Genomic DNA, 116,082 nt, shown 5'->3' on the forward strand with positions numbered 1-116,082 from the left:
CCATGGAGTTTTTTTTTTTTTTCTTCAGACTTTCCACAGGAAACATAAACAAGGAAGAAAAATGGCTGTAGGTGCTGAGACCTGAAGTGGAATTTCAACCCCAAAGGAACTGCTTGGTAACAAGCGTCCTCTGTCCCAGTGTAGACTGTGAGAGAGTTGGCTGGTGGTGTGTGAGAAGCCTTCACAGACAGGCAAGGGGAGGAACTGGACCAGTTCTCATGTCTGATTCCAACGACGTCTCCTCTCCCTTCAAAGAACAGCCCTTGGTTAGGCTTATCCACTGTAAGCGTCCCTGCCTAGTGTTAAGAGTGTGTGTGAGCCTGTGTGTTCACAGAGGTTAGTTCACGCTGGTGTTGGGGGTGCATATGCAGGCAAGAGAACAACCTTGGGGTGTTATCATCAGGAATGCTGCCCATCTCCTTTGAGTCTCCGACTGAGCTGGAGTCTACCGATTCCTCTAGGTGGACTGGTCAGTGAGCCGCAGAGCCCTCCTGCCTCTGCCTCTCCAATACTAGGATCAAATGCGTGTGCCACTGTGACTGCCATTCTTATATGAATTCTTGAGGTTTAACTCAGGTCTTCATGCTTGTAAGGCAATGTTTCGCCCACTAAGACACCCATGCAGCTCTCTCTTTTTCTAGACGGTGTTCAGTGGGGTGCTCCCATGCCAAGGGTCCATCAACCTTGGGGACATGCACCCCTGGAGCCTGAAGCCTACAGTTCACCGGCTTTCACCAAGGCACGATGTCCTAGTCTGCAGTCAAATGCTCTACCACTGAGCTATACCCCTGATGTCCTAGTGATTTGCAAGCCAACACAACGTAAGAGCAGCTATAAAGTGGTGTCTAAGTGACCCATACATGCACTGGGGGAAAAGTCATGTAGGTATTAAAAGTGCGTGTGTGTGTGTGTGTGTGTGTGTGTGTGTGTGTGTGTGTGTGCATGTGTGCATGTGTGAGCAAAGGTGCATGTGTGTTATGACATATGTGTGGAAGTCAAAGTGACAACTTCCTGGAGTGACTCCCTTCACAGTGGGCTCTGGGGATCAAACTCAGGTCTTCAGGCTAGCACAGTAAGTCCTACTATCTACCTAGTCGGGAATCACATATTTGATGTTCATAGGTTAGAGCTGCCAGTAGACTGTTTCCATGTTAGGAATCTGCAAATTATGTCTAAAACCGTCTGAAACTATTGAACACAAAGCTCCAGACCAAGAGACAGTGCTGTCGTCGTGGGTTGTCCTAGCAGTCTGGGGGCAGCCTGCTGGCTCATCCGTAATGGGCTACGAGGCAGCTGACTGGTTTGGGTAACTAGTGCCTCACAGCCACTGCTGTCTCTTGGCGTAGGAGAGCTTTATTTCTTCCCTTGTAAGCTCTGTCTAGTAAAGACTTTGGACTCACATCTTTTTTTTTTTTTTTTTTGTTCTTTTTTTTTTTTTTTCGGAGCTGGGGATCGAACCGAGGGCCTTGTGCTTCCTAGGCAAGCGCTCTACCACTGAGCTAAATCCCCAACCCTGGGCTCACATCTTAAAATATCTGTATTATCACTTCACGTAGCCCTGTGATGAGGGCCCTAAAGAAAGCTGGGAGCATCATTCCAACTAGAGCTTGGCTTTGAGATGTCAAATTCCGAGACAGACTCAGAAAACACCGCTTCTTCTGACTGAGATTTATCTATCCTCTTTATCTGAAGCCAGTGAAAAAAACCAAAAGGCCTTGCTTGGCTCTAGCCTGATCAGCACTTTCCAGGAAAGCCAGGCACCCGGGAGCCTGTCCCACGCTTGTGTGGGACAAGGAAGGGGATTTCCCTCAAGAACTTTTTGTGAGGAGATCCACTAGCTGTTGCTGGCTCTGAGAAGGAATCTGGAGGAGGTCAGGAAAGGAGTCTTTCAGGTTGAGAGAGAGGTAGATGTTGCCAGTGGGCAAGCAGCTTGTCTCTACAGACAGATCTGGAGTCAGACAGCGAAGTAGGCTCTTCCACTCCATCGCTAAGCACTGCTGTGCTTCCTCACCCATCCTGATGTGGGATCAGGATTGTTTCTGACTTCCATTCTTTCCAAGATTTTAGAATACTTGAATATGCCTTCAGGCTATATGTTTAATGTGTATAAGAAATATTGTAAACTTCTGGTTTTGAAATTTGAGTTAGGGATGGTCAACCTGTCCTTCCATCCATCTGTCTGTCTGTCTATCTATCTATCTATCTATCTATCTATCTATCTATCTATCTATCTACCTACCTACCTACCTACCTATCTATCTACCTATCTTTCTATCTATCTATCTATCTATCTATCTATCTATCTATCTATCTATCTATCTATCTATCTACCTACCTACCTATCTATCCTGTTTGTTTGTTAAGTCAGTGTCTCGCTCTGTAGTCCAGGCTGTCCTGGAACTTACTACGTAGCCCAGGCTGACCTCAAGCCCACAGTGATGAGCGTCACGCTCAGTTTCATGAGCACTGAAATTACAGGTGAGAGCCACAACAGCTGCCCAGCTGTTTTTCTACCGTTGCTTTTCATTTGTTTGCTTCTGTTTCTGTTTTTTTACTTTTGAAGTGCTTGTATGATTAAGTAAGACAAAACAGAGGACTCTAGTACAATGCCAGACCCAGGGCATGGGCAATTAGGGCCCTGTTCTAATTATGTTGGGTTGGAAAGAGGACAAAGGAGGAGTGTGGGAGCCACGGTGGGAGGAGTGCAGATAGCAGTCCCTCACCCAGTCTCTGGATGCCAGCGACAAGCGGCACTTGTCCAGAGAGCTCTGATGTTTATTAAGAACCCATCTATTATTAAAGAAAGAAGAAGAGGAAGAAGAAGAAAGAAAGAAAGAAAGAAAGAAAGAAGAAAGGAAGGAAGGAAGAGAGAAAGAAAGAGAGAAAGAAGAAAGAAAGAGAGAAAGAAGAAAGGAAGGAAGGAAGAAAGAAAGAGAAAGAAAGAAGAAAGAAAGAAGAAAGGAAGGAAGGAAGAGAGAAAGAAAGAGAGAAAGAAGAAAGAAAGAGAGAAAGAAGAAAGGAAGGAAGGAAGAAAGAAAGAGAAAGAAAGAAGAAAGAAAGAGAGAAAGAAGAAAGGAAGGAAGGAAGAAAGAAAGAGAAAGAAAGAAGAAAGAAAGAAAGAAGAAAGGAAGGAAGGAAGATGAAGAAAAGAAAGGACAGGAGAAATAGCCAAGAGGTGGTGGTGGTACATGCCTTTAACCCCTGCAGAGGTAGCAGAGGCAGGTGTACTGCTAAGATCAAGGCCAGTCTGGATTACAGAGAGAGTTCTAGAATAACCAGGGCTATACAGAGAAACCCTGTTTCAAAGAAAAAAAAAGAAAAGAAAAGAAAAAGAAAACAGAAAAGAAAAAGAAAACAGAAAAGAAAAAGAAAAAAGAAAAGAAAAGAAAAAGAAAGAAGAAAAAAGGAAAGAAAGAAAAGAAACCGTCTATAAAATTACTGGAAAGGACTGGAAAGATGGCTTGGCTGTTAAGAGCACTGACTGCCCTTGTCGAGGACCTGGGTTTGGTTTCCAGCATCTACGTGCTGGCTCGTAACTCCAGCTCCCAGGGATCTGACAATTCTTCTGACCTCCATGGGCTCCTGCACTGATGGTGCAGATGCACACAACCAGGCACACACAGAGGAAATAAAAACATTTTTTTTATGAAGTTACTGCAAATTGCATTCATAGTACCATCTCTGCACAGGCCCTGATGCCCAGGGTCTCATTCACTTGTCCCTTGGTCTCACACTCAAGGTCCCCTACTGGGTTTTGTTTACTCTCTCTCTGTCTCTCTCTGTCTCTCTCTGTCTCTCTGTCTCTGTCTCTCTCTCTGTCTCTCTCTGTCTCTCTCTGTCTCTCTCTGTCTCTCTCTGTCTCTCTCTCTCTCTCTCTCTCTCTCTCTCTCTCTCTCTCTCAAAGCTTCCCTTGCTCCCCTGGCACTGAGTGATTTCTGACGTGTCTTTTCCAATGAGGTCACTTGACCTGGGAAAGCAAGGAGCAGATCACAAGACAACACTCCCTGAGAGCAGAGGTGGCTGGGAAATTTGGGGAGGGCCCTGTTCAAATGATAATGTAGGGAGGGGAATGAGAAGCTGACTAAAGAAATTACTAAGCCAACAGCAGTCGGTGGTGTCCTCTGACTCCACACTTGATCCCAGTTCTCACTCAACACTGCCTGGATGTTGCGATCTGATGACCAACAGATACAATTTGGTTTGAACAAGAAAGGTCTACTCCGGATGCCCCAATGGCATGGATAATCCTGGTCCAAAGAGCCCCAGCAACCTATCCTGTTTCACATGGCCATGGTCCTTCTGTTCTCTGCCTGCCTGCACTGGCCAGACTCCTTCTCTTTAAGAGCTGCCCTCGCGAAAGAGACAACAACTATTGGACTGGTCCTCAAGACCCTGCTCCCAGAAGCAGTCCCATGCCCACTACACGCCAACCTCTCCATAGCACCCAGGCACTTCCTGTTGAAGCCAGTTGGAGTTTCTTCCTTTGGTCTCCTCGTTCTCCCCTGAGCTTAGACTGCTCTATGGCTGTGAACTGCCTAGCAGTGTCCTGCCTGTCCCTCAGCGTCTCCTGTCCTCCCTGCAGGTGAGATAGCTAGCACAATACATGATAGAAGGCAGCTTTCAGTGTGGTCTTGGGACTCCTGCGGACTACTAGCCTTGTGTCCTTTCTGCTAGACAGTTGTCTCACCTTCAGCGAGCAGGAGATGGCATCGTTATCTACCGCCTCCCATTCTGTTGGGGGACCCGAATGGTATGGGGTACCTGGAACAGAACAGGGTCTGTACTAACAGGTGTGTCTTCATTGAAAGCTGAGCTCAGCTCTTGCCAAGAGCGTACCCGTTGTCTTTTGACACTCAGCAGGTATGCGATAAACACTTGTTGGTTGCTTGTGTATGTCCTGTACTGAGTTCCTTGTGGATTCTCTTGATTGGAAGTCCCTTAGAGCCCGAGAGCTGAGCCCCTTGGAAACTTGAGGGGTATCTATTCCTAGTCATCCCACGGCCTCCTCTTCTCTGTGTAGTTATTTCTCCAGGGCCCTTTCTCAAGCTTTGTCTTCGAACGTCAGCTTGCCCCAACAACCGGCATCTTCCCACGAGTGGGTACAGTTGGCAGAGGGAGTATTTGGACTTTCTCAGTGCAGGAGACTAAACAGGGATGACAGAGAGGGTGTCTGGGGACAGACAGGGTGTGTCTGAATAGACTAAGGAGGGGCTACAGCATTTACCAGCCTCTACTAGTACCAGGCATTGGATTAGGAGGTTCGAGTCCTGCTGCTTGGTCCTGGCTTAGATGGCTTCAGTTCCTGCTTAGATGACTACAAAGTATGGGGGGTGAGATGAGTCTTGCAGCCACTCTGGAGCATGTCAACCTCTCACTCCTTGCCCCCATATCCCTGGTAAGAAGTGCTGTGTTCCCTCCCTGCCTGCTTGCCACATCTCCTTCCCACAGGAGCTTGCTCCCCTAGGCAGCAGTCCAGCAGTCTGTGCGAGTAGACTTCCCAGCTACTCATGGCTTTGTTAGAATCTCATTAGCAGTGACAGAAAAGAGGCATTGGGGTGAGGCACTCCAGGTGGCAGTTAAAGAGGGGCCAGGGCAGTAAAGGCTATTAGACCATAACTAAGGTCAGCCCCCTCCCCCCCCAGAGAACATAAAATAAACAGAGGCCAGGAGAGGGGCAGGCGGTGACCAGAGTTGCAGGGTAGGGTCTCCAGCTTAGGCTGGGTCTTAAGTGGGCTGTCAGGTCTCTTGCTTGGTTTGGGGTGCTTAAGAGTTAAGGCCAGAGCATCCTTCCTTATGTAAGCTCTTAGAGTTGGGGCAGGGTTCAGGAGTCCAGATCCCAGAGTCTCAGTATAGCCATTCCCAGGCCTGAAGGAAGGAGTAGGGATTTAGCCAGAGTCCTGGGGAGGAGGGCAGATGTAGTGACTGCTCAGGTCCGCATATCTAAGTTCTTAGGACTCCAGTGGCATATGTATTCTTAGCTCCGTTGCAGAGATAAGGACGCAGATACCTGGGTGTGTTATTTTGGGCTCTTGGAGAACTCACTGCATCTCAACCTCCCAATGAGACTCGGAGCTTCTAAACAAGGGACACATTCCTTCATTCCATGTCTGGTTATAAACAGTCCAAATGTTTGTTGAGGCTGAGGTGACTTCTCTTGTAGAGGAACTAGTGTGAGTGTCCAGTATCTAGAGTTCTCAGTCTTGCCCAGGAGAAGGGAGGCTCCCTGAGCTGAGGCACGGGCTCTGCTGAGGACAGTGGCCATCCAGTGCTGCTCCAGAGATCTGTTTGCCTTTGCTGTGCAGGGACCTGCCGAGGCTGTGTATTTTTGTCATAGCTGGCCAGGAATGTGCATGACTTACGGTTTTTTCTTTTTTTTTTTTTAACCCGAGGCTTCGTCATAAAGGAGCATTGAGACTACAGTGAGTCTGGTTATGAAAGACCTTCCTTTCTGAGGCTACTAGAGGAGGTTGGCTCCCCCACCCCTGGAGGGTTCTGGAATGCTGTGCCCACCTTAGTTAGCTCTGGAATGGTCCGAGATGCCAGCGAATCTGTATGCCAGTCTATGCTTTGTCCCCATGTCCCTTCCCAGGCTTCTTGCTCTCTGTATGTTCTTAGCTGAAATCCTTCCTTACAGGAAACCTGCTCTGTGCCTTCCACTTCGGAGGCACACACATCCCTGGACAAGTCACCTGACCTCAGCAAGTGTCAGTTTTGCCAACTGCAAAGGGAGCGTAAAAATATGCACCTCAAACTGTTGTGGTGTGGCAACACAGGTCCCTCGTCCTGGCTGGTAAGCTCTTGGAGCATGTGTCCTGTTTATTTACGTCTGTCGAGTACCTAACACAGTCCCTGGCACGCAGCACTGGGGACTGAGTGTTGACTAGCTCCAGCTGATTGTGTGCAGTGAATGGAGAATGTGGGGAATGTGTTGGGAGCCGCAAGCCCAGCTGGGCACTCATTGATCAGCAGTCAGGAAACCATTAATTGTGTCTGAGTCTACATCTTTCCCTACAGATTCAGAAGATAGAGCACTCGGCCTTATCCTGAGAGAACCTAGAGTTCCAAAGGATCCAACTCCCTGTTTGTGGGGAACATCAGAGGGCTTCATCACTTCAATTGCCTGCCCAGGAACCTTTCTTCTAGCCTGGACCCTCACTTCTGGGAAGGGCAGCCACTCTGGGGCAGTGGGCGTCCTCATGTCGGCTCGGCTAGGCTGGGCCCCTCTTCAGAGAAGGGGTGGAGGGGTGTGAAGGACTGGTGTGTGTGACTTTGTTTATTTTCTCTGAAGGATCCTGCTATAAAAATAACCTGCCTGGAAACCTCATCTCTGAGGGGGAGAAAGAAGCTTTTGTATCTGAGGAAGTGGCTCTAACTGCAGCCCTGTGCCTGCCCCTGCCCCCACCATCGAGGAGGGGCGGCTAAGGTGAGAGGGGCAGGGCCTGCAGAGGACTGGGAGCCTCTCTTCCCAGTACTGGAGGCCTCTCACAGGCCCGCTGGGTCTAGAAGCTCCGAAGGTAAGGAACAGTAATGAGAGAGAAAAAGCTCAGACAGAGCAGATACAGAGACAAAGGGTCCTAGATGAAAGGAAACTCGGGTCCTGCAGAAGGGAGCAAAGGGTGAACTGGGGCCTGAAGTCAGAGAAAAAGCTGGGGGAGTTCAACTTGAGAGCTGCAGGGCCCGGGAACTCAGTGTGACACTGTGGCCATGTTTCTAGACGCAGCTAAGAATTTGATCCGATTCCCAACCCCCACTATCTTTTCATAGCTGAGGGACAAAGGCAGGGCAGGAGATAGGATGGCTGCCTGCTCTGCAGCTCAGCCTGTGGCAAAGGAAAAGACTACGATTGCAGGTAACCACCAGGCCAGGCCTTGGGCTAGGTACAAGGTAAGGACCCAGCTGGGACCCTCAAGGTTCTCTTGCCCAGGATCCAAAAAAAAGGACCTGGACTTGCGGGAGGCATATTCTCTCACTGTGTAGCTGACTCCTCCTATCAATCCATTTTAACCCTTTGCAGACCAGTCTTCTTACCTGTAAACTACAGGTGACAAGCTCCCCTTGCCAATTCATTGAGACATTGAGCAGAGCTGAGACACGGAATCTTAATGCACTACCTGTGTCGACAAGGCCCCCTTTTGGACGATCTCCTCTAGGTGCAGCAGGTTAAAGGCGGCTGGCTGGTACTGACTTATAAGTCACCAGAATCTTGGGAACCAGCACCTCTGGTGCCCAGAATGCCGAAAGATTGGCTGTGTTTGCTGTGCCAAGAAGGCCGCTGAGAAGGCCGTAGAACAGCTATCTGGACTAGACTGTGAACTACGAGTGAGGCCTTTGCTCAGAGGACTTTCCCATGGGGTGTCAATCCCTCAAACTTGTGACTGACCCACAGAACCAGGGGTTGGTAGGAACCATTGAAGATGCCCCTGAGCGTTCTGTCTAGGAGGTCGTGTCCCTGAGAGAATGGGATATCATTAGAGGGTGATGCTTATCTCCCACAAGTTGCGGGACTGGTGTTGGAGAAACACAAATCAATGGACCAAACAGAGCGGGGGACCCAGGATGCCTTAGAACAATGTTGTGAGGAGAAGCTTAAAATGTTGTGGCCACAAGGCTATCTTGATAGAGTAGTTGCTGATACTGGGAGAGAGATTCAGGGCTGCAGAAGTCATGGTTGGGAGTGGGATCGCAGAGCTCCAGAGCTGAACCGATTCCCTGGGGCCTGAGAGCATAGGCCCAAGAGAGAAGCAAAGCACAGACTGTAGCACTGGGGCGGCTCTGAAACCCTGTGGTAGACTTGTGCCAGGCAGGGTGTCCATAGGTAGATGAATGAAGAGAGCATTGTACCTACACGAACGTTAGTCGGCCATAAAAAGAATTAAGACCCTGTCATTTGTGGCAATGTGGATGAAACCTGAGGATAATTACATGTTAAAATTAGCCAGGCACAGCTAGACAAATACCACGTTCATTCATCTGTGGAGGCCAAAAATGTCAATATTATAAAAGAAGAGACTAGAATAATGGTCACAAGATACTGGGAGTGAGGACAGAGATGATGGGTACCAAAGACCAAGGAATTCCTTGACGATGGAGAGATCGTTCAGCACTTAATCTACAGGACATGGGTTCAATTCCCAGCACCCACATGGTGGCTCACAACAACCTGTAACTCCACTTCTAGGGAACTCAACACTCTCTTCTGACTTCTGTGGGCAGCAGGCACATTTATGGTCCATGGGCATACCTTCAGGGAAGACACTTATCCATGTAAAATAAAAGCGAGTAATTCTTAGATAAGAGAAATTCCTTCTTAATTTAGGAGACATTTCACAACTAGAAAAGAACCCAACTATTATCTGAATTTTTAAGTGTTTAGGGCAGTGAGAATCCTGGCTCTTCACATACAATCATTTTATATTCCGCATATATACTAAACTATCTGCACTCCTCACATGGGTAATAGAGCAAGTGCATCCCCAAGCTGGCCCTTGCTGAAGTTCTGCTGACTGTGTGTTCAGGACACCAATGACGCTGTTAACAAAAATGGCAGCATGTCTTGTGTGCCAGGTGCAGTTTGAAACCCTGTATGTTATCTCACTTAGCACTCATGAATGCTCTCTATAAATGACACTGTGGTCCACTCCTCTAGTATTTGTCACACTGTGCAGAAAATTGCTATTTTGAGAGAGTCCAGTCTAATTCCCTAGTGTACATAAAGGGCCTGATTGGCCTGGGTCAATTAGGCTAATTCCAGGACCCACAGAAGAAATTGATTTTTGTTTTTAAAAAAAACAAACTATTTAAAGTGTATGTGAGGGGTTGGGGATTTAGCTCAGTGGTAGAGCGCTTGCCTAGCAAGCGCAAGGCCCTAGGTTCGGTCCTCAGCTCCGGAAAATAAATAAATAAATAAATAAATAAATAAATAAATAAATAAATAAATAAATAAATAAATAAAGGAAAGAAAGAAAGTGTATGTGAGTGCAGGTGTCTGAGGAGGCCAGGAGTGGTCCATCCTCCGGGATCTGGACTGACTGGCAGTTGTGAGTCATTTGATAGAGGTGCTGGGGAAAGGACTCGGGGTCCTCTGCAAGAGCAGCACACGGTCATGTTCAACACTGACCCATCTCTCTAGCCCAGAAAGTTTTCTCCCGGGCTGGTCCATACAAAGTATGGACAAAGATTGGTTTAAAGGTAGGGGATGAAAAGACCACTCTCTCTTTGTGTGCAGGACTTGTGTGGGTATTTTAGGTTTGCAAGGGCGCCGATGACATATCAGGGAGGCAGAGCCAAAGGAATTACTGGAAACGAACTTAGACTTGATCAAGTTGTCCTGAGCCTCCCGTGACTTTCAGTTCTGTGAATTCAAGTCCATTATGGAAGTCAATTGGATTTATTTTATCGTGAGACCCAGAGGGTACAGCTTTGCCAGTCTGGTGGTCATAAGTTGCCCAAGAAGGGCCAGGAATTGTCTGTGTCAGTCCAATGTGGAGAAAATTGACTTCGATCTAAAAAACAAAAACTAACCAGTAAGACAAATGTAAATTCGGAACGCAGGCCCATCTCTCTGGAGACTAGGTGAATGAAGGGAGTGGGGGTGTGCCCTCAGCCCAGTGTCAGAGCTGTCCTATTATTGAACATCTGCCTTCTCGGGGGCAGAGGCTTTGGAACACCACCGGTGCTGATATGAGGTGCATGCTGGACTGGACACAGGAAAGCATGCTCCTTAAGCTGTCTGCCTCCCAGGCCTCAGTTTCCCCTTGTGCAGTACCAGGCGAGGGCTGTGGTTTCGTCCAGCTCTAACATCCTAACATTCTGGAATTCCCACAGGCAGGCCTCCAGGCCCCAGGGCTGGCCGGGAGAACAGAGCCGTGGCTGTTTGTCACTGTGGCAGAACAGTGGGACCCATTGAACCTGCGGTCTCCTGCAGTAGAAACGGCCAAATGGCACATGTAGAAAAGGTAAATTCATCTGTGGCGCTGGTGAGAGGTGCACTTGGGGACTGTCCAGGGAGAGTCATCCTTCAGTTCACAGGCTGAGACAACCATGTGTTCCACGGGCTACACTGAGCTTCATTTGCCACAGCTGGAGGGAAGATGGAGGGCAGTCCTCATGGACGCCATGGGACCGAGCAGCCCTCCATGGTGGGGGTCCTCTGAACAGTCATACCTCTCGTGGTCCTGGTTTTGTGGTTGATAGAGCGATAACACTTTAAGAAATATGCCCTGAATGAATCTAAAGTGTTTTTCCTATGAGAAAAGTGTTTATTTCAGCAACTTTGACTGCCTTCAGTTGTGAACCCAAAACTGGAGGGTCTGAAGTCTCCTTTCCCATGGACCTTTGAGTTGGACTTGAGGCCATGATGTAGAGAGGACATTATGAGTCTTCGGGTGGCCTCTCTTTGATTTTCCTTCCACCCTTTTCTCTGTCAGTGTACTCTCATATCTGAAACTGATGCTATGCATATGGGTGAGAGTTGGAAATACTATGGCTGAGGTGAGCAAGTGGGGTACGGGGGAAGACAAACTAGGAGCCCCTTAACAACTGATCCCTCTGGGGCTCAAATAAAGCTTCTTCGTCCCAAGTTCTCAGGTCTTCTACCACATAGGGATTTGAGGCAGAACCCTTAGTGCTGGATTAAAACATTTACAAGTGCTAATCATTGAAAGATTGGTATTTAAAAAAAAATAAAGGGAGTTGTAATGGTGAAGAATTCAAAAGTTCCGACTTTTCCATAATGATCAGTTATTTTGACACTTAAAGAATATCAAAGGCTGGAGAGATGGCTCGGTGGTTAAGAGCACTGACTGCTCTTCCAGAAGTCCTGAGTTCAAATCCCAGCAACCACATGGTGGCTCACAACCATCTGTAATGAGATCTGATGCCCTCTTCTGGTGTGTCTGAAGACAGCTACAGTGTACTCATATGTATTAAATAAATAATATAAAAAAAGAGTATCAAACATTGAAGTTAAAAATTTATATTTTAGGTAGCACTTGTGTTTACTTGGTGTTAAGGTGTTCCTGGGCTGTCTTTGGACCACCCAGCCTACCTTTCCTGCTATCACACAGAGTCCCGCTCCCAAGGGCCTTTCAGGGTAGGAACTCGGCCTTTGCTAGGGCAGGAAGGGAAGGTCCTCAGGTAACTGGAGAGCTCCTGTTTGGGAACATTCTCATGTTCACTCTTGCACAGGCAGGATTAGGAGCAAGGAAACAGCCAACCACTGAGGGCCCGAGGAGCTGTAATCACGTACTTTCTGGTACACAGTGTCATGCTACATTTCCCAGCATCTGCCATCTTCCATTGATCCCTGCAGAGATGGACCTGATCCAGGAAGTGGTCCATCAGATGACAGAACACTACTGTGAGACAGGGGAGTGTTTCCACAACTTGAGGCATAGGAATAGAGACCAAAGGCACTATGGGGTCAGGGAAGTTGACCCTGAACCTAAAGGGCTGTGGGGGTTTAATATAGCAGTGCTTGTGTCACTTACAAAGGAGCTGACTCCTGGAATGTTCAGAACTATTTTTTTTTAAAAAAAGATTTTTACACATATGGGTGTTTTGCCTTTATATGTCTGTTCACCAAATGCATGCAGTACCCACAGAGGCCAGGAAAGGGTGTTGGGTCCTCAGGAAATGAGTTAGAGACAGTTGCTATTGGTCACATGGGTGCTGGGAATCAAACTCTAGGCAGGTCCTCTACAAGGACAGCCAGTGCTCTTAACCATTGGGCCACCTCTCTGGGCTCAGCTCCCTGGTTCTTAAGTTTTTGGGGGTGGGGGTGTCCTCAATGGCCTCTGTGCCTTGCGCATCATTCCAGTGGGCTCATAAAGAGCCCGTACTCAGTCTTCTCTCCCACCTCACAGTAAGGAGGCTGAAACCCAGAGAGGTGCTATGTCTTGGGAAAGGTCTCAAGATACAGCGGTCACCTGAACCCCTTACTCTGAGGCAGGTAACGTCTTCCTGCTGTTCTTGGGCTTTTTCTCCTCCCAAATCCTGGGAGTCTCACAAGTACCACCCAGGTGGGCTGCCTGCAGTCTAGAAGGTTGTCGGAGGTAACTCCAATGGGCCCAACATTGGGTACAGACTGAGAGGCACAGCCAGAGCCTGAGCCACGAGGCATGTGGTAGGGAGGGGTTAAAGCGGTGCTTGAGTGTGGCTTTGTGTGTGTGCTTGAGGGCAAGGCTGCATGTGCAAAGGCGCACGTCGCTCCCTTGCACGTTGGTGGGACAGGACTACGGGCCAGCCTGAGAGGTGCTCTGCAGCTCCTGGAATGAATGGGCCTCTGTCTTCAAGGCTGAGAGAGCCTCTGTGTGTGCAGGTCCCATTAGCTCAACCTCAGCCACATGTAGAAAGGGGAGAGGCCTAGGAAGCCCAAAGTACACAGTCCTTCTGATTTTAGAATGAAGTGAAATCTTCGTAAGATGTCACATACACTGCAGCTCAGAAGTGTATGCTGGTGCCCCACCCAATGTCCTGTTACTATCCCTTCTTATTCCTACTGCTCATCAACAGGTTCCAGCAAGAGGACTCTATTCCTAAGTCCATGTCAACCTCACTTAATGTGTGCACTCTGTCTGGTGCCTGGGATCCCGCGTGTGGCTTTCTCCTAACTCAGCTCAGTTCCCAGGCTGCATGCTCAAACTTCCGGCCAGCCAGCAGCTTCACTCACACAGTTTTATCTGTAATGGACAGGCAGGCTCAAGTGCTGTCCGGGGCCCCATGTTCCCACTGTCATTTCCAGACCTCTTTGGGTCCAGGCCCCTGTTGCCCTTGGCTGTAGCTTGTTTAATGGAGTGACTCCTGTCTGGGAACAGCCTGGAGCACAGGACACAGAAAGACACTTGTCCAAGCTTGCTAATTTTTTAAACCAGCATAGCCAAACCACAGTGATGGGCTCAGTGACCTGGCTGGGTACCTTCCTCATTCCTCCAACCACTCTCCTGGCCCTAATTATCAATGGCTGCTAGTTTACGACTTCTGGTTATCCACTGGAAGACCTCCTAGGTTGGAGTGTGGTCCCTGACAGGACAGAAGGAGATCTAGTTTCTGAAGGAGGGCCTGGATCTGAGAGAGGGTCCTGTGGAGGCCAGCAACCATATATCCTCCCTATACTGAGTGTGGCAGAGGGCAGGACCTAAAGATGCAATTGAACGAATGGTTGAATAAAGGTCAGTACACAGACAGGCAGGCAAATACACGCATACACAGGCAGGAGAACACTCACTTGCCCATAAAGAAATTTTATGAATATCTTACGTGAGATCTTGACCCAAACATGGGAAAGGCTTCAGTGGAGACAGCAGGGAATGTTCTCAGCCCAGACCCTTCCTGGCACATCCACGACATGACCTTAGATGTCTGCAGCTGTGTAAAACTGGTCCGTTCTCCATCCTTACTTCTACCCCCCTGGATTCCTCTCACGAAGGATGCCGTGCCCACTAGAAAAGGTCTTGTACAGCTAAGTGAAGCAAGGAGTGGGAGATCACTGGGTTGGAGCCCAGGCTGCCAGAAGCCATGGTACTGGCTATGATACTTAGGGCTGGTGCTAGATCAAAGTGCAGGAGACAGAAACCTAGTGCAGGAGTCTGGCACACCACAGGCACTGTGCTAAACACTGCTCCCACCAAAACATTTCTATGCCTTCTCTGGCTGTCACCCCCAAATCCTTTTCTAACCAGTGTATTAGACTCCATGGGGCCTTTTCTGGAGGGAGAATAAATCAGGATCAGTAGCCCAGCTAAGGAGAAAGCAAGTTACCCACCACCCCTGGGTCTCTTCAGCTCCACTCACGAGTGGCTGCCACTCCCTCTCTGACAGACCAAGGCGGTGTGGTGGTGAACATCCTAGGAAGGGAATGCTCACACCCCCAGGGCCTTGCTCCTCTCCTCTGGTTACTATTCTCTGGGAGCTTCCCCTCCAAATTACACCTGGAGAACTGGGGTTTGAGGTCCAAAGGGGCTTACTGCCCTCCCTGAGTCCACACTCTGAGAGCGGCCAAGAAAGGCCTTGTAAGCCAGGGAAAACAATTAGGACCAATTACCATCAAGAGAGGCCTGGGTGAGGGTGCCAGCCATCTGTGACGACAAGTGGCAGAGATCTGGGGAGAAACAGAGGGGCTAAGGTGGGGAAGAGCTGAGAGGTTGCTGTTTCTTTCCCGGTTCAGAGGCTCAGGACTCCTCCCCCAGTTAGCTCCTTGAACAGAACTTCCCTCACAGGGTCAGGGGGTTTAGCGTGGGGGTGGGGCTGGAAGACGGGGGAGGGCCCCAGGTTCCACATTCCTGAGATTCTCAAGCCAGGGCAGAGGGAACTCCACACAGACAAGAATGAGTGGGGCAGGGGTGGAAAGACAGGACAGAAATGTCTCCAGGGTTTTGTTGCTTGTGTGTGTGGTGTATACCTATTTAGCACAAACCTGCCTTCTTCCTGAGGCCATGAGTGTAGCTAGGCTGGGGCCATCTGGCAACTAATGCATCGCCCTCCACCTGTAGGCTCATCTTTTTCTAGGTCCTACCTAGGTCACCCTCCCAAACTAAGGTGAGAACATGGGTGAAGACCCAGGCTGTTTCCTAGAGGGGAGGACCAACTGGACTCACTAAAGGCTCTCTTCCTGGGTTCCAGCTTACTAGAGCTAGCCACCAGAGGTCCAGGTGTTTCTCTTGTGAGCATGACAGAGCTTCCAGGAAGTAGCAGACTTTAGCATTTTTAGGGTCCTGCAGTTACCTGCTTTGGCTTGGAAGGTGACTGTAAGACTGGGCAGGCCATCAATGTCTGCTCTGGTCTCTCATTTCAGAAGAGATGGCATTAGCTCTGACAGCACAGGTGTGAGGACCAATGAGCAGTGAGGCGTCTGTCAGGTAGGAAGGGGAGCAGGGCCTTAACTTTTCCTGTTAGTGTATTATCAATATTATTAGGAAATGGCTTTAGCCAGACACTCTGTAGCAGACGGGAAGCAGAGATGAAGAACTGAGATGAGGGTCAGCTCAGTACTTGGAGACTGAGAGAGGCTGGAGCAAGTGTGGTGTACACGGTGAGTTCCAGATCAGTCAGAGCTACACAGTGAGACCCTTTCTCCAAAATAAATATAGTGAAAGTTCTCAGACGGGAGGCAAGAGGATGGAGGTACAAGCTATACTCCCAACATCCAGGAAAATGAGGAGCAGAAGCCTTGGCTATACTGTGAGACTATGTAAAAAATGAACCCACGGGCCTGGAGGGATGGCTCAGCAGTTAAAAGACTAGAAGCTAAGCGACTCTTCCAGGGAACCCAGATTCCCAGCACCCATGTGGTGGCTGACAACTGACTGTCCCTCCAGCTCCAGGGGATCTGACGCCCTCTTCTGGCCTCTGCAGGCAACAAGTACACAGGCATGCGCAGGCATATATGCCTGCAAAACACCCATATACATTAAACCAAATTAATACACTTTAAAAAGCACAATAAAACATGAATCGAAAAGAAAACAGGCCAGCTGGGATACACATCTGGGAGACAGATCAGGAGCTCAAGATCATCCTTGGCTATATAACAAATTTGAGGCCAGCCTGAATTACACAAAACGGTCTTTCAACCAACAGACAACTTGGGGACGTAATAGCAATGCACTCACTCCTTTAACCAGTCTGTTTTTCCGGTGTTCCAGACACCTGGAGAAGTACACATCTTAGCAAGACGTGCTTAGCACAGATCAGTAACGAACACCATGCCCAGATGCTGTAGATAATAGACACGTGGGTGAGGAAGCTACAGACTTTGGACCTGGGTATCCCCACAGTCAGAGGAAGCAGTGAGGTCAAAGACTATTTGGCTTGTTAGACAAAAGGGAGCAAGAGGTCTGGGTGGTAACACCATGCAGCACAGGAGAGGAGCAGGATGGCTGTTAGAGAGGCACTGAGCTAGGCCACAACAGAAGTTGATAACTGTCTGTAATGGCTGGTACACAGTACATGAGGACATAGACATTTCTCCAGGGTCTGAGAAGTATCTGGTACACAAAGAGCAAGCAGCCATCCCTTTCCCTTTGGAACTTTTTGCAGAGCCATGGCCAGAGTAGCACCCAGGAGTAGCTGGGGAGAGCATGTCTTTTATGGACACTGGATGCAGGTCCTACTCTGAGAACAGTCTCCTTTTTTGGTGTCAGGTGAAGAAGGTTCAGGCAATTGCCAACTATTTATATAAACTATAGAATATGTTTAAAGATTTCTTTCCTCACTCCAGCGATTAGGAGAGGATTGAAAAACAAAACAAACCACTTAAACATGCCTAAAAAACAGTTCAAAAATCTGTCTAGAAACATCCTTAGCTCTTCTAACCCACTCTCCTAACCCAACAAACTTTCTCCATGAGGCTGTGAGTTGCTATGCTTTCTCAGTCTCACTCTTGTGAGCATGATGTTCCAGAAGCACTCGGTAGAGGTAAGATGTCGAGAAAGGGGGGCAGGAAGGCGACGAGACAGGGTGCAGTTAGCAGAGTCGGCTGGAGTCTGATGGTACACTTGGCTTCGAGAGCTCCCTGGCAGTCTTTGCAGCCAGGTTTAGTTTTTAAAGCACCAGAAAGCCACAGATTTGCATGTTATTTGTTCCAGGCTTCACTTTCAGGTATGCAGAATAAAATGAATGAACAGCATTCAGTCTCTTGGTTAAGGCGTGGGTTCAGAGATCCAGAGCATACTAGGATCCAACCACTGGTACAGTGTGGATCAGCAGACAGTTTGGGGCAGGTTATCTATGTTTAAAATATGTATGTATATATGTATGTATGTATTTCATATTCTCATATAAATGAGGAGACAGAACAGTCTCAGAGACACACAAATATATTATTGAGTCCTGGGAGTTCCCAGTCAAAGCACAGAAGCAAAATCCACAGAATTTATTTTAAATAAGTGAATTTAAAAACCCAAGGGAGTCACATATACAGATAAAGGCGACATCATCCCTGACACATTTCCACCTCTGCCCTTTCCCCCACACTTCAGCTTCATTCTGAACTATGTGCTAATGAGTTTGTATTCTTTCTTGAAAAGGTGTGTCTGTGTTTACTCAGCCTTCCAAATCAGGCAAACTATAAACTTACAGACTGTAAGGCCCTGAGGACACAGTGGCTTGTACTTCCTTTGTTAAACCATCTTTCTCACCCTTCAGGGCTCCAAAGTCTAGTGCTTGACCTCACACTTACGAAACCCTCAGACAGAAGCTTTCCATGAGTTTCAAGTAAGGCAAGTGCCTTTATAGGACAAGACAAAGAGAAAGGAACCCACCATCTGAATGTGCAAGGGGCATGCATCCCTGTCAATAAAAAGGGTGGAGGATGAACCTGCTACCCACAGAGTTAAGAAGATGTTCTGATAAGCCTCTGGGGTATAGCCTGAGAGCCCCACACTGCAACCTGCTGAACATGGGATGAGGAAGGTGCTTCTGTTAAAGGCCAAGAGAACACTGTTGGAGGTCAGGATCTGCGCTCTGAGCCTACAGTATTTGGAAGTTATGACAAATAATCAAGTCTCCTCGCACCCTTGCAACACTGTTATTCTTAAGAAATGTTTCGGAGAACGAGCCCTGTCTGTCTTGTTCTTTCCAGACTAGAATACAGATGCTTGCAATCCTGGCTAGAAAAACAGCACCAATCCATTCTCCTCAGCTTGGCAGTTCCATGCCCCCTCCCCTGAAAGGCCCCACCCCTGTGAGAAAAGCAGATGACAAGACAAACAGGGAGAAGTCAGGCCATAGATAGTGTGACCAGGGAGAGCTTTAAATCAGATTTCGGTGCACATACTTAGTGGGTCCTTACACAAGAACTGAATGTGCCTGCGAAGAATGGAGCCTGCGTTCCCCTCGGGTACCACTCTCCCACCTTTGCCTTCCCGCAGCCGGCCTACTAGGCACGCTGCATTTAGCCAGACTCTTGTGTAGTTCTAATTCTACACCCGAGGTAGCGCTGACCTGACCTTCGACATTGACTCAGAGCGTCTTACTGAAGGTAGAGCAAGGAAACCGTAAGATGTCAGTCTCTCTTTACTCTGACCTTCGGTCGGAGCTTGGGAGGATGACACGGGAAGATCAGAGGTGGAGATTCGAACACAAAGCTCTTTGAAGAATGCTCTCTCCATCCACTGATGATAGATTGCACCATGGGTGTGGGAAACCAGGTGGTGGTGCTGGAACATTTTGCTGGGTCATCTGCTGTCCCCTTGAACCACTAAATGCTAAAGCAGTGCTGAGGCAGTCTAAGGACTAGTAGTAGTCCTCACAGAAGAGTGAATGGGCAGCGAGTCTCTAGGCTGTCTGTGGACAAGTACTCACACTGAACCCTACACAGGACTCCTGCGCGTCACAATGGATCTTAAGTGATCAAGAGGATGCAGCTTCCACACATCATAGCACATGTTCTGCAAAGGGCAGGATCATCTCATTTTCTCTGTGTACACTGCAGGGATGACTGCTGGGGTTGCTGGAGTCTGTAACCGCCCTGTAGTGCTTATCCTCCCTCAGATATCCCTTTTATAGGGGAGGGGAGACGGCTATGAGCATGGAACATAGGGGAAAGGGACAGAAAGGGAGAACGACAGGCATATTCTGTTTAGAGCAGGTCAAACAAGACACTGGCAGCATGCCCTTGGCCATGAAATACACACAGCTTCCGTCTTGTCATTGCCATTCGCTCACTCTTGACTTGAAGGAGTTTTCAGATCCTTGTCCTGCTCCTCTTAGCTGGCTCTCTGAGGATGGCCTACTGTGTGCAAGTCTGTACTTGTTCCCATTAGGCCACCCGTCACGGTCTGACTTACTTACTCCTATTACTCCTGGGAAGGACAGTGGTCTTGGGATCACTGGCTTTTACCTGGTCCTATTTAAACTGCATCGGAGAAAGGGAGCCAACCTCAGACTGGCTCGACAACTCTATTTCACAAAGTGCTTTTGTTGTACACCTCACACTCTGTTGTCCATGGCAATGAGTATTTGTTGCTTTGGTCCATACAAAAAGTCTCTGGGGAAGACAAAACAGATTCTGTGTAAAGGAACAAACAGTGGGAACCATCTTGTGAAGAGCCCGGGGTGTGAGTGAGCAAGGCCTGAGAAGCTGTCTGTCTGTCTTTCGATCAGGTCTGTGTGAGCTGTGCCTATGTCAGCGAGGACCAGCGTTCAGCAGTGTTCTCCACTCCTGCGCTGAGTCTGTGCCAGTGCTCTAGAGAGAGTGTGAAAGGGCCCAGCAACTCATATACAGAAAGCTATTTATTTCCTATGGAAAATCAAGAGAAAAGGGAGGAGGAGTGAGGAAGGAGCAGCGAGAGAGAAACACTAAGGTACAGGCCCCGGCCCCCAACATGCAGGGAGGGAGGCTGCTGGAGTGGAGACCGAACATTCATTTAACAATGGCGTAGTAAAAAAAATAGTTGTTGTTTTCAAATTGTAACTTGTGGTAAAACATAGAAAAATGTACTAAACAGGCTTGGTATAAAACAGAGTACAATTTCCAATTAAGCCCAAGGAGAGAGCACAGTGCTGGAAGGGCTGGGCACAGGGGCGGCGGGGAGAAGACTGCATAGAAAACTACCGGTCACCATACACAAAGTAGAAAAAGTCCCTGTAGTGGAACTTAAGTACAAAACGACACTGGCACTGTCACCTCACCATCTCACCTCAGGAGCTCTGCGAGGGCGGGAGAGGTGCTACAAACAACGAAGGAAAGAGCAGTTTAAAAACCTCAAGTTTATCAAGCTAAGCTCCACCCGTTCTTCAGCTGGCAATGTCATTTACCTTGATAACCTTTACTCCTAAACCAGATTCATCCAGGTCTCAAAATACTCTTAGGAAATCTACAAATGCCCATAAACAGGGCTTGCTGGGATCTCTGTGTGCTGGAGTTTGAAAGATGAAAATAAACCTACAGACTAAATGGTGAACACATTCAGTCTTTTTTTCTTTTAAAAGCATATCCCTGTGAAATATATATTTCACATTTATGTGTGTGTATATATATGTATGTATACACACATATAGGTATATATGTATATAAAACTCTCTGTGGTTAGAAACATATTTAAACTAACTAGCCACAGACACCCTAGACCTGTACTCATCCAACTCTGGCATGTGACTCTGACCACTGAAGTCCCGCTTCTTGGTCAGCAGCAGGCAGCAGTGAAGCTGGGCCCTGGCTGCTGCACTCAACACTCCTGGGTGGCTCTCCCCACAGCACGGCCTGCTTGCACATGCAACCCCCGCCTGTGAGGAAAGGCCTGCTCGAGGCTTTAGGGTCTGCCGGGGCTTGTGCAGTGTGCTCAGGATGGGACTCGACCAGTGAGGAAACAGCCTTGAGGAGAAGCAGTCAGTTTCATGGAGGGCACATAAATAGGAAGGCTCTGGAGGAGGGGACTTAAGCGTGTGCCTCAGAGTCCAGTTCACAGTTCCATTTGTGACCCTGCATCCTAGGGACTGCGTGTATGACTACGGCGCTGGTGGTTTTACCCTACCTGCTGCCGTGCCCTTTCCTACTTCTCGGTAAGGTCTAGCAACAAGAGTTTACATGAAACCAAGATTCTTCCCCAGTTTTCCTTGGACTCCTAATGAGGGACTCAGTGAGGCTGGAGCCCTTGGAAAACAAGACGGCAGAGCTGAAGTGAAAAGCAGCCTCTCTCTTCAGTAGGGATGTCCCTCACCCCTTTCACAGCACCAGAGTTTCTTTGCAAAAATAGTATCTGAGATACAAAAGGAAGGCAGGTGTGCTTGTGAGTGCGTCTTGCCTGGTCTGGCCCAGGACCAAGGGCTGTACAGAACAGGGGTTAGGAGCGGCTGTCTCCAAGCTCTCTGGCTGTCGATGGCAAAGGCTGGTCCCCCACACGCTCAGTGTCTGCTCACTGAGACAGTCTTCACAAGAGCTTCCGGTGGAGGATCTCCCAGACCATTCGCTTCCGGAAATATGGCATGTGTTGCTGTAGGGAACAGAGAGGTTTAGTTCTCACGTGTGGGCAGTTCTACGCGTGGCCTCTCTGCTCGCTCTTTCAAACTGCGTGTCTTCACTCACACCGCCTTTTCTTCCATTGCTTCTCTCTACTACAATTTTTGCTCTATGCCCTAAAAATTACAGTGGGCGCCATCTCGAATCCCCAGGCCACTACCTAATAACCCCAAGAAATTTGAGAATGGTGCCTATCAAATTTTTTATGTTTATGATGAGACTAAGGCCAAAAATCAAAAAATACTTTATTGGAGAAGTAAGAGAACTTCAGTTTGGTCTAAATCTGTGTCTTAATTTTTAATTTAGTTTTGTTTGAGACAGTCTCTCACTGTCCTTGGCTGGCCCAAAACTCTATGGAAACCAAGATGCCCTCTAACTCATAGAGATGGGGCTGCTTCTGAGTGCTGGCATTAAAGGTGTGTGCCACTGTGCCAGGATTTTTCAAGGGTTTTCTTAAACTCGGGGCAGTGACCCCATATGAGCATCTAAATATGTTTTCTTTTTAATAAGATTTATTTATTATTATATTTATACGAGTACACTGTAGCTGTCTTCAGAAGAAGGCATCGGGCCCCATTACAGATGGTTGTGAACCACCGTGTGGTTGCTGGGATTTGAACTCAGGACCTCTGGAAGAGCAGTCAGTGTTCTTAACCACTGAGTCGTCTCTCCAGCCCCAAATGTGTTTTTTAAAGAGATGAATTTATTTAATGTCTGAGTGCTCTGTCTTCATGCACACCAGAAGAGGGCATCAGAGCTCATTACAGATGGTCTTGAATTGCTGGGAACTGAACTCAGGACCTCTGGAAGAGCAGCCCCTGGGCCGTCTCTCCAACCTAGGCATCGGAATTTGTAACTGAATATGAGCACTCTGAAAAATCTGAGAACAGTAAAAGGTTTCTGAACACACCATGTCCAGAAATTAATTCAGGCTCAAACATATGATGAATCCTAGGTGCGTGACGTGCCTCAAGTATACAAAGCACACTTGGCACCGTGTGATCTGTGAGGCACATCAGCTGGCGCTCTGGAAACACCCGGTTCAGATTTTAGCCACCACACATTATGAACAGCAGCCTTGTTCCTTACATATAACACTTTTTGCTTTGACAGAAACAAAGTAGTTTAATTATGAAAACAGAATTTTAGTACCTTTCTATCATCACTCCTCAGCATGTGACATCAGCCTGGCCTACCTTTGTATTGTACTGGGTCAGTGACATGGTTCAGTGAGTAAAGAAACTTCTATCACGCTTGATGATGTAAGTTTGACCCTTGGGACTCGGGCAGAAAGAGAAACAATTCCTACGATTGTCTTCTGACTTCCACATGCACCTTACTCCCAGCCAGCACTACTTCTGTGCAACAGCCTTCTCAGCACTGCTGACAGTCAACCACTCTGGAAACAATGAGGACCCGCCAGATCCTGTAACACTAAAGAGTCAGCCAGGGCTGGAGAGATGGCTCAGCGGTTAAGAGCACCGACTGCTCTTCCAGAGGTCCTGAGTTCAAATCCCAGCAACCACATGGTGGCTCACAACCATCTGTAATGAGATCTGATGCCCTCTTCTGGTGTGTCTGAAGACAGCTACAGTGTGCTCATATACAGAAAGTAAATAAATCTTAAAAAAAAAAAAAGTCAGCGAAACTCAAGTCTTTATACAAAACCAAAACCATCTGTTTCATTTGTGTAGAAACCAACTGTAAAATACCCTGTATAGAGAGACCTGTTTTAAAGTAAGTTTAGTTATTATAAGTGTATGTTTTACTTATCTAGTTAATATATGTATGTATCTAGGGCAATGTTAAAACTTTCCAGATGAAGATGAGTAGTAAGTTTTGTTCCTTTTCAGGACCGATTCATTTTTATCTGTATGAACACTTTCCTTACATGCATGTCTGAGTTCCATGTGCATCCCATGGCACATGTGGGAGCCAGAAGAGGGTGGTAGGTCTCCTGGAACTCTAATTACCAATGGCTGTATAGGCCACGTGGATGTTAAGAACTGAACCCAGTCCTCTGGAAGAGCAGCTATAGTGCTCTTAAATCACCAAGATCTCTCAGGCCTCAGCAAGAGGAACATGTTTAAGAAGCCCTAGTTTACACAAAATCTAGACAGGACACTGATTCCAACAGAAGCAAACGTATCAAACTTATCAGAATAAGCTATAATTTGTAGTCTCGATCCTCTGAGGTTCAGGATGATAGGTAGAAAAATGACCAACTACCTGCTAAGATAAAACTGACCAGTGGCACTGACAAAGGGGTCGGGGAAGGTGGTGTGTAAAGTACACAGGGAGGTTTACTTGGGTCTGTTCCCAAACCTAAATGCTAAACTGAGGAGAACTGAAGAAGGATTCCTCTGGTTCCAGTGTTGTGTTTCCTATAAGGTTAGAGGTAGGTGGGGGAGATGGATAGATAACAAAGCTTTCTTCTTAACCCAAGACTCAGCTGCTGTCATATGTGACAATGGTAACCTGGGGTGTGGACCAACACTGTCTCCTTTTGTGCAGTGCTATGAGACACAGTCCGAGGTACGTAAAACTCAGGACAGAGGCCCCACAGAACAGCAGAGAGGTAATCAGCTTTTACAGCTTGGGTGTGCAAGGCAGAGGTTTTGTCTTGGAGGCCTGCCTCACCTGTGTAAAGTTGATTGGTCTGTCTTTGGTAATGCAGTCGGCATATTTGCAAGCAAACATTCCACAGTCACTTCCATTCATCTGCTGTGGGATTTCCTAAAAGACCGACAACAACAACACAGTGATCTGCAAACTTCTTCATCAATTTTACACCATTTCCCTAAATTCTGAATACATGACCTTAGATCTCCTATTTAAGACAATAAAGGAAAGTTTAAGGGGGAAGGTGGTTTTAAAAAATGTAGCATGTTAGTCCCACCCTTGTGTTGTTTTAATTTCATATTAGTCACACAGGGAACTACCTCAGGTTTTCATGGCACCTAAGGGTGTAGAAACCGGTCCTTCTGCTAAGGATCAAATAGTCAACAAGTATTTTTCAAAGGAGTAAAAATCTCAGCAAAAAGGCTCGATGTTTAGAAAAGTTTTACACAAGAAACATAACACGAGTTTCCCCACAAATAACTCATCTGGAGAAACCAGAGAGAGCTGAAGTTAGAAAGTCTATGGGAATCCGACAGTAACTAACCCCCTCACCCCCCAAGCTCTAAAGATTTCTATGACATCAACATGAAACATACCTGGCTTTTCTTGCTGAAGAGCTGCCAGCCATTGGTATCAAACTCTTTCCTTTTCTTGTCGACACTTTCTTGTTTTAGGTATTGCCTAAAGGATCAGAAGAGATGGAGATGAGCTGTGTGCGTCTTGCCGGCAGCTGCCACCCAGAGAATGGGGCTGGCCATCCTCAGAAGACAACCCTTCAGACTTGCACAAGCAGCCAACCTGCCAGGAGGGACAGGACCTCTGCTTCTGATATTCCTGATGGGTAATACTCTTTCTAAAGTTCTCTAGTCTGTTAATCTTCCCAAGAAACATTTTTAAATTTATTTTTCTTGGTTTGTATGGCCCTTTTAAAGTTATCAACTTATTATTAAATTATATATATTATTAAAATGTCTCAAGCAGTATCAGGGTATATATGTTTTTTAAAGATGTATTTAGTTTATGTAAGTACACAGTTGCCCTCTTCAGACACACCAGAAGACAGCATCAGATCCTATTACAGCCAACATGTGGTTGCTGGGACTTGAACTCAGGACCTCTGGAAGAGCAGTCAGTGTGCTTAACTGCTAAGCCATCTCTTTAGCCCCTGGTTATGAATTTTAACATTTGTAGAGTAGGATCTTTATGCAAAAGTTCAATCCAAACCAACAATTTAACAAGTACAAATTCATACCAAGCAGCGGTGGCACATGCCTTAAATCCCAGCCCTTGGGAGGGAGGTAGATCTCTGAGTTTGAGGCTGGCCTTGTCTACTACAGAATGAGTTCCAGGACACCCAGAACTATAAAGAGAAAACCTGTCTCAAAACCACAAACAGCAAGGCCCTGGGTTCGGTCCCCAGCTCCGAAAAAAAAAAAAAAAAAAAAAAGACCACAAACAACAGTACGAATTCACAGAGAGGACTCCTCCCCAATATTCATGTATATGTGCTGTGGTATGCATGTGTGTGGTATGTATGTGCATGTGTTGACACACACGTGGCTATGAGTGTGTGCATGGTATACATACGGAGTCATTCTCCATCACTACTCAGCCTTACTCATTGTGGCAGGGTCTCTCAATCAAGCCCAGAGCTCACTGATAGTACTGGTCTTGATAGCCAGTTTGCTCTGGGGATCTTTGTGTCTGCCTGCCAAAGCTAGAGTTAAGTGGGAACCATGCACACACGTAGCATTTATGTGAGCCCTGGAGGTCCAAACTGCGGTACTTGCACAACAAGCCTTGACCTCTGAGCCTCTCCCTAGCCAAGAGCACTCTTCTCAGGCAGCAAACGCTCACTTTCCAGGGACAGATCCCCTGCCTTAGCTGCAGAGCAAGGAACACATGTTTACAAAGAGAAGCAAATGGTATGTAAGAGATCTGCCTTCTAATTTCCAGGTGAGCCACTAAGTAGTATGACCTAAGTAGTCATCTCTGTGAGACTTTTCATCTAAAATTTCAGAAAGCTGAATTAAATAAGTCTGGCTGACTGCATTTCTGTGATATAGTTACTCTATATTTCAGTGTGTTGAGACAGCAATTGCCCTCATAATACACTGCAGTATTTAAAATATACATTTATACGGATGTGACGGTGCCATTAATCCTGTCTCCAAAGTTCTCAGATAATGTGTCTAATTGCTGGAAAGACAGAAAGCAACAAACATTTCTTCTGTCCTTCATTTGCACTTACAAGAGGATCCTGCAGGCCTCATTGTTTACTCCGCCCATAGAATCATAGTAGGTGACACTCTTCTTTCTAAAGTCTACAACCTGGAACAAGACAAACCAGTGAGGACACGACTGTACATCAGCTGTCCCTCCCTTGGCCCCTGAGCTCTCCCCAGACTTTCTGTGAGACTGGGAGCAGCGTGGTGAATGTGTGCACTACACTATGCTGAAGGACAAGTGGGTTATTTATTTACACAGAGTGGCTGGCACTGGGGACGACCATCAGTGGCCTATTAATTGTCCTAAAAATCTTTTTCTGCATGTCTGTTTCTCCATGATTATTCAAAGAAAACTAACTACCATAAGGTCATCGGCATAGTTGAAGAAAGATGGTGACAAGATTCTGGGTCTGTCTTTTTTATCTTATTTCATTTTTTGGATTGATATCTTTCCAATGTAATTAAAAACAGAATACACAACAACTCTTATTAACATTAAACTGATGTATCCATGCTCCCAGAGCCACAGAAATGCTAAATCCCCACATGCACAAGGCAAGCCAGAGCTGGGTAGGAAATAGCATCTGAAGCTGAAGCTGGTGGCATCACAAACATGCTTGTCCCCTTGTCTCACCTGAGGGGGCTGGATGACCTGTAGCTTCCAGATCTAAGCATCTCCTACTCTAAGTAGGAAATTCATTGGTTTACCTGACTGTTAGCCAAGTCATCACCATTAAATTCTACCTCTCCCTTCTATAACCAAGCAAAGATACAGAACGAATGACCCTCTGTGTTGTCTATGTAGATTCCTTTTCCGTGTCATCAAAACCAAGGAGCTACTCACCGCCAGACACCAGTGCACACCCAAGTGAATGGGCACCAGGAGAATGTCAACAGAAAACACATCCACTTTCTTTGTCCAGCGTTTCACTGCCTGATAACCAGCTGCTTTGAGTTTAGTGAAGAAAAAGGTATTAAAGGCATGTACACTCGGAAATCCCTTCTCTTTACTGCGCTCCATTAGCATATTCATGTAGAAATTGATGATCTGCAGGAAGACATTACACATTACAACAGTCTAAATAGTAGCACGGTAGGGAAAGAGCAGCTGTTCACTGAGCAATCCGTATGCATTAACATATGTTTATGTTATGCTGTGGATGGCAACCAACTCAGTGAATGCCTCAACAGATAATTCTAAAATATCCAGTTTTTCCTTAATATAAACATTTTATTAATCATACTTCTTAAGTATCACGCAACTAAGTTAACTGCTGGCAGCCAGAACAGATAGGCAGATGCTGGCCGGGACAGGAGAAAACTGGAGGGCAGGGGGAAGATGAGGCTCAGAGAAGGGAGACGAGGGAAGGCAGTGAGTTGTTCCAGTGTTGTGTTGAGCAAGTAGATCTGGGGCTCAGGTCTATTCTCCCTCTGCTCTTTTCTCCTTCCTCTCCCTCCGTGACCTTTTCCCTCTCCTTCCTCTTCTCCCTGCCTTTGTTGAACGGGGTCTCACTCTGTAGCAGATTGTCCTAAACTCACTATGAAGCCCACGGTAGCTTCTCACTTGTGGTACATATCCTGTTTGAGACCTGAGTGCTGGAGTCGAAGGCTCGAATGCGTGTTACAGTCTGTACAGTGAGAGCCTAGCGCCACACCTGAAGCCTCCTCAGCACGAGCAGTGCGAACTGCCCAGGTTTCATGCAGATCTGTGACCAGAAAACCATGAGATGAGCTAAGCAGATGCCTGCAACAGCTCGGCACCTCTCTTAGGAACCCACGAAGTCACGGGCACGATGAGTCGAGATGTTCAGCTTTCTCAGCTGTTAACTGCACCCCTTCTTCAGTATCAAGCATGAATATGATAAATTAAAATGTTTAATAGAAGAGATGCATGGTTCTTTGTCGACAAAGCAATGTCCTCCTTAACAGTAACTGTGCTGTCTATGGTTCCTTTAGGTTCAGAGTCCTGGTCCTAAAGCTTACAAGTTATTAGGCCAAAAATTACAGCATACTTACTTTATGTGGATAGCTAAGGCCAAGCCAGTGTCTGTCAACTGAAAGGAATGAATGGGCTAACTGAGCCACAGCTTGGAAATATGACTATAAAAACAGGCACATTTTTCAGAATGTTTTTTGAGGAATGGGAAAATGCCCCTGTCCTTTGACAAATATTTACACACCAGGATGCCAGAGCAGTGAGCCACTGTCCACAGCAGGGAACCCTGCCAGGAATACAGCCAAGCATGGCCTAGACCAGAGAAAGGGCTACAGATACAGACACCAAGGCAGCTTCAGGGAAACCCAATTAAGGCTCTAAGGTGATGGGCCAGGTCTGAAGACACTGTTCTGCCTGCAGCTCTGATCACTGTGCGATCGTCCTGAAGGAGGAGAGGACTGTGGCTAACTGGTTCTTAAATAATGAAAAGGAATCAAGTTAATCAGATGGTATGTTTTCAAATCTAAGTGATCAGTTTAACTGCCAAAAACTAGTGCTCCTAAGACACACCTCCATTTGTGAGAACAGCTACGACTGCAGGCATATCTGCCCAGGCAAACACAGATCTCAAGATCGTAAACTATAATCTCTACTGAGAGAAAACTAACCAAAAGGAATGGATCAGTTTCCTCTCAGAGATGTGGGGAGAATCTACTTAGTCTACTATGTTATCCATATTATATTTATATATTATAGATTATAAATATATATTATAGTTATGTATTCAGTGTATCAAAAGGTACAGTATATAGGCAGATAACCAGGCAGCAGCCTTTTCCCAGGGGCACTTAGGGTATCTACTTTACCAAGCAATGAGGACTAAAGAGAAGGTCAAGAGAGCACGGGCAGGGAGAGACGGATAGTCAAGCACAGAAGCCATGCAGGTATTTCTCTCCTAGGTGTCTAACAGAGTCATTACTTTTGGAATCATTAGCTTGAAGTTTAGAAAGACAGGGGGAAGGGTTAACATGTTATACCTAAGTATTCTGGTTTTCAGAAGGAAAAAGTTCTAAAAGCTGGCCAAGTTTTGACATAGTCAGGTTTTACTTCACTCCCAGAAAGCACCAACTGCACAAGACTGCTAGGCTGAGGAGAACAGAGAATCTTTTTTCATTGCTGTGTCTCCCCCTTCATCCAAGGTTTTCCTTGTGGGGAGGGAAATGGCTTCTTCCCACTACTAGCCACTCTGTGGCAGGATACAGGCTCCTTCCCATTTCCCTATGTCCCAGCAGGGGGAGTTTGGTGACCTTGACAGCCCCTTCCATTAGCTGCAATCTGATATCCAGGCTGAGTTTAGACGCAAGTCTTTCTCTCCGTAAGTGAAGAAAAGTGCCATGGTTCAGTAAGACAGTCATGCTCAAAGCAAGCTACAAAGGGATCCTATGTGCCATCCTGCAGAGGAGGCTTGGGATGAAAGACAGGGAAATGAGAGACGGGATCACAGTGTTCGAGATGAAAGAGAGCAATGCCACAGCAGTTGCTTGTATTTTATGAAAACAACGGTCCCTTCCCTCTCCACTGGCAAGAGCTCTGACACACAAGGGTCTCTTAGCCCAGCAGGTCCTAGATCTCCTTTGAAATAAGGGGCTGAAAGTCCAGTGGCTCAGGGTCTTGCTGTCTGTCTTGCCACTAGAGGCATCTGACAAGCACTGTAGGTCAGTCCACTTGCCACCTTTCTGGCAGGCAATGGTGGCTGCCCGTGGTTGCTGGTGCCTAAGAAACTGCCTTCCTATTCCTTGAAGAGCCTTGGCCATCAAGCATGTGTTTGTCTGTGTGGCCTTGTCTAGGACAGGAAAACTGTTTGCGATGTTTTTGTTCCTTTTATACTCTATTTGATGAGTGGCCAGCCTGAAGCTGGAAAGAACCTTCTCTTTAAAGAAAAATTCTACAGTGTTTTGTTTCTATATACACACACACACACACACACACACACACACACACACACACACACACACACACACACACACCTATGCATATCAGTGTTTGCCTGAATGTCTGTCTGTGTCCACTTGCACATAGCTCCCTCTGACTTATGCTGCCACATGAGTACCGAGCAGCAAACCCAGGTCCTCTGCAAGAGCGTCCAGTGGTCTTAAAACACCGAGCCATCTCCTCAGCCCCAGAGAATCTTACAGGGTTTTCAAATTAAAACTGGGGAGAGGGATGAGGATTTTTTCTGTGATGTTACCATGACATAAGTGATCATTGGTATCTATCTTTTTTTTCTTGCCCAATAAGCCAGACAAATCTAGACGTGTCCTATTCCCTAGCAATAACGTGCTGCTTAAGTTTTCAGCTCTTCCACGGCTCCTCTGAACCACACTGCTTGTCCTAGACAGTCTCGGGCATGCTAATACTCCCGAGAAGACACTGACACAAGACAACGAACAGCAGCACTGACTATTATGGCCCGGAGACCACCTTACCAAGATAAAGACGCAGCTTCCATACTGCATACATGACTTTGCCATCTTTTGTGTAAATCCAAGAACAAACACTCAGAAGTACTGCTAATGTGTTGTAAGGACAGGCAGGCAACGCCTCTATTTATGGAGAATAATTACTACTTTGCATATGACCGTGCATAGCATCCTGGTTATCAGGAGTCTGGGGAACACTGCAGGGGTGTGGAAGGAAGCATTAGCTTCCCTCTGATGGCTGCACTCACATGGATACTCACTTATCCACTTGTCTTCTGCTTCTCAGTCTCTCCCTCTTACACAGATAATGTCTTCTTCCCTATGAAGAACTACCTATTCCCAGTGTTAACTCTTGTGGGCTGCTTCCTCTCTACCGAGCATTACTAGGGTCCATCTATCGGAGAGAAGAGCAGCTATGACCACTGTTAACCCTATCCTCCGCCCCACTTCCATTACTTGGTGTATGTGGTACCGAGGACCTAACCCAGAGTCTTGTGCTTGGGAAGCAGCTTTACACTGAGTGAGTTAGGCCCGGCTTCTACTACATCCTATGTCTAAGACTCAGAAGTCGTGACTAAAAGGTATGAGCCCCAGCTCTAGACCTCAACTCTGCATAGTACCTCCTTAGCCAACCTATTTTACTTTCCCACAACCAACCGAGCAGCAATACTGTCTCTACCTCCAAGGCTATTGAAGTGCTGGGAAGCCTGAAAGGCTTCTTCCTCTTCGAAGACGAAGCTTCCTTCCGAACGGTACCCACATGGTTGGCTGCGTACTTGTCTGTCATGGATGTGCTACCTTAATTCCTCCTTCAGCAAGCTCTTCTCACATTTGCTGAGACTGCCCCCATGACCTTTCCCTCCCAGGTGAAGTTACAAATACCACGTTCCAATATTCTAGTATTTACTTGGAAAATAACTGGTAATAATTAGTATAAGCTTGCAAAGCACACCCCCCACCCCACCAAAAAGGCCAGCTATATCTTCTGGCCAGTTCCCTGTTCACACATGTAAACTGGTCCTTAGTATGGGTGGAGACTAGGTTCTTGCGGGCTGAGTGAGCGCTTCTGCACACCGGGTGGCTGCGCTTGTATTGTCCTATCAGTATTGAGAGACAGTGCTCAAGTCCCTGAGGACGCACAGCTTTGTGTTTCCCCCTTCCAGTTCCACACGTTTTTAATGTGTTATTAAAATGTGTACTTATTTAGGCTGCGAAGCTTTCTCTATTGCTATGAAATTACTATTACTGCCAACAGTCCTCACTCCAGAATGACTCTTGTATAATATTAACAGACTCACATTTTTTATCCGTGTTTGCAGGATACAACTTTCCCACCCTTTAGTCTGTAACCCTATCTGTATCCTTACACTCAGAATGGCTGTCATGTGGCTCACTACGAAGCACATGGCTAACACACGCACACCTCCTGGGCTCAGTCCCCAGTGTGCAGTGAAGGACGCTTCTTAGCTTTCTTTTCCAGTCTAACCACCTCTACTCAGTGCGTGTTCTCACTCACGCCTACCCAGTATGGTAGCCACCAGCCCAGGTTAGGTTCCTGGCGATGATTATTTCCAGTTAAGATGCAGATTTTATGTCCTATTTCAAAGAGAAAGTAAAACAACTCATTTATTTAGTTCTTTTCTTTTCCTTCCTTCCTTCCTTCCTTTCTTGTGCTGGCAGGCAAAGCCAGGGTCTCAGGCATGCAAGCCAAGCACTGTACCCACTGAACTACATCCCAGCCCCTTCTAAAAATGATCCTACTATTCGGCTTAAAGTAAGATCCGGGGTTCCGACTGCATTTCTCCCACCCGGCTGTCTACATCACTGGACTGGACTCTCATTGGCTGAGTGAGACCTGTTATGGCATGCATCTTCCTGTTGCACTGTTTCTTCTCTCCATCTGTCTCCTTCTGTGGGCTCTTTACGTGAATACACAAAAGCCCCTGCTTTTCCTGAGATCGCCCCTGCACCCAGGCTACCTGACAGCATCCTGGAACTCGCTGATGGTCTGCTCCTCTTGTTCTACCTCCATATACAGTCCCCCTTCTCCCAGGACCACTGGGGCGCTGTCTGCATGCAGTGTAAGGAAACTGCTGTTTACATTATTTTATGTTTAGATATTGATTTGTTTTGTTTAGAAGCAAAACCGGTTTTATCTGAACAAATACCTAAATTATTTCCATGTATTTCTAAATTTATTTAATGATCTACAAAACAGTGTTCAAGGGGCTGGACAGCTGGCTCAGCAATGAAGGGCACCGGCTGCTGCTGTTCCAGAGGTTCAATTCCCAGCACCTACACAGTGGCTCTCAGGAGTCTGTAACTCCAGTCTCAGGGAACCCAGACCCCTCTTCTGGTCTCTGTGGGCACTACACAGGGAAAAAGGAGCACAACGGCTTTACATGCATGCCATATACAGGAGTTTTAGATTTTATCTTTATTATTACTTATTTATTTCTATGTGTACATATATGGACAGAGTTGCACTATAGCAGATATGAGTGGAAGTCACAGGAGAAGTTACAGATGTTGGTTCTCTCCAACTTTGTGGGTCTTGGGAACCAAACACAGGTCATCAGCCTTGGCAGTAAACCCTTTCCTGCTTGGCTATCCTGCTGGCCCTGGATTTTCTATTTTTCCTTTCCTTCCTCCTCTTCCTTTGGACTACTTAAGATTTACTTCCTTCAAAAAAATCTGACTATTTTTCACTTCCTGTATTAATTTTTCAATGGTAGGAATAATTTATGAGTTACTTGATTTAGCAGAGAATTAACATATCCTATAATACTGGCAGGACACACAAAACAAAAATGGGTATTTACAAGAGTATTTGAGAAAGAACAGAATTGAAATGCACTGAGTACTTGCAAAAGACTGAATATTCATAATTGATGAAAAAGAATTAAGTATTTTTAAATTAAACATCACAATTTAAGTGTCTATGACAGTTCATTAGATGGTGACTATTTCAGCCTAAGAAATATGATACTCTAAAACTGGTGCTTCTTAAACTAGTTCATTATCATCTTGAAGATGGGACTTCTCTGTGGCTTTGAAAGCACTCCCTCCAGCACGGTATGTAGGTGTGGTAGGGCTGCAGTAGACAAGGAATCTCGCCTCCCCTGCATCTACTCTAATCATGTAATTCCCACCAAGCTCAGTCTAGCCTCTGCTGGGCTGCAGCACAGCAAAGTCTGTCCTGATGAATGCTGCCTCTGTAAGTAATCTCTGAGGTACCTGCCACAGTGAGGGGCAAGAATTCAGGTTATGTCCGACTCATTGCTGCCCTCTAGGTTTTGCCTAAGTTATAACAAACAGGCTCTAATTCTTTCGGAAGAACTCTCTTCTCCCAGCAGTGATGGGAAATGATAAATGACCACACATCATCAAAAACAACAACATCTGAGGGTACTTTTGATTATTATTGATTTTTGTTTTCCTCTTTAATTCAGTTAGCTCTTCTACACTCTCATTTAATCCAGCATTCCATTACCCGAGGAGCCAAGAGACGTGAGTGAGTTTTCTAACAGAGACATCAAATCATGCATTTCCTATCATTCTAAGTAAAAACACAGCGCACAGTAGGTCTTATAGACTAGCCAGTGCTACCGACAATGGAGCAGTTCAGCTGGCCCAGAGGAAATCAATGTCACGGGCATATGTATGGTCTTAAGTTCTATATTTCCAGTCCCATAAGATCCAGTTTAGCAAGCCTGAGGCAGGGCTGACAGTGAACCTCAGTACCCGGTCGGGATCCGCTCTCTCAAGTGGGAGTGTCTTAGTCTGCTATGCTATGCTTGTCTCCTGATGTCCAACTTATTACATCACACAGTAATAGAGGGATAAATCTTCTCAACTGAAACAGCTATTTTAAGGTTTAGAATGAAGACAGATCAATTTAAAGATCATGGCATAATTAATATACTTAATTGAAATTGGGAGGTGAAGTCATTCCCCCTTGCTACATATCAACCTCATAAAAACAATTTAATTTTTTCGATAGCAACTTTGAAAATACTGCATACAAATAAACATTACTTGAGAAAGCTTATCATTTACAATGTAAGTAACCTAAAGTAATAGAGGAGAAGGAAGTCGACCTGGTCCCTGCCTAGAATCCCAGAGTCCCCTCAGGCGGCCATGCGGTCAGACAGGAAATATGGGGCAGGCACCGTAAGCAGTGAAAGCCCACTGGAGAATGGAAGCATTCAGTTGTAACAGTGCACAGTGTGGGAGGGCTGTGCTGAAAGGTCCTCTGTGCCACATGAGTTCTCACAGAGGCCTCTAAGAACCACCTTTGCAGAAACAGTAACGCCTTGATTCAGTTTCCACGTAGTTTTGCAGACTATTTGCATACAAAGTAAGGGCGAGATTACCTCGTCATTGAGCCAGTTTAGATGGTTCAGAGTCTGAATGTCTTTGCGTGTGATGGTCAAGCGGAAGGCCTCACTGAGGACTTCATCCTGGTTACCATTACGAAACACATTCTTTATTTCTTTCTCCATTTCCTAAGTAAGAAAAGAAAAGAACAACCACAATGGTTTCAGAAAACACTCGTTTCTCACCAGTCCCCAGGCTGTGTTTATCACGGAGTCACCTGCCTCCCAGTTCCTGTGGTCAGCTTACATGGATCCACCATTCCATCTCCTCCCTCAGTGGTCTTCCAGGTCGCCTCCCACTCACCTTGCCCTTCCCTTTCCCTTCACACAACATTTAGATCCTTGATTTTGTATCACTTCCTGAACACTGATACAACCTTTGCTCCAAACTTCCAAGCCCTTAAAAGGTTTATGCTTTATGCTTCCAATTCAAATGGTCTCCCAAGAAACAAAAGCTACAAAGACGCCATGGAGTACCGGCGGCAGCCATGGAGTACCGGTGGCATCCTCCCAGTCACTGCTCTTCCCACAGACATGACAACGGAATTCAGCACAGCTATACAAGCCTGGTGCTCGCTGCCTACTGGACCCAGGACCAAGGCTGTGCACATGAAGCCAGCAAGTACTCCAGCAGCAAGCTGCACCCAGGTCCAATAACGTTTTGAAAGAGGTACGAATTAAGGAACAGATTTTAAAGCATACATAGACTTCTAAGTATTTCCCAAAATTTTCATAATGGATTACTATTGCTTAAAAAGAAACACTATAAAAATAAAGCATATATTTAAAAAGTCATAATGAAATCCATTCCTCTGTATGCTCATTAAAAAATAAGGCAAAACGAAAACAAAGAAATCGTACCTCTCAGCTCACAATTTGCTATCAAATTATCTCCTATGTCAGCATATAGGAAACGTCTGGCTCAATTCCCGACTATAATCAAAATAGAACACAATCTCCCAAGCCAAACTTAACAACAATTATTTTTTTGAAATATAAAAGGATTATTAAAAATAAAAATATAAAATATAAATATACTACATATCTTCTCACTGAAGTTGCTAAAAACGCACCTATAACCATTTGAACAATCTTTAGTTACCTTTAAAAGTAAACACTGGTGCACAATACAATTGAAAGTTGAGCTACACTAATATAAATGCCAGATACTCTAGTGAATTACATTTGAAACTGCTCTCAGGATCCTTTCTAAACAAAAAGCAATTGTAGACAAATATTTTTTTTGAGGCAGGGTCTGCTATGTAGCTCTGGCTGTCTTGGAACATCTGTGCTGACCAGGCTGGCCTAAATGCAGAGATCCCCTGTCTCTGCCTCCTGACTGCTGGGATTAAAGGCGCTCGCCAGCACACGCAGCTCTATGGAGGGATTTTCAGTTGTCCTTTACCTCTGTAATTTCAGGGAACTCGTCTTCACTATCAGTTAGTTGGTGACTTTTTTTCCTGGTTTCTTGGGCTGCTGTGACAGGGACCTCCTTTTCCAGAGGAACACGAAGGTGGAGCTCTACGGAATCAAGCACTGCATGCTCCTGCTCCTGCAGTCTCTGGAGACAGAACTTCAGAGTGAGTGGGACAAAGGAAAGGGGTCTGCTATTTGACCTCTGTGAGGTGAGTCATGAATTCCATGCTGCTGTCCATACACACAGCTTCACTCAGGCGGATGTAACCTCCCCACAGCTTTAAGTGCTATTTATTTTATAATTTCTTCATTTACTCACCTATCTACTGTATCTATCTAGGTTTTTTGACACAGGGTTTCTGGCTGTCCTGGAACTCACTCTGTAGACCAGGCTGGCTTCAAATTCACAGAGATCCTCCTGTGTCTGCCTCCCAAGTGCTGGGACTAAGGGCACGCACCACCACCCCTTGGTTATTTTTACTTTTCAGGGGGAAGTGCTTTGCCTACAAATGTGCATGGACACCAGGTGATACCCGGCTTCTGGGAGCACCAGGTTCCTTGCAACTGGAGTTGCTGGTGGTTGGGAGCTGCCCCCTGAGGACTAGTAATGGAGCCTGAGTCCTCCTCCACAGTCAGTGCTGTCACCTGCCGAGCCCCGACTTTGGTCTTAGGACTGCAAGGTTTTACGAGGTTTTACCTGGTTTTGAAGCTGTAGGGCCAATGCCTTCTGCTCTTCAATCTGGCGCAATCTTTCCCGGGCTCGAGAGTCATAAACACTAGTTCTGGGAAGTGAAAGCAACACAGCCAGTCAGAGTCTCAGCACCGAGCACATCTCTGCCACAGCAGACAGCCGTGGTCAACGGAGCTCACAGACACAGAAATTCCACGCAAACCTCACCACAGTTACATGTCAGGATACAGTAAGACAACATGGTAATTTAAACTGTTTTATCACCTTTACTGGGCTAATTTATATATAATTAGTGTGACTTCTATGGGTATTTGTAAATACGTAGTCCGATTTCAAAAGCATGTCTCCTAATACGACCGGTGAGAGGGAAGCCTTACTCTAGACATCTAAAGGCAGAACTGAGCCCACAGAGGAAGAGCACGCCATCAAGGTGGCAGCTTACATAATTCTCACTGAGACCTACAGAGACCCAGGGCTGCAGACACTCAACAGGCTTTGGCCTTGAAACTAAATGTTTTCAGTTACTCCTCAAATGCTCTGATGCTCTACAGTTTATGTAACGATAAAGGCATTTATTTTATTCTTTACATAGCTACTTTTGCAATATTTTCCAAATCAATTTAGCTTTAACAACTGTTACATAGTTGAGAAATACAGAGCCAGCAATCTACCTGACACCAGTTAAGAACCCCAGAGGACCTGGGTTCAGTTCCTATTACCGTTTCGTGCTCACAAGCGCACATGGTTCGTCTGTGCTTTCAGTTCTAGGGAATCCTACACCTGCTTCTGGCCTCTGTGAGCACTGCATGTACAAGATGCATACACAGGCATGCAAAACACTGACACACATAAAATAAAAGTAAATAAAATCTGAAAAACTAAATACTGCAACTCTAGGAGAATCTTAAAAACCCAATAGGTAAAGAGTACAAATAGGAATTTCTTACTGAGTAAAAACAATTAGGATAATTAGCTAGCTGTTTGATTTCTTCCTAAATGAAAAGGAAATGAGAAGAAAAACATAGTATCAAAACCAGCAACTTACAATTCTTTGATCCAAAGCTCTGCCTGGAAGAAAGTAGGACTATGGGTGGGGAAGAAAATAAGCAGAAGGGGTTAGGGAGAAATTCCAACATTTTTACAAATAAAAAAAATCATTTCAACAGTCTGTAAGACTCCTTTGCAATTATAGAATAAAAAATATCCAATTGACACAAAGTAACTAATTTGAATTTTAATTGAATCTACTAAAAAGATGACCTAAAGATCAGAGGAGAATGAAGTTCAGTCTAGCTCTCAACTTGTATGAGAGAATAACGTATGTAAAAAAAAAAAAATCCTTCTTTTAAGAGGACATATTAAGATAGAAAATTACTGTTCCCAAATGATTCAGGATGACAGAATTCTTAAAAGATTTAACCAACTCTTTAAATTCTTGACTTCCCAATGTCAGTCAGAACACAGCTGTTAGAGGACATGTCCTAGCTGTGGTGCGGCTCAGCCCTAGCACACACCTTCAATCCCTCTGGCTGGAATACAGACATGACCTTAGCATTCATCTTTAATCCCAAACAGGGAAGGTAAAGTTAGTTTGTAGGGGAAGCACCCATGTTTGAAAGTGATGTCTAATTGAGTGGCAGCCAAAGGAAGAATCAAAGACAGATTTGACAGAATAGGATATGCCCAACTTTCACGAGGAAAGGAAAGGGAAGCTACTTAACAATAGAGTTGAGAGGGAGAGTAGAGCAACACAGAGGGAGGAGGAGGGGGGGGCGGCAGTTTTTACTGGGAGAGTTTCAGATAGAAGAGAGAACAAAATTGATACAGGTAAAGACAGAACAAGCAAGAGAATGAGAAGAATTCAGAAGACTAGATAAGACTGTTAGAGTTAGTTTGAGAGCAAGTTGAGCAATTCAAAGGCCGAAAGAAAAGCCTGACTGAATAGTCAGGTGGAAGAGGAGTTTGAGTTGAACCAGCCAGCCAAAGATCAGAAAGAACTGGGAAGAGGAAGCTTAATCAGTAGCAATTCTCTGAGGCTGAATGCATTTTAAGCCTAGATAACACTGTATGGAGGCTAGAAGCTTAGCTTCCTAGGTTAGCAAGACAGAGGTACAGAAAGCCCCCAGACAACACTGACTTCAGGAGAGTAAGTTACATTTACACATCTCCAATCAGATCTAGTACATAGTAAAGATCTCCATCCACACAATATTGCACATCAAACTGGCTAAGGAGTCACTGAGCTAAGGTGGAGACGTGGCGGGCAGCCCTGCTGCACGGGTCACAGGCAGTCCATTCCACAGGCTCTTGTGCACAAACCCAGTGAGGAACAGAAGGAGTCACAGGAATGTTAACTGTTCCGACAGCTTTCCTCCCTCTTAACTGCTTTACCTCCTTGTAAATCTCTAACTAAAAGACCTATCACAGAAGCAAATACAAGAATCTAAAGGAGACCTTTGTGGTCCTCAGAGCAAGTAAATCATTTTCTGATTCTGAGCAAGTCACTCCATCTCTATGGGCTTCAGTTTCAAGATATGTAAAATACAGTGTGGTTAGAGTTCTCTTAAGTCCCCAGTCGGCTATAGGCTGTGACTTGGTAATACTGTTGTGTCCCCTCAATGTCATTTAGGTTAATAAGGGCTAGTCACCTTTGGCACAATAAACACCTGAGAGGGCAAGAGAGACAGAAAGCCTGAGAAATCACCAGTAGCAGTATAGTTCTAGTGTGACACACAAACACACAAAGACACACAACCAAATGAACACAAGAAGATATTCATAATATGATGCAAAGAGGTAAAAAGAATTACCCAAGATTTCACATAACAGGTCATAAATTTGTCTGCACTCCTTATTAAAATACAAATTTCATGAAAATACAGATTTTTATCTATTTATAAACGACTGTATCCTCCTCAAGTAGAATACTACCTGCTAGAGAGCAGATCCGTGACTGCTGAATAAGGAATAATGTAGGGGCAAGTACTTCTCTTCAATGGACTGAGGTATCTGTTGGCTCAGGAAGGACAATTATAAGAGAAATTGCATTTCTAGTGAGATTACACACAGCAGGAAGAGCTACAAGCATTCTGAGCACAGGTGATCCTAGTGCCCTAGGAAAACTGCCTTAGTGCTTTTATATATTGCTAAGCCTCATGAGATCTCCATATTAATTAATCTTTAATATAATATGCAACATGAAATTATTACTCATACTTTATGGAAAACCAAACAAAACCATGCTGAGGCCCAGAAGGATACATTGTACTGGACAACAAGTATTCTAAGTCTTCTCTGTCCAATCCCAAAGACTACATTTCCTCATGCCTCTCAGTGTGCGAACACGTTAAGCAACAAGGAGAACCAAGTACTTGGACCACAGGAATGCCTTCTAGCTTTCTTGGATGTCCACTTGTTAGGAAAGATTTATTTACTAAACACCCATAACACTAAAACTATCACTGGGTGGTTTAATGCAAAGATATAAGTGGTAAAAACACAGTGAGGCCGAGTGTCTAATGTCATCTGGGGCTCAGAGTCACCACCTAGAAAAACTACCATCTGAATCGGATTCTGAAAAAGTAAGAGTTCATCAGAGATCAAGGAAAGAATGGGAACTGCAGTCAGAAGAATCAGGAGTGTCTGAAGTAGAGGTGTGCACACCACATTCCAGAAGGACAGGGTGAGTCCTCACTGGTGGACTGAAGTAAGAGGCTGTGGCCAGAAGCTGGCCCTAAAGGCTAATCGTAATGAGCCCAGCCTTGGGACAGCAGCTTAGCTTCAGCCACAACTACTACTCATCCCCTCATCCCTCCAGCTCCCTCTTCAACAGCTCCCTCTTTTCTCCTTCCACCGACCCTTCAGGTCATTCCTGGGAGAAATCCTCCATAAAGGAAAGCCAACACCAACTTCTTCTGGGAGAGAATGAGAGAGAGAGAGAGAGAGAGAGAGAGAGAGAGAGAGAGAGAGAGAGAGAGAGAGAGAGAGAGAGAGAGAAATACATCTGTAAGCACTAAACGCCTTAACTATACATTCGTTTTCCTTTCTTCCTTTGAACTAGTCTGGGTTCAAACTCACCGTTAGAGGAGGATGAGGTGATCCTCCTGCTTTGGCCCTGTAAGCATCCGAGTCACAGGGATGCACCACACAAGCCTAGGGTAAGTTACTCTTCATACAGTACAGCGTAAGTAAGGTCTTAACGCTCACACTTTTTTTGGCAAGCGAGGTTCAGAATAACATGAAGGCCAAAAAAGCTACAAGCGGAAGTCAGACCTGACTCTAAACACCATGCAAGAAATAACAAATCCAAACCATTCGTTCTCCTCAAAGAAGTAACAGAGAAAACTTTGTAGAATACCCAAAGCTCAGAGTAAATAATGGCGCTGCCAAGCAGGGGATGGGCTGAGACAGAACATTGTGTCACCTGCAATCTTCTCCCAAGAAACTGCTACTGCTATCTTCCTAGTAGGCAGATTGCCAAGGCTTTGTATGATGAGGACAGCAGTGTGAATGACTGTCACAGAGAGCGAGTGCCCACACCTCCAGGAAGTGAAGTTGTAGGTGGAGGAGCACATTTAAACTTGGATTCACACCAGTGTCAGACAGAAGAAACTGTGATGTTGAGACAAAAACATATACCATATTTACAAACCAACAAGTCTAGTATATCGAGATATACAAAAAGATCTTTTTACAAACATAGCTCCTGCCAGGCCGTAGTGGCACGTGCCCTTGTGCCAGCACTCTAGAGGCAGTGGCAGGCAGGCAGATCTCTGCGAGTTCCAGGACAGCCACGCTACAGAGAAACTGTCTAGAAAAAGGCAAAACAAACTGAGTCAAAACAAAAAGCAACGCCTCCCATCCCAACTCCCACAAAAACAAAAACAAGACAACAATAAAAGCCACCAAACAAATACAGTTCCTTCTTTGACTTCAGTCAGCTGCGGCATTTGATCGCAGACTTGTTCCAGCCTTCTTAAGTAAACAGGATTGTAATCCGAGTGTCGCTCCCTTCATTTTTCTTCACAACATTGACAATTACCACTTTTTGCTCGCTACTAATTTGTAGCCTTATATAAAATGCAGCTCCTTGAGAACAGGGAGTCTTAGTCACTGCTGCTGTCCTGATGTCCATATACCAATACCAAAACCACTGTGGGTTCTCAATAAAGACTCATTAGAGGGAAGCGTGCGGGGGAATGTAAGATGTGTATGTGAAAACGTTCTTTTATATCACACTAAGGCATCCTGCCTTACTGAGTTATCCTTCAGGTAATTTAACAACTAAGTGGTCATTAAACGCCTTTATTGATTAGATATGAATTTTAGAAAGCTAACTGTGACTGCAGCAAGGAGGGTAGAGCATGGACAACTTGGGATGGTGCACAACAGAATGAAGAGAGTGAAGACTGGATGGAAAGAGAACAGGGGGTGGGGGTGGGGTGACCACTGACCCTTCCCTAGGTTTACCTGGAAGCTGGCGTCTGAGATTCTTTCACTTTGAGTAAAATCACAGAGTCTGACCCTAAACAAAGAAACACAAGAGCATTTCATTGTTAGTAAGCCAGCACTTACCACCCGCCTCTCATGGAAGTTTAAGCTTCTACATGCTGTCACGTTATAGATACATCAAAAGCGTAACATTAAGAACAGGGCAAACAGCAGCAGCTAAGGATACCATTAAAGACGGAAAAGAGAGGAAGAGCTCTACTTGTGCCTCATAAATAAAGAACCATTTAGAAACACAAGCTTGTTTGTCCAGCAGCATCTATCCTAAGGCTGTGCCTGCTGCGATCCCTCGTCCCGTTTCTAGGGAACAAGGCATGTCACGAGTTTTAAGTCTTGAGTCCATGATAGAAGATACACGAAATTAAAAAGAAGGAAAGGAAAAAAGGGAAGACGATAACACAGGTAGAACCTATAAAAATCATGGCAGAAGCACAGACTTGACCACTGTGTATTCTGAACGCTGAGAGCAGGGTTCATGACCTTCTCTAAGGGTGTGACTGCGCACTCACTCACACCAGAGCAGGCCGCAATGCCACGCCCGCACGATGTTGTTCCCGTCCAGTTCCGTCTCACTATCCTACTTCACCATATACATTTCTGAGGTTGGAGAATTTTTAATTTTAGATTTTTGGAAAATAAGATAGTTCTCAGTAAATCATTTCATAAAATGTAATATAAGCAATGTATAGTTAAACAGTGATACCACCAAAAGTTGAATCCCCAAGTAAGAAGTTTCAGAAAGTGAGTAGGGTAACAATAGCAATAACAGTAACAACAACAACAACAACGACAACAGTAAATCAAATGAACTGAGAAAGGAGGTAGGTGCTGTGTAGGTCAAGAGTCCTACTATCCAACCACTTAATCTAAACCTTGCTTTCCATTATAATCTGAATACGTATTTTAAAATGAGGATAATTACATAACAAAATCTTTACCAGCACCAGTGCTTAGGCCAAGTGTTTAGGTTAGCTCAAAGTCAGGCAGGAGATTCTTGTTTCTAGAATGTTCAACTACTCTGAAATGCATGAAGCATCTATCAAAACTGAGAGACAGATGACAAATCCTTGACTAATGTCTGAAAGTTCACAGAACCCCAGAGAAGCCCCCACGTGCATTGTACAGTAAAAGAAACAAAATGCGGTCCCTGGGGCAGTGGGGCTGAGTGGGCTTTGACTCGTCTCAGGAAGTTAACACATAGCATGGGAGAGGGTCCTGTAACCCCAGCCTCTGTCTGGTAAGACTGTCCTGAGTTCAAGGCCAGCCTACCACATAACAAGTGCCCAGCAGGCAGGGGCACATACATGGACACTTTTAAAAAAATAAATAAAATAGTATAGCAAGTCATTTGTATGTAGGGGGAAGTAACAACCTTTAAAGAAGGGGGAGGGAGTGTGAGAGAAAGGAGATGAGAGGAATGACTTTGACTGTGGGCTTGGTTTCATCATGGTATAGCTACCTGGGCCACATGCACTTAATTAAAATCCACTATGTCCTAAGCTATATGCACTACGGTTTTGCCTGCAACAGAGCCAATGACAGCTGACTGACGGTTAGCACTGTTTACCTTCAGACTGTGGATTTGATGCTGGTAAACTGTCTGGCTGATGAGGTGCAGAGAGGTGATGGTGAAGAGCGGAGTCTTTGGATCCAAAGGCAACATCTGGGGTACCAGATATCAGGGAATGTGCACTGTGGGACAACTGTTCCTGTGCAGTTAAAATGCTGGCAGATCCAGAGGACGAAGTATCAGAACCAATGACATGAGATGCACAAGAGTTCCCGTTTCTCAACAGTGAGTCTTTCAAAGAGTTCTTATTGGAACTAAGACACCGAGACCTAGTAAAAGAAGGGTATGGTTTCAATATCAAGTAACACACTGTAGAGTTAAGTTCATATGAAAGGAGCGTTTGTGACTCACAGATGTAAAGGGAAATGTGTGGTGGGCTTGGCTACGGAGAACTGCTTCCCTGTGACCATCTGCAGCAGCTGCCTGTAGATCTCCTTTTCTTCTTCTTGAACTGTCTATGAGGGAGAGAGAAAAACATCTTAACCTTGTCCAATGAGGCAAAGACTCCTCAAACGGACATGTAGGTCTCAGGCTTTCTGCCAAAGCTCTAGCAGTCCTGAAGATACAGAGCTACCGTGTGTTAATGACACTGTCGAGGTACTGTGCATGGGTGAGCAGAGTCAGACAGCAGGGCCTGGGAAATCATGGTGAGCGCCAGTGCAGAGAAGCTATGGACTGGGAGCCAGAAAGCCAGGAAGCATTTATCTAATCACTCACATTATGATGAGTCCAGAACTACAGCTTCTAAAGCAGAATCCTGAGGAACCCGTGAGTCCCGATGCTGCCTTCTAAAGTCCTGAGGAGAGAAGCTGAGTCAAGGGCCACCGGAGGTACCTTGCCAACAGCTCCTTACTCTATGCAGGTGCAAGAATTCTTTAAAGATGGTTTCTCTCTCCACCACTCATCTACTTATTTCTCACTAAGTCTCAATTTAGTATTTTTAAAGAATAAAGCAGCATATAATCTGTAGGACTTACTGACTTGAACATTTACTCTGCTCTAGTCATTTGAGATTCACAAATTGAATAAAATAAATTTCCGGCTTTTGTGGAGTTTATATTATAGTTATTACCAAGACTGTCAATCAAAAGCTTGTTCATGGCATGAGTTAAAGGGCAAGGGAGATAAAAAGCGATGGAGGCAAAGAGCAGGAAGAGGCGCCATCTCTCTAAAAGAAAAACCTTTTGGCAGAAACCTCAACTAAGGGAGGAAGTTAATGATGACCATAAGGCTGAATATACCCGAACACAAAGCCCAAGACAGGAATTGCTTGATGTACTCAAGAGCCTTAATGTCCATGCAAAGGAAGAGCAAAACGACGAGGTCACTGGGAGAGAGAAAAGGAGCCATGAGGACCTGCACGTGCAAGGCTTTACTCTACACACAAGCAATACCGACAAACACAGCCTCAGCGCGGCTCAGCCTAAGTCTCATAAAGCGTCGTAGTTCCACTGTGCTAGGGCTCGCACCGTGAGGTAAGATATGTGGCACTGTTCAGTAAGAGCATGAGGGGTTGGGGATTTAGCTCAGCCTAGCAAGTGGAAGGCCCTGGGATCGGTCCCCAGCTCCAGAAAAAAAAAAAAAAAAAAAAGAGCATGAACATTTTATGTAATTGTAAATGCTGGTTAAAAGCAGAATGGACTAAGTAATTCTGAAAGTAAGCAGACACTGACGCTTTTCTCCTGAAGTTCACTGTTGCTGCACGGTAAGCTCTAAGCCAACTGCCATTATAAAGCCCTCATCTACCAGATACACCTCGGTCCTGAAGCATGACAACGCCAACCATCCTGACAGCCGAAGCTAAGCAATGAAAACGAAAGGAAGAACTAAACAAGCTTTTGTTCGGCAGACAGAGATCCCAAGGGGCCAGGGTCCTGTAAATAAAGGGCTGGAGCGGCAGATTTAACACTGGCCAGAGAGGACCCGAGGCACATCTCTGGCCTTGAAGAAGTGATATCTTTGTTTTCTGTAAATTACTCTTTTCCTATAACCTTGCTGCTCTATTACTTTTTTCTTTCGTAGACTCCTGTTTTACCTTCTAGTTTTTCTGACTTTTACCTTTATTAACTTTGAAGTTCCTAGCATATTCTACATTGTTGCTGCCTCCCTCTTTCCCTATGTTCATGGTCTAGCAGCTATCCTTAACTGTTTCTTATCTTTGTTTTCCTTCTGTGTCGTTGCTGTCTTGGCAATTTGATTTTTCCCTTCTGAGTTATATAAGGATGAGTCTCCAAGAAAAGGCTGCTCTTCCTGAATAAGACCATAAAGAAATCCATCTCAGGCCAAGGGCAGAGCTCTCGCCCAGTCTGCACAGGATGGGAGGAGGCTACCCAGGAGCAGCTGAATGCCTTGGGGCAATGGCAGCTGCCTGTAATTCTAGTGTTCACGAGGTGGAGACAGGAATTCCTAGAGCAATCTCGCTTGTCAGCCTAGGTGTTCAGGTAAGTTCTGGGTTATCTGAGAGATCCCACTTCAGTGAGTAAGGTGGACTGCTAAGGAGACAGGATAACTCAACAGTATGGAGAAATACAAAAGTGACCTAAAGGAAAATAAGAATTGTGCACAAGCTGAATTAGAGTGGAAGAGAAGAAAAACACTATTTTCAGGTGGGCAGTGGTGGTGCTCCCCTGTAGTCCTAGCACTCAGGAGACAGAGGTAGGTGGACCTCTGATTTTGAGATCAGCAGAACAGCCGGTGCTACTCAGAGAAACCTTGTCTCTAAAAATAAAACATACAAAAAGAAAAAGAACAAAATTTTCAAAACATGTATATATTCCAATAAGCTGGAAAAATCCAGAAGGAATGTATGCATTTTTGGATACTTATATGACCTAACAAAATTAAATGAGGTACAACAATACCCTAAACAGATCAATAATGACACTGAAGCACTAATCAACGTCTCCTATCAAAGACGGCCCAGCACCAGACACTGACCATGAATTCTTACGGACTTAAGAACTAACATCAGGGGCTGGGGATTTAGCTCAGTGGTAGAGCGCTTACCTAGGAAGCGCAAGGCCCTGGGTTCGGTCCCCAGCTCCGAAAAAAAGAACCAAAAAAAAAAAAAAAAAAAGAACTAACATCAATGTTCTTCAAAGTAGTCCACAAAATAGGAAAGAAACGTTCAAATCTGCTCTAGAGCCAGTGCTACCCTGAGACAACTGGAGGTAAGGACACAGTAAGAAAATGATAGCCAAATTCTTTTATTCTTTTTCCTTTTTTTTTTTTTTTTTTTTGGAGATAGGATTTCTCTGTGTAAAAGAGCCCTGACTTTCCTGAACTTACTTTGTGGATAAGCCTAGTCTTGAACTCACAAAGATCCACCTGCCTCTGGAGATAATAAACCAAATTCTTTGATGAACACAGATGTTAAAAATCCAATAATTTTCAAACAAAATTCAACAACACATTAGGAATACTGTACACTATGACCAAGTTGGTTTTATTCCAGTGAGGGAAGGCTAGTACCGCCCACAAGTCAGGAACATCATCATTCACAACAGAAGCAAGAGTATGTATCACATCATCATTTTAACAGCTGCAAAGCAGGTCTGACCAAGCTCAAGGCCCTTCACACTAGAAGCCCTGAAGGAAAGGAGTCTCATACCACATAACAGAGGTATTTCAGATGTGACTGCTGTGCCACATGTGTGTCAGTAGGTGGCAGAGGAGAGGATGTCTATGCTCAGTGTTCTGACCTGTGGACATCTGAATAATTAGTAGCTTATTATTCCCTGGAAAAAGAGACCCTAGGACCACTACCAGCCTGGCACCAGGGGGCCTCAACAGGGAGCTAGCCTGAGATGACTACCAATCCGGTGCAAAGCAGGCCTGGTTAGGCTTCCAGGACAGGACGCAAGCCTGAGACTAGGAGAACCCTGCCAGGAGCCAGACAGATGGCCACTCGGATGGACCAGTAGAGGAATGAGACTGAAATGACCACCACAGACTGGTGCCAAGGAATCCGGATAGGAAACTAGCCTGGTATGAGCACCAGTCTGCCACCCCCAGTCCTGGGGGTAGGACGTATCAGGCTCGAGATGACACCTGCCCGGCACCATAATGCATGAGCAGGGCATAATCATTCCTGAAACAACCCCCAGACACTTAGAGACCACAGGTGCCACTAAAAGGAGCAAATACGGGGTGGAGAAATGGAAGAGAAAGAGAAGCAGAAGGATGTGGGCACAATGCAGAGACAGAACTGGAGACTTGAGGGTAGTGAGAAACAGTCTGATGTGAGTAGCTGCTGATGCTACCTATGCCCATGGTGGGTGGGGTCCTGGCCTGTGCTGACACTGGGTGCCACGTCTGGGTCAGTGGTCCTGCAGCAGCAGAGGTCTGTTATCACCAAAGGCTAGGCAGATGTCCCTGGTCTGGGCTGCCATTGGGGACATGTTGATGTCTGAGGACTGTGCAAAGCTTGCCCCATTCCTCACCTAGGCACCATAGGATAGCTGGCCCTAGAGGCATGAGAGCAGGAAAGCTGACTCCACCCACAGCCAGCTGCCTGCCTGGGTTGCAGGTGAGCTGGTCTCACGGGTGTGGGTGAAGGAGAGCCAGCCTCACCTCTTGTCTACTAGACAGTGGTGCAGCAGAGGGAGAGATGTCCTCCTCCTTCCTATCCCTTACCATCTGTGGCAGAGGGAAAGGTTGGTCCCAGAATTATGAGAGTGGGAGAACTGGCTATGTCTATGTCTCACTGGCTACAGCATTTTGCCTTGATAGCAGGGTAGAGATGGCTCTGGTGGTGGGGGTCGTAGATGAGCTGGCCCTGAAGCACGAGAGTGTCAGAGCTGGTGGGCTGCCCATCTGACAGCTCTCAGGCCCACATCCAGGGCTTTCAATCGGTCCGCCCCAACATCTACCCCATCAAGGAACTACTGGAGTGCTGGTCCTACAGATCCAAAACTATAGGATCTCCACGGCAGAGCAACAACAGGACTTCTGAGAGGAGTCCCAGTGAGGAGGAGTCAGAGGCCTTGTACCAGACCACCAAGTCACTGCAATGAGCATTTGCAAGCAAAGAAGTGTGGGCAAAAGGGAACACAGTGGACACACTGTGACACAATGCAGCTTTCACAATGAGATATTTTTTTCTGTTTCAGGGGTGGGGGAGAAGTGTAGAAGGCAGGTGTGAAGGTAGGGGGAGATAAGTGGGACTGGGGTATATAATGTGAAGTTCACAAAGAATCAAATAAAATTTTTTTAAAAAGTGTATATAAACCCTATAGTTTTTATGGGATATGTTGAATGGGGGAAAACTAAAGGTATTTTTTCTAAAATTAGGAGCAAAACAAGGGTTCTCATTCTTACTGATTTCTAGCTAGAGTAGTAAAGTAAGAAAAAGAAAAAAAAAGTATTACAAATAGGAAAGAGGGGTTGGGGATTTAGCTCAGTGGTAGAGCGCTTGCCTAGCAAGCGCAAGGGCCTGGGTTCGGTCCTCGGCTGGGGGGGGGGGGCGGGGGGGACGACAAAATAACAAATAGGAAAGAAAGAAATCACCAAGTTACCGCCACTTGCTGATGATAGGATCCTATACTTAAAAGACCAGAAAGCCTCCACTAAGAGACTTTGAGGCTTGCTAAGTACTTGCAACAAAGTAGCAGGATACAAACTGAACACGCTCATTGCCCCAGCAGCCTCTGCCAAAGTGGCGGAGGAAAAGGAGTCCTATGTATGTCTGCTAGCCAGGCTCCTCACCTGCCAATGCAGCAACCTGCTTCCTTATACATTCGATGGAGAGACAGCAGAAAGACCCATACTGTCCATCAGTTTGCTGATGAGTAAGATAAGAAGAAACCTATTTAAAGAGGAATTTGCCTGCACTGACACTGTAATTGAGCATCAAGAGTGCGGAGAAGTAATTCAGTTACTAAGTGCCCAGCACAAGAACATATGCCGGTTCCTGAAAGACCCTGGATTAGGGATGATCAGATGAAGGCTCTAGGATCTACGTGGCTGCTCACGGAGTTTAATTGAGGATTTCCTTGCTCGAGTAGAATTTCCCTTCTGTCCCTATTACAAGTTTATACACCCTCACAGCTTGTAAAATGTAACCATCTGGGGTCTGCTTTTATATTTTTATATTTTTTATAGTTTTGGTTGTGAGCCTAGCCTTTAACGGCTGAGTCATCTCTCCAGCTTTTAATTTAATAATTCCTTCATGTAATAAAGTGAAAAGAGTAGGGGTTGGGGATTTGGCTCAGTGGTAGAGCGCTTGCCTAGCAAGCGCAAGGCCCTGGGTTTGGTCCCCAGCTCCGGAAAAAAAAAAAAAAAAAAGTAAAGTGAAAAGAGCTAATAACAAAAAGCAAAAAGCAAAAACAAAAACAAAAACAAAAAAACTTTTGGAAAACAATTCAATCCCAGAATCCCAGAAGCTTCAAACTCACAAATGGGTAAGTGGGATGGGGTGGGATGCGGTGGGGTGGGGGACGACAAACACAGAAACCATGGAGGGATAAATCAAACCAAATAGGTTCAAGATTCCTTCAGTGAAAACTACAGAACAGTAAAGAAAGTGAAGACACACAAAACAGCAACAACTCCCATTATTTGTGGATCAGAAGAACTAATATTGTAAAATTAACTTTTACTGAAAGTGATCTATAGAGTCAATGAAAACTCCATCAAAATTCTACTGTTATTCTTCACAGAAATAGAAAGAAAACCTATACTAAATTGGGAATGGTGGCCCATACCTATAATTCCAGCTCTTGGAAATGGAGGCAAGAAAACCAGGAGTTCAAGGTCATCTTTGGCTACACGGCCTAAGCTCCATAAGAACTTTGAAACTTTGTTTCAAAAAATGAAAGGGAGGGGGGCTGGAGAGATGGCTCAGTGGTTAAGAGCACCGACTGCTCTTCCCGAGGTCCTGAGTTCAAATCCCAGCAACCACATGGTGGCTCACAACCATCTGTAATGAGATCTGATGCCCTTGTCTGGTGTGTCTAAAGGCAGCTACAGTGTACTCATATATAATAAATAAATAAATAAAATATTAAAAAAAAATGAAATGGAGAAAGGCAAATGGACAAACCAGCCGACTGACCTGAAACTCATGTGAGCATTAAATATATTAAATAAGCTAATTTTGGGCTAACACAGCTGCTATGGCCGCAGAACCCCTGTTGTAAAGTTACACTAAAGCCATATGACCAAAACCAGCATGCTACTACCAAAAATAAGACAGATCAACAGAAGAGGCCATTCAAAAGTAACTCCACAGTTTTCAGTCACTTGATTCTCAACGAAGGACAAAAAACACTCTAAAGAAAAGTCTGTTTTAACAAACAGGTCTATAAGTAGCAGTGTGAAACTCGATCCCCACTTCTCCTGCTATACAAAACTAACTCAAAACTGATCACAGAATACCTGTAAGATTGAAAAATACCAGAGGAATTCTGAATTAAAAAACTGGGCTGGAGGTGCAGCCCAGTGGCACAGATCTTGGTTAGCTCAAGGCCTTAGACCTGACTCCCAGTACTGAAAAACAGTACAATCTCCAAAAACATCTCAATAAACAAACAAACAAACAAATAATAAATAAATAAATACATACTCCAATTATAAAACGGGCAAATGAACAGACGACAGTCATCAAAAGAACAAATAATAAATACATAAAATGTTCAACAACTTAACCATCAGAGAAATACAAACTACCATGCTGTGTAAAGGAGGCAGGCCAGAAGGAACTCCAGAAGACCTGCACTCAAGACCTGCCATACCACCTACCAGCCAGGTGACCCTCCCTCCTCAACTGTGAGGTATGAATACAAACTCACCTTAGCTATGGCCCGGGTCAAAAGCACTCACTTATTCACTATACTAATAAAAAGAGAGCACACTGCCAAACTCTCTCTACAGACCCAGTCACAATTGGTAAGACACCATGTAAGTGTGTAATGAACAGATGCAAACCTCTTGCTGTGCCAACTATCTACCATCTCACCGTGTTCCACCCTTTAGGTCACTGAGTGAAAGGAACAACTCAAGTATCACCAGAACAGCTTTCTTTTAAGAAAGTCTATGACCTCCAAGACTCTACTCTTAATTAATAGAAATAAATAAATTTAACTGGCTTTAAAAGAAATTATCTGTATGTGCATGTGTGTGTGTGTGCAAACCCATATGTAGAGGCCATGTTAACCTTGGGTCTTGTTCCTCAAGAAGCTATATCTTTTTTGGAACAGGGTCTCTTACTGGCCTGGAAGTCATCAAGTAAACGCAACCAATGAGCCAGGAAGGGCCTGGCACCTGCCTGTCTCTGCCGTCAGGAGCCGTAACAGGACAAGCTAACCACTAGCAGGTGATCCTCCTGAAATGACTTCGCTTAGATTACATCTACCACACGCTCTGACAGACAAGGCCCAGGGGTAAATCATTTCAGGAAAGATTCCTGCTATTAATATGCCTTTCCTGTTGTTATTAAACATATAATAACAATAACTAGGTATTAGCCCACCCTTTGGAGCAGACCTCTGCAGATCTATGGAGATGTCTTGTAGTGATGCTGTATAGACAAATAGATGATTTCTTAATTCTTGATGATCCTATAAGAATTCCTAAAATTCTATCAGTGGTTATTAAGCTCCTTTATAGTGGGACTGCTATTAGGTCCTTTTCTGACAGCCAGAACTGCAGTGAGAACTCTGTCAGTCTCCCATGTGTCACCAGTTAATTGTTTCTAGACAGTATCCAGACTTTCTCCTACTCAGAGCACATTCCAGGAGGCTGGAAAACAAGTCATAAAACGGGAATTAACGATTTATTATAGGTGCTAGGACAGAAGATAAAAATATTGACTAGGTTTATCTACACAAAACTTCACTAGTAACTTAGGTATGGTTTTTAACTTTCAAGGAACCTGTGGAGCTGTGACAGGTAATGGATGTGTAGACAGATAATTACTCCTAATCGATATGCATGTAATCATTCACACTGTAAACGTCTTATTCGATTTATGATTTGAATTTAATGTGTGAACTTGTGATGAACCTTCTAACATATGATCGTGTATTCTGAAAGATGGGTAAGTGCTGAGGGACAAAGAGAAGAGTCGGAACTGAGCTGAGAGCTTTTAGACGGAACACTTCTTAGTAAGATCTCAACAGAATGTAAGAGAGCAGAAGGAGCAGACAGGCTTTTCCTTACCACAGAACAGAACAGGTCATTTCTTAATAACCAGGCAGGCTTAGTCTTATGAAAGAAACACCTGGTCTGAATGGAAATGAGCGTGCGTGAGTCTGTATGTGACTTATGTGAGTTTGTGCATATTTGCTATGTAAAATTCCTCCCTTCTGTGAGTCCTATACTCTTCTCCTGGTTCAACAGAAGTTTACTGCTCCAAAGAGCGTAAGAAAACCTTCTCCGTGCTCTGCCTCAGATTGTTCGGCTTTTGCCCTTTTCTTAAGAGAGCTTTCATAAGTAATTTTGTACAACTTAGAAATAAATGTTATCATCACCTTTCAAAGTGTCCCTTTTTCTTCCTGGGACTCCTTCTAGCAGGCTGAAAGTTAGATAGGTGCAGTTCCTACTGAAATAGAACAAAGGCCCTTACTCAATCCCTCACTGTTAGGCTGCAGCTGCAGGTGTCAATGGCCCTTAGAAAGAGTGAAAAGGTTCCTTAGGACTTTTTAGAAGTTATCAGCACTTCAGGATAGTTAGAGAGATAGAGCATCAGGACCCTTAGACTTTAAAGCCACACCAGAGTCCTACTCTGTGCCCCCTCTTTACCCTCTCCAGGAGGGGAGGCTCTGGGCACTCTGCCTCCCAAGTACTGGCATTATAAGCGCAAAGCACCTTGTCTAGCTTTTGGTGTGAATGTTGGGAATTGACCTTAAGTCCTGATCCTTGAGGGAAAGCACTTTACTGACCAAACTATTTCCATAGCCCCTCACTGGCTTTCTAAAAAATTAATATTTTTTATTTGACATTTTGTTTTTATAACTGATGAAAACTGTTCCTAGTGAGAGTAGATGTTCTAACCAATCAAATTTATCAAAACAAAAACTGCTGAGTGAAGTTTACAGTTTTACTAAGGAAAAAAAAGTTTAGAAAGGTTGTGAAGCAACAGGAACACAAGGCAGTAGGAAAAATAATGTTTTCCAACATTTTGGAACTTAGAACAAAAACTTTATAAAGAGAAATTTTGGGGAGACAGCAGCGTAGATCAGGTAAGTATAATGGTTTACGAGCATGCAGGGGCGAGCAGACGAATAGCTCCCTGTATGAGGCGTCTCTGGCTGCAGTGTTTCCTTACCTCTTCTGCTGTGCTGAAATGTCGCCTCTGAGTTTTCTTGGGGCTTAAAAGACTCCGCCGACACGACCCACTCCAGGACGGACTTGGGGCAGGCTTGATGGGGAATGACTTTTCATAGGCAGACACATGGCAGTGGTGATTGGACTTGCCCACAAAGGTGTTTGACAATCCACTAAAATAAAGTTGTAAGAAAAGGTAAATCTAGGTAAAAAGCCTATTTTTTACTTTTACTTTTCAGAAATAACAGAGCTGGAGAGGTGGTTCAGTGGTGAGGAGCACTCTGACTGCTCTTTCAGGGGACCCGGTATAGTTCCTAGTGCCCACAGGTGTAGTGACATTTCTGGAATTTCAGTTTCTTCTAAAACAAACAAACAAACAAAAAAAACAAACAAAAAAACAAAACAGGAATAAAAGAAACTGCTTTTGTGGAGCTGGAGAGATAGCTCAGTGGTTAAGAACACTGACTGCTCTTCCAAAGGTCCTGAGTTCAAATCCCAGCAATCACATGGTGGCTCACAACCATCTGTAATGGGATCTGATGACCTCTTCTGGTGTGACTGAAGACAGCGACAGTGTGCTTATATAGTATAAAAAAATAAATAGGAAGGAAGGAAGGAAGGAAGGAAGGAAGGAAGGAAGGAAGGAGGGAGGGAGGAAGGAGGGAGGGAGGAAGGAAGGGCGGGCTTTTGTTTTAATCTCAGTTGTGGGATATGGGGCTGCTTTACAACAGCTGACCATAATTTGCCTTGTGCTCTAGCAGAGGCCTGGTCTTGCCAGTTGCAGACAGTTTCAACAATTGAGTGACATTTGGAATTCTGGGAACTTTTCAGAGAATATATACATTCCAGGGCCTCGAGAGGCAGAGTGGGTTGTTGGTAGTTCATGGGTATAGTTTGTTATTAGTCGTGCTCAAAGAAGAAACAAAATGAAAGAAATTAGATTCAAAGATCTCTATTTTTCTCTCCCCCGCCATCCTTATTCCTCTCCCACCTAGTGATAGGGGGAGAAACAAGGTTATGGAGGCCACAGATAAAAGGTGGGAAAAAAGAACCCACAAAGTAGTAAAGACCAGCTACACACATGGCAGTTCACAACTGTCAAACTCTACACACATGGCAGTTCACAACTGTCAAACTCTAGTCACACTGACATACATGCAGGCAAAACACCAATGCACATAAAAGGAAAAAGAAAGACAGCTGGAATGACAGAAATGCATCTGTGGAAATACACAACACCTGGGATATAAATCAGGCTCTGCCTCCCAAAAGATTGTAGACTGCTAAATCCTATCGCTAGCAAATAACCAAAACTGTTTTTCTTGTATTCACAATCTAGAATTTCCTTTCTCAAGAACCAGTTAGCAATATGGCATGAGAGAGAACAAACCCGGTTGATCTTTGCTGGAGAACCCAGAGTGGAGGCATGCTAACCACATATATTTTCTCTGTCATCACTACTGCACATTTCTAGTCCACAGCCCTGTCCCTAAAGCTCTTTGGAAGGAATGACTTTAAACATGTAAAGGTGGATAAACTGAAGTCTACTAATCTTTACAGTGAACCTTAAATTTCCTCCAGGACAACAGAGGGCTCTCCTCCTTCAGGAAGAACCACCAGAAGGTTCTCTGCCAGGGTGCAGAGCACATGACGGATTCTTACTATCTGTGCCCTTTCTAGTGGGAAAACTGACAAGAAAAAGACCTTGGTGAACTCAAACCCCAGTCTGTCTAAAGCTCACTGGTTTGAAGCATCTCCATCCTCACATGCTTTCTTTCCATCCGCCTTCACCTACAAGCTTGAGGTGTGTACTCTAACCACAGTGAACTCTTCTTTTCTTTCATTTTCCCCCAAGGACTCAAAACAGTTGAATAGCTGTCTAAGCTAGAGTCACTGAACTCAGCTAATCTAAATGAGATGGCCTAATCTAAAAACAAACATACTCTCTTAGTTTTCAAACTCTATGGAATTTCCTATATAATGTGACAGAAGGAGCAGACTCCAAATGTCAGCTCAGGTTTGTGGTCAGGCTGGGCGGGTGTGGCTAGCACAACAGCAATGACAGTGCAAGTGTCCCAGAAAGACAAGCGGGTTTCCTACAATGTCGCCTCTACCTGTGTTTACTCAAGTGAGTCTCCTCAACATTAAAAACCAACCTAGACCAGAACAAGGCAAACGACAACATGAACAGCTAAGGTGAAATTTAAAACAAGACTGAATTCATTATGATAAACTATATGAAGTAGTCATTAAAAAAAATACTTTGAAAACTACTTTTAAAAAGAACTAATCATTTATCCTTCCTTTCCCACAATAGATTATACACTTCAGAGTAATCAAACAGCCTGACCTTATGAGAAAAACGGAACGCCAACTAAAAGTTTCATTAACTTTAAGAATCTTTAGATAAGGATTACCAATTGAAATCAATAATTATTAAGGGATTAGTTTCAGTGAAACTTTCATGCATATAAAGCCAAAGTAATCACACTCAGATTATATTCAGATCACAAAGGGAAAGCTCTACTGTTCAGTCGGGGACCAGACTCTGAACTCTCTTGTGCAGACTCAACCTACCATCACTGACCACTAAGCAGAATAAGACAGGGCTTGTTTTCTAGTGTGATATACCAAAATATCATTATGTCCTTGAGTCAGAAAATTACCTTACAAAAAGCACAACGCGTGGAGACTTAAGCAATGATCCCATGAAGAAGGGCAACTATCAAATCCAAAGGGCAACTCCACAGGAAAAAGTTACAAGCCACCAACCAGCCCTGCCTCCAAACCCCCAGCCCTTCAAGACTGCAAGAAACCTACGGGAATGACTGACAGGACACAGTGGGGTACTACATGGGATCAGTCTGTCAGTGAGATATAAGGGCACTAAAGAAGCCGTGGACAGAAGAGCAGTCTTAGTAGAGGGGCTGCTACACAAGCCTGCTGACCTAATGACCCCTGGAACCCAAGTAAAGGTGGAAGGTATCAACTCCAAAGCTGTCCGTATGGCTGCCATGGCACACACAGCTAGATACATACATATATACCACATGCTAATAGTAAATTAATAATTTTAAAATGTACGTATAGTATGAACTAGTCTTTGAAAAAAACGATATAAAGGCACCAACAATACTTAAAAGATTTTTATAAGACTTGTGCTCAGGTTGGTAGAAATGTGATGTTTTGTTTTTATCTATATTTTTTTAAAAGGATTTTTTTCTATAATAATTTCATATAAACATATAGTATTATCAATTTAAAAAAGCTATTTGCTAAATAATGCATGAATGTCTTCAGGGAAGACAAAAAATCATGTTTTGCATGGCGTGCAAGTACACAAGCGCTGCTACCCACAGGAAAGACAGACGGAAGAGAGACGGAGCAGCTGAGAGGAAACGGGAGAAGGCTCATGGGTCCTGCCCAGGCTCCCTCACCTATGTTAGCCTTTCCACGTCTGCAGTGTGAATGCACTTAGGACTAAATGACCCTGGGAACCATGGCAGACAGACACCCCCACAGCCCATGCGCTGATCTTCAAGTAGATAAAGGCCATTCTGTTGGTTTTAATCAGTATTAGGAAATTTGTCTAATGAGGAAACAAATGACCTTATATTCCTCAAATACATATAGAGAATTTAAGAAGTTATTAAGAAAAAACTTTATATATATATGTTGGGAGTCAGGCATGGTTGTACATGTCTGTAATTTCAGGACCTAGGTGTTAGAGGCAGGAGGATCAAGGTCATCTTTAGCTACATATTAAGTTTGAGTCCAGGGTGGGCCAAATGAGAACTTATCTCAAAAAATTAAAAATTAAAAATAGGCCGACAGGCCATTGACACAGCCTAGAGTGCCCAATTTCCTGGATTTGATTTCCCAACACTGTCAAAAATTTAAAAATAGTGAAGGTTTTCTGAGGTATTTGTCTTTAATAACCAGTGTAAGCATGGCCGGGTAACGGGTGGTACTCATGAATGGAGATAAAGCACTCCACACCCTGACTTTCTAAGTTACAGGAGGCTGGGCTCTGACTGATCGGCTCTGCTTTAGGAAGGGCATGTGAAGGCCACAATGGCTGAGTATGGGCTAGAGAGACGGCTCAGCCGGTAAGTGCTGCCTGCCCTTCAGTTCCCAGCACCCACATGACAACTCACCAACTGTCTGTAACTCGGTTCCAGAGGATTCTACATCTTCACGCAGACATACATGTAGGCAAAACACCAACGAACATGAAATAAAAATACATAAATTGAATAAAATGAAATAAAATAATAATAAAAACGTGCCAAGTTCTTTGTCACTCCAGCTGCAGACATCAACCTGCGTTTCCCTGCAGACTTTGCACTGACTGCTTGAACTAAGTCCTAAAACACTGACATGCTATCAGGGTTTCCTTCAGAAGTGTCCCGTCCTATCATTTAGAAGATTCTGCTATCACCCAAATTTAGCACAAAGGAAATATTTGTACAAATTGCGATGGTTTAAAGCCCTAAAATGGTACTCTCATTGAAAATTCTAATGTAAAGTCTATCTTGCAGCCATTTTCCCCTTGTGTCTGAGGGAGGGTTTGAGGAGTAGGTAGACCAAAACTAACCTTGAGGTCTTCCGGGTTTCGAGGTAAAGACTTCGGCTATTTCTTGGTTTTTGTAATGCTGATCCTGATGCTGGAGTGGAGTTTCTCCATTGTCCATTTGCACTTTGACCAAAGGTTCTTATGTCACCTGAGCCAAGGAAACTGTCTGAGGAAGGGTTATCTAAAAGAAAATCAAAGTTTCAATAAGTTGAACAAATCACTAGATGTGGGCCTTTTTATGATTGCAGCCATGTTCCACCATTGCATTCCAAAGTAACGCAGCCTATCACCATGCCTCTCATGGAGAAAGATCCCAGTCTCAACTGCCGATCAATGTGCAGTAAGGGACATCTACAAACTATGATCGATTCAGCCATACTAACCTGAAAAGTGACGAAGAAGCTGAATCCTGCCACAGTCATGTGCCTTATCTGCATCAATGTGACTCCGTGGTGTCCACCAAAAGTCAACATTTTACCCCAACTATATCTTGCAAGCACTCCCAGGCCTGGGCCTGAAAGAAGGTAGGCCAGACCAGTAAGACAGCAAGTGGAGGGCCGAGGAGATTGTAATTCAAATGAACAACAGTTAGCTCAGTAAGCAGCCGGCGTCACATCCTTCCTGTAACTGCCATGCTCTAGACTCAGACTCAGAGTACAGAAAACCTAACTGCTGCTCCCTGGCTGGCTTACGGCAGGAATGACCCACGGTAGACCTCTGGCTCTAGTACGACCTTCCGTTTCTTAAAGCCGCAATCATTACATAGATCGTCAGTGCTCTAGCGGTTGCTACCACAGTCAGACTGAGGATTATTTATTATTTTAACTTTATGAACTCTAGATTATAAACTGGAATGACAAAAACCTCTTCAAAGTTTCAGCTACGAGTAGAATAATTCCTATGCCTTCCTTTCTCTATCAGGAGGACCAGATAAGTTAAACCCACTCCCGCAAAATAATTTCAAACATTAGGCTATCGAATTCTAGGGAGCATCAGCGGAAAAAGTAAAACTGATAATTCTCTAATCTCAGAATTTGTCTTATGCTAACACTATTCTGAAGCTCTCCTTTCCAAGAACATTAACACAGGACTTTGAACAATAGAATGCATTTATGTTATCTAAAGTATTTAAGTGTGGGTATGGTGATACACACCTGTAATCCCAGGACTTGTGAAGCAGAGGCAGGACAATCACGAGCTTAAGGTCAGCTTTGGCTACAGTAAGATTATCTCAACAAACGCACACACATATGCATGCATACGCCTGTTTGTCTTTTAGTACTCTACCCAAATAAAACAGCCTTCAAAGAGAAGGCTCTGTACGTACATCAGGAAACGTAAGGGGTAAACGTACATGGGTAAACGTAAGGGGGAGAAGGAGCAATCCACAGTCCTGTTAGTATCAAGAGTCATGGCAGTGTAGTAACTCAGGCTGACAAAATAAGCAAATTCACTTCGGAAATCAACTAGAACGTTCCTCCTCTACAGTAGTAAGTGGGCTTTAACATCTAAGGACACAAGGCTCCTGAACAGGCGTCTCGGTAAGAAACCCAGAAAACAACGGATACTAAATGCAAAGCTGTAACAGTAGAAGTGCCTTTCGCACTGCTTGCTAAACGATCTAACTAAAATCGTTTATTTGAGGAGGAAATCTGTTAAAAATACAAATTAGCTTGATAGATGTGAAATGTGAGATCTAGGCTACGTCAGAACAGCCTCCCAGGAGCAATAGTGAGGCTTCAGCTTACAGGGCTAGGGAAGCGCAGTGCTCAGTCAGGGGGCTCTATCCCCAGCCGAGGACATCACTCTAATTGCAATCCTCTAATTGCTGGTGGGAGTAAGGGACTAATAAGAGGCTGCAAATCTTTTGTTACCTGTAAAATTTAACCTGCTATTTTGCCATCACTAAGAAATTAAGAGTTACAAAGCCAGAAACCAAGTAATTTATCATGTGCTCATACATGCATACAAAACTAGAATAGCCTGAAAATGTAACTGTGGTTATGTTCTAAGGATGAAATGACTGAGTGCCTTTCTCTGCAAGTTTCCTGCAGAAACAGGCAGCACTTTTCTGAACATAATAAAACTAAAACCAAGTGAGCTCCCGCTACTCAGAGGCTCTTTGGTCCCCTCAGCTCCTTCTAAAAAGTAAAGGATAGTGTGTCAGATAATCATTCACTGTGAAAGTGACCCATTACCTCTCCTCTTAACATTGGGATAGATTAGTTACTATAGTAACAGCACATTAAACAAACAACCTACCATGTGTTAGCTTAATAACCTAACCGAACATACCTTCCAAAGATATTGATAAATTTATAGCACTAGAAAACTCCTTTCATGTCAATCAACTTTTTTGTTGCTCTTCAGGATTAAGAACACTTTAAATTTCTCCCACTGTGCTCGGCTAAGGCTGGCAACTAAAGGAATGTACTGCAGTTATGCTTGGAAGTAACTTCCTTTATGAGAAACAGTTTTGAATGGCGTTATTCAGAGAGACAGTCCAACAGATTCTACAGTTTGGACTCTTCCATTTTCATTTCCTCATGGAAGACAAGAGCATGGCAAAGCAGCAGCAATCACCAGCAGTGCCCTGATTAGAAGACTATGGCAGATACCAAGAGACCCACACCTAGCTCCATCAGCAGGGCGCTGTGCAGCTGGAATGAACTGGAATGGGCGGCAAAGGAAAAGGTTCTAAGGTGTGTGGTAAAGGTAGCTTTGCTTTTGTCTGGTGCTGGGGATCAAACCATGGGTCCTGTGTATGCATGTTAGACGTAAAATTCTGCTTGTAAAGTCCATGGCATGTCATAACTTGTTTAATCAATAACTTGATGAAATTTGATCAGTTCTCAACCTGTGGGTTGGGACCCCTTTGGGGTCAAATATTCTATGTATCAGATAGCTACATTATAATTCATAACAGTAGCAAAAATGAAGCAACGGAAATAATCTTATAGTTGGTGGTCATCACAACCTGAGGAACTGTGTTAAAGGGTCATAGTGTGAGGAAGGTTGAGAACCACTGAGCTAAACAGATCTGAATGCTGTTTCAAGCGGCAGAGAGCACACAGGATGGCTCTAACAGATACTGCAGCACACTTCCATCAGCACGATGTCACTATTCACTGCTCTTTTTCTCGTGTATACGAAACTATTATAAAATATTTTTATTTTCGTAAAAAGGTCATAAATTCAAGTGGGAGATAAACTTTAGTGAAAAACTTTTGGTATGAGGATTAACTTGTGGTATGATGACAAACACAGGAAAAGTGTAAATCACAACAATTTGTGACTAATTAGAAAAAGACAAGAACCTAGTCAAATATTACTACATCCAAGAACATGAGGATCTGAGTGACCTCAAATATATCTCTGTCAATATTAAGGTTCAATTAAAATTAAAGAGAAAAACTGTATGAATGCTTGTAAGAGGCATTATTAACAACCAACAAAGGTATAATGGACTTATGCCCTAGGAAACACAATGGTGACACAACTAAGGCACAAATCCCACAGCCTGTCCTTCAGAGTCACAGACTGGAGATTTCGGCCAGATAACCTGCTACTCTGTAAAACCCTGGCCAGCACAATGTGGAGCAGCGCTCTAGAACAAGCATTGGTACATGCAGCAAAGCAACTGTGCACTTACATTTACAGGGGTAAGTGACGCCCAACAGAAACCTCTCCATGTTAGCTCACATTGGCTGTAATGTCAAATCTAAAATACAGGTTTTTACAGCTTTGTGGAGTCTGAAACTACATATAAGGGACTATGGCTGTGCATAACAGTGCCACAGATTAAAAATTAACAGAAAACAATAAGCATAAGAACTTGTGAACTAACAGAAAACAAAAAGTACAAACTTTAAGTTACAAAGATTTTATGTGTCAAATTATATAATGTGTATGAATAGAGAGAGATAAAAATCACAAGAGGCCAAAGAGGATGGAGGTAAATAATATTTGGTTTTTAGTCAAGGGGATTTAGGTCTAATCGTCTATACAACTGTTTTTTATAGAGCAGTCATTTAAAACACAGTGGAATGGTTCGATCCAATAGTAAACTAGTATATGAAATAACAAGCAAGTACAGCACGATCCAAATGGAAATATTAATGATTTGATTTATTAATTCCACAATCATCTTTTTTGGAGATTTAATTATGAGCTATCATACCAGATTTCTTTGTTCCCAAAAGGCCTTTTCAATAACGACTAAAGAGTTACTTTCTCAGTTCTTTGATCATTGAAATTATTGACACATACTATGTAGAGGCCACTGTGCATCCTGAGGGGAAATCTAGTGCCCGGGGTATAGTACCACCCACCTAAATAATGCACATTTAAATATAATATATGTCTAAAAGAACATCATACTAACGTCTTTTTAGGGGAGGAGATCTCATCTTGCTGACAAAGAATCCTGAGGAAGCCAAATAATAATGATTATTATGTGCATATTTATTTCATATTTATCATAAGCTTATCCTTACAAAAAAAAATCTCACGTAGACAGGCTCTAAAGTATACCTTTTACTCCCATATTTGTGGCAAAATGAGATTTTAAGTAATGCTGAGTGAAAAGACCTGGAAGATCACTGTAGTCTTCCTGAGTTGTCATGCTCAGAGAAGAATGGGCAGATTCTTAGTTTCCCAAGTGACAGGCAGAATACTGTCAGCAGTCTACACCGTAGGAAGGGTTAGATAAGGCGGCCAGCCAGCCAGGGATGGGTCACCTCGAGAATGCTGACTTCTGTCACAGATCACAGGTTGAATAGCAAAGTCCTTGACTACACAAGCATACGGCTGTGGCAGGCGCTACACAGAAACATGTAGTTACTACTTCCTGCCCAGAAGGAGAAACAGACTTGGGCAGAAAGACATTTTCAGGTTTAACTGTTTCAAGAACAGATATAAGTTAGCTGTGTGGTTTAAATCAATATGAACAAACATCCTTTGTACTACATGCACACAGCAAACCAGAGACAAAGCAGAGCAAAGCTGTGTATTTTCTGTAATGGGACAGTAGACCTGGAGGACAGATTCCAAACAATCTCCCACCCAAGGATGAACACTTGATCGACATTAAATCCAAACTATTGTAGCGACTAAATACATACACACAAACACCTTATAACAGGATGTGTGAGCGGGAGAATGTCACGCTGCTTCTGACAGAGCTTTCACCTTTTCTTTTGACAGTATAAGGAGGAAACCCAGGGCTTTGAGCACCAGGCTAAGTGCTCCAGTGCTGAGTCATGTCCCGGTCCCTGAGAACGCTTGCACTCTAGATGGTAAACACAACGTATTTGCTATGAAGAAATGAGGGCACGCGGTGATTGAGTACAAGCAAGGAGCCATACCTGAGTGATAGTCTGGGTTATAGGCTGCACTGCTTGTAGAACCCGTGAAAGCTCGGTGTAGAGTCCCCTGCCTGAAAGGCAGGATCTAGAAACAGAAGGTTGTCTTCTTAAATCATATTTTTGACAATTAAAGAGAATAAGATTACATTAAGAAAAACATCATTAAACAGGACTATGATAACTGTGCAACTCGATATAACATGTAAATATCTGTTACATTATAAATAAGCTGCACACTAACAAGAAAAACCAATTTGAGAGAATTACTGGGATTTAAGGGGAAAGTTGGAAATGATGACCTGCTCTCCAGTGTAAAGGACGCTCACTGGACGGTGCATCTGCATTCTCTATGTTCTAGCCGACCATGAGTTATAAGGTTACAGAAGCGGAGAAGTCAACTAGGTTTTGCTTCTGAGGACCTCAAGAGTAATTTTCGTGGGGAGAGCTGTTACAGTCTCAGTCCAAGTGCAAGCTGTAAGCTTGTGACACCTGAGGATGTGGGGGACGAGTGTCCCACCTGCTATGACAAACCCTCTCATTCAAACTAGAGTACCTGCTTTGTTTTAATTACAAAAATTAATAGATTATTGCCCCCCCGCCCATGGCATGAACAAGGAGGTCAGAAGACAACTTAAAGGAGTCCGCTCTTCTGCTATGTGGGTCTCAGGGACCAAACCAAGGCCCTTCTGTGTGGCAGAAGGAATGCTTTTACCATATGGCTTCTGTTCCCGTGGTAGATGGTCAGATTCCGCATCATCCCCGGCTCTCAAGCAATGCCTAAGTCACAGCAAGCTCAGAACGGCTATACATTCACTCCTCTCCCTCAAGCTATGCTCAGTACCCAGTTTAAAAGAACAGAGATCTGGGTTTCAACAGTAGGATCTTCAAAGTAACAGTGAAGACCTTTGTAAAAAATATGACTCTTGCCGGGCAGGGGCAGCACACATTTACTCCCAGCGGTAGGGAGGCAGAACCAGGTGGCTCTCTGAGTACCAGGCTGGTCTGGTCCAGAGCTAGTTTTAGGATAGCCAAGGCTACACAGAGAAACAACATTCTTTTTTCAAAAGATTTATTTATTTTATGTATGTGAGTTCACTGTTACTGTCTTCAGACACCAGAAGAGGGCATCGGATCCCATTACAGATGGATGTGAGCCACCATGTGGTTGCTGGGAATTGAACTCAGGACCTCTGGAAGAGCAGTCAGTGCTCTTAACCGCTGAGCCATCCCTCCAGCCCAACAAAAATATTCTTAATTCATATTCTTAACTCAAGCAGAAATCCAACATTAAAATTATCGTCAAACGTTCACGTGCTTAGAGTTTTTAGTGTGGAGTTCAAACTGCATCAAATATTTATAATGAGGAAAACAATTGATTAAAGGGAAGGAATGGTTCCAACCTGCTGGTCAGAAAGTGCAAGCTGGTCCTCTGGAAAGCCTGAGTGTGGCAGGAGGTGGGCTCTGAAGGCGGAGCTGTGGTTCACTAAGGTCACCTCCCCAGCGTCCATCTTCACCCCGTCGGCAGTGTCCTCTAGGGAGAGAGACCACATTAGATCAGGACACAGTCCGTCAACAACACCTTCACCTAAAAAACTGTTCTCAAAGAAGAACTATATACACAAACAAAACCCCTCCTTCATAGCATGTGAAGACAGCGGTCTATTCAGAATTGACTGAGATCATCTAACAAGCAGCTCAAAACCTACGCAGGAATAAAAGCAGCCTGTTTTATAGTTTGTTTTTAAAACAATGAAATATTCCCCAAAGAGAACTCCCCCCGGCCCCCGGAGCTGAGGACCGAACCCAGGGCCTTGCGCTTGCTAGGCAAGCGCTCTACCACTGAGCTAAATCCCCAACCCCCAAAGAGAACTTTTAATGTCTTAAGTACAGGAAATTTAGTATTAAAAAAATTAGGATGGTGGGTAAAAAGGCATGCTCTGGAAGAGGCAGCTACTGGAAAAGCAAAGGTAGAATTCTGGTTATCTGTCCTATGAGTTTGGAATTAACATGGACAACACGAAGCCTGTCACTTAAAGAAGGAAGGAGGGGGTTACACCACCATGCAGAAACATGGTTTACACTGGTTTACTTTCTATCTTAACACAAAAAAAGGTGCTTTAAAGTTTAACTCAGGAGCTGGGGAGATGGCTCAATGGGTAGAGGCCCTTGCTGTACTTGGTCTGCAACCCTAGCGCCCATACAAAGTTGGAGACAGCAGTGTTTGCCTGTAGCCCCAGCACTGTGGAGTAAACACAGGCAGATCCTGGGAGCTTGCTGGCCAGACTGCTAACCTGGCAAAAGCAGTAAGCTTCCAATTCACAGAAGTCATTGTCTTGAAGAAATAAGGCAGACAGGATATTAAAAATCTTCTTTAGGCCTGTACACATTCGCATAGGCAAGCGTACCTGCACATACAGGTGTATGCACCCTCCCCCCAAATACCAACCATTCTTTAAAACAAAACAAACAAAAGACCTTAATTCGCTGAACTGTTTTTTCTGTAAAAAGGTAAGAATGTATTTGTATTGATCTCAGAGTCATCAGTGACTATAGTGTCCTGGCAGACTTTTACTTTGGAAACATCTTACCATAAATTCGATAAACAGGAGCAGAAGAGAGTGAAGAGAGCTCAAGTGACTTACACTGACAACAGCATTGAGGAAGGGGAAATGAATAAGGAGAGGGGGAGAGTACACCATGATGGCGGGGGCAAAAGTGGAAACAGCTGCTAACGGCAACTGAAAAGTAGCATGGACATTAGTCTTCCTGTTTAGCCATTTCAATTTATTCCTAAACTGGCTGCTATTTCTGTCTCCTTTTGCAGACAGAAAATACTGTGAATGAGACAGTAGGGATGTTCCCATTGCAAAGTTTCATTATCATTAGCTACAGCAAATAAAATATTTACCTTACTCAAATTATTTCTCCTACAGGAGGCGGTGCGACACAGAACTGAAGAATAAGGACTGGAACTCTGCTGGATAGAGTGTATGACTCCGAGCAGGTTTCTTAACCTGTATCTCACTTTCTTGTTGACTGTGTACATTTTGTACTATTATGTACATTTTGTACTATTAGGTACTCTTGCAGATGGTTGAAACGATGAAATGAATATAGATTACACTCAGTCTCAGACTAGATAGTAAGCATAACAAACACTGCAGTGCACACTCAGTGAGTAAGGAAACGACCTTCAATGGTTTTGTAGATAAGGTATGAACCAAAGGAAAAATGGAGCATACAGGGCTATCTCATTAGGACTAAGGACCTGTAATATTATTACTATGCACAACGACACAAACAGAGCAAACAGTGGGAGCGCACTCTTTCTCTCACCTAACTAATCACTGTGTAAAGGACGGACTGACTAATTTAGTTAGTAGTCTTACCCATTTCAGGTCTTTTCACATCACTGACTGTAGTAAAGATACAAAATCCTATAAAAGAAGACAGAAAACATGAAGATTACACAGTGAAGTATATAGCTTGAGTATTATACAACAGGGGCTTGCACAAAAGTGACCTTTATGTACTGAGTGGAGAAAAATGGTGAAGGCCATTGACTTGCTGAGAAAAAGAGTTAAAAAAAAAACAAAAACAAAATGGCCTGAGGTACTCACAAACACTGCTGCAAACTATACCACACTCAACAGCAGCCACAGGTAACCCAGACAATCACAGACCATCAAAGTAAGAACCATGTCAAGTGAGCCAACCCCAGGAAACAGAATCATGTGCATATAAATCAGTTAGTGACTTCGATAAAATCACAACAAGAAATTCTCCCCAATCCGCCAAGGTTTTTATTAACTCATCCTAAATCATTTTTTTAAGCAAGTGATAGACTTTGTGACCCTAAGATTTGTCTTCCATAAACTTTATACAATGGATAAACAAAATCCTACAAATTTACTGGGTACAAATCAAGGAATACTTTCAGTTGTACAAAGCACTCTCCACTCAACATTATTCACCAACCTCTGAAAAGGGTTGGAATACAGCTCCCTTGTATAGCATGTACAAGGTCCTTTATGCAACCAATCCTTAGTGCCAAACCAATCAACCATACCAAATTTAACCTGCTTAAACCAAGGCTTTATCTGCATAGAAGTTCCCCTCGTATAGGATATATGTTCCAAGGCTTCCAGTATATGTCCAAAACTACAAGTGGTACTGAATTATACACACAGGCACATTTCCTATACGTGCATAATACACACACACACAGGCACATTTCCTATACATGCATAATACACACACACACACACACACATACACAGAGGCACATTTCCTATACATGCATAATACACACACACACACACACACACAGAGGCACATTTCCTATACATGCATAATACACACACACACACACACACACAGAGGCACATTTCCTATACATGCATAATACACACACATACACACACACACACACACACACACACAGAGGCACATTTCCTATACATGCATAATACACACACACACACACACACACACACACACACACAGGCACATTTCCTATACATGCATAATACACACACACACACACACACATACACAAACACACACACAGAGGCACATTTCCTATACATGCATAATACACACACACACACACACACACAGAGGCACATTTCCTATACATGCATAATACACACACACACACACACACACAGAGGCACATTTCCTATACATGCATAATACACACACATACACACACACACACACACACACACACACAGAGGCACATTTCCTATACATGCATAATACACACACACACACACACACACACACACACACACACACAGGCACATTTCCTATACATGCATAATACACACACACACACACACACACATACACAAACACACACACAGAGGCACATTTCCTATACATGCATAATACACACACACACACACACACACAGAGGCACATTTCCTATACATGCATAATACACACACACGCGCGCGCGCGCGCACGTTGTTGTAAAAATATAAAAAATTAAAAAAAAAAGTACTTTCTACCCCGCTAGGTCCCGCACCGCAGTGCCCCACCTAAACATACAAAGCCCAGTACCATCCATCCCTTAAGAACATTAATAACAACCTGTAAATACACAGCGGAATCTTTTTTAAAAAGATTTATTTATTTATTTTACGTACAGCATTCTGCCTACATATGTGGCTGCAGGCTAGAAGAGGGCACCATATCTCACCACAGATGGTTGTGAGCCACCATGTGGTTGCAGGGAATTGAACTCAGGACCTCTGGAAGAGCAGTCAGTGCTCTTAACCGCTGAGCCATCTCTCCAGCCCTACACAGTGGAATCTTAACATCAGCCTCCATTGTCCTGCCACAGCTTCTCCCTTCTCCCTCCTGTCTCTTCCTTTCCATTCCAGTCTCCTTCTCTTCCTTGAAACTTCTCTCCCCACCCATCCTTCCTTCTCCTCCAATGACAGGCCTCCTTCTATGCTTTACCTGCCCCTCAACTGTACTTTACAAATTCAATGGGGAGAAGGTTCTGGTGAAGTCACCTGATTCCTGAGTATGTGACTAGGCAGTTGTCCTTGGGGCAGTGGAATTAGCATCAAAGTACAGATAACTCAGGGCAAACCACAACACATATATAAAATCTAATTCATAAATTAGAACAAGAGATTAACAACAGTAGTAAAAACAGAATGTCTTAGGGTCTTACTGCTGTGAACAGACACCGAAACTAAGGCAAATCTTATAAAGGACAACATTTAATTAGGCTGGCTTACAGGTTCAGAGGTTCGGTCCATTATCATCAAGTCAAGAACATGGCAGCATCCAGGCAGGCATGGTGCAGGAGGAGCTGAGAGTTTTACATCTTCATCTGAAGGCTGCTAGCAGAATACTAGTTTCCAAGCAGCTAGGACGAGGGTCTTAAAGCCCACACTCACTGTGACACACCTACTCCAACAGGACCACACTAATAGTGCCACTCCCTGGGCCAAGGATATACAAACCATCACATTCCACTCCCTGGCCCCCATAACCTTGTTCAAACACAGAAGTCTATGGGGGCCATAACTAAATACAGCATAAGGCAAAAATATATTTAGTCCAACTTCAAAAGCCCCCATAGTCTATAGCAGTCTCAACAATGTTTAAAGTCCAAAGTTCAAAGTCTCTTCTGAGATTCATCCACTCACTTAACTGTAATCCTCAAAGAAAAACAGGAAACCAGCTGGGCAAACTCCAAACTCTGCGTCTCCATGTCTGATGGCAAAGCCGTCTTCAGATCTCCAGCTCCTTTTTCATCTTTGTTGACTGCAACAAACTTCTTTCTCCTGCGCTGGTTCCACTCCCTGTTAGCAGCTTTCCTCAGCAGAGAGCCCAAGGCTCTGGCATCTCCAACATCTTGGGGTCTCCGAGGCAGTTTCTTGTTTCAATGTCAGGAATCCACACATGGTCTTCTGGGCTCCTCCACAGGGCTGGCGTCACTTCTCCAGCTCTGCCCTCTGTAGCTCTCAGGTTGATCCACTCTCCACTGCTGCTGCTGTTCTTGGTGGTCATCCCATGGTCCTGGCATCTCCAATCCACTGGGGTCTTCTGCTGCAACTAGGCTTCACCAATAGCCTCTCATAGGCTCTCTTCATGGTGCCAACCCTCAACTCCTTTGCATGACCCCTTCAGTCCTGGGCCATCAACTGCAACTGAGGCTGCACCTTCACCAATGGCCTTCCCTGGCCTCTCACAGTGCCCAGCCTCAGCGCATGACCCCTTCATGCCTTCAAAACCAGTACCACCTGGGTGACTCTTACACATTACCAAATCCAGCTGAAGCATGAGGTGCAACCTTGGCCATCTCTGGAACACAGCTTCTTTGTGCTCTCAGAAAACACTTCCCAGGTTTCACCTCAGTGATGCTGGTCTCTTCTTAATCATCACTAATTTCTTAGCTCCATTTAACCACCTATTTGTCCCAGTAGTTTCTTCTATTCTGGACTCTAAAACCAGAGCCACATGGCTGAAGCTGCCGAGTTCTGCTGCTTGTAGGAGCTGGAACATGGCCCCCTTGTTCTATTACATCATCACCAGCTTTCTGTTTTCCAACTCCCTCACTGCCTAAGCTCGACTGTCCTGGATCTTGCTCTGTAGACTGACTTTGATCTGCATGCCCATCTCCTAGGATTAAAAAGTGTGTACCACCATGCCTGAAGTTTTTCATTTATTTTCTAAACAAACTTGACTATAACTGAAACTGTAAAAGTGAATTGCAGATACTGAATTTCCCCCAGAAAAGGGTTGGGAGTAGTTAAAACCCTAACTGCTTAGAACTACTTAATTAGCATAACTATATACATCAGATTTTAACGACACAGTTTAAGGAGACTGAGTATTTGATTATCAAATCCACTTCTGTCTTAGCTACGATTTTACTGCTGTGAACAGACGCAATGACTAACTCTTACAAGGACAACGTTTAATTGGGGCTGGCTTACAGGTTCAGTCCATCATCATCAAGTCAAGAACATGGCAGCATCCAGGCAGGCACGGTGCAGAAGAAGCTAGGAGTTCTACATCTTCACCTGAAAGCTGCTAGCAGAATACTCACTTCCAGGCAGCTAGGGTGAGGGTCTTAAAGCCCACACCCACTGTGACACACCCACTCCAACATGGTCGTGCCTTCTAATAGGGCCACTCCCAGGGCCAAGCATGTGCAAACCATCACAACCACCATGCCTGGAAGTTTTCATTTATTTTCTAAATAAACTTGACTGTAACTGAAACTGCAAAAAGTGAAGTTGCAGATACTGAATTTTCCCAGAAAAGGGTTAGGAGTAGTTCAAACCCTAACTGCTTAGCACTACCTAATTTGCATAACCATCCACCTTTTAAATTTAAGGAAACTGAGCAAACTGTGAGACTGAGTGATTGTCAAATTAACAGCCATTCTGAATCCTCGAAGTATTCCAGAAGACTACGTGCTGTCAGCAGTCACTCTAACAGTCACGGTAACAAAGATGTGGGCGGGAGCCTCTGCAGTGGGCAGAGTATCCAGGCTGGCCAGGAGGATCCCCAACAGGTCATCCAGCCTTAGACTTTTGGATCAAATACATCTCTAAGCTTCTATCTAGAATTTCTCCAGGCTATTCTTCCCCTTTCTTCCTTAATGGGGTAGAATTTCTTTTTTTATGTGTATGAGAATTTTGCCTAAATGTGTGTCTGTGTACCATGTGCATACCTAGTGCTTGTGGAGGTTAAAAAAGGGCTTCAGATCCCCTGGAACTGGAGCTATGGATGCCTGTGAGTCTCTGTGTGAGAGAAGCTGAACCTAGGTCTTCGAAGAGCAGGACACCTCTTAACCACTGAGCTTTACCTCCTGCAGTAGGGCATTAGGGTAGCATTCTTTAGGGTCCAGATTAAGGTGGGGGAAAAAATCCAACAACCAAAGTTACTTTCTGATTGTGACTAGTTTATTCTGCATACCTTAAAAAGAAGTCAGGCTGGAGAGATGGCTCAGTAGTTAGGAGCACTGACTGCTCTTCCAGAGGTCCTGAGTTCAAATCCCAGCAACCACATGGTGGCTCACAACCATCTGATATGAGATCTGATGCCCTCTTCTGGTATGTATGAAGACAGCTACAGTGTATTCATACATAATAAATAAATCTTTTAACAAAATGCCAATTTAAAAGTCTAGTATCTACAACTTGGGAGATAGGAAGATTCCAAGTTTGAGGCCACTTGGATTATATAGCAAGATACTCTCTCTCTCTCTCTCTCTCTCTTTTTTTTTTTTTTTTTTTTTTCTGGAGCTGGGGACCGAACCCAGGGCCTTGTGCTTGCTAGGCAAGTGCTCTACCACTGAGCTAAATCCCCAACCCCTTAAGATACTCTCTCAGAAGGAAAAAAAAAAATCTGGTATCCAGTAGAATAAGCCCAATTAATTTTTTTTTTTCACTTTAGAGATGTGGAAGGAGAAAACAAGCTAGAAGTTCAATAATTCAAAAAGTTAACTGACTTGCATAAAATCACACAGATGGGGCAAAAGGAAGGACTCAAGAATTCCTCAACAAATACACACTCAAGCTTAGCACAGTTTCACATCCTTCAAACAAATTCACTCAAAGATTTACCTGGGCAATTGAAAAATCACCTCCAACTAGCTTTGAGTAATCTAGTCTGGCTCGTATACGTAAATGATTATTCATCCCTTTTTACAAATACACCTTGCTTCTTCGGTGTGCTTCCTCTACCTTCTTTAGTAATGATGTTGGAAGAAGAGATTTTTAAAAAACAAGAAAAAAAAAAAATCAAGATTCTACGAGTCCTAAATAAGGAGCCTTAGGTGTCATCAAATTCAAGCAAGGATGACAGTTTTTTATTTTAAGAAAATCTTTGTTGCTCAGTGGTGGTAAAGTCACACACCTTTCACCTCAGCCATGTGTGAGGCAAAAGTAGGTGGATCTCTTGTGAGTTTGAGGTCAGCCTGGTCTACTGAGCGAGTTTCAAGATAACCAAGGTTACACAGAGAAACCCTGTCTCAAAATATATATACGCATACATATATATAAAAAATTCTAATAATGTCTCCCTAATATTCATCATTCATTTAACTTACAGAATGTTACTAAGCAGCTGCTTATTAATGTGAATCAAGTTAGCAGCTGAACACCAAGTGAAAGGGAAATCTCCTGCAATAGAATACAAAGTAGTAAATTACTTGTAAGTCTGTATGCTTTGGAAGAGAGGATTATAAAAATGAATGTTTAGAGCACTAATGATGTGACTAGAAAATACAGTCCTGTACAGTTGGACCAAGATACCGAGTGGAAGTAAGCATGTGAGTGACCCTACTCTGAGTTCTGGAAAACAACTATACCTATGATACAGTTCACACTTGTTCAGGTCCTCATCATAGTATTTTTATGTGTACTCTCTCCCCCAGTTGGATTAGTACCTTAAGCACTTTAATACTCTACACCTCTAAACAGTAACTGCTTACACACATACACTAAGTGTGGGGTTCTGGGATAGAAACATGAGGAAGCTCTGGCCTTTGCCCTTTAGAAGTTTTCAGGCTAGGCGAGGAAGCCAGATGTATTCACAGACAGCAAAACTAGCATGACTGGTAGGAGAAGAAGTCAGTGGAAGAAAAAACTTCCCTCACCTTAGCCACAAGTGGCAGAACCTGTTTGTAAACTCATCCACTCCCTCTCCAGATGAGTGAGGCTACACCCACTTTCTCGAGGTGTGGATAATTAACTGAAATCAGGTTATGAAGCTCTGTAAAATGGACTGGGGGGCAGGTAGTCTAACTGGAAGGTTCAGGTTATTATTACAGGTGTCACTGTAACCTCAAAGGCAGTAATCCACATTTCAGCAAGAGTCCCGAATACAAACTATCTTTACGAAGAACACTTAGGCATGCTCTACTTCATCCAGAATTTCCTATTACAATGAAAACCCTACATCGAATAGTTGATAGCCTATTAAAGAACTACACAAAATTTTACAAGAATCACCATCACTCCAAATACAATATGTATGCCACATGATCTAAGTAATTTTAACAAGTGTGACTTAAAAGTGATAAAGGAGCAAGTTATTGCCAACAAGATAACAGAAAAACTGTAGAGGTACTGATAAAACAGAAATCACCAAGCTCAAGACAAGGGAAACCCAGCATATATCCAGAAAGATCACGTTAGGGTATACGAAGAAAAGGTTCAAGGCAATTACCAAGAGGCGATGAGCCAGGTAAGAAAACTGTGGCAGTTAAGGGGTTTCTCATAACCTGTGCAGAAGGGTCCAGACGTTTCTCTCTGGTGATGGCTCTAGCGCTATCACATCCCAGGGAAATACCACAGGGTAAAAGAGTTGGAGAATTGTTTACGTGAGACACAGTAGTCGAGAAGCAGCATTCAGGTTTCAAGGAAGAGAGGTGAAGCAGGTGGGAGCGAAAGCTGAACTTCCTCGTTGAAAACAGCTCTCCTTCCAGAGGACCCTGCTCTGGCGGGAAACTCCGGGAATCCCAACCGGCCTTTTCTCTTTGGGAAAGTAGAGTTGGGCGCAGAGAAGGCCCTGCTGTGACCGCATGGAGATGGCCTCTCCGCGGGTCAGGAGACGGAGGCCAGAAAGGGCGGCCTCAGTAAGCCCAACTACCAGACCCGGGCCAGACAGCCGCCACCGGACAGCAGGGGGGAATGGAGGTGGTCCCGAGGGGCGGGGCGGAAGAAAGGGCACGGTCCCCACCGCGGTCCTCTCTTCCGCTCAGCCCAGCGGAGGCCAGCGGGCCCGGTCCGACACAGCCTCCCGGCCCAGTCTCCCTCCATCCTCACCCCTCCCCCAGTTTCCCGCCGCCACTCACCGAACCGGAACCGGCTGCTAGGCAAAGGGGTTTCCGGCCGGGCGCGGACCGCAAAGCCCGGGAACCTCCGTGAACCGGAACCGTCTTTACAATACCGGAAGACCGTTTGGCGGGCGCCCGAGGAGGAAAGGGGGTGGGGCAAGAGGTCAAAGAGCTCGTGGAACGCCTGCGCGAGGTGGCGAGGCCTGAGAAGCTGAGGGAGCGTTTGACTCTAGTTTCAATCTTCCTGTCACCCTGTCAGACTGGGGTTTTTTCTCTTCGTCGCACTTCGAGTACTGTTAGTGCGCCCGCCGTCCTTTGCTTTTCTCTGTCCCTCCGCTCCTTGACCCGCTGTCTCCTGGTTCCGTTCGTTGACTTTTTTTTGGCTTACATGCAGGTTTCCATGGCAGCTGTTCGCTGTGGCCCTAGATGTTTAGAAACCTGCGCCTTCCCTGACAAATGAGGACTTGAGATCTAAATTGATTTCTAACTATGTCTTTTGAAAACCAGTGTGCATCTTGTCACACTTGACTGATCACAAGAAGTGGGGCTAGGGGAAACAGAGACTAAGAGAAACTTTGGGAACATCTTAACTTAGACTCTTAACAACACGCCAAACCTTATATAACTGGAATAATTTAAAACAGTGATCTCTAATGGGGTTCACCAGAGGTCTTAAACATGTAATAATGTGAGACTTTTTAAGACAGAATAATGGAGGAAAAATTAGCTTGTTCAAATTATTTACCGAGCTTCTGGCCCAGACCCTATTTAGAAGCTTGGAAAAGGCGCTTCAGAATAGTTCTAGACCCACTTAACTGCCTGTCTGAATTTGGTCTTTAAGTAGGGGAAGCCTCTAGAATCTACCAGCCTTTTCCATACTCTTAAGCATAAGGAGGTAAACTCGTTTGTTCAGGGGTTTTATATACTTGTTATGTATATAAAATATTATTTATATCACCTTACATGCTGATATTTTTATAGGGCCAAGCCCTAAAACCCAGTGGTATTAAGTATACATAGACCATGTCGACCTTTGACACTTTAAATATTCTATGGATCTATTTATTTGGGTTAAACTCTCTTTATTTCTAGGAAATAGCCATGCGTAAAGACGAATTCCATCTGAGATTTTTCATGTGCGTGTTTGAGTCTCGCCATGTAGTCAGGACTACTCAGAGCACAGGTACCACTGATTATGATATAGTGACAAAGGATGGGTTCTCTCAGAGCTATACAGGATGAGAGCTTCTGGCATACTTATAGATGTGTTTGTATTCCTAGTTGGAAAAACATTTGTCACCGTGTTGTGTGTTTTCTTTGTATAAGGGAGACGCTGTCCTTGTCCCAGGCAAATAAGACTTGGGAGCTGAGAACAAGACATATGAAACATGGGCTGGGTGCTGGTTTCTATTTAATTTATAGATTGTTCTAATCTATCTGGGCTCAGTTGTGGGAGTCCTTGTTGTCATTCAGTGAGCATCCCCAAACATGTAAGTCAGGACCTAGAGAGCACTGCCCTCTACTCTTCTCTAACCAGTAGTGATGTGTTCTGCTTTGCCTCTGTAATTACTAAAGGGACAGAATCTCTCGGAGGTAGTAAACTAGTTACTGAGAACAGTCATCACCTCTCCTAATCCTCTTGACTGTATTTCTGGAAAAGAAGTTTTGAGCAGCTAAGTCTCTTAGGGAAAGTAAAACAGTAGAAAGCACCCCCTCCCTGGTTCCCATCCGGAGGGTGACCTACAGTTATCGATTCCCAGCCGGGGAAGCTTCATCTTCCAACATGATCATACAGATGCCACAGTCAAAGGCAGATTTCTTGGAGAAACTAGAAAGTGTGGATGACCCAAACACCGTGGGACATGTACCTATTCTTGAAACCGGTGAGACCTGTGAGTAAACAGTGGGGATTGGTGGGGAGAGAAGTGCAGAAGAGCAGAAGGTTTGTTCACAGCATTATGATGGTGGTAGGCCAAGGCTGACATTTGAGACACAAGGGAGAAAGTGTGTATGGGGAGGAGGGAGAGAAGCTATAGGAGGAAGAACAGTTCTTTGTATGAACAATAATTAATTCCGTTTACTCGGTATCTGTAATTTTTTCCCCTCTGTTGCTGTAACAAAATACCGGATGCAGAGTAATGTATAAAACAAATTTTATTCACAGTTTAGGAAACTGGAAAGCCTGAGAACAGGCAGCTCCTTTTGTTTGGCCTCAGCTTGGGATTCCCTTGGTTGAGCCACATCACAGCAAAAATATAAGGGAGGGGGGTTGGGGATTTAGCTCAGTGGTAGAGCGCTTGCCTAGGAAGCGCAAGGCCCTGGGTTCGGTCCCCAGCTCCGAAAAAAAGAACCAAAAAAAAAAAAAAAAAGAATATAAGGGAGGAGGAGGGACCACATGGTGGAACGGCAAGCCAGATGTCCGGGAGGACCTACTCCGTTTTATAACAGCCTTCTTTAACAAGACCTGACTGGGATCTACAGGGTCCTCACTAACCCCTGCCCAGGCTGTTACCTCACACCAGACTCCATGCTTAAGGCTTTACCTGTTCCCAACATGGCCGCCCTGAACGCCCTGCTTTCAACACATGAGACCTTGAGAGATACACTCACATGGTTTCTAAGCTACAGGGATGCTAAGTCACTTGCCTCCCTTGTTACCCTAAGCTATTTAGTCTGGCTTCTGGATTGCCAGTAAACCTTACATAGAAAAACACGAAACTCTCATCAATGGATTAAATTAAGATATTATTACGTTACAAAATGATTCCAAAAGACTATAAAATTTACCCAGGGAAACATTTAATAACAGGTTTCCCTTGTATATCTTAATAAAGGTTCAACTCACCAATACTTTATATTAAATTTTAGAAACACATCTATATGTCCCTTCTCGGCTTAACTGCACATACATTGGAGCCGGTTCGCTGACAGTGCTGTGTGCCAGGGACATATTAGGAGTAACACGCTATAAAGCACGCTGTGCTGCTCCACTGCTCTAACAAAATGCTCTCACCAAAACCTTATGGGAAAAAAGATTAATTCCTACCCGCAGCCTCAGACATTTCAGTCCATTCTGCTGGGAAGGATGTGTGGGGAGAGCAGCTCACATCATGGTGGTTGAGAGGGAAGCCTGTGCTTCCCTCTGTCTCTCCTCCCTCTTATTCTACTCTGGGCCCCAGCTAGGAACCCAGATGTGTGATGGTGACAGCAACACACAGGACAAGCTTCCCCTTCTTAGTTGACATTCTCTGCAGGTTCCCTCACAGACATATCCAGAGGTTTTACCAATTGCCTGTTTGTATAACCAATCCAATCAACCTGCCAGTCAAGAGCTTTTTAAACTGTATTTTTAAGTTAGAATACAAAATAATGCATTTCATAATGACATTTTTTCTCATCAAGACTGACTCCTGCTGTGTGTGTATATATATATATATATGTGTGTACATATATATATATATATATATATATGTATGTGTAAGTTTTTTGACAAATAGATATACATATAACATCATGTTAATAGTTAAAATTCAGAAATGTCTTAGAAGTTACTTAGCTCAACTTCCATGTATTTTCAGAAGGAATTCAGGACTAAAAAGTTTTCCTTGAGAAGTTAAAAATTGGGGTCTAGAGAGATGACTCATCAGTTAAGAGCACTGGCTGCTTTTCCAAAGGATCCCGGTTTGATTCCCAGGATCCACAGTCCACGTGGTAGCTCACAAGAGCCTGTAACAGCAGTCCTCTAGAGAGCTGATGCCCTCTTCTGGCCTCCCTGTGCAGCGCATGCACATGGTACACACATGCATGAAGGCCAAACACCCATACACATAAAAGTAAAACACAATTTTCAATAGAGGGTAACAATTGCACCAGCTATTCCTGGACCCACGCCGTAGATGGCAATATTTATCCATATCTTTTGAGAGCGTGCTATCTGAACTCATTGTATTAGATTCAATAAGAGATGGGGAAATGGTTTCCCTACTCCTCGGGAGCGGACTAGATATCTTCCCTACTCCTCAGGAGCCTCCGTTCAAGGAGAAGCAATATATGAAACTGCACGTGAGTTAAGAGATTGGTGATGCCGTTTCAACATGTTGAACTTCTAAAGATCCCCATAGAGATGTGGGGATGAGTGTGCCAGGCAAGTGTTCAGGCTCTGTGGCAAGGAGCTGGGGCTGTTATCCCGTGTGATCCCAAACCTCATGCCGTTTCTTAGTATACCTAGTATAACCAAACTCATGGGAAAATGGCTTATACTCAAGAAACATTAACTAACGCAAAAACGTGCGGCACCTACTTGGCAACTGTGGTGTTCCTTTAGTCAGATGCACAGCTGGCAGCTGGCAGCTGGCCCCGGGGAGCAGCCCAGTCTGCAGCCTGTCCTACTGTTGAGCATGTTCAGGCTGTCTCCCAGCCACCCGTCTTTGCCACCCTCCCTCTCATTGCACTATGCCTTGTACTCAGACTCCCTTTGCCCCGATGACTAATTCCGACCTGCCTCTGTGGTTCGAACTCTCCCGTTACCCCAAGGACTGAACCATGATATTCAGCTTGTGCGTTTAAACCTCAAGGCCTCACGTGAGAGCCACGCCTAATCTTTTCAGCTTTCCTCCAAGAGAAAGGAAATCAAGTATCTTCCAGCCTCAGTGGGGCCACCTTGCTCTCTTCCTAATTGCGGCCAGCTTCCATTTTGTTCTTTCTTCTGTGTATCTCTCATCCATCCATCTATCCATCCATCTATCTATCTTTCTTTTCCTACCGAGAAAGTTTGTTGACATTACAATTCATAACAGTAGCAAAAGTACAGTTACAAAATAGCAGCAAAAATAATTTTATGGTTGGGGGTCAGTAGAGCAGCAGTTGCTGTCTTAAAGGTCGCCCGGGATCCAGCATTGGAGATAGGAGTAAACAAAAAGCATGCACCTCCTTCCTGAAGTCTTGTGGCAAAGCAGGGATCAAACAAGGTTATAAAATGAGAATAGCGTGAGTCCAGGGAAGAAAAGTAATACACAAACAGCATGTCAAACAGGGCACTGAACTCGGGAAGGCTAGAGGGAGGACTGCATTAGCCAGGCAGTGGGAAAACAAGGTTAAGTCCTAGTTTTCCTTTCCAGCTCTGCCCCCACACTGACCACTCCGAGACTAGTTATTTATCACTAAATGCCTAGGTCACCAGCTTTGGCTCATTCCCCGAGTAGCTAGTAACATTTAACCCACTCAAACTATTCTGTCTACCGCTTGGTACTTACCTCTCTTTCAGTCCTGACCGGCTTCTTTCTCCTTGTCTCCTCAGCAGCTCCCTGAATTCATCTACCTACTGGTTTACGTCCATAGTCTCTCAGCGCTCTTGAATCTCTCTTTCATACGCTCACTATTTCCCAGAATCCTCTCTTCCAGCCAGTGTCCCGCCTCCTGTTTCCTGCCTCAGCTCATTGGCCATTGGCTTTTTTATTGACAAGTGATGCTTATAGGAGATTCTACAAGGCAGAGCGGAGAGAATCATTTTCCAGAAAGAACAGGTGGCTCTTATCTAGGAGGAGATTGGCTCATTGGAGGTAGTGTGATCCAGTAAGACCCGAGTGCTGGGGAGACTACCCAAAGGTATCATAAGAACAAGACCAGGCAGTACCTTCTCGATACTTCTAAATACTTCTTCACTATGGGAAATCAACAGTGACAGGATCATATTAAAAACAAGAACCGGGCTGGAGAGATGGCTTAGGGGTTAAGAGTACTGACTGTTCTTCCAGAGGGTCTGAGTTCAAATTCGAGCAACCACATGGGGGCTCACAACCATCTGTAATGGTATCAGATGCCCTCTTCTGGTGTGTCTGAAGACAGCTACAGTATATTTATAATTAATTAATTAGTTAATTAATTAATAAAAAACAAGAACGAAACCCAAAACATCTATCCACAAATTCTTTTCCTTCACTGACAGAGGGTTAGTGCAGTGCTTTAAATTTGCATTTTTTAAAAGATTTATTTATTTACTTTAAATAGGAGTACACTGCTGCTGTGTTCAGACACACCAGAAGAGGGCATTGGATCCCATTACAGATGGTTGTGAGCCACCATGTGGTTGCTGGGAATTGAACTCAGGACCTCTGGAAGAGCAGTTGGTGCTCTTAACCACTGAGCCATCTCTCCAGCCCCCTTAAATTTGCATTCCTAAAATGATCTTTCAGTCTCTTAGTAGAAGATAGGTTAGAACAGTGGTTTTCAACCTGTGGTTGGAGCCCCATTTGGGGGTGAGGGGACAAAGGGCCTTTCACAGGGGCCGCATATCAGATGTTTACCTTACGACTCATAACAGTAGCAAAAGTACAGTTGTGAAGTAGCTGCCAAAATAATTTTATGACTGGGGGTGAGCACAGCATGAGGAACTGTATTAAGGGGTCACAGCCTTAGGAAGGTTGAAAAGCACTGGTTTAGGGGGAAGCAAAAATAGGGTCGTGTGTCAGGTGGCGCAGCTGCCTTGCTTTGCTCTTGCTCTTGCATTCAGGGTTTTAGGGAGAAGTGACATCATCAAATAGTATAAAGGATCCCAGGCTGTGAACACAGAAATGTGCACCAACCCCAGCTTATGACCCCGTTGCTGCCTCTGCACTTCTGAGGGGAAAACAGAGTATGTGTTTGCTTCTTGCTGAATAGAGGAGCAGCCATAGCTGCTGCTTTCTCCACTCTTTGCTGATCGATCGTTGTACTCAGCCTTACCCTGTGCAATGGCGAGGCAGGTGTGTGTGTGTGTGTGTGTGTGTGTGTGTGTGTGTGTGTGTGTGTGTGTGTTTCTGAAGTACAGTTATGGTCTATTTGCCAAAACAAAGGCAGGTGCCACTGAGAGTGCTCTTGTGGATCCCTTCGATGCTGCCTTTGTCCTTCTCATTATTCTGACCTCACAAGAAGAGTCCAGTGTCTACTGTTAAAAGCTCCATCTTATGACCATGAGAAGGAATTTACATTCCACAGAGGGTACTCCAGAGGCAGCACCATTAATCTGACTTCCCCCGGAGCCTGTTTTTGCATGTATATATGGCCCCTATATTGTTTGTTTGTTTGTTTAATCAATCTTTGGGCTTCCTATTACATGAGGGGGAAAATGATTACTTGTTTAAGCGACAAGAAACACAAAACCAAAAGCCAAGATAGCTGGACGTAGGGCAGAGCTACCTCAGCACAAAAGCCTTTGGGCAGCTTTGTGGGCCAGGCTCTGGCCCAGCAGACCTGACTGCCCACCTAAGGTATAAATCCTCCCCTGTGCCTAGGAACTGCACTTGTGAGCGATTGGCCTAGGTAACCACTGACTCTCACGAGTGCTTATAAGTTGCAGGATATTTGAACACATCGTGAACCCTGAGATTGTGATATTTACTGAAAAATTCAGTTTCTAGTTGTGTGGCTCAGCCCTTAGCATGCACCTTTAATCCCTCTGGCAGGAATACAGACATGACCTTAATACACACCTTTAATCCCAAACAATGAGCAAAAGTTAGTTTGTAAAAGGAAGCACCCACGTTTGAAAGTGATATCTTAGTGAGTGGCAAAGTGATGAATCAGAGGAAGATTTGACAGAATGGGATACACCCAACTCTCACAAGAAAGGAGAGGGAAGCCTCATGAGGGGCAGTGCAGAGAAAAGACAGTTTTACTGGTAGAGTTTTACAGACTAGTGCAGAAGAGAGAAGCAGTTTTAGAGACAGTTGTACAGACAGGTTACAGAGAGAGAACAAGCTAGACACGGGTGCAGACAGAAAAAGCTAGAGACTGAGAAGGAGCCAGAAGATTAGAACAGATCACCAGAGTTAGTATGAGGCCAAGCAGAGCAATTCAGGAGAGGCAGAGAGAGAAGCCAGGTTGAATCAGTCAGTTTGGAGAGGAGTATGACCCGGAACAGCTGAGTTGAACCAGCCACCCAGAGTTCAGAAAGAACAAGAAGGGTGAGCTTATTCAGCAGTAAGTCTCAGAGGTGGAAAACATTCTAGGCCCACATTAGATTGTATGGAGGCTAGAAGCTAGCAGACTGAAACAGTCATCCTCGGAGACAACAATTACTTCAGGCGAATAAAAGTTACGTTTACACCAATTACTGAGTCAAAAATGGGAGAGCTTTCAAAGGAAGGATGGTCTTCCCACGGCCTTCTGTCCACAGAAGGTCTTCTCTGTAGAAGACCTTCCCACCATGCTCTTCCTTCATCTGACCCCAGCGTTACTCATGCCCACTCCTGCCCTGCTGGTCTTTGGACAAGTACACTCACACACACAGGTTTTATACAGACCAAGATGCCAAGTTTTGCAGACACCGTGAGTGCAGTGATGCTGTAAAGTATTACCACTGCCTATGGCTCACTTCCCTTTTAAGAAAGTCTTTCTTTCTTTCTTTCTGCACCGGACACAAGAGTTTCCATTTATATGCTGCTATAAGAACCCAAAAACCTAAACCCCTGTTGAAAAAACTGGGAATTCTGGTTCTACGAAGATGGCCTTAATCTCAGCCCCACAGGCGTCCCTGAGCCCATCTCATAACAATCATTTCTCAAGTGCGGCACCCTCTTCGAAGATGACTCTAGTTTGTGAGGATCTTTATCTCATTTTGTTTCATCTTTAGGATGGTTTCTATGTGTAGCTATGGCTATAGTTGAACTCATTCTCACCCTCACAGAGATCCCCCTGCCTCTGCCTCCCAAGTGCTGGGATTAAAACCTTGTGCTACCACCACCGCCCATCGATGACTCTAGTCTGGGAACAGTTGACAAAAGCTAGCTCTCTTCTCATTGTCTCAGTTGAGAAGATCACCGGGTGCCACAAGGAACACCTCGTGCTCTTCTTCCAGGCATACATGCAAAGAGGACAACAGTCCTGTAGGTACGCGCTTCTTTCACTGTTTGGTAGAGAAGATCCTTTATATAAACAAAATCATGCATTGCACTGCATTTTGATCAACTGCACAGCAAACATACAGTGACTGTCACGGGCTATCGTGAGGTGACAACTCCATCATCTAATGTTTTCTGGTTGTACCTATAAGCATTGCACATTTTCATTTGCCTACAACACCAGGCAGAACACGAACCAGGAAAGTTAGGGTACCTCAGCTTCTTTACGTATGTGCTCTGACCTTCAGTTACCAGAGAATTTTCTAAGCATCTTCCACTTAATCTCTCAGAGCGTCTTCTCTTGATTTTTTTTAAAACTCTGTTGTCTACTTGTACATGACATCCCAGTACCTAGGTGAATCCTGTAGCGCTCTGAGAAGCTTAACCGGATCTTCTGAATGTCTTCCCACACACTGAGGCTCAACATGAAGAACAGCCTTTGGGGGGTGGGGGAAATGATTGACTTGCCATGGGTATTCGGGCCAGAGTTCAGATCCCCAACAAACACGGAAAGCTGGGTGTGATCTCAGAACTTGATAGGAGGAGACTGGATGCCTAAGGCAAGCTGGTTAGCAAGGTTGGTTGAATTAGCAAACTGGGTACAGTGAGAGACCCTTCCTCAATAAATAAAGTGGAAAGCAACTGAGGAAGATATCTGATGTTTCTGATGTTAATCTCTGGTGTTTTCATGAACATGCAAGCATGGATACCTGCACACACATGAGTACCTTCATGTGAACATACACCCATCCTATATGCATACACATCCAAAAGACAAAAAGAATAGGTCTTTCATTTCTGAGTACACCAGGGTATGGCATAAAGTAAGATATCAGTCATTTTGTCCATTCCTTGTACAAGTTATCCTCCCCTGGATGCTAAAAACAGGAAGACCACTGTCTGGCATTGGAAGGTAGAGAGATGGTGGCTTGTACCCTCATGGCCAGGAGCATCTCTCTCCGCCCCCTTTGCTCCTGCTAGGGTCTACCACCCTAAGCCCTAAATTAGAATTTTCATTTTCAGGGACTGAAGAAATCTGGAGTATATTTTGGCCCAAACCTAGTCTTCGATCAGTACCATGCCTAGTTCGTGTACTTCAGTCACCAGAGCAAACAAATTCCCCAGGTTTGCCTCCGGTGCAAACCAAGGTTTCAGCTTTCTTTTTGGAAGAAGGGTACCTTGCATACTTTTGTAGCTGCATTAAACACTTCCAGCAGTGGAAATGGCCTTGATTTAGTTCCCTCAGGAATTTGTGGCACCATCTCACTTTCTGCATCCTTTTCTGATCCATCTTGTAAGTCCTCTGACACTTCCTTGATGCACTCTGGCTTGTAGATGCCTTCCTCAGCCACCACAGTTCAGCCATCCTCCCCGCTGCACCGCTCTCAGGAGCGCTTCTCAACGCCAGTTAGATGGAGACTGAGCATGCACCATATTTTCCAGAACTGCTTAGATCCAAGCATTTTCTCCATTGCCAGCCCACCATCCATTTATGAATTCAAACTTATGAGTCACTAAGAAAATTGACCACAGCTAGCTAAAAGTTCCTTTTCTAAGTTATTGATATTCATGGAAGAGATCATATTTTGAATGTAAAAGTTGTCCAATGAAAAGAAAATTTAGAAAAGGGGAAAAGTTCAGCTTGGGAGTTTAAAATTAAAAGGCAGGAAAAGCCATTTGTAATGAACTGTCCCTGTGAGGTTCTCCTCTGTCTCTCTAATGTTGGAAGATCTTTATCCACTGGTGCCTATCCCCCTAAGCAGTACTGAATGGATATATCAAATACTTACCATCCTGTTTTTTTTTTCATTTTATTTACTTTCAACTAACATGCTTATGCCATAAAAATTTGATAAATTACAGGTGTTACAGGGTTACTGATTTGTTCAGTTATATTCCAAGTCTAATAAAATAAATAAGATCTCAGAGAGAACAAAGTCCTTTTAAAAATTGTACCGGGCTCAATTTCCTCTGTTCTTAGCATCTTGCATGGATACAGCACAGCATATTTGTTGCAACTGATGAGCCAATATTGATACACTGTTATTAACTGGTCCGCAGTTCACATTATGGAGTTGTACAAGTGTCGACAAATCCATAACACCATACATATACCCATTGTCACAGCATTACTGAAGATTTCACCACTGTAGCGTAGTGTAGTTCCTACTACCCTGCCATGCACACACACACACACACACATACACACACATACACACACACACACACACACACACACACACACACACACACACATTTTTGATATGCTTGGCTCAATGGCCAGGCTCTTCTAAGCCTTCCTTGGCTATTCCACCCTTCTTTTCACTCCCAGTTAAGTCCCCTAAATCTGCCCTCTGCTTAATTCCTAATACCCTACCCAGTTGGGGATGGCCACTCTGCCAAAGGTCTTACATGGCTGATGTCTCTTTCCTCCCCTGTTAGCCTACCTGCAGGGAAAACTCAAAGTCCTGCCTATTGCACTCAGCTCATCTTTTATTGATAGATCAAGAACCAATGGAGGAACAGGACCTTCAGTGTTCACACACAGATTCCCAGTTAAAACATCCCCTACACACCACCTTTAAAATCCTGTGTCTATGCTCTACGTAAATTCCTCTCCCCTCTATTCCAAACCCGAAGTAACCACTGATCTTCACAGTTTTGCCTTTTCCAGAAAGCTGGAATCTTATATAGCAAGTTGTATTTTCAGACTGCCCAATTTTCTGAGAAAGGCACTCTTAGGTTTCCACCATGTCTGTTCACGCTTGGTAGTTAATTTTCGTTACTGTCGAACAGTGCTCTGTCATATCAACATACAATGCTTTCTTTACCTATTTACCTCGAGAGAGGTCTTGGTTGCTTCTATTTTGTGGCGAGAGTGAAGAAGGCTGCTGTACCTATGTGTGAGGGCATAATGTAACTCATTTAAGTAAAAAGAGTTACAAGGTTGTCATGTCTGTGGCAAGTCCATGTCTACCTTGGCAGGAAACTGCTAAGTTGCCTTTAACTACATACATTCTGCCAACAATGAATGTTCACTGATGTTCAGGGTGGCCCTGCAGTCTCACGGGTATTTAATATTATCATCTCTTCCTCCTTGAGCCATTGAAGGCGGGTAAGAGTCTCTCAGCACCTGGTGGTGGGTTTTCACATGCCCGTTCGCCACCTGCATGCTTCCTTTGATGGAATGTCTGCCCAGATCTTTTGCCCATTTCAAAACTGAGTTATTGTCTTTTCTTATTACTGAGCTGTGAGAGGGTTTTATTCATGTACAAAGCTTATTATTTTTAAAATTAATTCTTCGAGAGGTTTGAGTCTCCTCCAGCATGTATGTGCTGTATGTGATCAAACTCATCGCCTTCCTCTTGCTTTCCCTAATCTCTCCTCCTTTGCTACCCACCGGTTTTTGTGTTTTCTTCTTTTAGTCCTTCAAGACCAATCCGTGCTGCCCAAACAATCTCGGATGTGGTCTTACACTGGAGTGGACTTATCAGGGGCCACACCCTCAGAAAACTGTCTCTCCCTCTCCCACAGCCAAGGTTGCCCAGCCCCCTCTCCATGCTGGCATTTGGTCTGGTCTTGGCTTGCACAGGTTTTGTAAATGCTGTCAAAATTGCTGTGGATTTGTATCTGCAGCTGCCCCGATGTGCCCACAAGATAATTTTCCTTGTAACCACCCACTGCCTCTGGCCCTCATGTTCTTTCTGACCCTTTGTTGGAAATGATCCTGGGCCTCCCAGGTGGAGATGTGATCTCTTCATTGTCCAGTTGTGGTCGCTGTGTTAATCACCACCTTCTACAATAGGGAAGGCAGAAACGGCATGGGTTACCAGGCAGGTCTGAGGGGTATTTCTTCTACGTACCAGTCCTTCCTTTATTAGATACATAATTTGCAAATACCGCCTTCCGTTTTATAGCTTGTCTTTTTTTTTAACTTTCTTGATGGTATCATTTTTCATTGCCTGTTCACTTGCATGTATTGTTATTGTTGGCAGCCAGAATGTACACGGCAGGCAAAGCTAGCAAGAGAAAGAAGGGGCAGTAAAGTAATCCGAAGGTCCTGAGAATCAGCAGGGTTAACTGGCCACACTTAAGCGAAGACATGACCAGGGGAAGCCGGTGGTGCTCAGGGAGCACCCACCCACTGGTCCTAGAGCACGTGCTGCTAAAGTCTCACGGAGATGCCTGCGCACTTCAACCCCCTGCAACCTGCTGCTGCGGACCTGAGACGGGGCCCTTCCCTCTTTGGTCCTTGGTAGCACACAAGCTGGATTCGCCCTTTCCTCTCTGAGAAAGGATGCAAATGTGGAAGGACCCTCGAGGTTATTGTAAGAGATACCAGTGCTGGGTGTTTCTTAAAGGCAGGGATCTGTCTTAAGACAGAGCCTGAATACAGACTCCAGTTAAAACGCTCCTTGAAAGAGCGATTGAAGTGGTCAATTGCCAATTAATAGTGGCAGGAGATGTTTGAATTCAAGGAATATCAGACAGGCCAGGAGAGAAAAAGTTGGTCTACTTAGAAACAAGATTAGCAACTACATAAATTTAGACCCTCACCACGTACACGAGCTGATAGCACCCAAGACAAAAATGTGGTCCCCAGGAAGCAAGCCACGACCACAAAGCAGCAGAGTTCTTAAGGGGTGGAGGAAGAGGAGGAGAGAGGCAAGCAGAGGGAGGCGGAGCCTCCTTGCCATCTTCGGCCTGTAGAGGTTTGGAAGCCTCCCCTCCTCCCGCGGCTGCCTCCACCTGGCTCCTCCCCGTGTTCGCCAAACTCCCCTCCCCCTTTCCCCAAGGACAATCTGCAGGAAAGCAGCGGCGGAGGAGAGCTAAAACTACAAGGCAAGAGGGAGGCCTTGGGTGGAGAGTGAGGGGCGAAGCCAAGAGTGAGGTGGGAGCGAACGTGCCGGGAGCAGGCGGTGGGGAGGACAGAAAGGAACTGAGGGCCAGACGTGACAAGGCATCCGAAATCGCAGGCGAGAGGGGGATGGGTGCTGGGCACTGGTGAAGAAGCGGAGCCCCTCGGTTAACCTCCCAGCACTTGCTCGCCCGGTCCCAGATGCATGGCCAGGGGTGCTCCGCTGCGTTGCGCTTGGTTGCCTGACCCCTCCCCTGGCACATATCCAGTTCAAATTGGTGCACCTATGATGCTTCCAGGCTGTGTTCCTGTTTCCTGCAAGCTAACACACACACACACACACACACACACACACACGATTTTGTATATATTTAGCACCAGTGACTGTCACATGCGTGTCACTTTGAGTCCATGAAGTATGCGGGTGTACGAATTGCATGCATTTTGTGTCCTGTGCCTCTTGACGTACAGACTCAGGAGAAATGTGAGCTGCTAACCTTGGTAGGGTGAACTCTGTCTCCCACTGAAACGACGACATGGAGACTGGAGACGCGTAGGGGCTTCTACAGGTGATGAGCCTCCCAATCTGGTGCCAACCTCCAGGAATAAAAGAAAAAAACCTCAGGGAAAAAGAGCAGGACAGTTAGATGTCTGTTGTTCTTTTCCAAATTTTTGGGTTCCGGTTTTCTCCAATCATGTAGCCTTTCTCAAGACCAGCAGAAACTGAGACGTTAGCATTCCAGGTTTATGTATGCTCATGTTACTGTCCCAGTTGTCACTTTCTAAGTCCTACATGTGCCTGAGTGTTTCATTTTGTGTTTTATTTAAACTTAGCACACAAGCTCTTAGATATCTTTGTGACATTTTAAAATGTTCTCCTTTCCCCTTATCTCCCCCACCACTCTTGTCCCCCTTGGTCTTTTTTCTCCTTTCATGCCCCTCCCCCCCATCCTTCAGCACCTATTCTAGTACTCTCTTGTCTCCTCTCTAATTTTTTAAGGTTTTAACCACACTTAGTCCCGTTCGTGGATATACAGGAATACTTTACCTTCATATGAGAGACAGAGAAAATGTAATCTTTTTGTCTTTCTGAGTTTGGGTCACTTAATACTGCACTTTGCAGATCCATCCATTTTTTTTCTAAGAAAGTAATAATTTAAGGTTTTTTTTCTTTACAGCTGAGTAAAATTCCATTACATATGTGTACCACATTCCCATCACCCATTAATCTGTTATGGCCATCCAAACCCACTCCATCTCCCTCCTTCCTTCCTAACCTGTGATGTCCCCAACCGAGGGTCTTATAAATGCTGTACAGCTGCTCTACATCCCGACCCGAGTGTGATTTTAGGGTAGAACACGGAGCTGTATCCACCCCGCTCCTCACGCATGTGTGGTGCATCGGTTCACTGATGCCTTTCAGCGGTGTTACTGAGTTGCTCTAGGTGCACAGACGTCAACGGGTAGGACCTGGAACTGCGCTTGTTTTCCGTTTCCTTTCTCTCTCTCTTTTTTTCTATTTAGTCTTATTGTCTGAATGTATGTTTGTGCACCACATGTCTACCTCATGCTTGTGGATACTAGAAGAGGGTGTCCAGTGGGGATGAGTAACAAGACAGTTGTGAGCTGCCATGTGGGTGCTGGGAATGGAACCCAGGTCTCCTGGAAGACAGATGGCTCCAGCACTGGAGAGAAGTATATTTAAAAATTAACAGCCCTGGAGGAATTTTCAGCCCACTCAGAGGAAGTGCACTTAACAGCAGTGCAGTCCAGTGGTCGGGAAACTTTAGTAAAAGGACACAGTACTTCAGGTTTGCAAAGTGGCAGATCTCTGTCACTGTCTCTGCCCCAGTGTGAGAGCACAGAGTAGGGATGAATGGAAGCTCGGACTCTGCCTTTCCTTTTTCTTTTTTGTGCCTCTGAGATGGGGTTGTGATGTGTTGCCACGTTGGGCTCAAACTCTTGAGTCCTATCAGTTATCTTCAGGCTCTGGGGCAGCTGGGACTACAGGCAGGTACCACTGTGCCCGGCTATACAGGAATTTGGATTTCAATAATTTTTCATGTCATAAAATATTTTTGCAACCATTTAAAATTTAAGGACCCTACATAGTTTGCTACTATGAAAATTTGTGAGAAAGGCTAAATCTGACCCTTGATCCAGGCTAACCCTCCTATTAGTGTATAAAAATCGATTAAAATGTTACTAATGTTGTATATAAATGCTAAATGAACAACTCCTTCCAAACACTATGTGATCTGCAGGAGATTAAAAAGAAGACTTCCTGGCCCTTTGATAGCTAGTAAAGATTTAGTAGGTTAATAAGGATGAGGAGGTGTGGCTTAAAATGGAGTGAAGCATGTATGTATGTGTGTATGTATGCACGCATGCATGTATGTAGGAATGCATGTGTGTATGAATGCATGTATGTGCTATGAATGCATTATGTGTGTATGAATGCATGTATGAATGCATGTTTGTACTATGAATGCATGTATGCGTGCATGAATCCATGTATGTATGAATGCATATATGTATGTATGAATGTATGTATGGTTGGATGGATAGAGAGGAACGGGTTAGCCTAGGCAAAGGATGCAGTATGTGTAGACCAAACTGGGGCTGAGGAAAGTAGTGGTCAGATCGTAGGGGATCAGAGGCTCTATGGGTAGTGAGAAGGTTGAAGCAGTCAGCAGGAACTCAGTCGTAGGAGCTTTGAATGCCTAATCAGGAAGTTCGGACTTGACCTCTCAGTGCTGATTTTGTAGCATGTTTGTCTCACCACATATATTTTATGGCATCTGTGGATTTGTCTGTTTATGTGACTTAGTCCCTATAAGTAGCTTCCCTGGTTTTCCCAGGCACTGGACAGAAGCACCAACTTCCTTAAAGTGCGGTTCCTCTGAATGAGCCCTCCCTCTGCGAAAGCCCCAGAGGCTGCAGCTTTCTCAGGAAGGCGTATTTCACATTTCTAATAAAGCGAAGAGGGACAGTGCTAGTGTTCAAGGGAGACCAGCTCCACTGTTGCCACAACTCAGGTAGAAGGAGGCAGCCAGGGGAGAAGGGAGGGGATAGGCTTGTATGTATGTATGTATGTATGTATGTATGTATGTATGTATATATATATATATGTATATATATGTGTGTGTGTGTGTATGTATGTGTGTATGTATGTATCCTATAAACAGTATATAAAGGTCTCCTCACAACACCAGTATGTTTATGTGTTTGTCTTTCTGTGTCTGTGTGTATGTGTGTGTCTGAATGGGCAGAACTGTAGAGAGTCCCTAACTGTTCGTAAGATTTGGATTTGTCTGGCTCTCAGAGGCCTCTATAACCTCCCACCCCAGTTTCTGCTCCTGTCATTGAACCGTGCTCACTCAGCTCTCCTCTCAGCCAGGAGCCAACCTGCGCTTGACTGTTTGCTTCCACATTGTTGGTTCTCTGTCAGTACCTGAAACCTCACTTGATTTATGCCCTCTGCAACACCTCTCTCCACTTGATGTAAAGGGAGCATCCCCAAAACACACTCAGATTTGGTTCTTGCTTTTGAATTTCTCTGAGGTCAAGTGCCCTTTCCTCTTGTCCTCAGCCTGTTTTGAAGACACATGCCAGTAGGGATGGGAGGGGACAAGGAAGGATAAGCTGGGACTTACGCAGTCTTGGTTGGGTTACTCTGACCTATTAGCTTGTCTGAGAGGGTGTGGCTCTCCTCTGGAAGACTTCCAAAGGTCTGTGGCTGCACAGCCCAGCTTTAGTGGGAGAGCCTGACTGGGTGGCTCTTGCCAGTCTAAGACAGACATTTCTTGAGCAAGCGGCACCTTGATCCGGTGCGTCTTAACCGACCATTGTCTTGAATTCTAGAGTGGATCATGACCCATGAAGAGCATCATGAAGCCAAAACCCTGGGGATCGGCAAGGCCATCGCCGTGTTGACCTCTGGTGGAGATGCCCAAGGTAAGTAAAGGGGACAGAGCATGGTTGCTGTGACCCTGAGTGTCTTGACTCTCTTGTCTGTAGGCTAGTACTATTCTCCTGTAGGTTCACGCTGAATTCTGAGTTTTCCTGGTTTTTGACATGAGCCTCTAAGCAGATTTAGATGTTTTCTCTGCTGCTCTTGACCCAACCTTTCCTAGTACTCCTATCTAAATTTCTCTGGAAGTTAATGCTGTTGGTCCTTGAACAGCACTGGAGAGGATTGGAGATAAGACTGTTGAGAAAGCAGTCTGTGGGTCCATTCAAGCACTTGGGTGATGAGAACAGCATCATTGAATTACTCCAGTCACAGAGGGGCTGCTTGGGCAGGAACCAGAGAGAGCCTTTCTCTGAATAGAGTCTAAGAAGCCATAAACATACAGTATATGGGGGAAGACTAAGTGGGAGGGATGGATGTACTACTTAGAAACAAACAATTCCCACTTTCGTGTGTCTTTATGTGCTCAAGCCGATAGCATGTTGTAAAGGGTTGACAGGGCATGGGGACAATGATAGGAAAAGAGATGCCAAACTTCATCTGGTGCTTCTGACCCGAGGCTTCCCTTGCACTAAGCGCTCAGTTTGTCCTGCTGCAAAGAAGCTGACGTCCGCCCCCAGAGAGAGAGCCCATGTATCACCAGGGTTCTTACTCAGGCACAGGAACAGAAGTAAGCCAGTGTGCATTGGGTATGCTTATGCAGCAAAACATAAGTCCTGATGCGAGTAATTGAGAAACACTTCACAAGAAAAAATGCTTTAAAAAACCTAGCCACTTTAATCAGGTACAGTGCTTACAAGAGTGATTGGCCATAGTACACACTTAGTGAGTGGATTGCTAATATATAAGAATAATTACTGAGCACCTCTGTGATCAAACAGAATGACAGGTGCTAAGGGTACATCAATAAAAAAGACAGTATTTGTTCTGGTAGTTGTGAGTGTGTGTGAATGTGTGTGTGTGTGTAAATAGAAGTCAACATTGGGGGTTGGGGATTTAGCTCAGTGGTAGAGCGCTTGCCTAGCAAGCGCAAGGCCCTGGGTTTGGTCCCCAGCTCTGGAAAAAAAGAAAAAAGAAAAAAAAAGAAGGAAAAAAAAAAAGAAGTCAACATTGGATGTCTTCCTCAGTCTCTCTCCTGTTCCTCTCACTGAAGCTGGAGCTCACCGAGTACATAAACGTGTCCCACACGGCTGGTACCCCGTGGCCGGCCAGCTCCAGGGACCCACCTGTCTTTACACTTGCAGTACTCGGTCTACAGATGCGTGCTAAGATGGCTACTTTACCTGGTCCCGGAATCTGAGCTCTTGACAAGTTATTCCCTCAAATCCTCTGCCTATTAGCATATCTAAAAACCAGATCTTAAACTATTAACATATTTATTGATTGTAATTATAACGTATCTAACAGTTCTACAATCACAATCAAGAGGGAAGAAACTGACAGGTGACCTGGCACAGCGGCCTGAGTGACAGGGTAGGAGTACAGAGCTAGAGGTGCTGCGAACCCAAACTCTCCTGCTGCTTTAGGCTGAAGAAGACTTCCATGCCAGTACTGTGATCCTCAGCAGACACTTCCTAGTGGTGACCCCGTTTCCTGTGCACGTAGATGGTCAGGTTAGGAAAAAAGAGTCAGAAAAGAAGCATATGCGGCCATATGAGAAGAATGAAAGACACCTCCTCTGGAGAGAAGAAGGGGAAGAGAGAAAAGAGGAGCAGTGAGGGGAGAGGCGACAGGGAGAGAGCCAAGGCCTCTGGGACTTTCTTACCATAAGTGTCTGTCACCTGTGAGCCCATATTTTATGACAGTTGTGTGTCAGTGGGGATCCAGAAAGATAGAAAATGAAGTTCTGAGGAGACAAGGGACCAGAGCAGAAGTCTGCAGTGCTGCAGGGAGAAGCCCCAGGACAGAGATGGCTTTCCCAGAGGCAGTGCTGGGCCTCCCAGGGGCCGCAGGCATCACAGTAGAGCAAGACTGAACCCCATACTCACAGGAGCACAGCTCCCAGTTCTTGAGCTCTGCAAAACCACTGTGTTGAAGTAGAAATATGGAATTGGTTGTCTTGAGCTAAAAAGTCAAGAATCCTGGAATGTTGGGCTACATGGAATAAACACTCCTTTTCTAATGTAGAAAGGACCCAGCCCCACTAATCCATAGCTCACTGAGCCTCCTGACATTGGCATTTCCTGCCTGGAGAAGACCTCAGCCACCTGCTCGGCCCTGTCTCCAGTCCACAGCTCCAACTGTGTGCATATCCTATTTTTAAAGGAGCGGGGCCAGGGTTCCTTCGCCTCTGGATAGTATCCTAGGGGTTACAATATTTAGCTCTCATCCATTAGAAAGTATGAGTCACATAGAACAACCATTCGCCATAATTCTTAACATTTCCAAAGCCTAGGGGGGAACTCTTCAGCACTGACTTCCAAACACCATGTGATTCTGTTGGAGATATGGCTCAGTGGGTGCAGGGCCTGAAACATGTCTGGGGTGGCATATGCACCTGGGACCCCAGTTGGGGGGTGGAGGCAAGAGACTCAGAAATGCAAGGTCATCCTCAATAGAGCAGGTTTTTAGTAGCTTCTGCCTTCTGCTTAGTCTTGTGAAGATACCCACAACCCTGCTCTTCCTAAGGCTTCCCCAGAGGGAAGCTGCCATTGGCTGCTTCACACTGGGAGCTTAGAGCTGTCTTCAGAGCCCCTTCTGGTTGACCCCAGAATATCTCTTGCATGCTCCCTGTAACCTAATCCTTCACCTTGCTTCTAATAAGTCATGCAGCTGCTCATAGAGGGTTATTTAGGGAAACATGGAACAGCCAAGAAAAGGCTGGCCAGGACTGGCTTAGGGCCAGGCTGGGCTAAGTAGTGAGGTTGGGTAGGAGGGACCAAAGACTTCTGGGGACTCCAGGTTTAAACTATCCTTCCCTGCCTGGTGCTTTTAGGCATCTAGGGTTAGAGTACTGGAGAATGAAGGGGATGCTGAAACCATTAGAAAGCTCTGTTCATTAAGAGGCTGGCTAGGTAGCCTCCGGGCATGGCAGGGTTGCGGTCGGGAAGCAGGAGGAAGAAATGAGAACTGATTATTTCGCTTATCGCAGGGTTCCTGCCTACCAACACTTGCTGCTTTCCAGGCCAACCTTTCCACTCATGTCTAGCTCATAGTTGTTCCCCTCCCCCCTTTACTCAGCTTGGAGGTCAGAAGGAAATGCTCCAGCCTGTACATTCCAGACCATACTTCTTTCTTTCCTAAGATCACCAGTGTATGATCCAGAGCTGCATATTCCATAGAGCATCCCATCGGCTGTGCAGTGCACTGGAACAAGACTCGGTGTCTCACTACGATAGTTGGACTGCGAGTCTTGATTATCTATGACTATTTTTTTGTGCATGAGAGGAGTCACAAACCCCTTCAAGAATCATGAACGCTAAGGATCTTCTCCCAGAGGAGCTGTAATGATCATGTACTTTTCATAGAGTTTTATGGGGTTTGTGGATTTGCTGAAACTGGGCATACATCATGGGTCTGCAGTTATACCCAGACCTACAGAATAGAAGTCAGACTTCTTCATATCCGTCCGGGCGCCTTCCCACCTACAGCATTCTCTCTCATCACTTTCTTTATAATCCTAACAGGGAAGTGACTGTTACTCTTTATAATACTAAGTTCCCTGAAGTTATCTCTTGGTGCTCCACTTTCTGCAGTATTTCCTGTCCAGAACAATCTCCCTCAAATGTCTACCTGACAAAAAGAACAGGAAATCGTGTTTGAGGTCTCAGGACAAATGCTGCAGTTTTGGATCACTCCTGTTCATGCTAGGCCTTTGCATACCTCTCCCTTAGGGGCCCTTTTACCACACTGGAATATGTTATGTCTTGACACGTAGTTCCTGACGATACCGCTCACTGTTGCATTCTCAGCGCTCAGCACCAAGAAGGACATGGTGGGTGTTCTGCTCATCTTTGCTCAGCAGCCTGCAATCTGATTCAGAGCCAATGACTACATAACAGATAGCACACTTGCCTTCGAGAGGGGAGAGCGGAGGAGAGGAAGAGGAAGAAAGGGAGGCCTGTTAGTAGTTCTGGGTTGTCCATTGGTCTGTATTGGTTTCAGTTGTGCTGCACAATTCCCAAGTGTACGGCTTCCCTCGAGCTCACTGGTGACCTTTTACCACACAGAATTTAACAATCACATGATACACTTTAGGTTGAAACAAAAATATCTGAAAGAGGGCATCAATGGCACTTATAGAAGTTGGTTTATTTTGTCTCTGAGATGCCTGAACTCTGATGATGTTATGAGGTGGCCAGTGGGGAGAGTACATGCCTCTCTGATTCTATCTGCACACCGTACAACATTTCCAGGCACTGAAAGAGCTAGAGAATCACAACTGTGTAGCACACATAGGGATGTAGATGACTCAAACAATAGCTTTGTGTGTGTGTGTGTCCTCAAAGAATCCACCATCTAGTAACAAACATACTTAAAAACAAACTGTATTCTGTTGGATCACTTAGTGCTAGAAAAATCATGTTTCCCCACAAACAGCATGGTAAAGCTCTACTCAAGTCTCTATTTGGATGCAGAAGGCAAGGGAAGCCCAGGAAAGCCCCTGAGGTTAATGGGTGTAAACAGCAGTCTAGACTGCCGAGGTGGGCATGTGGGACCTTGGATTCAGAGTCGAACTTGGTAAGGTTATTGGTCTCATGACCTTGACCCTTGACTGAAACTGGGAAGAGCAGAAGACTTGAGCATGAAGAGGGTTTTAGATTCAGAGCAAACCCAAGCCAACGACTGACTTCAGGCTTTAATCCACCATGAGCTCTGGATCCCAGGGCTGCCCATCTTGATAGTGGCTACTTCCTGCCTTTCTTCTCCCTCTCACAGGTATGAATGCTGCGGTCAGGGCTGTGGTACGAGTTGGCATCTTCACGGGCGCCCGCGTCTTCTTTGTCCATGAGGTTGGTTCCCTACTTGGCTCTCCACCTCTCTCCTCTCCCACCTTCTTCTCTACCCCCTCGCTTCGTTGCTGTGGTTTCTTTTCCTTTGCTCTCAGTCTTACTGAGTCACTCCTTCCCACTCTGACTCCAGCAGGAATGCTGGGACCCAGATTTCTGCAAACTCGGTCCTCTCACTAACTGTTGAGAAGAGGAAACGCACACGGAAAGAGCTGAAATGGGAGGTCTTGCCAGCGAGCGTAGTGTAACTCAGGGCTGAGCCCCAGCAGGCAGAGTTTCAGTGTCCCTGAAGCTTCCCAGCTTTCTGAGGTCCCAGCTCCTCCTTGGCTCCCTTTCCTCAGTTCTCCTCATGCTTTGCCCACACTTTCTTCCCTGTGCAGTCTGTTTGCCCGTCTGTCAAGTTTGGTAGTTTTATCTTATGTCCTATTTCTTTTCTTCCTTCTGCCAGTACTCCTATCCTTTTCTCTTAGATTATCAAAACTAAGTGTCTTCTCAGTCTCCTGGGAACATCTCAGAGATGAGAAAAAGGGGGGATTAGGACAGAAGGGTATTTTGATATTTCAAGAATGAGAGAGAGCCAGGCATGGTAGCCAATGACTTTAATCCAAGTACTCTGGAGGCAGATGCAGGTAGATCTCTGATTGGGAGGCCAGCGTGGTCTACAGACTCTACATCTCCAGGCCAGCCAGGATACACAGTGAGGCCCTGTCTCAAAAGAAGAAAAAAAGAAAGGAAAAGAATGAGAGAAACTGGAACATCAAAAACGTTGACATGTCCTTCCTGGGACTGCTTTACTCACTATACCGTTCTTGGAGCATCAGGGGTCACTCTTGGGGAGGGGGGTGGGTTTTGAACCCCTTTCTAGGGAAGCTGCCTTAGTCATGCCATCTAGAGGAACTTAATGGAGACTTAATGACTACACCGCTCTCCCTAGGGTTACCAAGGCCTGGTGGATGGTGGAGAGCACATCAGGGAGGCCACCTGGGAGAGCGTGTCCATGATGCTCCAGCTGGTATGTTCCAGAGAACTCGTGTTCTATGTTTGCACTGTTCTTGCCTCATCCCGCTCTGGTATCCTAGGTCCCTGGCCACGTGGTTTGGTGAAGAGTGTCAGTGACAGAAGAAGGGCTTATATTTGCCCTTTACTTTTTGCGTCTGAAAACATCACCCTGGCTCCCTGCAGTGGTGAAGGGGTGGGAAGGTGGCTCGCCCTTTATTGAAAGGTCACAGCAAGCTGGCTCATCATAAGCAAGTCCTACTCTGGGGTCACGGGGGAAGTCTGGCCCTGAAAATAACCTTAGAGGACTGAAGCCAGAAGCAGACTTAAACTCAGTCCTCATGTGATAGAGATGGGACAGCCTGAAAACAGACTATTTAAGGGAGAAGGGATGGAGACAGTCTTGCAGACTCTCAAAGAATCCCAGGGAAGTTGGTTTTGGTATCCACAGCCCTCTGTGACTAGTCCATGTTGATCAAGTGGCCTTCAGAGACACAATCACTCTGCTAGCTAAGAACTATAACCATTGAGTGGTCTAGTGAAAAACTTACAAATTACATTTGTATCCCATTCTTTATATAAATCCACTAAACATTCCATGGGAAGCCACTTAATAGGTAGTGGTCTAGTGACATTTTTATAAAGGGAGCACTGCCCGACACACAGTGACCTGAGAATCAACAAGCTTTCTCTCTAATACCCTAGAGTCATGAATGCCTATGAGCCCCTGTTGTTTATGAAAGATCTTAACCCTACTTACCTCTCCAAGTATCTGTCAGCTCCTGGGAACTCAAGACTTCCTACACACAGAGCATTTTTTCTCCTGCAAATGCCTGAGTATCGTGGCTCCTGCCACTAACTCCCTACATGCCTGGGAACTAAGGGGACAAAGCGGCAGTGTCTGGGTAATCTTAGGTGGAATTTCAGTGTGTTAGAGAGGAAGACATACTACCAAGCACACTGGGGTTGAATTCCTTAAAGAAGTTTGGATGTAGTGTAATAGTGCCAGGCACTGAGGAAAGTCGGAAGACTGCAGTCAGCGTGAAAGGCGGAGATAATTCTAGGACAGAGACGAATGTGTGTGCAAACTCTTTTGAGAACAGTCACTTTGATGATTAAATCTTCAATGAGATAGTTGATCTCAGGAGGCTCCTAGGAAGTGTGACAGAATACAGGATGGCATATGAGACACAGCACCATTTTCTTTTCCTTTTTGAGGGACAATGACCTAGGGATGTCTAGGAACTTAGGGAAGTGGCATGATTACACTGCTCTGTCACTGAGTTGGAATGGGGACATCTTAGTGCTTTGAGCCCAAGTATGACTATGACATCTGACTGTGCCCAAATGTGACTGTACCCACCTCCTGTTTCTCCCCTAAAGGGAGGCACGGTGATTGGAAGTGCCCGATGCAAGGACTTCCGGGAGCGAGAAGGACGACTCCGAGCTGCCCACAACCTGGTGAAGCGGGGGATCACCAATCTGTGTGTCATCGGAGGCGATGGCAGCCTCACTGGGGCTGACACTTTTCGTTCAGAGTGGAGTGACTTATTGAATGACCTCCAGAAAGATGGTGAGACATTCCATCCTTACGGCTTGTCATGTGACTGTGCGCATGCGTTGTGCGCATGCGTTGTCCGCACACTCTTACCGCCTATCAGAGAGACATGGTAAACCACACACAGATGAACAGTCCTTGCCCGCCTTTCTACCCTGGCTTACAGTCTCTAGTAATCTGCTCTGTACATGTGGAATTCCTCACATGCTGGGCTCTGCTTTGCTTCCCTTGCAGGGAAGATCACAGCCGAGGAGGCTACAAAGTCCAGCTACCTGAACATCGTGGGCCTGGTTGGCTCAATCGACAATGACTTCTGTGGCACTGATATGACCATTGGTACTGACTCTGCCCTGCACCGCATTGTAGAGATCGTGGACGCCATCACCACCACCGCTCAGAGGTAAGAGCACCTAGCGGGGAGGCAGCAGAAAAGAAGAAGCAAGAATAGACAAGAGCCAGTCCAAGCGCTTGACTGCAGCCACTGTGACTCTGAGACTCAGCCTTGCAGCCCTGAAGATGCTCTGCCCACTAAATGCCTTCTGCCGCTCTCCAGGCTGTTCTTAGGCATATTGCTCTGGGGTCCTGAATACCTGTGATCTCTCATATTGGTGCTTCTCTGACACTACGGCCCTTTAATACAGTTCCTCATGTGCTGACCCCCAAACATAAAATTATTTTGTTGCTAATTCATAACTGTAACTTTGCCACTGTTATGAATCGTGATGTAAATATCTGATGTGTAGGATATCTGATATGTGACCTCTGTGGGGTTGAGACCCACACATGGAGAACCCCTATCGTAGGTGGTTGTGGTCCAGACTAAGGCAGATCTGAAGAGCACACAGTCTGAAGTGGGTGCTGTAAGCACCATTGCTCAGAAGTAAGCAGGTGGGCAGAGGGTCAGTGAGGAAACAGAAAGTCAGCTGGCTGCCAGTGTGCCCAGGTGATTCTGCAGTACTCCAGGTTAGCCTAGTCCTGCAGTACTCCAGGCTAGCCTAATCCTGTATCCCCTTCTTTTCTATTTATCTCTGATTTGGGGGCTCATCCTTTTTCCCCCAATGAAGCTAAACTGCTCCTCCCATGTCCTCAGACTTTCAGGAAACCTACTGAATGGCTAGCAGCATAAAGGCATCTCCCAGAGGTCAGGGAGTCTTGGTGAGGATGGTGTGGCAATGGTCCTGGCCACAGGGACATGCAGGCTGTGAATCCCATCTTTCTCTTGCAGCCACCAGAGGACATTTGTGTTAGAAGTGATGGGCCGCCACTGTGGGTAAGACCCCCATCCTGATGGTGAATTTCACATACCTAGATATGGCCCCTTCTTCTGCCCAGAGAGTCAGTCCAGGGGGACCTTGGGAGTAGGTCTGGAAGTCATGCTCCACATGTGGCATGGCCCTCTTTCCCTGTCTCTGCACCATCTCCTTGACCTGCTTGTCTGTGCATATGGGCACAAGCTCAGGTACACGTGAGAGCATGGGCTGTCTCGAGCTGGGAAGCCTGTGAGGTAGTAGTGACCTCCAAGGACAGCGTCTCATCAACAGGTCTAGTGCTTTCTGCCTCAAGAATGAAAGGCTGTGTATCTTCCATCAGCCATGGAGATCATTCTGGGTGTGACGAGGCTACTTGTAGGTTTCTAGTCCCTGCTTCTGGCTCTCATCCTAGATACCTGGCCCTTGTCACCTCTCTGTCGTGTGGGGCCGACTGGGTTTTCATTCCCGAGTGTCCGCCAGATGACGACTGGGAAGAACACCTTTGTCGCCGTCTCAGTGAGGTATCGGCACTTTACCTTGGCCTTGAACAGACCCCTCATGGTATTCCATGAGTGATCTATTTTCTGCCCCTCCATTTAACCCCATTAACCACTTGCCCTCTTGCTCTTGACCAGACAAGAACCCGTGGTTCTCGTCTCAACATCATCATTGTTGCTGAGGGTGCAATCGACAAAAACGGGAAGCCAATCACCTCAGAAGACATCAAGAACGTTAGTGTGAAGCCCTAACCCCCAGCACCCTTGGCCGCCCCTTTGGTGACTTCTGGGTTGTGACCCTGCATCTCCTCTTGCTCCTTCTGCCCCTGCCTTCCTCCCGCCAGGAGCCATCACCAGACAAAACACTTTTGTCCTAGTCTACCTTAGTAAGCCGCTGCTGACCTCCTGTTGACTTTGTTTCCCTTTCTTTGTTCTTTTAGCTGGTGGTAAAGCGTCTTGGATATGATACCAGGGTCACTGTTCTGGGACATGTACAGAGGGGTGGGACACCATCAGCCTTTGACCGGATCCTGGTAAGTCACAGGATTCTGAGGTTGCCGCGCCTTAGAAGCCCAAGCCTTGCTGTCCTACAGGGCTTATATCATTAGTCATACTGTCCCTCCTCCAGCCTCTAGGCCACAGTGGTTTCCATCCATTCCCATACACGCAGATGATGGCGGGCACTAGCAGCCCTAGTCCTGAGTCCGGATCACTGTCTTCAGGCTCTAAGCATCAGCAAAGCTACTGGGCTCGAACCCTGGATAGTCAGTTTGGTCAATATTAGCCCATTTCATTGGAGCAAAGGCAGTCCTTCAGCAGTCAGAGGAGGGTAGTGTTAAAGCCCCACAATCTGTTGATCACAATGTGACATGGACATGCTTCTCTGGAACCAAGGACAGTCCTTAGGGTTCTAATGACAAGAGGGCAGAAAGCCACCAAGCTGTAGATGAGGTCCGGGTGGGGAAGGTAAGGTACAGCAAGTACTGGGTGCAACCTTTCAATGTGGACCTGAGCCGAGCATTCGGAAGGGTCCTGAGCATCCTGGCCCTTAGCTAAGCAGACTCTTTGTTCCGTGGACTCCGGCAGGGCAGCAGGATGGGTGTGGAAGCAGTGATGGCACTTTTGGAGGGGACCCCAGACACCCCAGCCTGTGTGGTGAGCCTCTCTGGTAATCAGGCTGTGCGCCTGCCCCTCATGGAGTGTGTCCAGGTGGTAAGTACTGACCCCATTCTTCTCCAGGGGGGCATGAGGTCAATGTCTGTGTTTCCAGTAGAGAAGGCAGGATGGTTAGTACGAGACATACAGGGAAGACACAGTGGACTGCAGTCCCTCTCTGTCCGAGAGCTGGGACCTCCACTCACTCAGTTCTCTCATCCGTAAAGTGTTACTAGGGAAGATGGAGGGCCACACACTCTCTGATATTTTATAAGTGCCACCCTCACACCCTTTTTGTGTAGTTAAGCAAGGGGACACAGATTCAGTGTCCCTCCTAACAATAGTGAGACTCAGGAAGTGCTAATCATCGCCTTCTAGCAGGTTAGCTCGTGTCTATATGACATCCACCTGAAATGTGTTTCTCTAAATCAGCATAAGGTACCCACCACTCAGCTCCAGTGTGATAAAGATTAGAGGGGGGCTGTGATGCCTCTGACACAGTCTCTCCAAAATGTTGGTCTCTTTAATCCAGGGCAGCCACTCCTGAACAATATGAATACGGTGACTGAATGCTCAACACGAGTGTTAGTCCTGACTGTCGAGGCTGCCTCAATTTCCCTCATTTTGGAGCCCACTTCTCTCTGAGACCTGAAAATCCCAATATCCTCCAGCCATGTCTGAGACTGCATCCCCAAAGAGCAGAAGCCAAAGCCCTGCATGGACGCCAGGCTTTGAGCAGCAGTGGCAGGGACCCTTCTCACCTGGAGAAGCTTCACTCCCTGAGGCTGGGCAGCGACCCAAGTGTGGACAGGCAGCTCTGCCCCCTGTGGACACTGCTCCATTCTGCCCAGAACTCTAATCTAGTCCCTTTTGCTGTTTGTTAGTCTGGAAAAGTTAAAAGGAAATGAAGATGCTTCTGAGATAGTTTCGGGGGACTCAAAGAGTTGCCCTGTATATAAGCAGGATCCCTTCAAAGCAGATCTGGTCACACAGAATCAGGCCTTGGAGTTGTGACTGTTGCTGTATTCCTCCCTTAGACCAAAGACGTGACCAAGGCTATGGATGAGAAGAGATTTGATGAAGCCATTAAGCTGAGAGGCCGGTGAGAAGATAACCAGAAACTGACCAACTGTAGCAGATGCCAGAATGAAGCCAAAAATATTTATCATTCTAGGCCCAAAACATGAGCTGCCTTTTTTAATTATTGTCTGCAACGATTTGTTCCCCAAGGAAATCAGTTGTAAGGTGCTCATTTCATCCAGGGATGCTCCTAGGAAAGGGCCAATCATTCTTATCTGTCATTTCTGGACTCGGAGCTCAGCTAGGTTCTAGGTGTTGCTAAGCCAGGAGCCTGTGCTGAGCACAGACATGGACAGGAATGTCAGGGAGCATTTGATGAATGGATATCCCCTCCCCTGAGCCCCTGCCTGGTCCCTGCTGTGCCTTCCTAGCTCCTTAGAGGTGTACCCTGTGGAAATTCATTGAGACCCAACTCCTGACCCAGATTCCTACGGCTGTTTGCCATAGGGAGCGGCCTGAAGACACCCTGTTCTCTTTGTACTTTTTATAGGAGCTTCATGAACAACTGGGAGGTATACAAGCTTCTAGCTCATGTCAGACCCCCAGTCTCTAAGGTACTGACAACTTGCCCTTCCCTGTCCTCACTTTCTCTTTCTGAAGTGCTGCCCGTGGTCCACACAACCTTGGCCTTGCTACGTCTTTGTCGCTGCTCTTGATCCGTGCTGTAGCCCTGACCCTGTCTGATGACTGTCAGCCACCCCAGATACGAGCCCCATACTTTTACCTTGTCCTGGCCAGAGAACCCAAGACTCACCCCCAGTCCAGGGTTGACAAAAGTGCATGAAAAAAACAGGAGAAAGGCTTTGAACCTGTGGGTCTAATCACACCCTGATCCATGTCAGCACTGTCCCCTTGAGAGTGGTTCTCAGTGTTACTACCTATCAGAATTGTCTGGGGTGCCTATAAAGTATGCAGATTCCTGGGCCCTTCCCCCAGCAGAGTGAGGTCTGGAACAGTAGCAGGACGTGCTGTCCGTAAGCTGCTCAGGTCAACTGGGATGCAAGTGGTCCAAGGACTACAAGGGCTGCTTGTCAGTTATATAATGATCACACCTCACCTATAGTGATTTGTGGTAAAGAATTTCGCTTCTGTAGGATAAAGTTGCAGGCTCTGTGCTAGCTCCTTGGGGGAGTGATTGTCACACATGTCCCCAGGGTCTCAGAGTTCTGCCTCTCTTGGTGATTTCCCCTCCGGGGTATCTTCTTCCTTTTCTCCATGAACAGGGCGGGTTGCACACGGTGGCTGTGATGAACGTGGGGGCCCCAGCTGCTGGAATGAATGCTGCAGTTCGCTCTACTGTGAGGATTGGCCTTATCCAAGGCAACCGAGTGCTGGTCGTGCATGATGGCTTTGAGGGTCTGGCCAAAGGTCAGGTATGGAAACACAGAGGAAGGACGTACGCACGCAGTGTGTGGCCATGAAAGGTCAGCTTAGGAGTGGCCAGTCCATTGTCTCTACTCCTCACATCCCTGGCTTCTCTCCAGGAAGTAAGGTTAACTTGGGGGTAATAAAGATAGGAACCCTGAAACGAACCTTGCCAAACATCACTTCTTATTAACTTCTTTGTCCCAGAGCTCAGCACAGCATCTACTGTCTTAGGTGCTCAACATTCCTAAATGAGTCAGAAGGGAGGAAGACGTTCAGTGCAGGGGACAGGCCAGTGTCTGGGTCATCTTCCCACTAGGGGAACTCGGAAGCATCAAAGCCCAAGATGGCCTTGGTCACATATGGCCTTCCTGGCGCTCTGGTCATGGTGCAGAGTTGTATGGCCTTTCCCTGCAGATTGAGGAAGCTGGCTGGAGCTATGTTGGAGGCTGGACTGGTCAAGGTGGTTCCAAACTTGGTACTAAAAGGTAAATGGTTTGTGGGAGCACTGAGCCCCAGTTACCCTGTCCAGATGCTTTTGAATGTGGACACCAAGCCATTGTATCAGGGCCTACGATAGCCACTCTTCAAAATCATTGCATCTTCAGTCAGGACTGAGAGGCCCAACTGCATGTCATGTAGCAGACCTGACCGCTTAAAAGGTCCACTGTATACTTTAGAATTCCTCAGAGTGTGAGGAGAATGGACCACGGGCCCAGGCACTAGAAGGAGCACTTTCTAGGTCTCTTGTTGTTGTTTATTTGCTTTTGGGATAGGCTTCCTCTGTACAGCCCTGGCTGTCCTGGAACTCTCTTGTGATCATTCTGGTCTCGAACTCAGAGACCCACCTGCCTCTGCCTCCCGAGTGCTGGGTTCAAAGGCATGCACCACCACTGCCTGGCTCACTTTCTAGTTCTTAATTTTTCTCTCTGTCCATCTCGCTATCTCACCCCTGATTTCCTGTCCCCTGTCACTGGTCAACTAGGACTCTACCCAAGAAGAACCTGGAACAGATCAGTGCCAACATAACCAAGTATAACATCCAGGGCCTGGTTATCATTGGGGGCTTTGAGGTGGGTGTTCCAGCATTTCCTCCTCCCTCCCTCCTCCCCCTTTTTCCCCTCCCTCCTTCCCTCCCTCATGTCGGCTCCTGCTGCTCTCTCTCTAGGCTTACACAGGGGGCTTGGAGCTGATGGAGGGCAGGAAGCAGTTTGATGAGCTCTGCATCCCATTTGTGGTCATTCCCGCCACGGTTTCCAATAATGTCCCAGGGTCAGACTTCAGCATCGGGGCTGACACAGCACTGAACACCATCTGCACGGTGAGCGCCTGCCACCTCCCGTTTCAGTCAGCCCAGATTGTTGTCCCATCTTAGAAAGGGAACCTCTGTAAGTAAACAGCTGTGTTTGAGAAAGTCTCTGTCCACCCAGGCATCTGTGCAGGAATTCCCTCCTCCTACCTAGGACTACAGCACTGCTCTCAAGAGGCCCTTCTGTTTTATCCTGAGGTGATATCCCTACCCTTAGCAACATTAACGACAGAGCAGCTTTCTTCCCAGGAAAGAAGTCTACAATGTAGTGTGGCCTCTTTGAATGCAGGACCTTATGAGGTCAGGGGCCTCACTGGCCTAGAAGGATACAGCCCTGGATTTTAATTAATGGGGAAAGAAGACTTCCGACCCTATCTTTCCGTGGCTTTTGTCCTTACAGACCTGTGACCGAATCAAGCAGTCTGCAGCAGGCACCAAGCGGCGAGTGTTTATCATCGAGACGATGGGTGGTTACTGTGGCTATCTGGCCACCATGGCAGGACTGGCGGCTGGGGCTGATGCTGCCTACATTTTTGAGGAGCCCTTCACCATCCGAGATCTCCAGGTAGATGGCCACCAGAGCCTGCTAGTGTCTCTCTCCCATTCCAGTCTCTCTCCCGAGTGCTCCTACAGTAATGAGAGCCATGAGAGCCAAGGGGAGGTTGGAGCTGACAGACCCAGCACCATGAAGACTAGAAGGGTCCTCCCGGGTGGCTTCTATTTCGGGACTGCGTTTTATTGGGTAGCATGCTGTTGGGTAGCATGCTGTTGTTGGGTAGCATGCTGTTGTTGGGTAGCATGCTGTTGGGTAGCATGCTGTTGGGTAGCATGCTGTTGTTGGGTAGCATGCTGTTGTTGGGTAGCATGCTGTTGTTGGGTAGCATGCTGTTGTTGGGTAGCATGCTGTTGTTGGGTAGCATGCTGTTGTTGGGTAGCATGCTGTTGGGTAGCATGCTGTTGTTGGGTAGCATGCTGTTGTTGGGTAGCATGCTGTTGGGTAGCTGTTAAGCCCTTTGGTGGAGTCTGCATTTTATCTTCACAACTGGCATCCAAAGCTGTTGTTTCTGCATTCTAGGTGAGAAAAGTTTAGAAGGTTTAAAAACTTCAGACTCTCGAGTTGGGGATTTAGCTTATTGGTAGAGCACTTGCCTAGCAAGCGCAAGGCCCTGGGTTCGGTCCCCAGCTCCAAAAAAAAAAAAAAAAAAAAAACCAAAAACTTCAGACTCTCAGAGAGCAGGTAGTTTAAATGCTTGAGGAATCCAGGCTGTCTTCTCAGATTTCTCTTGATGCCACTCCAGTTCTGAGGGAAATATCCCTTCGCCTCTGGGCAGGACTCGTCTCATTTTTCACAGAGAGGGTCAAATGATCATGGTTTTTCCAGTTTCGAGTTCAGTGGAGGAGAAAGCCACAAAGTAGAGATTTAGCAGCCAACTGGGGGACTCCAGCTCAGGCCATCCTTGCCACATGCAGAGTAGAAGTCCTTTACCTGCTCCCCTCAGAGCTCCAGTGAGGGTACACATCCCCAACAGCTGAATCACCCATTTACACACAACCCACCATGCCACAGGTATAAAGATACATACATGCTGTGTTCTGTGGAAAAGGGAGGCCAGATGTCCCTGACAGAGAGGTGGGAGAGGGAGGGGCTGAAGTCGGTTTGGTTCTCAGTGGCACTAAACTTCTTTTTTTTTTTGGTTCTTTTTTTTGGAGCTGGGGACCGAACCCAGGGCCTTGTGCTTACTAGGCAAGCGCTCTACCACTGAGCTAAATCCCCAACCCCGGCACTAAACTTCTTAAGAGCTATAGACCCAGTTTAAACCCCAGCTTGGGAGCAGCCACCCGTGCCCCCTGAAAGGTTTGATGTAAAGAGGTGTTTATCCACCCTGAGCAATCCCAGCAGGTGGGGCGTTTCCTGTTTCACGTTCAGGTTAATGTTGAACATCTGGTGCAGAAGATGAAAACAACTGTGAAGAGAGGCCTGGTGCTGAGGTACCTGGGGGCTGCCCGGGTATAGTGCTCCCCGTTAGGAGAGACTAGGCAGAGTGGCCTAGGCTGTGGGTCCATCAGTGACTGAGGAATCTGGTGAAGAAAGGGGAGGAGAAACATACTATCCCCTGAACCTTGGGAGGAGATTAAAACAGCTTAGAAAAGCAAAGGGAAGAGAGGAGAGATGGACTCCTGGGCTTCTGGTTTCCCTGGGGGGATGGAGGAGGAGAGGAGAGATGGACTCCTGGGCTTCCGGTTTCCCTGGGGGGGATGGAGGAGGGGAGGAGAGATGGACTCCTGGGCTGCTGGCTTCCCTGGGGGGATGGAGGAGGGGAGGAGAGATGGACTCCTGGGCTGCTGGCTTCCCTGGGAGGAGGAGGGATGGACTCGTAGACTTCCCGTTTCCTGGCAGGAATGAGAAGTGCAACGAGAACTACACTACTGATTTCATTTTCAACCTGTACTCTGAGGAGGGGAAGGGCATCTTCGACAGCAGGAAGAACGTGCTTGGCCACATGCAGCAGGTGATAAGACACCCAAGCACACCTTCACTGGTTCCCGGAGCCCCCAACAGCCAAAGAGCTCCCACTGGCTTTCTCCAGTTACCTCACTGTCAGCATGCATCAAGGTTGGGTCATAACATCCAAACAACCTTACCTTAGACAAGCCAGTCACTCACTGTGCTGTTGCTGTGAAGAGACACTGTGACCAAGGCAACTCTTAGAAAGGACGGCATTTAATTAGGGGTTTGCTGGCACTTTCAGGCTTAGCCCATTATCGTCATGGCAGGGAACATGGCTGCACACATGGTGACAGGCATGGCAAGTCTGGAGTGGTAGTTGAGAGCTATACCCTAGTCTACAGGCTGAGAGGGCTTTCTGAGACCTCAAATCCCACCCACCGTGACAGACTTCCTCCAACAAGGCCACACCTTTTAGCCGTTCTAATCCTTTCTAGTAGTGCTACTCTTGGGCGGTAGAACGTTCAAATATATGAGCCGATGAGGGCCATTCTTATTCAAACCACCACACGGCCCTAGAGCTGGGATCCATTCTCTTTGCTTAGGATATAGTTCCTCAACCTTGGTGACATTGCCACTGGGACAGGTTAGTTCTTTGATGTTAGGTCACTGCTCTGTGCACTGCAGGAGCTTAACATGACTCCTGGCCTCTGCCTATGGTATAGTTCAGTCAGTCAGACCTCCCTATCAGTGTTAACAAAATATCTCTGAAGACACTCAGTGTCCCCCGTGGGATCTCTAATTGAGAACCAGCAATTCTGATGAGGAAAATGGGGTCCAGAGGAAATCATTTTCAGCACCACTAACAGTTGAGAATTAGAGCTGAGTCTGCCTAGTTTTCCCACCTAGGGTTCTTCACCTTTTGTGAGCCTCAGGGACTGGTTAGTTTTGGCTTCCATCTCCACTAACTGGGCCTCAGGGGAAGGCATCATTACTAGGTGGTGCTGGTTCCAGATGGCCCCAGCTCATGCCTCTTAAGCACCAATGTCCCTCTACCCACAAAGAATGCCCATTATCTTAGGTTGAGGAAAGTTGCAGCTCCTGTGGGAATGTAGTGTTATTGGATGAATGGATATGTATGTATGAATGTACCTATGTATGTATGTATGTATGTATGTATGTATGTATGTATTTATGTACATACTACGTACCTACGTACACACATATTCTTATGTCCTTTCCCACCTCCCTCCCACTTCTCCACTTGCTTTCTCTTAGTTCATAGAAAAACTGACATATTCTGAGGTCCTCCCTGGAACAGCCAGGTTGGGTTACAGCCCGTATCAGCGATGACGGTGACTGCCAAGCTGCCACACTAAAAAGTAGACAGACTGAGATGGGATCTGTCACCCGTGAAGAGAGCTGTGTGATTACCATGTCCTTTAACTGACTGTCCCTGCACTTGAGCCCAGCTCACCTCTGGTCCCTTGAGTGTCTCAGAGCATCCTTCCATGGTTTGACTTCTGTCCTGTAAATCCAAGACCCATTCTTTCTGTATGTCTAGATATCTGTGCTTCATTAGGACCCTGACTTCTAATTTTTCTGAATTTTTTCCCCTCAGGGTGGAAGCCCAACTCCCTTTGACAGGAATTTTGCCACCAAGATGGGTGCTAAGGCTATGAATTGGATGTCTGGGAAAATCAAAGAGAGTTACCGTAATGGTATGTGGGGTGGGAGGATGAGCCCTCTACCTCTACCGTAATGATGTGTGGGGTGGGAGGGTGATCCCCCTACTGTAATGGTGTGTGGGGTGGGAGATGAGTCCCCTACTGTAATGGTGTGTGGGGTGGGAGATGAGCCCCCTACTGTAATGGTGTGTGGGGTGGGAGGGTGAGCCCCCTACTGTAATGGTGTGTGGGGTGGGAGGATGAGCCCCCTACTGTAATGGTGTGTGGGGTGGGAGATGAGCCCCCTACTGTAATGGTGTGTGGGGTGGGAGATGAGTCCCCTACTGAAATGGTGTGTGGGGTGGGAAGGTGAGTCCCCTACTGTAATGGTGTGTGGGGTGGGAGGATGAGTCCCCTACTGTAATGGTGTATGGGGTGGGAGGGTGAGCCCCCTACTGTAATGGTGTGTGGGGTGGGAAGGTGAGTCCCCTACCTTAATGGTGTGTGGGGTGGGAGGGTGAGCCCCCTACTGTAATGGTGTGTGGGGTGGGAGGGTGAGCCCCCTACTGTAATGGTGTGTGGGGTGGGAGATGAGTCTCCTACTGTAATGGTGTGTGGGGTGGGAGGGTGAGCCCCCTACTGTAATGGTGTGTGGGGTGGGAGATGAGTCTCCTACTGTAATGGTGTGTGGGGTGGGAAGGTGAGCCCCCTACTGTAATGGTGTGTGGGGTGGGAGATGAGCCCCCTACTGTAATGGTGTGTGGGGTGGGAGATGAGCCCCCTACTGTAATGGTGTGTGGGGTGGGAAGGTGAGCCCCCTACTGTAATGGTGTGTGGGGTGGGAGGGTGAGCCCCCTACTGTAATGATGTGTGGGCAGGAGGCAAGCCCTCTCCAGAGGTCCACTCCTCAGCTGAGGGAGTAACTGGCCCATCCTTTATTCCAGGACGGATCTTTGCCAACACTCCCGACTCAGGTTGTGTTCTGGGGATGCGTAAGAGGGCCCTGGTCTTTCAGCCAGTGACTGAGCTGAAGGACCAGACAGATTTTGAGTAAGTCATTATTACATTCTAGAATCACCCTCTCCCTTCTGCTCTCTGTCTGCCTGTTAATGGTCTCTAATGCTTGGAGTAGTGACACCTGTGGGTACTCCAGCTGCTTCTGCCTACCTCCTTCCCAAAAGCCTCTGGCAGGACTTCACTGGAGTACAACAATGTCACCTCACCATTACTTCATTCTCTATAGGCACCGAATCCCCAAAGAACAGTGGTGGCTGAAGCTGAGGCCAATCCTCAAAATCCTGGCCAAGTACGAGATTGATCTGGACACCTCTGACCACGCCCACCTGGAGCACATTTCCAGGAAGCGGTCTGGAGAAGCTGCTGTCTAGACCACTTTGGAGTGAGGGGGAAAATCATCTGATCATGGTCAGCTCACACCCTGGTAGACCTCAGCCCATGGCTTCTCAGTGTTGTAGCCCAGCCCCTACCCTTCTAGGTTTCCCTGTACTCTGTACCTGCAACCAGGATCAGCTGTGGCCAGGAGTTGGGGGAGGGGTGGTGAGTGCCTCTCCTAGGTAGCTGTCCTTCCTTGCACCCTGGCTTCATCTGTCACACAGGCTGGATGTCTCTAGTGCTACTGCTAGATTTCAGCTTCTCAAGAGTAAAAGTGAGCTTTATTTATTTCTTTGTGATAACAAAGAGTCCTAGGTCCTTTCCTTGTACCACAGTGAAGTGTAACTACACTAATAAAAGCCAGCTGGCCACTGTGCTTTGGGTGCTGTCATTATCTTCCCAAGGGGACTGTGACGTCAGCCCTGCATCCCTCCCAGAGTCCCGGAGAGCAGCACACGTGACTGTCCTGTGCACTTCGGCTCGCTGCGGGGTGTTTGTTGGTTTTGGTTTTTGTAGCATCCCTTGGGATACCCACAACACAGGGGACTGACCCTCACGACCTCCCACTAGTCCCTCGATTGTATTGACAGCCAATATGATGTGCCTGTCTCCACGCAAGAAGTTATGGTTTATTTCTTGATCACGTACCCATTACCCAGTTGGACTTTGCCTAGCCATTCCACAGTCTCCACAAATCAGCATCCTTTTCAGCCCTTCCTTGGATGAGAGCAGATTCTGACAGATCTTTGTGGGGCAGACATGTACATTTTGTAAGCGTGGACATTAGAGATACCGGCGCTAAACCTGTGATGGTTGGAATACATGTTTTGGAACGATGTCAAATCTTACTTAGCTGAAATTTGTCTTCTGTTCCACAACAGAAGCTGTGTCCTCATTACTGAAGTGTCCACTGCAGTTGAGCTTCAGGATTGGGACTATACAGTGTACCCCAGGTTGACAGGAGCAGGCCTTACTCTTGAGGTGAAGATTAGCCACCGTACACTAGACTGTGACTCTGAGCTACACATAGGCCTATTCCTCCCCATCCATACCGCTTTCTTCCTTGCCTGCCGAAGCAGGGCATTTACAGTCCTGCAGTGGGTAGGCAGCCTTGCAGTAGGTATAATCTGGCTGTCTGAGGTGCTACTCTACATCCTTTTAGCAGTTCTAAATAGGCCACAGCCAGATGCTAATTGGCATTCTAAAGGCCAGAGAAATTAGCATTAAATGCCAAGTGCTGTGTTAGGCATTCTGCATGTTACCATTGAATCCCCAAAATAGCTTCATGAAGGGAACGCTGACAACCCTCTTCAGAGATGAGGACACTGTCTCAGAGTGATTCGTGTCTAGATTTTAGAGCCTCACAAAACTGAGAGTCAAACATTTTTTTTTAAAGCCAGGGGTGGTGGTACCTTTAATCCCAACACTCAGGAGGCAGAAGCAGGAGGATCTCTGAATTTGAGGCTAGCCTGGTTTACATAGTAAGTTCCGGGACAGACAGGCTACACAGAGAAACCCTGCTTCAAAATAATTTTTAAGATTTACTTTGTGTATAATGTGTATGAGTGTTTTGCCCACTTGTCAGTATGAATTCCACACACATGCCTGTTGCCCACAGAGGTTAGAAGAGGGTGTCAGACCCCCTGGTATTACAGACGGTTCTGATCCACCACGTGGGTGCTGGGAACTGAGCCCAGGTCCTCTGCGAGAGCACCAAGTACCCTTAACTGCCACACCATTTCTTTAATCCCAGTCAAACTGATCTTGAAGCCATTCTGCTCCTCATGCTACCCAAGCCTGACCAACTAAAACTAGGAAAAGGCAGTGGGGGGCTCCACGCACTGGGGCACAAGTGCAGCTGCCCTCGCTGACAGCCAGTCAGAACAAAAGTGACATTTCACAAAGAGCAGTATTTCAGGATCACAAGAAGATCTGAAAACAAATGTAGACAAAGATGGCATAGGGAGAAAAACCACCTACTAAGTACGTGCTGTCTTCCCAAAGTCAAAGAGCAGCGAGGCTGTGTCGACTGGATGCACTGTAGCCACCGACTGTAAGTAGGAAGTGACTGAAAAAACATGGAATCCACACACACAAGATGTCTCGTTCCCAAGTACTACAGGCATCAACGATGAGAAACAGAAGGGCATCTTCAGTGGTTCCCCTGCACACTGAAGAGCAGAATGGGCCTGGCTGCCTTTCAGAATGGCAGTGCCAAGTTTCATTCTAACTAATTCAGTCTTGGTGGGAAGAGTTTGGGGTTTAGCATTTAATTTCCCTGTTAGGCTGAGAGGCCCAGACTGCAGTATTGGATCTCAGCCTTGGAGACTTGACTTGCTGCATCTCTCTTATCTGGGTTTGGGGGCATTCTGAGGGAAGTGGAGGCTTTCCCCACACTGTG

At 45.6% G+C, this 116,082-nt stretch overlaps 2 protein-coding genes, 2 long non-coding RNA genes and 1 other non-coding gene across 44 annotated transcripts; 3 read left to right on the forward strand and 2 right to left on the reverse strand.

Moving 5' to 3' along the window:
• The first annotated feature begins 6,119 nt into the window (after window positions 1-6,119).
• Window positions 6,120-11,224, forward strand: LOC148004973 (uncharacterized). The gene is made up of 5 exons (XR_015625999.1): window positions 6,120-6,170; window positions 6,390-6,419; window positions 6,635-6,790; window positions 7,015-7,423; window positions 10,825-11,224. It is a non-coding gene; the product is annotated as an uncharacterized LOC148004973 (long non-coding RNA).
• A 6,571-nt stretch (window positions 11,225-17,795) lies between these two features.
• Window positions 17,796-76,421, reverse strand: Senp1 (SUMO specific peptidase 1). Of its 37 annotated transcripts, XR_015623946.1 has the most exons (22): window positions 75,701-76,351; window positions 68,383-68,430; window positions 66,394-66,524; window positions 64,994-65,078; window positions 64,012-64,053; window positions 59,649-59,808; window positions 59,209-59,244; window positions 55,053-55,224; window positions 45,137-45,240; window positions 44,783-45,054; window positions 43,177-43,231; window positions 42,131-42,318; window positions 40,639-40,716; window positions 38,753-38,791; window positions 37,714-37,798; window positions 37,006-37,161; window positions 35,598-35,729; window positions 27,650-27,853; window positions 26,829-26,908; window positions 25,174-25,258; window positions 24,596-24,691; window positions 20,212-21,929 (listed from the first exon to the last, which is right to left on the reverse strand). XR_015623946.1 is itself a non-coding variant. In XM_087556760.1 (21 exons), exons 2-21 carry the CDS (start codon window positions 68,384-68,386, stop codon window positions 21,867-21,869), a joined length of 2,079 nt encoding a protein of 692 aa, XP_087412886.1. In that variant the 5' UTR covers window positions 68,387-68,430; window positions 76,329-76,363; the 3' UTR covers window positions 17,796-21,866.
• Window positions 48,395-48,520, forward strand: LOC120093995 (small nucleolar RNA SNORA17). Its single transcript, XR_015626263.1, has one exon. It is a non-coding gene; the product is annotated as a small nucleolar RNA SNORA17 (small nucleolar RNA).
• A 55-nt stretch (window positions 76,422-76,476) lies between the features above and the next one.
• Window positions 76,477-114,057, forward strand: Pfkm (phosphofructokinase, muscle). Of its 4 annotated transcripts, none has more exons than XM_087558941.1 (25): window positions 76,477-76,605; window positions 77,403-77,493; window positions 78,071-78,193; window positions 93,909-94,001; window positions 98,896-98,969; window positions 99,901-99,978; window positions 101,346-101,535; window positions 101,755-101,920; window positions 102,746-102,790; window positions 103,183-103,291; window positions 103,406-103,501; window positions 103,708-103,800; window positions 104,354-104,479; window positions 105,460-105,524; window positions 105,993-106,056; window positions 106,726-106,875; window positions 107,285-107,355; window positions 107,853-107,940; window positions 108,036-108,188; window positions 108,577-108,741; window positions 110,104-110,165; window positions 110,575-110,686; window positions 112,244-112,343; window positions 113,234-113,339; window positions 113,533-114,057. In XM_087558941.1, exons 2-25 carry the CDS (start codon window positions 77,412-77,414, stop codon window positions 113,675-113,677), a joined length of 2,556 nt encoding a protein of 851 aa, XP_087415067.1. In that variant the 5' UTR covers window positions 76,477-76,605; window positions 77,403-77,411; the 3' UTR covers window positions 113,678-114,057. The 4 variants fall into 4 exon arrangements, with proteins under 4 accessions (XP_087415067.1, XP_087415068.1, NP_113903.2 ...); XM_087558942.1 differs by having other exon boundaries at window positions 76,477-76,600; NM_031715.2 differs by lacking the exons at window positions 76,477-76,605; window positions 77,403-77,493; window positions 78,071-78,193 and adding an exon at window positions 89,876-90,028.
• Window positions 99,551-101,806, reverse strand: LOC134479569 (uncharacterized). The gene is made up of 2 exons (XR_015625998.1): window positions 101,326-101,806; window positions 99,551-99,671 (listed from the first exon to the last, which is right to left on the reverse strand). It is a non-coding gene; the product is annotated as an uncharacterized LOC134479569 (long non-coding RNA).
• Window positions 114,058-116,082: the final 2,025 nt, after the last annotated feature.

This window comes from Rattus norvegicus, chromosome 7, assembly GCF_021556685.1.
Source record: "Rattus norvegicus strain SHRSP/BbbUtx chromosome 7, alternate assembly SHRSP_T2T, whole genome shotgun sequence".
Lineage (NCBI taxonomy): Eukaryota > Metazoa > Chordata > Mammalia > Rodentia > Muridae > Rattus > Rattus norvegicus.

Excerpts from the sequence above, each read along its gene's own strand:
- Senp1 (XM_087556753.1), bottom strand. The coding sequence starts at position 75,882 with ATGCTGCTTCTCGACTACTGTGTCTCAC. Across the intron at positions 45,241-55,052 it reads ATTTCAGCACAGCAGAAGAG|ACAGTTCAAGAAGAAGAAAA; the intron begins GTAAGGAAACAC and ends TCTCCCTCATAG. Across the intron at positions 38,792-40,638 it reads ACGGATCTGCTCTCTAGCAG|TCCTACTTTCTTCCAGGCAG; the intron begins GTAGTATTCTAC and ends CCCCACCCATAG.
- Pfkm (XM_087558941.1), top strand. The coding sequence starts at position 77,412 with ATGCGTAAAGACGAATTCCATCTGAGATTTTTCATGTGCGTGTTTGAG. Across the intron at positions 110,687-112,243 it reads TGCTTGGCCACATGCAGCAG|GGTGGAAGCCCAACTCCCTT; the intron begins GTGATAAGACAC and ends TTTTCCCCTCAG. Across the intron at positions 113,340-113,532 it reads AAGGACCAGACAGATTTTGA|GCACCGAATCCCCAAAGAAC; the intron begins GTAAGTCATTAT and ends CATTCTCTATAG.